General features: G+C 41.0%; 2 protein-coding genes, 1 long non-coding RNA gene and 1 other non-coding gene across 7 annotated transcripts; 1 reads left to right on the top strand and 3 right to left on the bottom strand.

Annotated features, from left to right (window-relative positions):
- Positions 1-4129: 4129 nt before the first annotated feature.
- Positions 4130-4202, bottom strand: TRNAF-GAA. The gene has a single exon. It is a non-coding gene; the product is annotated as a tRNA-Phe (tRNA).
- Positions 4203-21374: 17172 nt separating this feature from the next.
- Positions 21375-25900, bottom strand: LOC122236671. The gene is made up of 2 exons (XR_006214834.1): positions 25361-25900; positions 21375-23410 (listed from the first exon to the last, which is right to left on the bottom strand). It is a non-coding gene; the product is annotated as an uncharacterized LOC122236671 (long non-coding RNA).
- An 850-nt stretch (positions 25901-26750) lies between these two features.
- Positions 26751-44172, bottom strand: TGDS (TDP-glucose 4,6-dehydratase). 2 transcript variants are annotated; one of them, XM_015544849.2, is made up of 12 exons: positions 43961-44172; positions 41704-41770; positions 40407-40475; positions 38456-38546; positions 35944-36086; positions 34596-34694; positions 33485-33544; positions 32228-32271; positions 31433-31598; positions 29764-29822; positions 29235-29332; positions 26751-27993 (listed from the first exon to the last, which is right to left on the bottom strand). In XM_015544849.2, exons 1-12 carry the CDS (start codon positions 44044-44046, stop codon positions 27908-27910), a joined length of 1068 nt encoding a protein of 355 aa, XP_015400335.2. In that variant the 5' UTR covers positions 44047-44172; the 3' UTR covers positions 26751-27907. The 2 variants fall into 2 exon arrangements, with proteins under 2 accessions (XP_015400335.2, XP_042835106.1); XM_042979172.1 differs by lacking the exon at positions 40407-40475.
- Positions 44173-47596: 3424 nt separating this feature from the next.
- Positions 47597-97595, top strand: GPR180 (G protein-coupled receptor 180). Of its 3 annotated transcripts, XR_006214853.1 has the most exons (11): positions 47597-47807; positions 50452-50610; positions 58804-59004; positions 65437-65617; positions 65759-65808; positions 68510-68667; positions 71172-71363; positions 73233-73310; positions 74538-74857; positions 87000-87156; positions 97326-97595. XR_006214853.1 is itself a non-coding variant. In XM_042979186.1 (9 exons), exons 1-9 carry the CDS (start codon positions 47663-47665, stop codon positions 74694-74696), a joined length of 1323 nt encoding a protein of 440 aa, XP_042835120.1. In that variant the 5' UTR covers positions 47597-47662; the 3' UTR covers positions 74697-74902. The 3 variants fall into 3 exon arrangements, 1 of the variants encoding a protein (XP_042835120.1); XR_006214852.1 differs by lacking the exon at positions 97326-97595 and having other exon boundaries at positions 87000-87740; XM_042979186.1 differs by lacking the exons at positions 87000-87156; positions 97326-97595 and having other exon boundaries at positions 74538-74902.
- Positions 97596-144179: the final 46584 nt, after the last annotated feature.

A 144179-nucleotide genomic window follows, 5' to 3' on the forward strand; every position in this document is an offset into this window, starting at 1 on the left:
TCTATGTAACAAATTTTACTAACTAGCCTATCTGCCATTAGTTTCCCATTTTTTTTTGCCTTCCCACCATTTGCCAGCCAGGAAACTTAGTCTTTTTTCCTTGGTCTTGTCGCTTCTGTACAAACTTACTGTTCTTTTGTTAAGATGCTATATAGGACCAAGTTCTCACCACCCCTTTGAGCTACTCATCACTGGGTACTCCCACATGTATGCACAATGCACAGGTTAATAATCTTCTGTTTGCTTTGTTGTTTTTTCTTGTTAATCTGTCTTTTGTCAGTCTTATTTCTAAGGCCCCTGCTGAGAAGCTGAGACGGTAGTGATCAAAAGTGTTTTTCCTCCCCTACACCCCAAAAGTTGACTAGCAGTCCTCTTAAACACCGATAAATCTATTCAAAAGCAATTCTCCAGTTTCTCCTATCTTGGTCAGACCATTTTCTATCACAAAATAGGCTAAATATCTTATCACAGCTCCTCTGTTTATCTCTCCTGCCTTCATCTAAACACATTCTTCTTGTAGCATCTCCCTAGAATTCATACCCTCCTGCAAAACAATAATTTGAAGACTGGAATCAAGTGACCCTTAGTTTTCTTTTATCTTAGCAAGTCTATTTCATATCCTTGTGTTGTTGTCTTTAAAATAAATCTCCTCTTCCTTAACCATGTTTTTGTTCTTTGTTAACCCTTTCTTCTTAAACTGAGTTAATCAAAACTGAACCAAATGCTCTCACAGGAATCTCACTAATGCAGTGTGTAAATGAACTACTCCTTTATTTTTATGGCTCATATTTCATTTTAATATATCTCGGAATTACGCCAGCTTTTCACAAGAGCACACCTACGTAGCTTCCCCGCCCCCCTTTATATTCAACTATGCCTCCTACCTGATAGAGTTGTTGACAAGTTTAGTGGGATTAGGTATGAAACATGCTCATTAGAATTCCCGGCACGCGAAAAGCACTCCAGAAATGGTGACTCTGTATATTCTCGATAGAGAGTCGATGAGTATATAGGAAGAGAGGTTGCTCAAAATGCACTGTAGGATATATTTAAGGCAATGAATAGACATATATTTGTGCACCTGACTTTAAGACAACCCATCATATGGAAATTGGAATTTACAGAAGTAATATGTGACTTGGGTGCCTGTTATGAAGAAGACCCTTGCCTTTGCTCAAACTGTTCTCCTTCATTCCCAGGCTCCAACAGCTAGAACTGCAAGCAACACTCCCAGATTTCAGCTAGATAGATGAGCTACACTCACACAAGGTAATCCATTCTGACACCACATATTAAGGATAATCATGTAGGAGCCATACATTCCTGGAATCTGAGGGAAATCCAAACAAGGGGTTGTATTTCTGACCATGGCTCAACGTCATACAAATCCAAGCTATAACAACGAATATAACACAAAACTAAGCAGCTACAAGCCACTACACATTTAAAATAGACACATAACCCAAGACTAATAAAACGGGCATTAACGTATTTCCATATTGATTACACAAAAGGTCCCAATGAATTAGCAGATGCTCATCTAGTTTTATTATATATAACAATTATAACACCTTTACTATATCTTAATGCTGGCCTAAAATGAATGTAGCACAGAGAGTAATTAAGAAATAAACAGTCACGTAGCACAGCGCTTGTGTGTCCCTTAGAAATTTGTCACATGAGCCAGATAACCCAAGTTTCTTTCTAAAAACTTGTCAAGGGAATTTGAGAAGCTGCCTTTTCCCTTCCGCACTGGATGACCAACCTGGAGCATGAGCACACCTTCATGACCTTTTCGCTACCAGGAGAGGACTGGGCTGAGAACTCACTGATAAATGTGCGATGTTGATCACATTCTTTCCATTGAAAGTATTTCTTTCCTGAGGTAAGGGCTGACCCTTCACCCCCTCCTCAGTTAGAAAGAGCTGTCCCCGGTGTCAGGGGGCTCCCTAAGAGACAAGTCATGTTCAGTCTTTCTCAGCCTTCACTCCGGGAAGTGACAGTGTTTGGTATCTATCAGAGCACTTCACACATCAATGAAAGGCAGTAAGAATGATCAGATTACAACTCTAGACTTTAATTCTTAAGGTAAAAAAAAAAAAAAAAAGGTATATACATATTATATAATTATTTTAAAACATATACATGCATCACATTTTTTAAATGCTGCTTACCTTTTCACGTCCATTCCTCCCTCCCGCGAGGCCAGCAAAACCCTTTACAACCACGTCCCAGTGGGGGCCTGCCCAACTGTCCCCTTTTACCTTTCCCTCTGCAGACTTCTAACCTGATGTGTGCCTCTCACCTCCCCAATACCAAATGTCCAGTAGCAAATACCTGATCTTAGTGTCTGCCCTACAGGATAGACTGAAAACCGCCTGTCTCACCTTTAGTGCCCACACCATTCCCCTTGCATTTAAACACATGGAGAGCTGTTCGTACCCCAGTTTGCTCTCCCACATCCAAGAAATCTTCCTCTGCGGCCCCAACCAATGCCATCTTCCCCATAGAGCCTTTTAGATTAACCAGCAAAGGCCTTTGGTTTCTTCCTCTAACTAACCCTCATTTTTAAGCACCCATCTTAACCAAACATCCCAACAAGTATTCAAGTACAGTATCATTTAAGAGGTGGCAGATGTTACATGCCTGACATATATTAGGTTTAATCTTTACCATCCTACAAGGACTGTTATGTGTAAAGCGAAGATAATGATGCGTTTTTTATTAGGTAATCATGAAGATGTAGTAATTTCTGGCCCACAGTGGGAGGTCAGTAATTAATGCTCAACTGATGAATGAATGAATAACCTGAGAGCACACAGTAGTTCATAAAGGCGAAGTACCCTGTCAACCCAGGAGAACAAGAAGATCTGTTCTACACAAGTCGCACAAGCTGTCTGTCATGTGCTGACACCCTGCTGAACTACACATTCCTTTTCTAGAGGCTTGAACAAATTGAAATTTCTTCCTTCTTTAATTCAAATCTACATCCTTCGCCTCCTCCCCTTGGGTCCTGGCTCAGCTCCCAGGAGCCACACAAGGTAGAATCGGAGGGAGGGCTGGGCCTCCTTTTTCTTTTTTTTTTTTCTTTTTCTTTTTTTTTTTTTTTTTTTGCCACACCACCTAGATTAGCGCTGGGGAGTGGGCTCCCCCGGATAGCTAGGAGAGTTGGTCACACCCCCAACGCACACGCTCACTGTGAAAGCAAAACCTCTCGGAAAAAGGTGTATTTTGAGCACGTGACAAAGTTTTATTTCAGACTCGCAGGTAAGAGGCAGCAAAAGGAAAAGGTTTGTTCACAAAAACAGTCTTAGGAAAGGGCCCTTTTGGAAATACAAAGAATTTCTAGATAAGTGGATCCTCAAACTTTAGCTGCCTCCGAATCTCACTCGCAGGGCTGCTTAAGACACCTAGCGCTGGAAACCAGTTTCTGATACTGTAGGTCCGAGGTGGGACCCAGAATTGGCATTTGAAGCCCTTGCTGCTGTTCCGGGGACCACACTTTGAGAACCACTGGCCTACACTCGAAATAAAGTTGTTCAGGTGCAAGATCGATTTTACAGAGCCGTGATGCTGCCGCGCTCTTCCACGTTTGGCAAGTAACTCAGGGTTATGCCCTCGGAGCGGCCCTGAGTGCGCCTCTACCCGGAGATACGGAGCCGCCCGGTTCCCCTACGGGCAACGCCCGACCGGGGCCACTTGAGCGCACAGCAGGGTCTGGCTTTTCAAGTTGGAATACTCGGGGAATTTAGCTTGAGGTGAAGTTGTCTTTCGTTCCCCGGGAGGCAGACGGAGCGCTTTCTCGGAGCAGCACCCTCGGATCACCGGGGGCGCGCCGGGCGCCGGGAGCTGCGGGACTCGGGTGGGGCGTGGGCCGCCCTGCCGCCAAGCCCCACATCGCGCATGCGCAGCAGAGCCTCAGCTGCCGGCCAGGAAGGCGCCCCGGAAGTGGCGGTGCGGGGCGGCCGCCGTCTCGGGGTAGGGGGCGCTAAGATTGGCTGTTTCGGTTCCACGCTCGCTTATCCTTCAAGTCCTCGTTCTCCAGTGGGCTGGCATTAATGAGCCAGGTTACTCAGGGCAAGGGATTCGTTGGAAATTTGATTCCTTTAAGGGACTAAAAAGGGAGCGCTGCCGAAACCCGGGATCGAACCAGGGACCTTTAGATCTTCAGTCTAACGCTCTCCCAACTGAGCTATTTCGGCGCCCTTTCAGTTCTCTTTAAAGTAGACTATCACTGAACTATTTGCGTCCGCCCCTTCCGTCTGTTCTCAGTCACTGCTGAAGAGTGTTCCTTCCTTAAACGCTTGCGTCAGAACTCCGCTCTGTTCTTTACCAGCCTGAGCCGCGTAAACCTTACTTTCTTCAACGTAACCGGCATTTCTGACTCAATTATCAGCCGCGGGGCCGCCGAGCGCGCCGGAGCGCCAGCTGCCCGGGACGCAGTCCGGGGGTCCGGGCCCCGCGGCTCCTCCGCGCCTCCCTGGGCGGGCTCGTCCCCCCAGTTCGTCCCCGCCGTCCGCGGGGAGCCTCCTGGCCCCGCGAGGCAGACCCTTCCCGCCGATCCGCGCCGGCCTGTGATCGCACACGTGTGTCACCACGGAGATGAAGGAGCGGACAAGGGCCTGGAGGCAGGATTGAGCCTCCCTGCGACCCTCCGAATGCCCCGGGAACATAGCACCACTCTGCACGGAGTCTGCCTGGCACACCGAGGGCGCTCCGTAAGAGCTCGGCGAGCTCATTAGGGACGATTTTCCAGTATCAATGCTACTTCTACACCCGTAGACAAATGTTTCCGAGGCGTCCGCTACGTGCCAGGCGCAGACATTCTGCAAAGCCCAAACATCCTATTGTTTTATATACTTTTTCTTTCCGATTAATTCGTGATTTTCTAAAAGCCCTAATGATTACCGTACCGCCCTTTTGGCCCGCCCTTTAGAGCTCTGAAATTAGGTGGAACCTTCACAGGCAATCTTGAGAGATGCATGGATGAGTGCATTCGAATGTGAAAGAAAAAAAGGATGAAAGATTGAATATTGGAAGCGTTTGTAATCTCTAAGGTGCAGAGTCGCTTTCTGAGTTCCTTTGTTGTGTCGAATGCAGCTAAGACAAGAGCTTGAGATTTAAAAGACCTTGTAGCTAAGGAGGAAAAAGAGACTCAAAAGACCTTGGGGTTGGACGTTGATCTGTGAGGGCTTTGCGGGGCTTAGAGTGGAAGAAGAAGAAATTCGGAGCACCTGCCTGGTGCAGATCGTACAGAAAGAGACGAGAAAAGAGAATATTTTTTACAGGCTTTCTTGTGCCATGAATGTAGGTACCTTTCACATTCTCTTCAGCACATTGCAGGTGAAGACTTGAACCTGGGTGGCTAGGAAAGTGGCAGGTAAGTGTTGATGGGATTGGGGGGGGGGGGGGAGGGGGGAGAAAGAAGGTCCAGCGTCTAAGGGGAGATGGAGGAAAAAGGATAGGAGAGCACAACCATCAAATTTCACGTTTTCACCATGCCATGCGATAAGATCCTTCTGCAAATTACACGATCATGGAAACTACGTGGTAGCGGTGATCATTTGTTGAGTGAAGGCGCATCTCAGAATGTTAAGTGTTGTGATGCATGTCAGGATGAACTGGGTGGCGGCACAGCTCGGCTTGCCCAGCACAATCCTTGTTTGCACCTGTTGTCCCAGAACCCTGTCATGGTTAGTTAGTACCTCTTTCACTCTTCAAAAGTCTCCAGCGCCTGGGAAAAGAAACAATGTGATCCCTCAATTTATCAAGTGTGCAAAAGGGCCACAGCTTGGTACTACATAACGAACTCTACTGGTTACACCATTAGTGACACGATTTTTAACATCGGCTCAGTATTTGTTGTCGCTGTTTTACCAAGGGAACTGGAAGTTTCCAGGGCTTAGTGTCACAGTTTCCCAACTGTGCGGCAAAGCACCCTGCAGTACTGTAGTGCGGGATATTTTACACTTCTGAGGGAAACACAGTGATAACTGGACATCTTTGGGACACCTCACGAGCTACTCAATAGCTCATAGTTTCAGCAATAGATCAGTCTACATCGCTTTCAGTGACATCATCACTTTGCAAAGCTAGGTTTTTAGCAGTTCTGATAAAAAGCAGTTGCCCGTGACAATAAATGCATTAAAGGAAATAAAATGGTTATGTCCAAGCTGCTTCAAGGCTTGAGAAATTGTGCCCTACCCAACAGGTGCACACACCCCACAGGTAAGTAGTGATGGCTCTTTACAGATGAAATAAACATACAACTTTCTTTCAACTTCTGTATATAATTTTTCCAAACAATTACAAAGCTTGTGGACATAAACACTTACTAAGTTATTTGGGCCTGAATGTTTAATAAAAGGAACTGTTCAGCATTTCTTTTGTCATGGGAGCATTGGAAAAAATTACTGCGACACTAAGAATATTATGAAAGTTTGAAAACCTGTAGCCTAGTGCGTTAGTGTTGACAGCAGGAATGATAATTATTACCGAGTTTGGGAGAAAATCTGGCTTTGTTCAGCAAGATTGCAGAGGCGAGAAGAACCGTCAGAACTTCCACAGAGACCAAGTGCCAAGAGCTAATGTGAAGTGTAAACCTGTGCACACACATCACAGTAAGGGACAAATGATAAAGATGTTGGCATTCAAATGAAGATAAGATGTTGAAGAAGCCTCCATGTTGAAAAGAAGCTTTGCGTAGGCTGCAGTCCTGTCTTCCAAATTAGCCCTAGGATTTTGGCAATCCAGTCTCATTACCTATGATAACTATGAAAACTAATTACGACAACTAACTGGAAAACCTAAGAATAATACAACTAAAGAGAATATGTTGTACATAGTTACAACATCTAATACATTTTTGAGCTCCTGTCAGTTGATAATGTGTCCTTAGCTTCATTCCTAGGGCCCCACAGCACACACACAAAAATAGCACTTATTTTGATTTGCCTCTGATTTGGATCAACATTTCTCAAAAGTGTTAAAAAGATGGAAGTGTATCCAAAGGACATAGGAGCCAGTTTGAAGGGGCTCCCGCTGGCCAAATCTGATACAATCAGAACATCAAAATAAATAAGGAGAGTAATAGATTATTTACCTTCTGGATAAAATAAAAATCCATGAGTACAATAGTAGAGGGGAGGGGACTGAGGGTTCTGGTTTACAGGTAAGTGACTTGTGCGAACTGATTAAAGTGGATGGAGTGGTGGCAATGGACGTCACCATTGTCTAAGCATCATAGTAACGACTGGCTCAGTCAGGAACCGTGAGTGGATGCCACTAAGCCTGTCGGACCATTGTATGGCCACAAAGTGTCTCTCTACAGATTGCATAATAGTTGCAAAGAGAAAAATAGAAACCATATAAATAAATGGTGAAGAAATGGGACAACGCCTTGATCTAGTCATAAAGATTAATATCACCAATGAATGACATTCAGATATCACGTGCTGCCTAATGTGATTCTCTGGAAAGGATACAACATCCGTTACATAGTGGTCCGACCAGGAATGCAGAACCTGACCTTAATCATGAGGCAACATTGAACGAATCCAAAATAAAGGTCATTCTAGTAAATGACCTGTATTCTTTACAAAACTCTTACACTCATGAAAAGAAAGACAAGCCAAAGGAACTGTTCCAGATGAAGGGGGAGAAGGAGACATGAGAACAGTGTGATAAGGAGCAGTAGGTGATCCCAGATGGATTCCCAGCTGGGAGGGGAAAATGCTTTAAGGGATATTAACAGAACCATTGAAGAACCATTGGAACATGAGCTGTATATTACATAGAAGTGTTATTATCAGTGTTAAATTTCCTTGAGTTGGGAACCATAGGTAAGAAAATATGCATGTTTTTAGAAAATACATCCTGAACTCTAAAGGGATAAAGAGGTATATCTGCAATCTACCCTCAAGTGGTTCAGCAAAATAAATAAATAATATGTGTACAAATACAGAGAGAGAATATAAAAAAGTATATGGAGAAAAATATTAAAAGTTGGTGAATCTGAGAGATATATGGCACTTCTCTGTACCGTTTTGTAACTATTCTGAAAATTGGAAAACTCCATTAAAATTTTTTTTGTTAATACAAATGTGGTGCTCTTGTGGAGCCAGACAATTTCAGTTAGAATCACAGATCAGAATGCTAGGGATGGAAGAGAATTTAGGATTAATTTAACCTGATCCACAGATTTTTATGTATCAGAAAACTGAGGCCCAGAGACATTATAATTTGGTTAAGGTTACTGTCTTGCTTCGCTTGGACTGCCGCGAGAAAGCACCACAGATGGGTACAGAAATGTATTCTCTCACAGTTTGGAGGCTGTGAAGTCCAAGATCAAGGTGGCAGCCGGATAGGGTCCTGGTGAGAGCTCTCTTTCTGGTTTGCAGATGTCAGCCTTCCCTCTCTGCACGCTCACGTGTTCTTTCTTTGCTGCACGTGCATAGAAAGACCTCTCTCTGTCTTCTTCTTATAAAGCCACCAATTCTATCAAATGAGGACCCTACCCTTTGAGATTTTTTACTTTCATTATCTCCTAAAAGTCCTATTTCCAAATACAGTCACAGTGGGGAAAAGGGATTCAACATATGAACTGGGGCTGAAGAAACACAATTCAGTCCATACTAGTTGCATAATTAATCTGGTGCTGAACTGACTGGGGACCAGTAGAGCATATTCTTTAGTTTGCACCAAGTGCTCTGGATATTTTTTTTAAGAAAGTCCCTGTTTCAATTAAAAATTGGTATGAGAATCGAAATCTGAAACTGGAATCTGGGGTTAGGGCTCAGCTTTTTCTTGTAGATGCTTTTTTATGGGCATGTCTATGCATTTTGAAGTTCCTGTGTGTAGAAAGTAATACTTTTGCTTGAGGGATATAAAGCCATTTCTCCAAAGTTATATATTAAAGTGGCAACTTGGGGGAGAAGTGTAAAAAAGTTAATAGATTGTAAATATCATCAGTGTGCTGAATTGATCCAAAAGAAGTTAATTTATTTAAAGCCATTAAACCACAAGTCTATAAAGACCTTATTGTTTTTTGTTTTTGTTGAATCACATACATCAGTATAAAGCCTCTGGGTGTACTTACCAGGCCAAAAACAATCAAGTAAATTATACTCAAGAACAACCTACCAAGCTTTTCGTATGTTCTAATCCAATCCTCCCACATCCATCAAACAAATGCCTAACTAACCATGTGGATTTTGCACAATGCCCTCAAGGCCAGAAAACTTGGATTCTAGAGCTCGAGTTTCAGAGGCATGGGTGATTTTTAAGTGCTGTCAGCTTAATTGCTTGCCTCTCTTTCTTGATGAAGGGGGCCAGCATCCCTACCCCATCTCCCCACTCCACACCTATCCAGCAATTGAGGGGTAAAGCCTGATTTATGCACCCAAAGAAATAAGACAAAATAAACTTAGCACAGGAGTTTCTTAAGTCCTCTGATAATTTAAACAAAAAATAAAACAAAACAAAACAGACATAAGAAATAAATCAGTCTGTTCCTTTGTGCCAGTGAAGATACACAAGATCGTGGTATAAAATGACCAGATCGGCTCTCCTCTGTCCAGCAGTTGGAGCTCTCTGGGCACATTTCCAGGGCTGTCCTAAATTACAGGGCAGAAAGCGGGGGCCTGACGTCAGATCCCACCTCTCAGATAGCCGGCCTTCTCCCATCATTAGCAATAGGAAAAGTTGGCTACACCCAGGTTTCCCCAACACATAGAGCTGCATGTGATTTAGAAGGGGCTGTGGCTTCTCTGCATCACTCGTGCTTGGTGTTTTCCCATTCACGTCCAGTGTACAAATCCTCCTGGACGGGCAGGAAGGAACCTGTCTCACCAGACAGAAGTGCCCTCTTCGGACTGTGCATGTTGTCCTCTGAGCAAGGACTGAATGATTGGATAAGGGGGTATGACTGATGCCTCCCTGCTTGCCCCATAAGGAATGCCAGAAATAAAATCAAAGAGTTGTTCCTCGTCTCCACAAGAAGTAACTTCTGACATTCAATCCCATCGGTGTTTCTGTAATATTTACAGAACGACCTCAGATCAGCTGGGACAATGGCCTCTACCCCATGTGTCAGTCAATGAAAGCGGTTAATGATTGCCAGTATCTCATAGTTATTTGGTGGCAGAGTTAAGACTACAACTCATTCCAGGCCAGAGCTGTCACACTGCACTGTGCTTGTCCCATATATCAAACCAGCTTTATCAAAACATTGTGGTTTGTTTAAATCTACGACCCACACGTACTTTGGGGACATTAGGTTTTGAGGCATATGGTCTTCTTGACCTCACTCAGCACCGAATTTTGCCCTAGAGATTAGAAGAATAAAAGACAGATTAACAAGAGAAAGGCAAACAGGGGCTTATTAACCTGCACATTGTGTGGGCACACACGTGGGAGTACCTAGTGATGAGTAACTCAGGGGGACGGTGAGAACTTGGGCTTACACAGCATCTTAGCAAACGAACAATAAATTTGTAGAGTAGTGACAAGACAAAGAGAAAAGATCAAGTTTCTAGGGCAGCAAATTGTGGGAAGGTAAATGTATGGGAAACTGATGGCAGATAAGTTCAGTTAGTAAAGTTTGTTACATAGATTCCTCTGGCGCCATGTGTGGGCTGATCAGGATGTACTGTCGTCTTTGGTGATTACCTTCTGTCCTTCCTGGTAAGAAGGGAGGGGGGCATCTTTTCCAATTTATGCCGGCTTTTAGGCAAACAGGGGGAAGGCAGAGTTTTCTTGTATCTGCTTCTTCTCAATTGCCTTCAGCTCAAAATAATCCTTATGTATGCCTAAGTGGCGCATTTGGGGGGAGGGTGCATATTCTGTTAATTCTTAGAGAAACATGGAGAAATTTAAATATGTATATTAAGAAATAACTATTAATTTTCTTAGGTATGAAATGATATATTGCCATTATGTAGGAAAATGCTATGGTTTCTTTTTGGAGATTTATGCTGAAGTATGTGGGGTTAAAGCATCATGATGTCTCACTTATTTTCTAATGTGTTAACACACACACACACACACACAAATAAAATCAATATAGCAAAGTGTTGACAGTTGTTGAAGGCAGGAGGAGAAATATCTCTTTCACTTTTTCTATATTTTCTATATGTCCAAAATTTTTCATAATAAACAGTTTTAAAAAGATGAATATTAGTCTTATCTTACAGATCCTAGAAATTTCTAAATACAATGCTATTTTTCACCAAAGATTGAAGAATTATGTTCCTTATTAATGGAATTTTCAGTGTCAGAACGTGACTTAGAGATGTATTTTGTAAGACTAGAGAAGCTTTTGCCAAAATCCATAATCAGTCTAAGTAGCCCCTTTGTCCATCTGTTGCTAAGGTTTGTTCTGTGTATACAAGGACTATATTTTTGGAATCACCAAATCAGTATATATGGTCTGACAAAGGATTTTTCCCCCTACTTCTGCTTTTACTCACATGAAAGCCTTACAAAGGCATAAAAACCAAGACATGCATAGATGTTATTTTTGGTTTATTTAATATAGAACAAATCACCTTTCTTAAAGAAACATAACACAATTAAAGAAAATTATATTGTTTCAAGAAAATGTGGACTGCAGTTTCCGTATCTTAGAGTCAACTCCAATGTGATTTACAGCAAAATCTTTCTTTAGCTTTACAAGGTCAACTTAATAATCTATCATGACATATGTTGGGGATAAAAATGTCTTCCTTGTCTTTTATTCTTAACTTTTAATTTCCTTTTTGAATCAGGCTTTCAGTTTTGACCTTCACAATGACTAAAGAAAATCAGATTGCAGTAATTAGAATATTGCGGAAACATCATCTAAAACTATGGTTTGATTAGTCCATTAACTTAAGCAACCATAATTTCAACTCCTGAGAATTTTAAACTGATTTAATTTTAGCTGTATGGTTCACCATTCTTTTTTTATGACAGCTGAAATATTTGAGTAAGTCGGAGGTAGCATACTTATTTAGAACGTTACCAAGGCAAAAGGAATGCCTGCAAAGTAGCAGATTAACTTAAGGGAAATGTGTATTTTCTAAACATTAACACATGAAGTTTTCCCTTGATATGTAACATGCAAATACCTAAAAGGAACATTGTATATTGGAGGCTTTTTTCTGGGCAAAGAAAATTGCTTTATATTTTCACCTAAGCTTATTCTATTAAAAAAAAGAAAAAAAAAAAAAAGAAAGAAAGAAAGAATGTGAAGGTCAGAACTCCAGAACCATTAACCAAACTTTAAAAATTTTCTGGAAATAGAATGACATTTCTCAAGGGCTTATTTGGCCTATTTTATTTACTATCCCCCCACTCTGTAAATTTTACTCAGCATTTTAACCTGAAAATGTGCTTTGTCTCCTCTCCTAACTCTATAGTTAATGCTCACAGCTATCTTCATTAAGTGAGATTTGCACTCCAAGTCAATAGATGAGGGACTAAGCAAAGTGTAGAACTGCCATTAGATATTTGATTGAAGGGTTTTCCATCAGTTTAGAGCCAAGGGAGGGAGACCATGAATTAGAATTATTTCTTTTGCTTCTTAAAACTGACCTAATTAAGTCAAGATGATGAAAAGGGGGCTTCCCACTCTCTGCAGTTAGGATAGAAAGATTACATTGGTAAAATAGAAAGTTTTTCACCATTGGGTAAAACTCATCTTTTTAAGAGTGTGTCAATTAGAACATAATGAGTTTAGCTATAAACACAAGAGTATTAGAAATACTATTAAAGCTAAGAAAAGATCAAAGAGCAATTATTCAAAATGTAACCTTAAAAATAAAATTGCCAGTTATTTTACCAGCAAAAATGGGTTCATTGGGAAAAGCACGGAAAGAAACCTGCTGAGGCAAAACCATAGGCAATTCTGGAGAACAGAGAGACCACTTTTATAGAGGAAAGAGGGGAGGCTAGAAGGGGCTATTATAAACTGTAAGTCCATTGGAATAAACCAGGAGTTTGAAGTATAGGAGCTTCTCGTTGGCTGAGCTGTGACTGTCTCTCATTGGGCTTTTGCAGGAGGGGAGGGATAGAGAAAACTCCCTTCCTGCTGCTGGGATAGTAAGGTATATGGACTAACAAGGTCCCTCTCTTCTTATTGGGTCTGTCATTGAAAACTAGTGCTGAGTAGGGCGCCTGGGTGGCTTAGTTGGTTAAGCCTATGACTCTTGATTTCAGCTCTGGTCATGATCTCACAGTTCCTGAGATTGGGCTGTGTGCTGACAGTGCAGGGACTGCTTGGGATTCTCCGTCTCCCCCTCTCTCTGCCCCCCTCCCATTTGCATGTGTGTGTGCACCATGTTTGTGCTCTCTCGCTCTCTCTCAAAATAAATAAACATTTAAAAGAAGAAGAAGAAGAACGCCAGTGCTGGGCATGAGAGGTCCCCCTGCTGGCCCTCTGATTCCATTCTAAATGAGGTTTCCTTTTATTAATTTTCACAAAAGATATGTTTCTACCGTGAAGAACCAAAGTGAGGGTTAAAGATCAGTCCTAAACAGCAACAGAATGTAAGTGAAATCAGTAGCCAGTGCAAAACTTGCAAAACGGTTTAACTCTTGAAGTGTGAGGTTCAAGGAAAAAGTGAGCATTAAGTGGTCAGTGGTGTTAGAAAAAGCAAGGGGCTCTGCCTGGAGTGGGGGCAGAGAGCAGAAGAGGGAGATGGATGGATGGAAAGAGAGGCAGAGAGAAACTGAGAGACCAAGAGACATGACAAAGACCCTGCTCCATTAAAACCCCACAGACCATAGAGATGCCGAGGGTCCAGGTGGTGGGATACAGAGATGATTACACTCCCAGGAGCAACAGGTCTGGTGGGGTGCACAAACCCATAAACTTGTGAATCGTTTGAATACAGAGCGATGTGGTATAAAAGACAGAACCTCAGCATCTGCTGGCAAGGCCAAGTTGGTGCCTTGGGGCACTAGGTGGCAAGTGCGAGGACAGCCCGGACGGAGCTGCCAGAAAGGAGGGAGAGCTCGCCCGTGTATGCATAACCCTTTGGAATTTGAAGCACTTGAGCATCAGGGAACTAGAGCATATTTCTATACCAGGAAGTGGTTTGATTTATAAAAATGCAAGTCCGGGGATGTATGAAGGAAAGGTCTGAGTGGGGAGGGTCTGGAAGCAGGGAAACCAGAGGGGAGGATGTAACAATAAGTGTTATAAGGCAGTGATAGTGGGAGCTCTGGAAGAGATACCAGATTTCAGAGATGGTCAAGGAGGAATCTTTAGGATTTACTGACTATAGAAAGGGACAGTGAGAGACAGTCAACGGTGGTGTCACAGTTGGTGGCTTTGGATAAGGTGGATGGTGATAGCTTTTGTGAAGACTGCAAACACGGGGCCAACTAATCCAGGGCTGTGGAGGAGGGGAGTTCCCTCCTGTACCTGTAAAAGTTGAGGTATCTTCTAGAATCCAGATGGGTGGACCAAGGAAGCAATAGGCACTTTGAGCCTATAACCCAGGAAAAAAAGGCAGGTGCTGGGAAAATGAAAGGTGGGTATCATGGTCGCCATGAGCATGGCAGTTGAGGCAACAGGAATGAATGAGACCACACACAGAAGGGATGTGAGTAAGGAGGCCGAGGAAGGAATTCTGGGAACACCATCACTGGGGGCAGTGGTTCCCAACTAGGGATAATTTTGCTCACCGGGGTACAGTTGGCAATGTCTGGAGGCATTTTTGGTTGTCGCAACCGGGGCGGGGGGCATGGGGATGGGGGACGAGAGGTCAGGGATGCTATTAAGCCTTCTACAATGCACATGACATCTCCTCACAACTAAGACTTATCCAGCCCAAAATGTCAGGTTAGGGAATGGGCAGAAGAATACGAAGCAGCAAGGGGGGGGAGAGGAGGGAAATGATAAGCAAGATGGGAGAGAATAGTGCCTTCAAAGGCAAAGGAAGAAGGTATTTTAAACAAATGGGGACACGAGCTGCCAGGTAATGAGGAAGAAAATTGGCCTTTCATTTCTTATTTAGGAGGCTGAGTGAGGATGGTGAAAACAGACTCAAAAAGTAATGGGGCACAAGTCAGAGGATCCAGAGGTGAACACATGGAACACTGAGTGGGGACACTGTCTCAGGTTTCTTGGTAAACAGAGAAGGTAGACCAGACAGGAGGCAAGGAAAAAATTTTTTTTGTTTGGGGAACAGAGACTCTTGTTTTCTCTATTTTTTTTCCTGTGAAATAAGAATAAATTACTTTTAATTTATGTACTAGGCACTAGCTGAGTGTTTTACATGCAATATCTTTAAAATTCATAATAGGGGCACCTGGATGGCTCAGTCAGTTAAGCATCCAACTCTTGATCTTGGCTCAGGTCATGATCTCATGGTTCATGACTTGGAGCCCCACACTGGGTTCTGCGTTGACAGTGCAGAGCCCCCCTGAGATTCTCCCTCTCTCCCTCTCTCTCTGCCTCTCCCCCACTCGCTCTGTCTCTGTCTCTGTCTCTCTCTCTCAAGATAAATAAAGAAAGCTTTAAAATTCACAATAACTACTATTTCCATTTTACAAAGGGGGATATTGAGCCCCAGTTGAAGAAATGTGCAAAAGATCACAGAAGCAGGAAGTGGTGAACTGGAACTTTGAACTTGAAGTGCTGGGGGCTCTCATAAGCTTGGTGGTGTTTCATGTTCATCCTGTGCAGCTGCTGCAGCTGCTCATTTTTAGTTGCCTGTTTTGATGGATCAAAGGCAGTGTCCAAGGCCGAGAAACAGGTCAGGACAGCGTTACAACTAACCATGGTGCTCACTTGATTCATGCCCAGTGGGAGGCTAACAAAATGATACTGGGACACGGTAGCCCTCCATCCCAGATTTAGAAAGGTGGGTTTATGCTTCCTTAAGAATTCACCAGCAGTATGATTCCATGTGGCTGATTCCTTGCTCAGTCCTTCCAAGCAGGTGACAGCCCAGAAGGAAGTCTGTCTGGACATGGTTGTCCTGGCACTCCCCTGGGCTGATCCTCTTCCGGAATGTCCTTAATCGCAGAATGAATGGTGGAAGGAAATTCATAGGATTGATGTATCTAGATCTCTAGGATTTTTTTTTAAATTTTTTTTAACGTTGTTATTTATTTTTGAGACAGTGAAAGACAGAGCGTGAATGGGGGAGGGGCAGAGAGAGAGGGAGACACAGAACCGGAAGCAGGCTCCAGGCTCTGAGCCATCAGCCCAGAGCCTGATGCGGGGGCTCGAACCCACGGACCACGAGTTCGTGACCCGAGCCGAAGTTGGACGCTTAACCGACTGAGCCACCCAGGCGACCCTAGATCTCTAAGATTTTGTGAGCTTGAGCACATCTCCTCCAAGGTGAGTCAAGAATGTTCAAAGGTGAGCGCCAGTTTTCACCTTTGCTCTGGCCCCGGAAACACAACTCCAGGCCCCTGTGACCATTGCATCATTTTGCCTCTTTCTACAATAGTAGCAGAAGAATGGGCTGAGAATGACTGAGAGCAGAATAGGGTCAGGAATGTTACAGTGTGATCAAAATTGAGAGCCCCTTCCCTGTAGCATGTAAAAGGGAGCTGGCCAGGAACAGATGAAGGCATTGCTTACGGTTTTTCCTACCTATTTAGGTTTGTGGTACCAATATGTAAAACTTTGAATTTTTTTTCCGGCGATAGCCTATAATATAGGTGTAGAATGAGAGAAGGAGAAAGGTTAGGTTCATTCAAGGTTGGGCTAAGTAGAGATAGTGCCGAAAACACAGTAGGTGTTCAACAACACGCAGTGGATGAATAGATAAATGGACGGATGAGACAGCAAGAGAGCAAGCAGCGAAATTAAGGGTGCTAGTGATGAGGGAGTGTGGGGCAAGCTGAGGGCAGAGTACAGGCGAACAACCCCCACCCCACCCCGAGTGGGACATGTATGATATTCCTTGGACACTCCGGCTACCCCAAAACAGGAAAGGACAAAAACACAAATAAGAGTCTCCACCAGTGTACAAGAAAAAGGCAATCCCATCAATGGCCCAAAGTCCAGGAAATCCCTACTGTCTTAATGCTTTACTGGAGGGAAAAACAACCTTAGCCTGACAGTAGCTAGGCCTCCAGTTAAATCTTTAGCTTGTGAAAGTCTCTTTGGAAACTCCTCCTTGACTGTATCTCCCCGGACTCCATAAAACATCACCCCCCGCACTTGCAGTGCAACTCTTCCTGCCCACAGGTCCTGTCCCCGTGCTTGAGTAAAATCACCTTTCTCCACCAAAGACGTCCAAGAATTCTTTTTTGGCCATCGGCTCCAGACCACTCCACCACCACCCCAAAACTTCATCACTAGGAATGACTTTACACCAGTTTGGACCATGGTGGGTTCAGACTGAGTAGGAGGAGGAGTGAAGACACCTTGGGCATGATGAGATAGACCGTCGTGGCTCATCCGACTGAGGTTCTAGGTGGAAGCAGGATTGGATGGTCCCCGGAGCCCATGTCAGGGGAGATGACTTCAAGGAGATGCTCCAATTAATGTTCAATCATGTCACTAAAAAAGATTTGCCTCAAACACCCCAGTTGGAATACCAGCAACAATATAAACAGTCAAATCAGACAAAAAGGAACACAAGTGGCCAAACACAGACAAAAAGGAACACACAGAGAGATTTAAGCTGGCTAAAGATTACAGAAGTGCAATAAAACAACAGAATGTTTGCATCTTTCAAATCGGCCCAGACCAAAGGGTTTATTAATACCCACGACCGGCCACAGCACAGGCGGGTTCAGCTGTGCCTTTCCAACCTCAGATGCCTGTGCCTTTGGACCCAGAAGTGGCATTTCTGAGCTTTGGACCTTCAGAAGCATGCGCACCTGTGTAGATAGGTGTGTACAGGGATGCTCGAGGCGGCGGTGATTCCAGTCGTTGTACCGGCTGCCGCTAGACATCCGCTGCCTTGACTTGGCTGTGCCTTCATGTTGCTCTGAGACTCATCAAAACTCTCACTTCTCTCCTCAGTTGCTTCCCCCCTTACTCTCAAGAAGAAATTGTAGCCATGCTGAATTCCCTCACCTTCCGTCCCCAAAGGCTCTACATCCAAAATCTTCTCACCTCCTGCCTTTATTGGTCCAGGAGGATGAGGTGAACTGGCCTGGTCCCATTCCACCCCAAAGCTAATCTTGCCCGTGGTGCCCATGTCAGACGCTGCACCCCAGGAACATCCCGCCCCTGACAATCATCAATCTTTCCTCCTCTGCTGCCCAGGCACCGCTTTACATTAGTACAGAAGTCCCTTCCAGGCTAAAAACAAAATAGGGCGGCTTCTGGAAACCCTTCTGAAGGAAAAACTAGATTGCCTCCTCTCCTCTCTGTTATTACCACACTTGCACTTCCAGCCACCAAATGTATGGGTTTTTCCCCGAAACTGAGCATTTCTCCAATTCTCTGTGGACACCAGCTGGGCATCCAACAATGCAATTCCATTCTGACGCTATCCAAGCAGAGTCGCCATCAGATCCCACAGGACTCCATCTTGATGAGGGCTTAGTCCCACCAGACTGGCCTGACTTCAAATACCCTTGGCAAGTCCAGGTTGTTTCCTCTGCTTCTGACCAATTGCCTATAAATTGTAGGTTCTCATGACGCCCTTATGGGGTGTGGTAATTTGCCAGAATAGCTCTCAGAACTCAGGGAAGCACTTCTCTGGCATTTACCAGCTTATCATTAAGCATACAACTCAGGAACGGCCAGATGGAAGAGATATACAGGGCAAGATATGGGATAAGGAGGACAGAGCTCCCACCCCCTCCACTGGTGCACCCCAGGGAGAGGCGATCACCAATGTGGAAGTTTGACAAATCTCCTGGTTCAGGAGTTTTTATTGCACTCGATCCTCAGGACCTTCTCCCCTTGCCAGGTCAGTGGGCGGCGCTAAGTGACCCCATTCCCTAATTCCTTGATCTTTCTGGTGACCAGCCCTATCCTGAGGCTATCATGGGGCCCCATCTTAAGTCACCTCATTAGTATAAACTCCCTTGTGATCTGAAGGGGCTTATTATGAAAAACAAAGACACTCCTACCACTCAGAAAATTCCTAGGGTTCTAGGAGCTGTGCCAGGAGCCCTGGACAAAGACCAAATAGATTTCTAAAGCACACCTTCCATGACCCTGCATCCTCCAAAGGGTTGGCCATTCCTTGACTCTCAACTCCTTGAAAAACTGGGCTACATTTCAATTCTCCAATCTTGGATCCCTAATCACTATTCAATTTTTCTTATCCAGATGCTCTTCTCCCCCACACTCCACTAAAAACGACTAGCAAATTTGCCTGCACATTGCCAGATCAGACACTTTTAACAGTCTTTGCCTTATTGAACTTCAGCTGGCCACCTGCTTGTTATTGAACATCGACCCGTTTGGTGTCTGTGGTGTTAGCTTTTCCTGTTCTCTTCCACTCTGCTGACCTTTTTTTTTTTTTTTTTTTTTTTTTTTTGTAATCGTTCTTTCATCTCCTTGGTTCCTCTGCCTACAGCTTATACGTTGGTGTTCTTCGTGGCTTGTCTGTAAATTATGCTGCCCACCATCAACCTTGCCATTTTGTGTGCTCTCCCTTGGGAAGATTTAATCCACTCTCAGGGTTTTAATAGCCACTTAACTCCTAAATATGAACCTGTCGATCTGGAACCCCACTCACCGATTCAAGCTTTAGATTCGTAAGTTTGCCTTAGATCTCTCTGCTTGCACATCCCACGGATCTCTACAGTTCAACATCTCCCAAACATAATTTACCATTCTCTTAACAATTCAACATTCAAAACCTTAAAATACCACCCCCATCAAGAAAGCGCACCTCCCATGCATAATCAATCAAATTTTTTGATCTAAAGAGTTATCACGTCTGCTTCGACGCCACCTGTTCCAGTGCTGTGCTTTAGGCCTTATCATCACCAGCCTGATTTATTGCAACAGCTTCATGACTCAGATCCCTGCAGGAGCTCAATCTTGCCAGAATCTCAAATTCATCTTCCATACTGTTGCCAGAATAAGCTATCAAAAACGTAATTCTGCAGTCAATAAAAATGGCAAAAGATCTCATAACATGTAAAAACATTCATGATATATTGCTTAGTGGGGGGAAAAAAGCAGACTCCAAAACAGTATGTCTCCATTATGATCCCATATTGGATTTTTAAAAATGTGTATATATGCTCCAAGAAATCTAAATATCAACAGGGGTTATCTCCCAGTGGTAGGTCATGGGTGATTGTCTTTTTTTATGGATTTAGTTTTCCATGCTTTCTGCAATGAGAACATATTATTTTTGAAATCAGGAAATAGTTTAATCCCACAAATCTAACAATGTCAATTTCTTCCTTAAAATCCTGAGCTAGCTCTCTGCTGGCAGGATGTGGTCCAAGCACTTTTTTTCAGAGCACACAAAGCCTTCGGTGACCTGGCCCAGGCCCCTACACCCCTCTCTAGCTTTACTTACTCTCTCGTGTTATATATAGAGCAGTGGTTCTCAAACATGGGGGCGCCCCGCCAGAGTTTCTGATTCTGTAAGTCTGAGGTGGGGCCCAGGAACTGGCATCTCTAAAGATGCTATCGGTCTGGGGGGACACATTTAAAAAAATTGTTATTGTGGCAAAATATACAAAGATAACATTTACCCTCTTAACTACTTTTAAGCGTGCAATTCAATGGCACTAAGTGCCTTCACAGTGTTGTGCAGCCGTGACTATCACGCACTCTCAGAACGTTTTCACCTTCCAAACAGAAACTCTGAGCCATTAAACAAGTACACCCTCTTCTCCCCTTCCCTTAGCTCCTTGCAAACCTCTGGCCTCCTTTCGGTGTCTCTGAATTTACCCCTTTTAGTTACCTCATATAAGCGGAATTATATACCATTCCACGTCTTACGTTTACCTCATCTTACTTAGCCACTCATATCTGCAGGTATACATTGGGGTTGTTTGCACCTTCTGGCTACGGTGGATAATGCTACGAATGTTGGCGTACAAGTATCTGCGTGAGATCCGGCGTTCAATTCTTTCAGGGCCATATACCCGGAATTGCTGGGTCACATGGTAATTCTATGTCTGACTTCTTGAGGACTCGCCATGCTGTTTTCCGCAATGGTTACATCACTTCACATTCCCACCAGTGATGCACCAGGGTTCCAACTTCCTTGCCAACATTTATTATTTTTTGCCTTTGAAACTAACAGCCATCCTAATAGGTAGGAAGTGGCATCGCAGTATAGCTTTTATTTGCGTTTCCCTAACGGACTGGAGACACACGAGAATGTCTGTGCTAGAGTAACACAGAGGACCTGACCCGTATTCCACGAACACACAATATCATTTACAGCTTGGTGCTTTCGCTGGTCTGGCCCTTCTGCCTCAGTTTCCTCTGCTGACTGTGGGTCATCCTTTAAAACAAATCACAACTCAAATGTCATCTGCAAAAAGTTCTCTCAGAACATCTGGGTTGGGCTGGTTGACCTCACAAAAGGCCCCCACAGTGCGAGGAGCTGTGGAAGGTGGGCCCAGGGGAGGTGGGGGAGGGCAAGGCCCTGGACTAAAAGCAAGCAGTTTGAGTGAAAGTCTGTGTCGGGAGCAGATAAGCCCCAGGACCCTCCTCAGGGCAAACAGCACAGTAGCAGCTCTGGAGGTCTCACCACTTGGATTTCCCTTCAAGATGGAGCTTGACACGCAAGCTGCCAAGACTGCGGTTAGCTGAGAGCCTATGACTGCAGAGCCTTCGGGACCCATCTCAGTTGTCTCTGAGCAGCCTGCAGCCCATGACCGACCACAACGGGGCACCCCGCATTTCTGCCCGGTTCGAGACCTCCTCCCACACGCTGTGCTTGCTCTGGAGCTCCCTGTCCAGTCGCCTGGTGTTTGGGCAGATCTGCATCGCGGGCTGAGGCTGTCTCCCCACGCTTTCGTCTCCCCTTTCTTTTCACAGCTGTCTGACCTGCACTGCAGCCCGTGGGTTCCTCCTGCACATCCTCCCTTGCACACCTTTCATCAAGCATCCCCCCTCACTATAAAGTGCCTGCACCCCTACCTCTGTCTCCGTCACCCCTTCACCCGGGATCCAACGGAGGCCGATGGTCCAACCAAGCAGGTGGGAGGTTAGGTTTGGGAACAGATCACCGCACTGTCTGCCTGGCTGGTCAAGAGAATACCACCTGAGTGGGGCATGGCTCACAGAGCGTCCCTTGCACAAGGTGGCAACCCAAATGCTAAAACTCGCAATAATTCAGGCATTTGCGAAGCTCAGGGAACAAGTCATACGAGGACAATGGAATTGATTGGTTGTTAGTGAGTCACATGGATGCCCCACAGAGCGTGATGAAAAGCTGAGGGCAGTTAACCGACACTGACAACTTAGCGTGAGGGCCTTAGTTCTTAAACCAGGAGAACAGAAAAGGCCTGAAACCAAACTCAAAACTTAATAGTTAAAAGAAGAGTTGAAATCTTTATGGGTATCCACCCAGATATTCCCTTCCCAAGTGTCAGGGTCCCAGGTTTTTCCAAACAGCTCGAACTCCTTCTCTCGCAGAGACAGTAGATCAAAAACAAAATCGCAACTTGGAGGAGACCGTGAAGGTGAGTGTCACCCTGAAGGATTTCAGGAAACCGGGCTGGATCCCCATCAATTCTCCATTGAATTCACCAGTCTGGGTGGATTCTGGAAAAAATGGCTGCGGACAACTGACAGCTCAGTCAGGTAGTGGCTCCCACAGCAGCTGCTGGGCCCATGTGGCATCTCTTTTGCTAGAACAGAGTCTACGGTCCCTGGAACATGGTATCCAGCCATTGATCCGGTGAATATGTTTTTTCTATCTCAATCAAAAAAGAATATCAGGAACCAGGTGCATTTAGAGTTTTGCCTCGGGGCTCTGTTACTGGTTCCGCTCTCTGAAGAGACTTGGACCTTCTGACCGTCCTGTGGAATATCACATGCATCTATTAAACTGATGGCGTCCTGCTGATCAGGCAGAATCAGCAGGAGCAGGTAGCACACTGGTGGCGTTGCTAATTCACGTGCAGTCTAGAGGGTGGAAGATAAACCCTGTGAAGATTCAGGACTTGCCATTTCAGGAAATTCTTAGAAGAGCAGTGACGAAATCAAACTGCTGCCTCTTGCACCCCCTTCCACAAGGGAAGCACAGTGCCTGGTAGCCTCTTTGGATTCTGGAGGCCACACATTCCACACTTAGGGATGATGCTTCCGCCCATAAACAGAGTGACACGAAGGCTCTCTGGAGCAGGGAAAGGGCTGTGTGCAGCAGGTCCAAGCTGGGGAACAACTCCCCCTGCCACTCGGGCCATGTGCTCTGGTGGGCCCTGTGGTATTGGAGATGTCGGTCGTAGAAAGGGTCATAGCAGAGATGTTATGGTGAGCCCCAGTGGGGGAATCACAGTGCAAGTACCTGTGGTTCTGGGGGAGAAACTTCCCAATTACAGTGGAGAATTTTGATTTTATTTATTTATTAATTTATTTAGAGAGAATGAGAGCATGAACTTGGGAGGGGCAGAGAGAGAGAGAGAATGAGAGCATGAGCTGGGGAGGGGCAGAGAGAGAGAGAGTGAGAGCATGAGCTGGGGAGGGGCAGAGAGAGAGAGAGTGAGAGCATGAGCTGGGGAGGGGCAGAGAGAGAGAGAGTGAGAGCATGAGCTGGGGAGGGGCAGAGAGAGAGAGAGAGAGAGAGAGAGAGAGAGAGCATGAGCTGGGGAGGGGCAGAGAGAGAGTGAGAGCATGAGCTGGGGAGGGACAGAGAGAGAGAGAGAGAGCATGAGCTGGGGAGGGGCAGAGAGAGAGAGTGAGAGCATGAGCTGGGGAGGGACAGAGAGAGAGAGAGAGAGAGTGAGAGCATGAGCTGGGGAGGGACAGAGAGAGAGAGAGAGAGAGTGTGTGTGAAAGCATGAGCTGGGGAGGGACAGAGAGAGAGAGAAAGAGAATCCCAAGCAGGCTTTGTGCTATCAGCACAGAGCCTGATGTGGGGCTTGATCCCGTGAACCATGACATCATGACCTGAGCCAATATCAAGAGTCAGACACTTAACCAATGGAGCCACCCAGGTGCCCTGAGAATTTTAGGGTTTTAGAAAACAGCTCCTGGCAGTTTACTGGGCCCTGGAAGAGACAGAATGCTTGACTAGAGGACATCAAACGACCACATTTCAAGACTGTCCATAATGTGCCAGGTTCTATTGGACTCACTATTGTGAGCTGAATTGAGCCTCCCTCCCCAAATTCATGTGTTGAAGTCCCAACCTCTAATACCTCAGAATGTGACTGCATTTGGAAATAAGGGTTTCGAAGAGAGAATTAAATTAAAATGAGGTCTTGGGGGTGGGGGCGGTAATCCAATGTGAGCAATGTCCCTGTAAGAAGAGTGAATTTAGACACAGACATGAGCATGCACAGAGAGATGACCACATGAAGACAGGGAGAAGGTCGCCATCGATAAGCCAAGGAGAGAGGCTCCAGAAGAAACCAAGCCTGCCAACAACTTGATGTCAGACATCCAGCCTCCAGAACTAGGAGAAAATAAATTTCTCTTGTTTCAGCCACCCAGTCTGTGGTATTTTGTTATGGAGGCTCTAGGAAACTGACACACCCAACTAGCCATAAAGTCAGGTGGCCCCTGCAGCAGTCCATGGTAAGATGAAAATGGCCCATCAGGACCGAGCCTGAGAGGAATCAGAGGGCGCCAGTGAGCTGGAAGAGCAGTTAGGCTAGAGTCCCATGTCACCAGCTTGGTTATACCTCTCTCAGCTGACACCTGTGGCCTTGTGGAGGGTTCTGTACAACCAACTGAAAAGGGGAAGAAAAAAGAAAACCCTAAGCTTAGTTTATAGATGGGTTGGCTTGTCATGTGTATACAAACCAAAAATGGATGGATGGTGGCTGCATTAAAGCCACATAGGGGTGGCTTTAAAAGAATGTGCAAAGGAGAGATCCATGAAAGGGCAGAGCTTTGAGCAGCATACCTGGTTATTCACTCTGTAGAGAAGTGACCTGAACTGAGAAATGTATGAACTCATAGGCAGTGGTGAATGGCCTGGTTGAGCCACTTCAGGGACTTGGAAGGAAAAAGACTAGAGATGCAGAGATAAGAAGACAGGTTTGGAGGCGTGTGAATGGCCACATGGGGGTGGTTGGGGAGTATGAAGATCTGTTTATCCCATGTTAATGCCCACCAGAAAGCAACCACCGTGGAAGAGTCACTGAACCATTTGGTAGACAAGATGAGGTGGTCAGTTAACTTTGGCTAGGCTTCACCATCAACTACCCCAGAACTGCCACAGTGGGCGTCTGAATGCAGTCACCACAGTTGTAGAGACGGAACCTACTCGTGGGGCCCCCAGCACGGATTCTCACTTACCAAGGCCAATCTAGCCACTGCCACTTCTGCACATCCATCCTGCTGGCAACAGACAAAGGCTGAGCCCCAATATGGCACGATCCCTTGAAGAAACCCATCAGGTACTTGGTGGCAAGTCGACTCCATTGGAGCCCTTTGCATCCTGAAAGGGCCAGTGGTTTATTCTCACAAGAGATAACGTTTTCCATATGGATTTGCCCTTTCTGCCTGCAGAGCCCGAGCCAGCACCATTATCCTGCCCAATCTTGCTTCCTCTTTTATCATTACAGGCGTTACTTTGTCTCAGCATGTTTCCCACACGCTCCTTTCAGATTGGCTTCCTACACTTGGTAATGTGCATGTAAGCTTTCTCCATGTCCTTTCTGTGGCTGGACAGCTCATGCAGTTTGGATGCACCAGTTTATTTATCCGTTCACCTACTGGACATCTTGGTTGCTTCCAAGTCTCGGCAACTATGAATAACGTTACTAGAAACATCTGTGTGCAGGTTTTTGTGTGGACATAGTTTCAATTCCTTGGCGTAAATACCAAGGAGTGTGAGTGCTGGATCATGTGGTAAAGGTATGTTTACTTTTGTCAGAAAACTGCCAAACTGTCTTCCAACGTGGCTGTACCATTTTGCATTCCCAACAGCAGGTGTAGGAGAGTTCCTGTTGCTCCGCACCCCTGTCGGCATTTGTTGCTGTCAGTGTTCCAGATTTGGTCATTCTAATAGGTATCCAGTTTTTGTTTTAATCTGCGCTTCTCTGATGACATATGATGTAGAACGTTCATTTTTTTTTTTAACACTTTTGCATAAATTTGTTTCCACCGGGTTTTCATTATATGTTCTTAATGCCTGTCCAGTCATCTCCTGAGACTAAATAAATGATAAAGTTAAGCCATATTGAGTATATTAAAGTTGGGAATAAAGGCACACAAAAATATGTACAAAACTAAATGCCACAGAAAACAGTGTTTTTGTTATCTACCCTCAGTGACCAGACTCTACCAAAAGACCATCTGCTCTCAGTTGGTCCCATTTTCTGCCTGTAACTTCCCAGCCTCCCCAACCTCTCACTGCCACACCTCCGTGCCTGGTCCCCTCTCCATTTCCTCTAGCTACAGCCAACCCCCAGGAGGAATTTTCTTCCCTAAACAGTCAGGACCAGGGGGCCTCACTCTTTGCTCATTCTTAGCCCTCTGCCCCTCGGCCCCTCCCGACTCCTACTATGCCCACCTCTGGATAAATCCACTTTGCACATCTCAGAATTATTTTTTTTTTTAATGTTTATTTATTTTGAGAAAGAGAGAGACCACAAGCAGGGGAGGGACAAAGAGAGAGGGAGAGAGAGAATCCCAAGCAGGTTCCACACTCAGCACAGAGCCCAACTCGGGGCTTGAACTCACAAACCGTGAGATCACGATCTGACCGAAATCAAGAGTCTGATGCTTAACTGACTGACCCACCCAGGTGCCCCCACATCTCAGAATCCTGAAACGACCGTGTTCAATGTCAGTTTGTGTTTCACTCCTGCTTGGCAAATCCTCTTCCAACTTTGGAGCTGCTTATTCTTTTCGCAATCTCCACCTCTTCGAGGCCCTTACTCCACCCTTACCCCTCTTACTTTTAACCACCTGTGAGTGAATGACCTAGCTTTCCACTTCACGGAGGAAAGAAGTCATCACACATGCATGGAAGCCAGAAAGCTGGGCACAACCTTGAACTCCTCACCCTTTCTCAATGCAATATCCAGTCAGCTGCTTTTTCAAGCCATCTTAAAGTCTTTAGGAGAGAGAGGAATTAAAAGTATTTAATCAAGATGTTTAAAAATTTTTTCTACAGCAAAATAAAAACATACCTTAGTAAAAATAAAGCCACATTCTACATTAAATACGTTACAATATTGATACTTTTATAAATAAAATCATTTTAAATGGCAAATACATGATAAAAATCTCTCATATGAGATTACTCATATATAGTCCAACAACTGATTTTGAAAATGTAAAAACTACATCCTTCTTTTAAAAAACATTTAACTTAATTTTACAAAATTATCTAAAGTTAAAAAGTGCTAGATATGATTCCATTGTTCCACTTTTAAAGCAATTATAGCATATCAGACCTTTAATAAAAAAGATGAATGAGGACAGACAGCTCATCCTATGTTGCCTAAAAATGGAAACTTGAGAGACTTTGTAGGCAGTGGGGAAGGTTGGGCAACTGAGTTCAGGGCCCGCGAAGGCTGTCGTCAGCGCAGAACTGGGCTCGGTCCTTGTTCTCAGAACCATGAGATTCCATTTTCCTGGCCCCTTCCTACGAAAGGTCTTTCTAGGCCTTCTGGTGCCTAACTTTCAGGAGAAAGGTTTTTGGAAAGAATCTTGAAATTTAAATCCTATGCCAGCACCAAACCTATTCTAAAGATTGAGGTGTTTTGCATTTGAATTTTATGCAAAAAGTCATGAATCTAATTCCAAAAGAAAAGAGGACACCATTTGGTCACTTGGTTTCCCATGGCTTGTGGAGGTAGGATAATTTTCTTCTTTCTCTGAAAACTGTCTTGACTATACAAATGGTGGTTGTACTGGAAAGGGTTCCAATGCCTTTTCTGCATTCTTCCAGTTGTGAAAATTCTCTCTGTACCAGTCAACTGAGAGGAAAAAAACCAAAGGACAAAAATAAAAAACAAAACACTAAACACCAGTTAACCAGCATTTACTGAGTTCCTGCTAAGTCAGAAAAATCTTACCCATCAGCCACTCAGCTGACTGTACTTAGATTCTTAATTTAAGTAAGAATCAGTCTTGCCAAAGGGATGCCTAATGAAAACAGCTTGATTTTGAACCAACCAAGGTCATTAATCACAAGATGTTTCAGTACCCGAAAACTTAGATTTAAAAGACAGTTATCGTTTGTTTGTTTGTTTTTAATTTCAAAAGTCATTCAATACTGAATGTGCTGGTATAAGTGTTGAAGAAATTCTGACTTTAAGAAATTGAGGGAGAAGGAGAGATACGTCATTTGCACTGGTTTTAAAGCTATAGGACAAGTAATTTTTTGTTCGAGTAAATGTAGCAATACAGCATTCCAGGCACAATGAGAAGGTGTGATTTTTCTTCTGTTAATATGTAAAGTCATTTTATATTGTTATATTATCAGGAAAGTTTTTCTTAGTTAAAAAATGATAAATTATCTTTGAATTTGCTTTCAAAAATTCAACACAAGTATTCTGTATGTCAAGCTCTGAATGAAGACTTTTTTTCTACATGTGAGTTTATCTTTTCTCATGAATACATTTTTAAACCGAACTTTAACATATATATATATATATATATATATACAGATTCTATACACTTATTTTAATGGACATTTCTTCACACAACTAAATTTTGTTTGTTTCAATGTAAAAAGGCTTCAGACACTCAAAGACTGCAACTGTCCAGATGTCATCAAATCTAAGATGCCACTGAGGTTAAAATGGACCTGTAAACGTTATTTTACATGTTACCAAGAAAAGAAAGAAAGAAAGAAAGAAAGAAAGAAAGAAAGAAAGAAAGAAAGAAAGATGCAATAATAATAAGACATTCGTGACTTTAAACCACATACCTTTAAAGGATGTGAAAAAAGTGACAAATTTGCACCTGAGAATCAATGAAATAGGTTTCTAACAAACACTGATGAGACACAAGAAGACTCATCAGAAGTCAGTCTGTGAAATTCAAGATGCTTAGGAAATAGATTACTATGGCTGGAAACATACTAAATGTAACACTTTGAGAAGTGGAAAGGATTCATCACAACATTCTACTGAATTTAGAGTGTTCTAAAAATAAATTACTTTTCCTTTAAATTTTTCTGAATCTCCCCCAAAAGGATCCATTCATAACATACTTGTCTTTTTTATTCCTTCTTTCCAAGGCACTTTGGGTCTCCATCCTAAACCATGTATTTTTTCTGACTTCATTGGATATCTCATGTCATTGGTAGGTCTTAGAAAACAAAACAGATTTAAAATGACATTGTGGATATATATTTACAAATGTAAATAATGTGTGTCTATGAATCTTTACCATAATTCACATTTTTCCTTAAAAAAAATTCTCCCTGAATTTATTATAGGAAATTTGTAAAATAAAGTACATGTTAAAAAAAAAAACCATCTATAATCCCAGATGCCGAACCCTCTCCGTGGCTTATCCTTTTCTGATTTCAGCCACGATCTGGGTTTGAATGCAGCCCATACCTATATGTTTGATGAATGAATAAATAAATACACATAAACTTATTAGGGCTCCTATGTTCTTATAGCAGAAAATTAAAGAGAGATAATGGTAGTTTCTGATTAAGTGAACATATCTTAGAATTTTATAAGTATCTAAGATTTCACAACTTTTCCCCAATGTTTTAGCTTATTACTCACCTATCATTAACATAATCCACCCAGTTTTCCATTTCAGACTCTGAATTGGTCTCTTTGATCTGTGAAAATGGATTGTGTCGAATTACAAAATAAGACCAGAGAATAACAAAAGTATTACATAGCTGATTTAAAAGACTAGAAGAACAACCGCTTCAAAGTGGGGGAGACAGCTAAAATGAACAGCATTTTAGTACACTTCCTATATTTTATAACCCAAATTCCATCTGAAGCTCAGCAAAAATACACATTGCATAAACTATGGGAAAAAAATTAACTTTTTTGACTTTTGGTTATTACTCAGTGTGATACTGTGATTTATAATAAGAAATATATATTTGGTTTTTATCCCTGTTCCTAAAACCCTTGGAATTTCCTAAGTGATGAGAGATAAAGGTATCTTTTGCTGTTCATAACAAGCCCCCTTTTTTTAAAAAAATTTTTTTTTAATGTTTATTTATTTATTTTTGAAACAGAGAGAGACAGAGCATGAACGGGCCTGGGTCAGAGAGAGAGGGAGACACAGAATCGGAAGCAGGCTCCAGGCTCTGAGCTGTCAGCACAGAGCCCGACACGGGGCTCAAACTCACGGACCGTGAGATCATGACCTGAGCCGAAGTCCGACGCTCAACCGACTGAGCCACCCAGGCGCCCCAAGCCCCTTTTAAGCACACCAGAGTTTATGTTAATGAGTGAATTTTGGAAAGGCCCGAAGGAGGGGGCTGGTTGCCAACGGAACCAACCACATGTTCAGAGCGCTGGAGATTGAGTTACTCTCCAGTGGTCAATGATTTCACCAATCATGCCCACTTAATGAAACCTCCATAAAAAACCTAAAGGATGGGGTTTGGAGAACATGTGGGCTGCTGAAAACATGGAGGTGCTGGGAAGGTGGTATGCCCAGAGAACATGGTCAATCCACAATCTTTCCTCCTCCTTGGCCCCAGGCTGCTCCTCCATCTGACTATTCCGGAGTCACACCCAGTGTGAGAAGCCAGCCATCTAGAAAGTAAACTGTTTTCCTGAACTCTGTGAGTCACTCTAGCAAAGTACCTCTGATTTATAGCCAGTTGGTCAGAAGCACAGGCGACAACCAGGTTTTGTGACTGGCATCTGAAGCAGGGGATAGTCTTGTAGGACTGAGCCCTTACTTAACCTATGGCATCTGAAGCTATTTCCAGGCAGATAATGTCAGAACTGAGTTAAATTATAGGCTACCCAGCTTGTGTCTGAGCACTGCTTGGTGTGGAAGGCCCACATGGTTGGAGTCCAGAGTATTCTGAGAGTGGTATAAAGGAAGAGTTTCTATACACTGAATCCTTGAGATCTATATTGATGTGCATTAATATGTACCTACACTAATAACTACAATTATTTATATATCACTGATTCTTAAGACTAGCACATACAAGTTTATATTGCTGATATTGAGATATTTGTTATAATGAGTATCTACATTTAATGTGTTAGGATTTTTATTTTCCTGAAAAGCTGTTATAAACGAGTGATATAATTTCAAATAATGACATATCTTCACGTACATTTCATTTTTTTACACGTTTACTTTCCAACGGAGTAAACTGTAAACTGTTGATTTTGACTACCTTAGTGATTACTACCACTAATTTAGTGACAATTTTGAAAACACGACCTTTCTGCAATATATACATACCAGTTGTATTAGTTCTTTGGCAAGCTGGAGAACTGACATTTCAAAATTGGTTCCGATGTTATAAATTTCACCTGGTTTCCCCTTCTTGAGGACAGTGAGAAATGCTTCTACTACATCGGTAGCATAAAGGAAATTTCTCGTTTGAAGCCCTGATCCATGAATGCAGCTAAAAAGATGAAATGAAAGGGAATCACAATGTATAAAAATGTAAGCTCTCCCAAACCAAGGTACCACAATGACTGTGTACATTCTAGAGCAGCCAATTGCCATGAGATCCTAGAAATCTTTTACTGAAAACACAAAGTCTCAAGACTTTTCTAAATTTTATCATAATTTGTAAATGATCTCCAAACCTCCTTCAGCACTCAGCAGGAAAGTGGCAAGCATCTAAATGACCCCTGAGAAATAAGTTATTCATCAATTTTCTGCCTTAAATTAATTTTGAAGAAATCCATATAGCTCTGTGAATTAATTCCTCTGAAAAAGTAAAATTATATAAAGATAGATGTCAAATTTTAATGCTAAAATTCGAAGTTCTAGGATACATTATTTAAGAACTGAAGTTATAAAAAAAAGGTTGCAATGATGTTAGTAAGTAAATTACAAAGATGGATAACAGATGGTAATTATTTATAAATCTGTCACATCGATTGTAGAAGGAATTTGTAAATTTGTTGAAACATTCAATCCTACGGCCTTCAACTCTTAAGACTTTGTGATTTTCAAGACTGCTGTCACTGAATACTATCCATGTACCAGAAAAACATATGGGTACAAAGGTAAATGATAACATACCATTTCCTGTTGTGTTGTAGTAAAGATATAAATTTTGGAATAACCTAAAAGAATATTTAAATATTGTTTCAGACATTGGAAATTCACTGATCCATATGAATCTAACTCATCATATGATTAAAAGATGATTATTAAGAATTATACATAGGTATAAATTCTAATTTTTCTTACCAGTTCAAGAAGAAACCTATGATAATATTGACAAGTGAAAGAACTCTAAGATAGCTTCCTATTGCACAAAGATAAGTTATCTGCTAGACGAATATAAAGACAAAATGACACATAGTGTAAAAATTCAGAAGTCTTCATGAACAGTTCGCTGTCATCACAAAAGTTCACCTCGGATTTCATTAAGGGCAGGAATCCGATCTTATTCATTGCTTTGCATACAGCACCTACACTCAGCGCTTGTGAAATTAATAAAAAGTAAATCCCAGTGACACTGAATTCAAAGAAAATTTATGTTAAACGGGGCGAGCTATATTATTAAATTAACAATGCACCTCTGAAAGATACTCCCCAAATTAAGCAAAGTAGATATTAAGACCAGCGGATCATGACATGGCCGGCCCCTTTCTTTGGGCTAAGAGATCAATGCAACCAGCTGGAAAGTGGAAAACCCTATCTCCAAATTTAAGCAGAAGAAAGCAATGGTTACTTAAAATTGGGCTTAATGATACAGAACCAACTGCACTGGTGTCTTCAGCCTCTTAACTACATTTCTTTATTCAGTACTTGTACTACTTTCTGGAAGATGTTCAGGCTAGCCAACAATAAAGAGGATCCGGGGAACGATTAGCCAGCTGATGGAGAGACAAATTTCTGTACCAGCTTCCCGCATTATGCTCTGACTAGCTCTGAAATTTCTAGACTGCAAACCAGGAAGCAATCTTCAGCAGCCAGGACAGGAGCAATGGCAGTACTCTATGGTGCTTCTGAATCCTGCCAAGTACAAGGCATTTTCAGAAGATCATCTCTCTGGATCCTTTAAAGTCCCTTCTGAGCATTTTCATTATCCCTCAATTTAAAAACCACGCTCCAAGGGCCTAAGGTCACACCAGCTGCTGTCAGGTTGAGACTTGAACTCAGGTCTCCAGACTCTAAACCGGATGAGATTTGCCTTTGGCCTATACAGCATTTATAATTATGTACAATTACAGCAGAAATTATTCTGGACAAATACTGAAGAGAGATTATTTTAAATGATGAGAAGCTACGATCACTAAAGCACACTATGGATTCAGGAATAAAATGTACCTTTTCTGGATATTGATGTGGTCCGTAAACATTACTGCTTCGTGTGATGACAGCTGGAAACTTAAAGAGTTGTCGACATTAATGCAATAAGAGGTCCAACTGTAATAATTATCTAAAGACAAACAGTTCTAAAATTTGGGCACTTGCAGCTAAGTAACCCCACACATCTTAAGGACAGAAGTGAAGGGACAGTTTTCTAATGTAAGGTTCTTGAAAAGACAGGAGAGGATGGGAGTCAGAGAAAGGCAGAGGTTCCCAAAAGGAAGAAGAGGAATATCTACTTGGACAAGTGCAGGATGAAGAGAGATAGGGCCAGGTTTGTTAGGTTTGACAGCAGAAAAATTACAGAAATTTCTACCTGATGATTTCAGAGACTCTATCTTGGACCTCAGGTTTGGTTAGATGTGAAACTGCAAGTTGTCTTTCTCTGAGGCACCAACCCTTACAAATAAAAGGAGCTACCACAAATGGGAAAAGGGCCAAAGTTATGGAACACAAAAGGCAAGGGAATGTCAGCTCCCATTCGCGAGGAGCCAAGAGAGGTGAATCATGCAGAAAGGAGCATGCGGTAGGTCATGGAACCTGCCCTCCCTCTGTCTTCTTTCACCCGGAGGATTCTGGGAATCAGGATATTCCAACCAGGTTTTCCCTACAGCTCTAATTCTCTACGTATCACTGAAGTAGGAAAAAATGTATACAAATTATTGCTTTATTATTTTTTTAATTTTTGTTTATTTTAGAGAGAGAGTGCAGGAGAGGGGCAGAGGGAGAGAGAGAAGAGAGAATCCCAAGCAGGCTCCACACTCAGCAGGTAGCCGAACACAGGGCTCTATCCCATGACCGTGAGATCATGACCTGAGCTGAAACCAAGAGTTAGATGTTTAACTGACTGAGCCACCCACAAATTATTCCTTTAAATGATGAACTGAACAAGAAGTAGGTCCTACTTTGTCCACACAATATAGGAAATAAGTATTTTAAACTCCTTAGTATATAAACTGCTCAATCTAGGTCTTTAACTCTAAAAATGGAATGTTGCTAATCTAACTTGGAGTTTTAACACCTAAGTCCAAAGAAAAATTATTCAAGAGTTTCTGAAATCAGTTCTTACTTTATATCGTTCCCAGTAAGACTGTACAAAACACTCAGCAGCTGCTTTAGATGATGCATACGGATTTGTAGGTTGTTTGGGTGAAGATTCGTCAAATTCCTAATTTTAAAAAGATGCATTTAATAAATATGTATTATGCATAGTTTCTAAGTAGAAAAATCAGAAAACATATCACAAACCTTAAATATTAATTACTACATTTTAAAAAACATTTACTGGACCCCAACTACTTGCCTGGCATTTTTCCTAAGCGTTTTTTATATGGTAGCATTCACAGTAACCCTATAAGGCAGGCAGAGAGAACAAGTGCAAAGGCCCTGAGACAGAGTGCATCCAAAGGTACCACAAGGAGGTTAGTGTGAGGGAAGAGAAATGGGAGTTGAGGCCAGAGAGCTAGAGGGAGGCCAGAACCTGTGGAACCCTGAAGGTCACTGAAACAACGTGAACAGGTTTTGAGCAGAGTAATCCCATCATCTGACTTATATTCTAAAAATTGTTCTGGCTCCTGTGTCAGACCTGATGTAGGATAACAGGGCACAAGAAGAAAAAAGGGTTCCTTCATAAAGATTGCAAAGAGAATTGAAAATGCTTCTCACGGGTGGGACTGGATATTGAGGAGAAGTGGTCAGGGTCTGCTTTTTTATTACAAGTTTTTTTCAAACTGCTTGACTTTTTTTTCACTTATGTGTTTTCATAAAAACGTAACACAGAATGAGGTCACTGCAAACACTGACTGTGAAAAATATAGATGAGAATGGAGCCATCTTTTGCATAGGAAGCATAATATGTACAAGTGATTTAAAAAGGAGAACAGATTCCAGCTGCTACAATAATTTCACATGCACCCCTTGACATTCCGATGCGCTATCCTGAATGGAAGAGAAGGAGAGTGGGCGGTATGCTCTGCTTGGCCCGTGGGAATGACATTCATCATGTCTGGACTGGGACAGAAAGGCGGGACGTGCTGTTCTCTGGCAAAAATACTGTCAGTCAAATTACATATAAATATGTACCGAGACTAGATGGTTGTTGCCATTTGGGCTGGTATTATTTGATTTGAAGAGAGGACACAAAGAAATGATAGTTTGGAGACTCCTATAAGTGTGCATAATGAGAGGATGAAAAAGCCCAGGGTAGGTTTTACTTCTTTTAATTTTTAATTTTCATTTAATTTTATTTTTAAGTAATTGTTTCACCCAACTCAGGGCTCAAACTCACCACCTCAAAATCAGGAGTCGCACACTCCACAGACTTGGCCAGCCAGGCGCCCCCAGAGTAAGTTTTAATAAGACACATTTGTTTCATGGTTCATGGTAAATGGGTGAAACATATACTTTTCTAAGCTTACCTTATCAAGACTGCCTCCATACACTTCATCTGTGCTAACGTAAATAAATTTCTCCACTCTGGCTTCATGAGCAGCACTTACCAAAACATGAGTGCCATAGACATTAACATATGTAAACTCAAAGGCACGTACAAATGAAAGATCTAAAAAAAAGAGAGAGAAAAAGCTAGAACAATGCCACCCAGGGGACAAAACAAACACCAAACGGTAGACTCAGGTTTAAGGAAAGTTCTACTCACTTCTCTTCATTCACTACAACTGTAATAGTTTAAAAAAATAACAAAAACACATTGCTACTTACTATTGCTTTAAGCCGAAATTATAAAGTACATGTGAATTCTTAGAACCTAGAAAACTATCAGTGCTAAATTTGCAGGAAACAGTTTTATTCTATTACTTTTTATGTTTGTTTATTCTGTCTTTCTCAAGAGGGTGCGCATGCGCACTCGCATGAGAGAATGTGTGTGGGAGGAACAAAGAGAGAAGGAGAGAGAATCCCAAGCAGGTCAGCACTGTCAGCACAGAGTCTGATGTGGGGCTCGATCTCACAAACCATGAGATCATGACCTGAGCTGAAAGCAAGCAGAAAGCTTAACCGACTGAGCCACCCAGGTGCCCCAGGAAACACTTCTATTCTAAAAAAAAAAAAAAAAAAAGACATCTAAATTTAAAATTGTTCTTAAATTTGAAACTTGAAACATCTAGTTTCTACTAATAGAGGGCTAGGCTTTTCAGATCAACCTGCTATTGCTGAAAGAACAATAAATGCTAGATAAATTATTTTTGAAAATAAATTTACTTTGAAGAATAGATTCTCTATAACCTGGGAATGAGGGAAACTTTACTAAATATGGCTCACAATCCAGACGTAAAAAAAAAAAAAAACTGCTAACTGTGACTACATAAAAGCTCTTACACAGAAAAAAAACAACCAGAAATCTATAAAGTAAAAATACAAATAAATGACAAACTGGGGAAAATACTTAAACTTTTCAGAAACAAAGGGCTAGTATATTCAATTTATAAAGAAGTTATAAGAAAATAAAAAGGAATAACCCTATTGTAAATGGATAGGAGACATGAACAAATAGTTTAGATAAGAAATACAGAGGTCGTTAAGCTTAAGATGCTCACCCTCAATTATAATAATGAAAATCCAAAATGAAAACTGATAGATACCACTTCTTACCTACCAGATTGGCAAAAATTTGACAATAACTTCTGTTGGTGAAGCTATAGGGGAAAGATGCTTCATGCATTAGGAATAAGAATGCAAAGTGTTTTCAACCCCTAAGGAAGGAAACTTCCCAATATCTAGGCAAACTGCATATGATTTTACCCCCTCAATCCTGGTTATTAGGCTTAACTGTGTTCCCCCCAAATTCATGTTGGAGCCCTAACCCCAAGTACCTCATGGTGTGACTATATTTGGAGACAGGGCCTTTAAAGAGGTAATTAAACACAACACCATTCAGGTAAGCCCTAGTCCAACATGACTGGTGTCCTTAAAAGAAGAAATTCTGACACACAAAAAAACACTAGGGAAAACCAGGTGAGGACACAGTGAGAATGTGGCCATCCGCAAGCCAAGGACAGAAGCCTGAGAAGAAACCAACCCTGCTGGCACCTTAACCTTGGACTTCAGCCTCCAGAACTGTGAGGAATAGAATTCTGATGTTCAAGCCCCCAGCCTGTGGTATTGTGTCATGGGGGCCCTAGCAAACTAATCCACTCTCAATTCTTGCTTCTAGGAATCTCTACCCAACATCAATCGACAAACATACAAAAGGACACTACACAAGGACACAGGCACAAAGCCATCCATTGCAGTGCCATTTAAATAGCAATGTGTAGGAAATAAACCCAACTGGGGTACATATGTGCGATGGAGTGTATGAAAATAAAAAGGAATGAGGAATATCTCTATATCCTGTTTAGAATAATCTCCTAGATATACTGTAGAGAAAACCAAGGGAAATGATAATTTTAAAATCAGGTAATAAGGCAGAGTACTACTACTAATGAGAATTTAGCAACATTCTATCTTTTGTTTAGGTGATGGCTACATGGGTATTCACGTTATCATTATTCATTTCACTTTACTTCTAAATTCTTCTGAATGTATGGTATGTTTCAAATTATGAGATGTTAGACAATTAGAAGAGATCTCAGATGCACATAACAGTATAGATAATGATAATATGTTCAACCGTGTATCTACCACCCAGCTTTTAAGAAACAACATAAAAAATGCAGTTGAAGGCCCATCTCCCCAGAAGTAATCACTATATTGAATTTGGTTAAACTCAAAGTTTTAAGATAACATTCAAGGTTATACTTCAACCTACATTATTAAAATTGTCCTATTCTCCTGGGGGAGCATGGTATGTGCTCTTTCAAAGACATATATATTAAGTACCTACTTATTCAACCTCAATGGTGGACTTTGATTTGGGCTAGTCACTGGGAAAAAAATCGTCCCATCAGAATTGTAACATAAAACAATGCTTACCTACATGTGTTTGCGCAGCAAAATGTAGCACTATATCTATTTTCTCTGTTTCAAAAAGCAGTTTCACAAAGTGAGAATTACATATGTCACCCTATATAAAAAGCAAACATGAAAAAACTAAGTTTCATTGAGCACTGTCATTCGTAATAACCATTTTACTACATGAACCAAAACAATGATAAGAAAATAGAGAATAGAGAGAATAGAGAATATCTTGAAAATTCAACCAAAGGCTCAAGTAAGTATAGTAATGATGTATTTCTCCAGCATCCTAGGATATAAGATATTCAGTTCAAGGTGCTTTCTTGTAAATAAGTTTCTAAAACAATATTTTATTGAGCACCAACTACTACTAAAAACTGTGTTGGCTTTTTCCCGTAACATTCCTGCCAACGTAAGGTCACTATGTTAACAGGAAACTTTTTAAACATATTTTTTTTAAGTTTGAGATAACCATTATTGAAATATGTTTAAAGTATGACAACCAGATGACATTTTGAAAAATGTATTTTACCACAACTAAGTGAACTGTGAATATTTTTTTAAGTTTATTTATTTTGAGAGAGACAGAGACAGAGTGAGTGGGGAGGGGCAGAGAGAGAGGGAGACAGAGAATCTCAAGCAGTCTCCAGGCTCTGAGCTGTCAGTGAAGAGCCCGACCCAGGGTTCAAACTCACAAAAATGATATCATGACCTGAGCTGAAACCAAGAGTCGGACGCTTCACCAACTGAGCCACCCAGGTGCCTCATTATGAGTACTTTTGATGTTGTGTGTATATTTAATTCTTCTAAAAATATGTATTCTCAACAATTCTTTAATGACTGAAATACTTTCATATAGAAGAACAGAATTATAAAATGTTTGCTCAGTATATTCTTTACGATTTGTGGTTAAAAAGAGACTTTGTAGGGGCGCCTGGGTGGCTCAGTTGGTTGAGCATCCAACTTTTGATTTTGGCTCAGGTCATAGTCCTAGGGTCACAGGATCGAGCCCTGCCCTGGGCTCCACACTGAGCATGGATTCTGCTTAGGATTCTCTCTACCCCCCTTCCCCTCTCCCCTGCTCACACATGTTCTTTCTCTCTCTCTCTCAAATAAATAAAAATGAAGAAAAAATTTTTTTAATTTTTAAACTTTTTTTTAAATTTACTTTTGAGAGAGAGAGAGAGACAGAGTGTAAGTGGGGGAGGGGCAGAGAGAAAGGGAGACACAGAATCTGAAGCAGGCTCCGGGCTCCAAGTTGTCAGCAGAGCCTGACACGGGACTTGAATTCACAAACCTTGAGATCATGACCTGAACCGAAGTCAGATGATGAACCAACTGAGCCACCCAGGTGTCCCCCCAAAATTTTTTAAATAAAAATTTTTTAAAAGAATTTATAGAATATGTCTTTAAAAAAACAACAACAACCCCCCACACACAAAGCATGAGTTAAATACTTTCATCTGACATTAAAATTTCCCTTTGCAAGTCAATGACCTGACTCTCTGGTTTATACTTTGGACTCGTCTAAGGGTGGCCAGTAAGAATCAGCCTTCCAGATCCAGTTAATCCACCTTCTTAAGAGAAGACTATCCCAGGGGCTACATGGTGGGCTTTTTGACTATTGCCTGGCCTGAGTAATATTCCCCTTTACGCCAATCTCTTTAAATCCCAGCAAGGCCTTATCAAGAAGGCTGGTAAGGACCTAAAAAATAACAAACCATTTAAGTTCAATCAGCTAGCTACCCATAGATCTGCCGACGTGCCCAATGTCACATGCTGCTTTATATGTGGTATCGATTTAAAAGTAGTCTCTGTAGCATGTTGTACTTCTAGAAATTAAAAGGTCTTTAAGAAGCATACTTTCCATGCCTACATTACACAAGTTTGCAAAGTAGAAAGACAGAATGTCTGAATGGCTAAAGAGGCACAGTATAATAATTATATAATTATAAGAAAACTCTCATACCTGTATAAATTTGTAGTTTTGTTTGTTAGAAATGGTTTCAAGATTCTTCAAGCTTGCACAGTAATCCAGCTTAAAATAAGTAAGTGAGGAATGGGAGAGAAACAACAGAAAAAGTGATAATAGCTTTTCCTATAAGATATCAATTTATTTTAAAGACTATAGATGTTCTACTTGTAATACAAGAACATGTCTTCTTAAAGTGTTTGCTCTTTGTGTTTTTAGAAGTCTCTGATATGTTAAAAAAAGTATTTTAAAAAGTGTAATTCTGTTACCTTTTTAAAATTCAAAAAAATTATTGTAGAAACCCCTCCTTTAAAAAATTTTCCTGCCCACACGTGCCTCCAACCATCAGAAAAGCTTACCATTTCTTACTGCAAAGAAATTAGTAATTGAAAACAATGACACCTGTGTTATGCATATTATGACTGATCACACTGTTTTCTGAGTTAACTGTTAGTAAATCAGTGTACAGATGGGGAAAAAATTACTGTCCATGATAGTAAGGTAGGCAAAAATTGATAAGCCCCACATATTATTCTTTGTCTATGGATTTTTAGTATTATGTTTTATGACATTAAGGTAACTATCTGCATCTTGTGTTTAAAATAAAAATTCCAGTGATTACGAATCATGGCTTTTGGACTCTCCAAGGAGACTTCAATTATTACTGAAAAATTCTCAAAACTGAATTAACTTTAAGAAATAAATATGTAATTTTCCAGGAGGTGGCAGCTACAAAATCAAATAAAACAATGATAAAATCAAATAAACAGAGTATCCCAACTCCAAAAAAAGTTAATAATCACAAGATTACACTACATATTAAATTTAGGGTTGAAGGGGTGCCTGGGTGGCTCGGTTGGTTAAGCGTCTGACTTCAGCTCAGGTCATGATCTCACAGTCCGTGAGTTCGAGCCCCATGTCGGGCTTTGTGCTGACAGCTCAGAGCCTGGAGCCTGCTTCAGATTCTGTGTCTCCCTCTCTCTCTGACCCTCCCCCGTTCATGCCCTGTTTCTCTCTGTCTCAAAAACAAATAAATGTTAAAAAAAAATTAAAAATAAATAAATAAATAAATAAATTTAGGGTTTAAGATTTTCTTTTGGTAAAAATACTGCACTTAAAACCTTTAGTTTATAGTTTAAATGGACTAAGATTAAATACAGCATGATCACATGACTATGTAGGCCCCCTAAGTTGCTAAAATGACTAAATAAAAAACTAAAATATCAGCATAAGATTTTAATATTTAAAAAAGTACATCAATGTCAGTGCATGAAACTCATTTTATAAAACTCACCTTGTCTAGATTTATGATCATATAGTTCGGATAATCTTGTACTAAAGAGACAATCACATGTGATGCGCTGTAAGAAAAAAGTATATTTTGTTAGAAAACTTAACCTTTTCCCTAAACTAAACATTTCCTAAACATTACCCTAAGCTGTCAAGTATTAGGAAACTATTCAAAGATACCTTTTCAGTTTCTGCAAAATAACAGAAATAACATAGCTATACTGAATACATACTCCCCTCCACTTTTCACTAACTTTCTCAACAGTATCATCAGTAATCAGCATCAATATATGGATATGCCTTTGCACTGTGGGGAAAAGAGAATTTACTGGTCCTGGGTATAAGAAAATATTAGTTTAACCAAATGATTTTGTCCATTTGTGCTTTGCGTGTGGGAGTAAAGCAGGGTGATAAATACAATGGGTGGTGGTCAGTACAGATAGACTGAAACTATCACGTACCTTTTAAGGGACTTTAGGTATAACTATGCAAAAATTAAGTTAGTATGAGCATAGGAATTGTCTATGTTCACAGCACCCCTACTACAATTTCTATCTCTTGGTATAAGAATTTAGTGGTGTAAACCAGCATCCTCAGAATAACATGGGTTTCCAAGGCTAATAAGGGCTGAGGCCATCCTGAATTGGATAGCCATAGTGGCTCCTGGCTTCAGAGGACCTTGAAGTGGAACCGGAGGCATCTCAGTGAGATAATTCACCAGGTTTTTTCATACACACTAAAATACTGGGCCCCCAGGAACAAGGGCAGCCCTTGACCAAATTATGAACTCAGACTTTTGTACCTGACGGCCCTTTCACAGCATTTTCTAGGACTTGCCCTTCCAGGACCAGCACTCTCACACAAGTTCCACCCTTTTATGCTCCTCTTCTCATTAACTAACCCCTGCCTGTCTGGTACCCTCCTCCAAATCACAGTCAGATTAGAAGAGCTTATTTAAGGTGCTAATGGGGGAGGTTATTCCCATGTTTCTCTTCTTCCACTAGACACTGGGAGTTTCCTGTTGGTACCTGTGCATTCATCCGTTCAACAACTTTTGAAGACCTTTGTAAAATAAGCCAAGAATTCTTATAAACACTGGTTGAAAACAATAATCTCTGCCCTCATCGGTTTACATTCTAGAGTGGGGATGCAGACAATAAGCAAGTAAACACTAATACGCAATATAATTTCAGGTAGTGATTAGTGCGTTAGTTGAGAAAGGGGCTATTTTAGATAAGATGGCCAGGTAACACCTCTCCCAGGAGGTGATGTCTAAGTAGCCATCCGAATTGAGTGATGCAAGCGGCCTAAGCAAAGAGGAAGTAAGTGCAAAGGCCTCAAGACAGGAGGAACGGGCCTCAGGTGTTTACAGACACTCCAAAAGAGTAAGTGTGGCAGGCACAGAAAAGCAAAGAGGTAGAATGGCAGATCAGTTTGGAAAAGTAGGGCGTGGACACTTGAGTCTTGTAGATATGTTAAAGAGTTTGGATTTTATTCTAAGTTTGACAGGAACCACTAGGGTAAAACTCTATGCACTTATTTACTTAATAAACACTGACTTCTGTGGGAAGAACAGACTTTAGGGGAACAAGAGTGGAAGCAGTATGACCAATTGGGAAGTAACAGTGGTAATCTAGGCAGAAGACAGTAACGTGGACTAGGGTAGGAGGGCGGGGCGGGGGGTGGGGTGGCGGTGTGAGAAGTGTTTGCTTTGAAAGTAGTGAAAGAGGACTCCCTGATTGAATATGGGTGTGAGAGGTAAAGAGCCATCACACATCTAGTCCAGGTCAAAGCACTAACAGAGGGGTGTTTGTTAAAGCCCGCTAAATAAATGAATATGCTACTGTAACCCAAAAATGGTTGCTTGGCGCCTATATGTAGAAGGCCTGGTACGGAAGGGGTGGGCTGGAGACTGGGGCAGTCGAGGAAGCTTACTGCAACGTGGGTGCACTCAGAAGAGTGACAGGTGCATCCCAGGCCAGGTAAGAGGACAGACGGTACCACAGCACTTTGGTTTTGGTTGGGAAGCATCTTAAAGAAGTCGGAGTTTCAAAGGAACCAAGACTTTTCAGGCGGAGGCGGGGACGGGGGTCGGGGAGGGGGGGTGATGGCAGAAGGTAGGCTGATCCTAGTCATGCGTTAAGACCCTTCCCATTTCAGACCCCCTAAGCTGGTCCCAAGTTGCCAAGAGCAAGTAGAGGTGCAGGAAAAGGTTGGGGTTTCTGGGGAGCCACTACTCGGCCAGCGACGCCGTTACCTACATGAAACCAGCACCCCCGGTCACCAAGAGCCGCTTCGCAAAGCTGCCGGGAGGACCCAAGGGCTCCGCCCTGCCCGCAGCCGACATCTCCCAGCTCAGCAGTGCCTAGCAGCGTAAAGCGCCAGATCTGTACACCGCAGGTAAGTTCCACCGCGACTTTTCGCGACACGTCTCGCTGCCCCGACACGTCAGTGGGGTGGGCAGCAGCAGCTTCCGGAGCTGGGCCGACTTATCCCCGCCCACTGCGGGCTGGGCGGGGCCCGCGGGGGAGCGGGCGGCGCAGCGCTACTGCGCAGGCGCAGCTCTTCTCCGTTCAAACCCACCGGGTTAAACGCAATTGGGGTGGCTGGGAAGATGAGGTCTGGTACGGTTCGTGACAAGTGACACCAGTATGGATCGGGTTTTTACTTAGATACGCAGATGTCGGAGTTATGAATGATTACCTTCTTTTCATTCTTGTACTGCAACGATCTCCACCGACTGTTTACCACCAGCTGAGCTGAGAACAGGAGTTCTCTTCTTGCAAAGTGTGGAAATAGGAGGTTAGAATTGCAAAATGCCTTTTACTTTGTTAATACTTTTACCGACAACGCAGGCTGCTGACCGTCGTGGTAAAGATATTTCCTAGATTCTGCCCTTACACTCCCTCTTTCTCCCTATGCTCCAGCCTGCCTGCCCTTCTCGCTCTTCCTTGAATTTGTCAGGTCTGCTACTTCTCCTGGGCCTCTCCGCAGATGTCTGCCTAGTTTTTACCGATACTTCGTCAGTTCTCCTCCTGAATGTCACCCTTCTAGAGAGTCCTTCTTTGACCACCCCGAGTAAGATAGCAAGCTCTACCCCAGCCCTGCAGAACCACTTTATCCTTATTTCATTTTCTGCATAGTGGTCATTGATGTCAATTAACTGCTCATTGATATTGCTCCATGAGGTCAAGGGATCCGTTTTGTTTTTTGCCGTAATGCCCAGGCCATGGGACAAGGCCTGGGACAGAATAAATGATCAGTTAATGTTGTTGAATAGATGAATAGATATGTTGGTTGTTTTTTTTTCTTTTTTCATGTAATGTGTTGGCAAAGTCTAAAAAGAATGAGAATACGCAGTATATGTGGAAATGCCATTTGTTACAACTTTTTTCAGGGGCAAAGTGGTAACATATATGAAAAGTTCAAATGTACATACCCTATGATCCCCAAATTCCATGATGTATAATATAGATAATTGCAAATAAACACAAATATGTTCATTGCTATATTGCTTATATGTAGTAGTGAAAAACTGGATACAATCTAATGACATATTAGATCCAGTCTCACCTTTTAAATACCATGGGCTGAAATAAAGACTTTCAAAAGAATGTACGCACATGGAATGAGGACCAAAATATATTGTAGTGGATACTTATGGTTTTATCTGACCAGACTCTCCTACCCTTTATAATCACCCTAAATTGACCACTCCCCCACCTCAGGAAGGTCACAGGAGCATCGAACTCACACTAGGCCAACTGAAGCATCTTCCTGGGATTTGGAATTGGACTAAGGTTCTAGTATAATCTGGTTGCTCTTCTTGAACTCTTGAGGACCTACAAATCTGGGACTAGTTGGTGGCCATTTTCATTCAAATGAAGTGAGGAATCAAAAAAAAAAAATCTGTCTTCAGTGAAAGAAAAACAGAGTTGATCACAAAGAGAAGAAAGAGACAGAAAGTGCCTCACAGCATTCATGGCCTATGTTCTGATTTTTTTTCCAGGACCAATTTTATTCCTGTCCTTGGTGTGCAAATACCATGTACGTTTGTAACTACATGTCTAAAAAGATCTACCCTAAACTACTAACAGGGGTTACCTTGTTACCATATCAGGCAGGGCAAGGAAAAAATGAGGACTTCCGTTTTTACTTCATACACTTTTGGCTGTGAAATTTTTTTCCTAAGTTACATGAATTACTTTTATAATAAAAAAAGTGCAATTTTTAAAAATCTCATATTAATACCTTTAGTTTATTCCTGGTTGACCAGCAATATAGAAAATGTTGGGTATACTATAGAAAGCATTTCATCAAGTTTTTTTTTTTTTCTAAATAGTGAGGTCTGTTGTGAGAAGTTGCTTATATGTAATGAAAGCATGTTGTGAAATGAAAATAATTTATATACATTTATTCATGAGATTTTTGAGCTTCTGCTCTCATCAAGACAGATACAGTCTCTGACCAGATGAAGCTTCTTATATAATGGAGGATTTAGAGACATCTAGAGACACTTACAACACAGTGTAGGAAAGTAAGGGATTCTGGTTCCCAGGGTATCTAACACAGACTTAGAGGTTTAGGAAATTTAAAAAAAAATTTTTTTTAACATTTATTCATTTTTGAGAGTGAGAGAGACAGAGCATGAGTTGGGGAGGAGCAGAGAGAAAGGGAGACACAATCCAAAACAGGCTCCAGGCTGGGAGCTGTCAGCACAGAGCCTCACATGGGGCTCCAACTCACGGACCGGGAGATCATGACCTGAGCCCAAGTTGGGCACTTAACCGACTGAGCCACCCAGGCGCCCCAAGAAAAGTTTTGTTTGTTTGTTTGTTTAAGCCAATTGGGAAAGAAGAGTTAAAGTAGAAAATGGAAGGTGATGGAGAGGTTGAGTGGTAGACTAAGCGAAGCCTTCCAGCCATAGGGATCTGCAAGTGCTCCAGGTTTAGAGAGGACAACTTGGAGTGTTCTGGTAACTGACAGTGGCTCCGTAAGGATGGAGACAAAAAATTGAGAGATGGAAATTTGAGAGCCTTGAAAGCTATATTCTAGAGTCTGACTTGTGTACTACAGGCGATCAAAGGCGTTTGAAGGAACGTGATGCAGTCAGATTGCGTTTCCCACAGCTTTCTATGACTCCAGGGTAGAGATGGGCTGTGTGTAACCAACTGGAGAAAATTAAGGCTGGTGCCAGATCACTTGCCACAGGCCAAGTAAGATGATGTATCCGTGATGGCCTGGATAGAAATGGCAGCGCTGCCTACCATCGCCGCCCAGAAGAGGCGCTAAATAGGCATGTGTTTCATTGAGATGATTGGATGTAGGGGTGTAAGCTATACTTCCCAGGTGTCTGATGACATAATTCAAGAAGATAGGGAACCTAGGAGGGTAAAATCAGTTAGAGGTGCCAAGAGAATTCATGCGTTAAACTTGGACGAGTACAGTTACGTGTCTTTGAGACATTAAAGCGGAAACGTCCAGCAGGTTGCATAGGCACCTAGAGCTCTGCCGGGGCTTTCCTTTCTTCGCCAGAAACGGTGCCATCGCGCGCTTCTCAGTTCTTTCCAATTTCCACACCCTCCACTTCCCCGAGAGCTCTCGGGAGCCACGGAGGCGATCCCACGCATGCGCCGTGGCACCACGCACAGAGACAGAGTGGGATACTTTTTCCGTAACCTGAAGCAACATCCTTCTGAGTCTCCATAAAAAAGGCGGGAACTAGCCAACAGGCTGAGGAGTGATGGGACGCGCGCCTCCGCACGTCCCGCCCATTTCAGCCTCTGATTGGTGGGTGTACTTGGCTCATGGTGGAGGGACCTGCCACATAGGCTGTCAGTCTCCCGGGGGCGGGTCCGCGACGCCGGTCCTGCTCCCTCCTCCCCCACCCCCGGCTGCCGACGTGGGGAAGGCGGCCGCAGGCTGTTAGGGGCCGGGGCGTGGGTCCCGAGCGGGAGGGGGGGATGGGAGGCCTGCGGCTGCTGGCGGTGGCCCTCACCTGCTGCTGGTGGCCGCCGGGCGGCCAGGGTAAGACCCTGCGGGGCAGCTTCAGCAGCGCCGCAGCCCGAGACGCTCAGGGCCAGAGCATCGGCCACTTCGAGTTCCACGGTAGGTGCGGGGGCGGGGAGCGGGATGCAGGCGCGTGGGCCCATCTCGCGGGCCGCGCCTCCCCACCTCGCTTCGGGAGGCCTGGAGCCGGCGGCGGCGACGCGGGGACCTCCCCCCTCTCCCAGCCCACCCGGACTGCCAGCGTCGCTGGCAGCCCTCCCCCGACCGCAGCTGCCGGAATCTTGGGCTGCTCGAATGCCAGCTCTGGTGTTGCTGCTCCCCACTCCCTAGTCTGCACCCTCCCCCAGGAGTGATTGTGTTCTGCGCTTGGAACGCCGCTTCGCCAACCCTCCCCACACGCACGAAAGTACGGAGACTCTAATGCATCTTTCCAGATCCTTCCCTCAAGGAAGCAGGGTTTGCTCACCCCTGACTCAAACTGGTTGTAGACACTGAGGCACTGTACTTAGGCGTTCATCGAAGCCCCAGAACTTAGATTTACTGGGTTTAGTTTTTGTTTTTAAGATCAGTTTGCTCTAACCTCCTTGAAGCAGAGAGGTGTGGGAAACCAGATAAAACACCTGCTAATCTGGTGGTCACAATTGCTAGGTCAAATCGCCTAAAGTAGGAGATTGACTCTGGACCAGGAGGCCCGGAATTAACTTGACAGAAATGCTTGTAAGTGGGTCCTGGGAGCTGCATAATTTGTATCCTGTCTGGACCTTCTGAAATGAGAAGTGCATTTGATTCTACTTTCTGGTCTCCCTCAAAAATCAATAATTCTTGAATGAATGAATTTGCAGGTCATTCTAATTTTTGCTTTATTTGCACTCTCGAAATTTAAGTGATTTTCTTGGTATGTACTCTTGCTACTCTATTTGACTAGTACTATATTGCAAATAATTATTTGCCTTGATGAGGTTGGGATCCTTGATTAATGTAGCTTTTAGCATGAAAAGACACAATGTCAGACTGTGGTCCTAGAGAGGATTCTTAGGAGAAGATAATAGGAGCAAGAAGCTATTTTGGTGTAGGGAATTTAAAGTATTGGGAAGGTACAGAATTGGTGATGTAAAGGAAGAGGAACCTGAATTTTTTTTTTTTTTTATACTCAAAGTGTTTAAAACAACTGAGAAAAGAAAAGCAACCCAGTTTTCCAAAATCCAGTGTGGCACAGATCTTGAGTGAAGAAGAAACTCTAGAAACGGTTTTGTTATTATATTTTAGGTCACATTTTTAGTTTTTTTAATCAACTGGCTGTAACTGTACTTTGAATATTGACAGTGATAGTAAAGACATTACAATAAATGGCACAACCTGGACAGTGCTGGAAAATCTGGGCTATATGGAAGCTACAACCTGGATTATCACTCAAGACTAGCAGAGGACTTAGACAACCAGGAGATTTCATGATGATATTTCATGAATATCATCATGATATTCCATAAACATGGAGGAGAAACATACGTTTGAAATCCAGGTGTTTTAAGGAAGATTGAGGAATTGAGGGTTGAAGTATATTCACACACACACTCTCATTGTGTGTATTTATTACCAATTTTCAGTGAATTTGAATTCAGTAGAATAATATTACTAAATTACACTGAAATAATAAACTCTAACTCAGTGCAATTTAAGATGGTAAGCCTTTGAGTCACTCTTAAAATTATTGATAATTTGGGGGAACCTGGGTGGCTCAGTCGGTTAAGCGTCTGACTCTTGGTTTTGGCTCAGGTCATGATCTCACAGTTTGAGGGTTCGAGCCTTGCTTTGGGCTCTGCGCTGACAGTGCAGAGCCTGCTTGGGATTCTCTCTCTCTTGCCCTCTCTCTCTGCCCTCCCTTGGTCTCACTCTGTCTCCCTCCCTCAAAATAAATAAACAAAAAAAATTAAAAATAAAATGAAATTTTTGATAATTTGTAATGTGATCAATTTATGTAGGAGACTTGGACATTCTTTGATACATACTGTACATTTAAATTTATTTAAAATGTTTAATTAGAGTAAAATTATAATAAAGTGATGACAGCAACAGAAGAATATATCTTAGAATGAAATAAGTCTCCAGCTTTTCTTCTCACCTAGAGGCAACTACTTTTTACTATTTCTCTTAGGGCCTTAAATGTAGTTAGTGTGTGCACCCAGGCTTATTCTGTAGTGTCTTTACAGTATCTATTGTTCTGAAAGTTCTTTTGTAAAAGTCACAGATGTCACATTTTTTACATGGTCTAAAATGTTTACCCCCAAACTAATTTATTTAAACTTTCTTGCTATTAGCTATGCTTATTTTTTACATTAAAAGTATAGCTAAATATTAGCATACATGTTACTTTAGAAAACAAGAGCAACTTTGGTGGGAAATTGCTGTAGATGGTTTATAAACAAAGACTAAAGCCATGTGGAATGGTTCTAAAAATGAGGCAAAAATTCTGTGACAGTGAATGTCCAGATATAGTGAAATGTCATCAGTTTTCCTCAGAAGTAGATGGAGACACCACAGGTTAAGTTTGGATAATTAATATGAATAGTCTCTTGACTTGCCTCTGAATGGGCTGTTCATTCTCATGTGATCTACCTAGTTAAGTGAGATTTAAGAAAAACTGCTCTTTAAATTCCTGTTTTAATAAATACAGATGTTGAATTGTCTTGTCATTTCAGTTCCATACAAGACCAAACTCGTTGATAATTTTTGTTTTAATGTCAAGGTGACCATGCTCTTCTGTGTGTCAGAATCAACAACATAGCAGGAGCTGTTGGGAAAGAAGCTAAACTCTACCTGTTCCAAGCCCAGGAATGGCTAAAGCTCCAGGAAAGCAGTCATGGTTATAGTTGCAATGAAAAATTGTCCAAAGCTCAGTTGACAAGTGAGTATCTCCTTTTTCTTTTGATCATTCGATCTGTTTTTTGACTCCTGAATGTTGAAGTCTGTTGTTTATATACCAAGATGTTTCATGACACATCATGCTTTGGTGACATTTTGTCTAGTACATTTTAAGCTGAAGTTTAAGGAAACCGACTTTTTCCTTGATCAAGGGGCAGAATGCCTTTTCCCTCCCTTTATCATTAAAAATTTTTGAAAAATATCTAGCTAATTTATAAAGGCATACTTTCATTCATTTGGACTTCTTACAAGTCACATAATTCACACCAGTATGGCAAATATATTTTGACCCAGTGGCAGCATGGAATGAACGATAGCATTTGTTGAATGCTTATTATCTGCTAGCACTGAGCAAAGCACTAAACATGTATTATCTCAGTTAATTGTATAATTTAGCCCAAGTGATGCTGTTTTGCAACATGTTACTAGAACATGGGACCTAATCATGTGGTGACACAGTATGTCATCTTGGGATGTACAAGCACCACATCATTTGTAAACTTCTAGATTTGCCTCTAGAGAAGCTCTGCTTTTATTATCCTAGTTGCCTGTATCCTGGAGCCCTTCCATTCTCATCAGGACTATCCCACGTATTAGGGTGCACTATCCAGAATTAGTGCAACTCTTTTTAATTTCTGTATAAACGAAGGGCATATACCATGCTACCCATGTTACCCACTGGAAGTTAATTGGTTGTAGAAGACATGAGAAATGTGAAACTTCCATTAGAAGAAATAGGAATTATCCCTCTCCCCTCTCCCTTCTGTAGGGAAACAGAATTATCCCTCTGTTTCCCCTACTGTCTTCTGCATATCAGTGAGTCTCTGAATCTTCTTTTGATTAGTCAAGTAAAACATTGCCATTTCTAAACTTTCAGCCTTCCTAGTCTTAGCAGCTCTCTTAGGTCCCTCATAAGGTAGCTAGCTGCAGTAGGATTAAGAGTAGAAGACCCCAGTCCTTGCCACCTCGTGTAGGGATCTCTTATTTAGATTTATGAGATGACATTAACAGTATGTTGAAGAAGTCTCAAATGACTGGATTCAGATATCAAAGAGACAGTTATATAAACTTATTTACCTCTCCCTTGAATTTTAGAACTAACCTGGGAAATTTGTGCAAATGCTCATTATCAGTTATCTTTTCCTTTCTATACCAATTTGGTCATCTGAATGTTCCACATATGTATAAAAAGTTCTGGCCTTCCATTCCTACTTCTTATAATGTCCGAAACCAATTCATCCTCTTGCCCATCTAGACCTCACCCTCTTCCAGTGTTCCCTGTTTCAGGAACCAACACCACCATCTATCCAGTAAGCAAGCTAGAAATCAAGGAGTCTACCAACACTCCATCTTTGACCTCTCCATCTCCTTCCAGTCTATCAGTGAGTGACCTCTAACTCTCTCTTGAATCATCTACTTTTCTTCATCTCTGCCTCCACCACATTATTCCAGTCTGCCATAATTTCTTGCCTATTGCAGTAGTCTCCCATGTGGCCACTGCTGCCGTGCTGGTGCCCCCCGGAACCAGAGTGATCTTTCTGAACAGGGATCACGTCACATTCACTTCTTACCACACTCATAAATACTTCTCTTTTTCTACTGCTCTTAGGACAAAGACATGCCTCCTTAACCTGATTAGCAAAGCCATCATAGTCTGGCCAGTGTTTGCCCCCCAGTTCTGTCTCACAGCATTGTCCCCTCCTGCCTCATTTTATCTGTGGGCTTGTTCTATTTCAGTGCTACCCTGGGCCTTTGCATAGGCTTTTCCTCTCTTGTTCTTCCTTCCCTTTTTGGCTCCTTCCTACACTAAGTTAACATGTGAGCTTTTATAGCTTGTTTTCCTCCACAGCACATATTATAGTTACCGTTTTTCATTTTATTTATTTGTTATAAAATCAGCGAGAGAAGCAAAGCTCTTCTGGTCTACCCATTCACTCATGCATACACTGGGCACTTTCATGCTTCATGTACTAGGCAAGGCACTTAGGATAAATCAGGAACTAAAATACACTCTCTTTGTCTTTATGGCTAGTGGGGGGTCACAGGAATGAATCTGATCAATGTGAATAAATACGAAATTGCAATTGTGGTAAGTACTATGGATGCTAGTCACATGGTGTTAGGAGAATGAAAACTTATAATATGTCTTTGTAGCTTTTACTAAGTATTTGTAGGATGAATCGTCATAGAGCTTAGGGCTTGAAGGGCTTTTGGTTTTTGGTTTTTTGGTTTGTTTTAAAGTTTATTTATTTAGGGGCATCTGGGTGGCTCAGTCTTTTGGGTATCCGATTTCGGCTCAGATCATGATCTTACAGGTCGTAGGTTCGGGCCCCGCATCGGGTTCTGTCCTGACAGCTCAGAGCCTGGAGCCTGCTTCAGATTCTGTGTTTCCCTCTCTTTGCTCCTCCCCAGTCATGCTATGTCTCTCAAAATAAATAGACTTAAAAAAAATTTTTTTTTAATTTTTTTTTTTTTAACGTTTATTTATTTTTGAGACAGAGAGAGACAGAGCATGAATGGGGGAGGGTCAGAGAGAGGGAGACACAGAATCCGAAACAGGCTCCGGGCTCTGAGCTGTCAGCACAGGGGCCCGATGCGGGGCTCGAACTCACGGACTGCGAGATCGTGACCTGAGCCGAAGTCGGCGCTCAACCGACTGAGCCACCCAGGTGCCCCTTTTTTTTAAATTTTTTTTTTTTTTAACGAAAAAAAATTTTTTTTAACATTTATTTATTTTTGAGAGAGAGGGTGCGTGAGAAAGGGACAAAGAGGGAGAGAGAGAATCCCAAACAGGCTCCACGCTGACATGGGGCTTGATCTCACCACTGTGAGATCATGACCTGAGCCAGTATTAAGGGTCAGATGCTTAACCGACTGAGGCCCCCAGGCCCCCCATTTTTTGTTTTTATTTTAATTCAGTGTAGTTAACATAGTGTTATATTAGTTTCAGGTGTATAATATATTGAATCAACAATTCTATACACTACTCAGTGCTGATCATAATAAATGTTCTCTTAATCCCTTTTACCTATTTCACCCGTCCCCCCACTTTCCTCCCCTGTTTGTTCTCTGTAGATAAGAGTCTTTTTTTCTTTTTTTGTCTCTTTTTCTTTGTTAGTTTGTTTTGTTTCTTAAATTCCACATATGAGAAAAATCAGATGGTATTTATCTTTCTCCTGACTGACTTATTTCACTTAGCAGTAACTCTCTAGATGCATCCATATTGTTGCAAATGGCAAGATTTTATTTTTTTCATGGTTGAGTATTATTTCACTGTATGTCTATACCGCATCTTCCTCATCCATTCATCTATCAATGGACAGTTGGGCTGCTTCCATAATTTGGCTATTGTAAATAATGCTGCAGTAAACGTAGGGGTGTGTATATCTTTTCAAAGTAATGTTTTCATATTCTTTGAGTAAATACCCAGTAGTGCAATTACTGTATCATATGGCAGTTCTGTTTTTAATTTTTTGAGGAACCTCCATTCTGCATATAGTGACTACACGAGTTTCCCTTTCCAACAACAGTGCATGAGGGTTCCTTTTTCTCCACATCCTCGCCAACACTTGCTATTTCTTACATTTTTTTTAAACCATTCAGGGAGGTGTGAGATGATATCTCATTGTGGTTTTGATTTGTATTCCTCTGATGATGAGTGATGTTGAGCATCTTTTCATGTGTCTGTTGGCCATCTGGATGTCTTCCTTGGAGAAATATTTATTTGTGTCTTCTGCCTATTTCTAAATTGGATTGTGGTTTTTTGGTATTGAGTTGTATTATGTATTTTAAGTTGTTTATGTATTTTGGATACTAATCCTCCATCAGATACGCCATTTGCAAATATCTTCTATTTAGTAGGTTGTCTTTTTGTTTTGTGGATTGTTTCTTTTGCTGTGCAGAAGCTTCTTATTTTGATGTAGTCCCAATAGTTTATTTTTTCTTTTATTTCCCTTGCCTCAGAAGACATATCTAGAAAAATGTTGCTTCGGCCAGTGTCAGAAAAATTACTACCTGTGTTCTCAAAAATTTTTATGGTTTCAGGTCTTCAGGACCCACATTTAGGTCTTTAATCCATTTTGACTTTTATTTTTGTGTCTGGCGTAAGAAAGTGGTCCAGTTTCATTCCTTTGTATGTAGCTGTCCAGGTTTCCCAACACCATTTGTTGGAGATATTGAGGGTTTTTTCTGGTTGGTAGGCTGATTGCTTTGTATTTGGTACCTCAAAGTCTTTTTCTCTCTCCAGTAAAAACTTATGAGGCCATTTAAAGCTTTGACTTCTAGGAATTGATTTGTTTCTTTATATTACCTTGTTAATATTATACCATACCCTGTATGCACTTGCAAAAACATAATTTTTATATCAGTCATATACCTTCAGTCCCTGAACTTATGGGTACAAGGAGACAGTACGGTGTGATGGAAAGGCTGCTAAACTGAGAACCATGGCTTGTTTTCTTTGAGCCTCACTTTACCTATCTGTACATCAGGAAAGTTGGGTTAGTTTTTGCTAAGGTTCCCAAAAGTCCTAACCTGATGTAATTCTAAATATAACTCTTCAGGATGTAGTTGAATCTATATAGGGCTATAACTTATGTAAAATCTCTGGCAGATGTTTCTTAGACTATTTTTCCTTCTTCTCTGTTCTTCTGTTGAGTGCAAGGGTATTATTGGAATGGAAGATCTCAGGTAATAAGAATTTGTGGGGGAATGATGATTGTTTTGTTAAATTTGGGGACCTGAAATAAATTAAGTACTGGTAATATATATAGATATATCTATATCTATCTATCTATAGATATATATGTATAGATGTATCTATAGATATATATATACCGCTTTTTACAAATCTTATCAATTCTTTTCCCAATACCAAAAGCCAAGTCTTAAGAAAATCTATATTCTCTACCTTTTACATATTAGTGGTCATATTTATAGTATGTTATTATTTAGAGGCTTTGGTGCATTGAAACACAAAACATATCCTTAAATGCATGACAGTGTAGTAGTACCACATATTTTTAAGTAATTTCTTGTAGAAATATTCTCATTTCCTGGCCATTAATGAGACTTTGAGGATTGAATAGTCTTTTACCTACTTGGTAATGTGTTCCTTAACTGTTTCTAACTCCTATGAAAAACCTTGTGACTGTGAACTATGAAAAGACTAGCAGATTTGAAAAATCCTGTAGTGTCAGATGTTGCTTGTGAGTATATATATTCCCCCAAATTAATGTTTGAGAAATTATTTTTCTGTCTTCCTTTTTCCTCTTTCAGTAATGCTATAAAACATCAAATTTTAAAACAATGGTAAAAACTATTTTGTAGGTTTTTAAAGCAAGCAAAGGAGACATTTAAAAGCACTGAAAATTACAACTGTATGTAAAAAACATTTAACAAGGAGGTTTGGGGTAATTTGCTGTCATATTACAAGAGCTAAATATTTTGCATATAAAACATTTTCAGTATTATCTTTTTACATCAGATGCATAAGATTTCCCTTTGTACAATTGATGTGTTTTATAAATCATTTAAAGATATTAGCGTTTTATTATTTTGTGTATTTTTGTTAACAGTATTCATTTTCTTTAATAACCTGATTCGGCAACTAGCCATTTAACGTTATTGTCTGCAATTCAAGTTTTGTTAATATTTGAGATACTAATTACATCAGCATAGCACATGCATGCTGTGTGGTAGTCTTTTGTCTCAAAAACAATGAACATACAGTTTTGTGAAGAGGTTTGTTTCCCAGGCCTGCTAAAAAAGGCCACAAGACAAAAACTGAAGGCCAGTATCACTTTTTGAAGCACACTTTTGTTTTTATTTGATGTAAATCTGCACAATTGAAAATGAAACATTAAAGAGTATATTGGTGAAAAATATAATAGTTAATTTTTATTTTTTATGTCATCTTATCTAAGAAAAAAATCACAAGTGATGAAATAGCAAAGTAGCAGAACCGTTATATTATGAGGTCCAAATTATGTCATTGTGAGCTGCACATTTCACATGCCTAATTTCTGAGCCACTGGTGATCATATATTGAATTCTTGTTAAAGGTCTTCAAATATTTATCAGAAACTAGAGTCTTTGCTACGCATTTCAAGAAGCTATACAGTAAAAATAAATAAGTAAGCAAAAAAAAAAAACGCAGTATAAATGCCAGCCAATTTAAGATAGCCCCCAAAAAACAATGCTGTGGCATTATTAATAAAATCAGCATGTCCGCTTCAACTGCTGTTAATGAAATTCCCAATTGTAAAGTTTTAAGTCCTCAAAATTTGAATCCTGACTAGATAAATCTGTATCTCATTTTAAAGACCGTCCATAAGTAGTATTTTTTAAACATTTTGTTAGGAACATTTCCATTCATATAGATATGTTGAAAGTGTAGTACAACTAGCATCTGTATATCCTGGCTTAGATTCAATAATTGTTAATATTTTGTTACATTTGCTTCTTATTCGTACGTGTGTGATTTTTGTTTTAAATCACAGCATAAGAAAATAAGCTGTGGATGTCATGAGCAGTTTGCCCCAGCATGTATCTTATAAGAGTGAGGAAATTCTTCCGTTAGCATTACCATTATGATGCCTAAGAAAAGGAATAAGTTCGTAATATCCTCTAAAATCTCTTCCACATGCAGATCATCAAGTTTATCTCAACAAGTGTCTTTTATTTATTAAAAAGTATTTTTTCTTCAATTGAGAAAAAGATCAGGACTAGCTGGCCTGCTGTGGGGGCAATCTAGAGTTGGAGATTGGGCCCATCACTATCTTATATTTTAAGAATACTTTGTATAGAATCAGACTCTTTAGGTAGGATTTTTATATACTGTCTCATTTGCTCCTGACAAGAACTGTGAGCCAGACAGGTCAGGTACCTTAATTTTACTACTGAAGAAGCACATTTCGAGAGGTTAAGCAATTTATTTGCTGAGTCATGAGGTTATTAAGTAATAGCACCAACTCGGCTACTTTTTTTATTCTACAGTGTGTTTGAGACATAACCCTCCTACGTGAGAGTACCTCGTAAGTCAGAATCATAGTTTCAGATTTGGAATGCATATTAGACACCATTAACTGTTTCTCAGAAGGGGTGCTATTGACGTTTTCGGTGGAACAGGTCTTTATTGTATGACATTTTACCTTGGATTACATGCGGTTTGGCACAGCCTCCCTCCAAGGACCTTGTCCACTATTGTGACAACAAAACTGTCCCTGCACATTTTCAAATGCCCTGGAGGGGAGCAGGATTACCCTGCATTGAGAACCATTTATTGGTATAACTACCTGTTTTAAAGAAAGGAAAAGGAGAATTATCCTTTATTCAGCACCTACTGTACGACAGGTACCATCCTACGTGACTCCTTTACCTCAGTGCTTTCTTCCGCTCCTTGCTCCAAGTATTATCTCCATTTTACAGATGAAGAGAGTAAATGTCATTGCTTGTACATCTTGCCCAAGTTTACATGGCAGGTAAGTATTGGAAGCCAGGATTCAAACACAGATCTGTGTGATGCCAACTTTCATGAACCTCCCCGTTCCCCCACGATAGAGACCGGGCCCAGTATAACAACTCTTACGTTCCCATCATTTCTATTTTTCCACTTTGAGTATCTTTTTAATGAATAATCAACGAGAAAACAATTTTGGAAAATCGTTTGAAGGTATATGTCGGTCATAGTTTTTAGATACAGTGATTCCCTGAGTTGAATGCTCCATTTTAAATTTAACGCAAATATAATTTTCAAAAATGTCTCTGCAGCGGTTACACAGCTTTGTGAATGTACTTAATGCCACAGAACTGTACACTTCAAAATGGTTAAAACGGTCATGTGTTAGGCATGTTTTACCACAATAAAAAAGAAAATATTTTTAGTGTTGCTAATCCACATGAAAATCTTGACATACTTAAAATTCAAATTCAGAATTTCATTGAAACCATTCTACTCATTTGTGATGCTTCACAGGACTTTTATAATGACTCCTTTGGTTAAGATACATTATTTTTATCTACCTTATGATTTACAGACCTTATTCCAAAACTACACCAGGGGTTTGATTTTCAAGGTAATAAGAACTAAACAAAACTGCAAATTGATTATATGACTAAAACAACGAATACATTTGCGAACTTTGCTTTGAAAGTACTATTTTCTTTCTCTTTAAAGTGGCCATGAATCAGACTGAACATAATCTGACTGTGTCCCAGATTCCATATCCACAAACGTGGCACGTGTTTTATGCAGACAAGTATACGTGCAAAGATGACAATGAGAATTCTCTGGCAGAAGATATCCCATTTGAAATGATGTTACTAAACCCAGATGCCGAAGGGAATCCATTTGATCATTTTAGTGCTGGAGAATCTGGTAAGAATATATACCCAAATGTATGTTCTAAGTATAGAAAAAGATTGATGCACAAATATCTTCATGTTGTGTTTTTAGAATATTAAAACTTAAAAGCAACTTAAGTGTGTAGTAGTAGGCAGATGGTAAATGAATCCTTTAATAGCATTTTAATAGCTATACTATTAACTTAAAGAAGCAGAACACTAAATTTTATATTTTACGATTTCAAGTATGTTACAAAATGCACAGAATGAAGCAGAGAGAAGTACAGAAATATTAACAGAATGTTTCTATGTTTTGGGTGGTAGTATTATGGCTGATTTTTAGTCTTCTCTATACATTCTAAACCTTTTTTGTTCTTATGATAACCTAGCATTATTTTTATAAACAGAAAAATGTTAATAAATTGAGCAGTCTAAATTGGAAAACCAATTTTTAAGTGAGATAGAAACTGACCTACTTTTCCCAACTTGTTTAAACAGATTAGGGATTATCTTCATAGGAGCTTGCAACCATTTTAAGAGTGATCAAAGTTTATAATGTTTTCCAAAATCAGAATTTATATGCCCATAAAATATGGGCATATAAAATATGCCATCAAAATTTTAGGTCATGGGGCGCCTGGGTGGCTCAGTCAGTTAAATGTCCGACTTCGGCTTAAGTCATGATCTCACGGTTTGTGGGTTCGAGCCCCTTGTCGGGCTCTGTGCTGACAGCTCAGAGCCTGGAGCCTGCTTCGGATTCTGTGTCTCCCTCTCTCTGCTTCTTCCCCATTCATGCTCTGTCTCTCTCTGTCTCTCAAAAAGAAACTTAAAAGGTTAAAAAAAAATTTTTTTTAATTTTTGGTTGTGTATTGCTCTATGGAAGTAAGATTCCTAGCCCAAACAGAAATGAATGAATTCTTGTGATTAATGATAGACATGCTATGAAGTATTCCAGCAGACTTGTAAATCAGCGTGTCAGAATGAAGACTAAGATCTGTAGACTGTCTATCAAAGAAGGATTAGGAGTTTACTTCTTACTGAGTTCATTACCCATTTGGAAGAATCAGTCTGCTTAGAGAAAAATTTCAATCCCATTAAATCTCACTGACCATCATGGTGAGTGGGTGTAGGAAGAACAGGAATTGAGGCTACATTAGATTAAACCGGTTGTTTAGTTCAAAGTGTAAATTGTCACAGCTAGAAATGTAACTCGAGGAGCATGTGTTATGGGCAGTAGGTCACCAGTAACTTAACATGTGGAAAGATGAATTTTTTAAACTATCTTTTAGTCTAAAAACAATGTTTACATAGTGACAGAGTGCCAAACATTTTTAAATAGTTAAAAAGTTCTTTCTGTGAAGGAAATGACATAAGGGTAAGCCACTCAAGTTGTTTTTGAATGAAGATGAACTTAAAAGTTAAATTTTACTTAATAGTGCTTTGGAGCAGTATGGATCATTATTGGAAGTTAATTAGTCCTACTGTTTCTTTTATCTTTATAACATTTTCTGTATTGGGAAACGCATTGATGAAATCCAGGTCTACTGATAGCATTGGATGGACAGTTGGATTAAATTGCTTGTATGGTCCCTTTTAACCATAAGTCTTCACTATTTCCTATGACACTAATTTTTAGGACTGGTAAAGGCTCAGAGAGAAGTAATGCTCTGCTGTGGTCCCTGAATGTGCAAACCCTACAGACTGAAGCGGAGTTCAAATCTAATAGCCCTTTCCCCTCCTGCCCTTCCAGCAATATGGCTTCAGTTCAAGAGGTGGTTTTATTTATTGTGTGGATCCATGAGACTCTGCTACATCCTGATATGCTTTTTTTTTTTTTGGCTTCCTTACCCAGACTCCCATTTTTGGTGTCTTTCCTCATTCCTAATTAGACTTCTGAACATTGACTATAGGCCATAGAATGATCACGTTTGTGGCCTGTGCCACTGAACATCAGTCATACTTGCCCTGGCTCACCCTGAACCCTGCCTACATCTTCCATTGTTTTTCCCAGCATCCTGAATTATGGCTAGCTTTGTCTTTAGTGTTCATACAAACTATTCCGATTCAGCTCTTAGTCCTGACTCCTTCTGACCTACCTTCTCCTATGACTGATTTTGATTTGATGCTTATACTTGTGTCTAAAATCTGTCTTATACTAGAATGGATAAAGTTACATTTAAACAACAGGCAAAATGTCACTATAGTATGTATTTTCATTAAGCATGGGATTCTGTGAAAGGCTAATCTGTGGGGATTGATTATTAACAAATGCCAGAAATACTCAGAAGTATTCAGATTTGTTATATGGCTGGCTTCATTCCTAGGGATCACATCATTTTATTGATTAAAATGCCTAGGAGCCTTAAAATATGATTAATTCCACATTGCCATGAGATGTGATGGTTTACATCGAAGTCTAAATCAGTGGTTCTCAACCCATCACTGTGCATCTGGAGAGCTTTAGAAAATATATAAATGTCCACCCTCTGAGACTCCAATAGATTGGCTTTTGGAGTGGAAGCCAGGCAACTATAGTTTGTCAGAGCTTCACGTTGACTCTAATGTACAGAACCAGTGATCTAAAAGTCCATATTCCACATTGTTTTGGTATTGTATTGGTTTTACAGTACAGTCTTGAGAGGGATTCTTCCTACAGTATAGGAAGCCTCAAGGTATGGAATTTATTTCCAGGGAGTAATCCCCAGTTAGTTCATCTTAGAAACTTCTTCTCATTTGTCTTTCTTTCCTGAGTAGGGAAAATTGATTTGCTATGGTTTTTACTGAGAATTGACTACTAAGCTGTATGTCTGAGGGGTTTGAATTACATAACCTGGTGCGGATAGCTGCAATCAATGCTACGCATTATTCTGGTTAGATTTTATCATTTGTTTTCTTTCAAACCAATTATGTGTTTTGTGTCTATCAAACTTCGGTTAAGCTCCTATTTCACAGATTGGTCTAGGTTAAAAAAAAAAAAAAACCATTAAGGCAAGTATGATGCCACTTGACAAAACACTACATAGGAATATTATGCTTTAAGGTAGAATAAAGTAAAACTGCTTCTTAAAAAAATTAGAATTTTTGTTAAAAAATCAGCACTGTATTTGTGTTCTTGTTAGAGACGAACAGATGTACTTAGACTCCTGAGAGTTAAAGCATTATCATCTGAAGTAGACTGGTTTTCATCGCAATAATATTATAATATTATTCTCTGTTACGTCTGCCATCTCACTGTTTTTTCAAGATTCCAGATACGAGCTCTGGTAACATGTTGGCATGCTTTGGGTTTAAAGTAACAGAAAACTCGAATGCAGGTGGTACAGACAATGAATGAATTATCAGGCAGAAATTAATTATCTTACATAACAAGAATTGAGGCTTCCTCATGGTGGTTTAGTCAGCGTGTCTGTATCCTCCTGTCTTCTGACTGTCCGCGTTGTCCGTAGGCTAGCTCCCTCGTGTTCAGAGTTAACTGCGGTTCACTGTGTGGGCATCGCATCTAGATAACGGCAAAATTCAGTATGTCTTTTGAGAGCAAGGACACCTTCCTCAGAGGCTCCCTCGTCGCACTTCCCTGGGCAGAACGGGGTCACATGCCTTTGCTCTACAGCATCCTAAGAGAAATGTAAGTGAAGGTGTCAAAGAGGGTAGACCAACGTGTCAGAGTAAAGGGTTAGGCTTCCCTCTTACTGGCAGGAATGTTGGAATTTCTGTGATCAGTTGAGACTGATCCAGATCCGTCTTGAAACACTTCAGGGTGGTGTGGACACCGGGGCTCTGAGGCTGCAAGCGGAGCGGGCAGGCGGGAGTGGGCCAGTGCCGCGGCCATGGCCGGTGACTCTCCCCTTGTCTTACCCTCTTTCCTCTCATCTCCCGTCCTTCAGCCGGAGCTGAGTTTTTCGAAGCTGTGCTGTAAGTTTTCTTCCTGCTGAATCTGGCCAGCGCTTCTTGCCGTGCAGTTTGCCTTAAAACCCACACATTTTCTCATAATGCATGTGTTTGCCGCCTGCTGCATACTCATTTGATGGCACTTTTCTTTTTCCGTATCTAGGTGAGAGTTAGTGCCTGTTTTAGGATTAGAATCTAATCTCACGGTGAACAGATACAGACTGCTTTCTTGTGATGGATGGTGGCAAAATAAAAATTGATCACTGAGGAGAAAAAGAAACACTTTTTTTTTTCGAGAGCAACTTTATTTAAAAGAACAGTGAGTGCAGAGTCAGCATTTTATCTTTAGACTGTCTTGTGGACAGGGTCAAGGTAAGAATAATTTATGCAAAACTGAATGAACAAAGTACAGGGCACAGGTGTCCTGAGCTAGTTCAAGTTATTTAATATATTACCTGAATGAAATAATTTACTAGTTACAATGTTAGCTTTTCTGGAAGGTACATTTAATCTTGAATAATCCTAAAACATTTTTTTGCTACTGACATGCTTTCAAAAGTATCCTCCTCCGGTATTATTATTATTCTGTTTACTCAGTACATAGTCTGAGGATTTTCTTTTCATGGTAGATTTGTAACCTAATGGAGTCTGAAACTTTATCTTGTAATGGGTATTCTGTAAAGCATTATAAATAAATAGAATGAAAGAATGCCATAATTAAGTCTTCATACTAAGGAGGAAAAATAACGAAGATTCGAAAGGTAGACTAGCATAAAGAATTTTACTGACCCAGTGATAATATGTTTAGCGTATTTTCTGTCTTGTTCCATCACTATAACAATTCTGGGCTTATTGTTCCATTATTTCTAAAGCTGGAATACTTTTCTATGTAAGGAGTTTAAAAAGAAATTATGCCTCTTCAGTTATTTGATCTTCTCTTCCTGAAGTCTAAACATGCTTTTTCACCTGGAGGAGAGAAATGAACTAGCGACGTTTATATATGTAGAGCAGGAGAGACACCCAGTGGCTGAAATACTTACCTTTTTTTTTTTTTTTCCTCCTGACCATGCCAAAAACATGATTGAGATCGAACGTTTATTGACTGTTTTTCCTACTATTTGCATCTTCTGGATTGCTTTTTCAAAAAGAATACTCCTTTCTCTGCCTGTTGATTGGAGTTTACCTCAAAGGGGAAGCTAAAGCAGAGTCGGTCTTCGTGATCGATAGAGGTGATTGCGGTTTAGACTGTTTGTCCCCAGGCTCAGGAGAGGCAGCTCTGCTCACAGCCACCGTCACTAAGCGCCAGTGTTGTTTAGACACAATATGATATAAAATCATAGTATTATAGACTAGCTAGCCCTCTGGTTTATGATAAATTTTTTCCAAATTTTCTGAAAAATAATACAGCTCAAAGATTCCAGGTACTGCAGAAAAAGGGGTATTTCTCTTGTGGCTGCATAAAGACTGTACTGGCAAGCTGCTAGTAGGAACTAGAGCCTGCTTAATGACTGGCACCGTTTTTAATATAAAGTCTGTTCACTTACTTGGTTCTTGTCGTTACCAAGCAGCTCCCTTTGCTCTTTGGAAATTTCTGCTTACTCAAAATATTTCTTTCACTGTGACCTCATTCGACTTCTTTGGTCTGTCCCAACATTAGCTCCTTTCAACTCCAGTGTCTATTGCCTGATTCTTTTCATGTTTTGTGATTTGATTTCCTGAGAGAATATGATTAGCCTAACTTACCTTGGAGAACCAAATTAGACTGGTGGCCAGTGGCTTGTCTCACCAGTGGCTCGTCTTTGGATTGCTGGCCATCTGGTCAGGTGTTAAACAGTTTTAAGTCAACTGTAGACTGGAGGCTTCTGGTCTCCATAGGATTTCCTTTTTGACAAGAGCTGAAGACAGTTGACTTCAGAAGGGGGCTCTGGTCATAACAGGTATTTTGAAACTCTCTCCAACTGAAAATGTAAGGTAATGGTACATTTCACAGTTGTGTTTCTGCATCAGAATCACCTGATGGGCTTATTAAAACACAGCTTGCTGGTCCCCTCTCCCACAATTTCTGATACAGCAGATCTGGGATGAGGCCCAAGCATGTGCATTTCTAACAAGTACCCTACTGCTGCTGCTGGCCCAGGGATCACACTTTGAGAGCCATTGTCAGGGTATATTAAAGTGTTGTTGACTGAATCTGGTCCTAACTTTCATATGGAAGTAATCCACTTTGGGGGTAAAAAGTATGTCTTACAATGCTGAAATCCTTGTTTTTACGGTTTCCTAACAAAACTGTGATCTTACAGTTAGTCTTCGGGCTTATCCCCCGGCCGCTATGCTTTTTTATATAATTGACTTTACCTGCTTTTAGTTTAATCTGCCTTCTTATGTTTAAATCTTTATCCCACAGTAAAAAAATTGTTTTAAGTTTCAATAATTTCCCTTTTTTTTTTCCTTACAAAAGTGAATGCTATGACTCCAATGAAAAAAGTTTTAGAAATATATTGGCAGGAAGATTTGAAAGCAGCCCTGCACTGTAAGTGGCTTTGTTTGACTGAAGCAAGCTCCTTTCTTCTCTCCACAGGGCTACATGAGTTCTTCTTCCTCCTAGTCCTTGTGTACTTTGTGATTGCCTGCATTTATGCTCAGTCATTGTGGCAGGCTATTAAGAAAGGAGGACCCATGCACATGATTTTAAAGGTCCTGACAACTGCATTGCTGTTACAAGCTGCTTCGGCTTTAGCTAATTACATTCATTTTTCCAGGTAACTCCAAACCACTAAAACTGTGTTCATCATTATGTCTAATTAATCCTAATTAGTTCACCAAAATTATGCCTGCTTTGATTACGAATAATCTTTTCACATTTGTAATTTACACTAATACTCTTCTCTTCAATTCCTCAGTTACTCCAAAGATGGACTAGGGATACCTTTTATGGGAAGTTTGGCAGAATGTGAGTATCTTTCTGAGATTCATTTTTTAAAACATAAACTTGCTATCTGTTTATTGTTTGTTTTCCTTTTTTGTACATTGTTTTTTGTCATAATACAATTTTTCTATCCAAGGTTGGTTAGAATTCAGCTCAACTGAAAACAGGGTTACAGATTCAGTTCCCATGTGTCCTGTTTAACTTCTTTTCAATTATCAGTCATGTGCATCGTTCTTCATTGTTTTTGGAGCATATTTATATACATTCTCTCACTTTAAGTAAAAACTCACTGAAGTAGATACAATTATCCCTATTTTGCACATAAAGAATCTGGGCTCGTTGACAGGAAGTACATTTCCAAATGTCAGCAGCTTTTGAGCGGTAAAGACAAAACTCAGACCCAAGTTTTCTGATCCCAGAGCTGACATTTGTAGTCCTATTTTCAACCCTTTTTTGACTCTTTTTCTATTTCTGACCCAGAGCCATAGAGTACACCTATAAGTGAACTGACCTCACATCTCGTTCTTTTATTTGTATGAGGAACTTTCATGAACTAATTTTTCAATTAAGCATGATGGGAAAAATAGTCAAGATTTGCTCTAAAAAAGCAGCTTCTGAATATGAAACCATTCTAGGATTTACTTTTAAATATTTCCATAGTTCTGGTCTCCTCTCTCTTTAATAGGGTAGCTTATGGTAATCTCTGTAATCATCTGAAGACCCATTTATCCTCATCTTGCTGCCAGTCTTAAGATTTTAAACCTTCTAGAACCTGTTTTCCTAGTGAAGAGAATGTGTGCTGGTCACCTCCTGGTCACGAAAAAGAGTTGCTTCTTTTTGAACGTTATTGAGAACTCTGGTTTCTCTTGCTCTTGTCCCTTAGGCAACTTAGGATGTTTAACAGAACCGTAGAATTTTAAATCTGAACAGAACCTTAGAAATAATTTAGCTTATGCATTTTAGAGAGGTAAAACACACAAAAGCCCATCACGGGCAAGCTATTACCAAAATCAAGGACTTTTGGATTTTTGTGAGTGTCTGCTATATACAAAACACTTTTTTTTTTTTTTTTTTTTTTTTTTGCTGTCTGGCATCTTCACTGTAGGTTTAAAAGCAAAAGGTTTTTTTGTGTGTGTGTTTTTAATTACAATAAATCAGCGTTGCTAAATTTTGGTGTTCTGACAACAAGTTTGGTTTAATGATTAAATGTCAAGATTTTTAATAAAATCACACAGAATGGGATTTTTGTGTGATCTGCTTTTTTTTATCTATAGTTATTTTTCAGAAACAGATAAGCAGTGTTCTACAACTATGCTTACAGTTATGGTATTCTATCAATATGTGTATTACTTAGTATACAGAGAAATGAGCCAGAACATCAGGGATCCCCCGCCCCCAGGTATTTGTTTTTGCTAATTAGCAATTTATGCAGGAATATTTCTTTGGCTGGCTTCCTTAAGTAACTGAATATGTATTTGTGAGATGTTTAATAAAAGTATTTGGCATCACTGTCACTTGAAATCCGTGGTGAAAGAAAACTGCTTGATCTGAAAGGTCATGGCATTTTGTACCATTCAAACGCCATGATAGTTCATTGTCAGAACTCACTATTACAAGTATATGAGCATAAATGTAGAGTCTTCAGTTTTAATTTAAGAGGGCAGAACAGTGGTCATTATATATCTGAAGAGGTGTATCATGAATAGGTTTTCAGCTTATAAGTTGCTAATATGTTATACCACAGCTAGTTTTATCCATTTCTACAAGAATATCTTTGTATGAAAGAAATAAAAGCTGTAAACATCCAAGGTATGGATGGCAATTTGAAGAAAGTTTCACTTTGTTAAATTCTGATCACGTTTGTGCCAAAGTCCGTATCAAAATATACTATGATGAGAAAGTGATCATCTTTTTTTTTAAATCAATAAATACCAGCTTCCAAAATAAAAATGCATGGAACTTGGAGTATTTGGAGATTGTTGTTTTCTTGAAGCTGGAACCGGATGTGGGTGGTCTCCTTGCTACTTGTTTAAAGTAGCAGCCTTTCCCTGTAGTGTACGTGGTGGCCGCCTGGTGGCATATCACACCAGGGCACGGATCATTTCGTTTCGTTTGTCTTCCGGACTCAACATCACCGAATGCTACAGCAGCCGTGCATTTTGTTGTCATGGCTATTTCTTGCTAACAGTTTGAGAAAATAAGTTCACACTATGTAGTTCAGCCATCAAAAAAAAAAAAAATTAACAACCTGGAACTGAAGACACTAGTATGCCCCACGTTGCAGAAATTACATTTAAAATGTGTTTATTTTAATAAGCAGTAAGTTACAGAGAACAGTATTATGTAGTTAGAAAAATTAAGAAAAATGAGAAACACAAAGATTTAAAGTTAGTCTTTTTTTTAATATGAAATTTATTAAAAAAAAAAAGAAATTTATTGTCAAATTGGTTTCCATACAACACCCAGTGCTCATCCCAAAGTTAGTCTTAATAGAGATGTATAGAGAGAGAGAAAGAATATTGCCGTTAATAAGAACTTAAAGGCAAAATTTTAATTGTTAGAGTTCGACATGGATATCTCTAATTATTGAATTTTATCAACTTATCTTTGAAAATGCCTATCTTTTTGTGTTTAAAAAATAATTGCTTTATATTCTCAATACAAAAAAGACCAGATCCTTGTGTTATGAAGACTTGGTTGACTTTGGTTTTCATTTCCCATTTAGTTTTTGACATTGCTTCCCAAATTCAAATGTTATACCTGCTTCTGAGTCTGTGTATGGGTTGGACAATAGTGAGGATGAAGAAGTCTCAAAGCAGACCTCTCCAGTGGGATTCTACTCCTGCATCCACTGGCATTGCTGTATTCATTGTCATTACGCAGGTGAGGATTGATCCTCAGTGTTTGTCCTTTGCAATATGCAGAAATGCAAATGTGAATATGTCTCATTTCAAAGGTAAAACTTGGGACCCATGAGCAATTTGTCACTTTAAAGTCTTTTCGTCTTCTGAGTGCTAGTATAGATTGCAGAATGTAATTGTAATTTATCTGAATTTGAGATTTCTCTCAGCTTATTCAAGTGCAGAATGCTTACTATTAGGTTAGATTCTCATTTCCTACTTAATAGCTTTCTTTTATATTTTCTAACACACATAGTAAGTATTCAACATTTTAAATGAGTGAATCAGTGAATCTGAGATTCATCCATAGGCATGGATCTTTAGGTCCAGTTCTGCTACTTTATACATGAAACAATTCAAGTGAATATCTGAGATTAATGAAAAAGCAATTTACAGAATGAGAAAGAATGGGATCTAGTTTTTGAGAACAAATGCAAAAACAAATATAGTCCTCTTAGCCCTTTTTTTGTTTGTTTTCTCTTATTCTCAGATCTCAATATGCTTATATGCAATGGATTTTATAAAAATTACAAAGAAAGGTATAAACAAAAATTTATACTGAGTTCGTGACCACCATTAGCTATAGATGAAAATGAAATTTACATCTGGGCTCTGCAGAGGACATTATAGTCTAAGTTTTAATGCATTAAATAAATTGAAAATTTCATTAATGAAGGATAAGACCTGTGCTTTATTCATCTTTATACTCATAGTATTTATTTAGTATAGGGGTTGAGTGAAATACGTGTATTGAATTTCATGATTGATTTAGAAAGAGACCATATGACAGGTGGTAATATTTATAAAGGAAATAATGCCTTTCTCAGGCATTAGATGGAAAGGCTAATGACAACTGAATTAGAAATGATCAGTATAAGGGCAAGATTCTACCAAGTTAATGTTTTTGATCTAGGGCTTATGGAGACTAGTGTTCATATCAGGCTAAATTCTCATTTCTCAATAAATAGCTTTTTTAAAAACTGAATTTTCATGATTTCCTTATAATGTTAATCCATTATCATAGACAAATAGGAATTGAGAACTGAGATTATGACACTTCTCTAGAGTTTATGTCAGCGTTTATGACGAATACATGACACATGGCCCTGGTCCTCAACCAGCCAGACAAGGAAGGTGAATGAGACTACATAAGTACAAATACACATGTATATTCCACAAGTCACACGCTAGTATACATACCTGAAACTGTGGGGTTTGAAGATGTAAAAATGCGAATCATGGGAAATAATAGTTCTTTTTTGTTGGTTTTCTTTGGGGTTAATTAACAAATAGAAATTGTACATTTTTAAGACATACAACTTGATGTTTTGATATATGTATGCATTTTGAAATGATCACCAAAATCAGGCTAGTTAACATATCCATCACCTCACATAGATACCAGGAGATAGTAGTTTACAATAGGACTTCTTTTTGTACAAGTTAAGTTTAGAAATGCAGGTTAGGGAATCATATGGGTATAGTAATTTGGTGGAGTGAAGAAATAACACTTCAGTCATGGAGAGCACATCTTCACCCTAAGAAGGAAATGTAGGTGTGGGGGATGACAGAGAAATTCAGCTGTCAAACGTGGAAACAGGAAGATTTCAGAATGAGAAGAGGAAGGGGTTTCTGACAAACCCCATAAAGTCTAAGAATTGGATTTAATAACTGAGTTTTGATCTAAATTCTTTGGAAGCCACTGAAGACCACTCAAAGGGCCGAGCTGGCAAATGAAAGAAACACGGGGGACCCCTGACATGTGTGATGGCAAAAATATTATAATAGCTTGTGATCAGTGTTTAGAAAAGATGGAGGGAAAGTCATTTCTACCAAAGAGCAAAACACAGAACAGCTAATGAGGAACTTGGTGAGTTTTTTTTTTACTGTAACAGTAACCATACGGGAGGAAAAAAGTCAACAAACAAATGGATAAGTAACGATGCTGGTCATCTGAGAATAGCCTGGCTGCTTCTAGTGAATAAAAAAAATGTACCCTCCTTTACCCTGAGAGGTTACATCTGAAATCAACAGCTCCGACTCGTTCACTTCTGGATTACAGAAGATACTGACATATTTCAAAGTCACCCTGATACAATGGGCTTGAATACAGGGCAGTTTGATTCTTCATATGGTGTGGAAGGAAGAAAGATTTAGAAGAAAGTTCAGATTTCTACTCTTAACCTTTTCAACTTATTTTCCTCCTTAAAGATATCTTGTATCGGGGTAATATTCACATTTTTTATTTTCTGTATGTTGGTCTCATTCAATAAAAATCCCTTTCCTTTGCTGTAGGGTAGGGTATCAGGGGGGTAAAGTCTGTGCTGGGTGTCTGTGTTTTATTAACAACCTCTATGGTGTGATAAGTCTTAGAACTTCTTAGGATATTTATATATGCTTTAAGGAGGTGTTTAAAAAGCAAGTACTCTACTTAAAAGTAGACATGATTTTTTTTTCTCTCTCTAAATGTAATATTGTATTTTGCAGAGTATTTTGCTACTTTGGGAACAGTTTGAAGATACCAGTCCTCACAGCTACCATTCACATCACAACTTAGCAGGGATCTTGCTAATCATTTTAAGAATTTGCCTAGCATTGTCATTAGGCTGTGGACTCTACCAGATCATCACAGTGGAGAGAAGCACGCTGAAAAGGGAGTTTTACATCACATTTGCCAAGGTATGGGTTTGGGTAGAAAATGGCTTCTTGTGATTATCAGCTTTGTTCTACTTTTTGGGGGAAGTTAAGCAACCCCATGCTAATATTGGTTAAGCTTGTATTCTGTGCCAAAGCACTGAGATACGCCCTTTATGTGCCCCAGCTCATCTAATCTTCACAACCTGTGAGATGTAGGTATTATCCCATTTTACAGAACCCTTGCGATAGTAGTTTCCATGTCATCTTAGGTCAGTTTGCCTATGTCATAATTTCTTTGTCAATAGGAATTCTACACTCTTTTTCCGTATCAGAGTTTTTTAAAAATTACATTAGAATACAGCTTACATTTCTCAAAAAACAGTTATTAATTATGAACTGTTCACATGCAGAGTTATGCAGTCTTTTCTAACAAGCCATAAGGAGCTCTCAGCATAACAGATGAAGCAGGAGCCTGGGGTCATAGTATGTTTCAGCCATTTCACTGCCTCCCAAGGAGGTCATGTTTACTTTATTACTTCTTCTGTGTCCCTTACCCTCGTGGGATCTAAAAGCAAATTTGAATTTTTTTTCTCTACCCGTTTAACAAAGGAAAAGATGAGAGAAGTTGGGGCAGCAACGCTGCAGGAGTCTACCTCCTAGAGAGTTCTGTTTTTCGGTCAGATTGAGAGAATCCGTACACCTTCCTCTTGGCAACCCAGAACGGTATTCGGATAAGCTGTTTAGTCTGCCCACCCGAGTCCACAGGGCTCAGCGTCCATTCCGAGGTGGCTGTGGAAGTAGGGCCAAATTCCTCATTCCCAGTGTTCAGCATCTTAAAGCTGCTGTTGCAGCCGCAGGAACCCACGTCAGCTTTCTGAGTGCCAAACGGGCAAAAAAACACGTCACTTTGCTTTTGAATTTGTCACAGGGATGGATGGGTTTGCGTATTGTTTAAAAAGTTAATATATGTTTAAGGGGGTTTAAAACTAAATTTCCTCTTTCATTCTATATTTAAGATAGTAACAAACTTTTTCTTAAAAAAATTTTATATGTTTTAATTTAACTTTTTGAATGGGTTCAAACATCTGAAAGTGTTTAAAGAGCAGGTTTTTTTTTTTTTACCTCTCGTCCATCTATCCAGTTATTATCTCCTCCTATAATCACTGCTATCAATTCCTGACTTACCCTCCTAGAGAACTTTAAACATGTATGTATTCTTGTGTATTTCCCTCCGTATTTACACGAACAGTAGTATACTAAACACCTTTTTTTACATCTTGTTTTTTCCCTTCTCTTCAGTATACCAGGCATCTCAACAGCTCCTATTATTAACTTACTGTTTCACTTAACATTTAATTTTGGAAGATAGAATACATTGCCGTGGTTCTAGGAAAAATAGAAAAAGATGCTTGAAAAGTATAATGTTAAAAAGTTTCCCATCCTTCCTTGCCCAGTTCCGCTGTCCTGCGTACTAGCTCACAAATGGGCAAGCACTGTCAGTGCTTTGGCATTCTTACAGAATCTCTTCCTGTATCTACATGCGAATGCGAATACAGTCTTACTTTTTTCCTTTTACAGAAATAGTACACGTTTGTACTTTGCTTTTCTCAATGTTTGATGTTGCTTATATTCATGTATTTTCATGGTTAAATATATAACATAGTGTACAGTATTAAGCATATTAAAATGTGTACATATAAGAGATGTACAAATACAAAATTTTAAATACCCACGTGATTAGAAACAAAATGTTATCCTAGCAGCATCAAATTTATTTTTTATATTTAGAGTAGCAAGCTCTACTCTGAAGATCAATTGAGGTCAATCAGGACCTCCTAAATATGCTAGTAATGTTACTCTGAAAATAAAGATACAGCTGCATGCATTTGACTTACTTCTCATTTGTTTCAGGGCTGTATCTTGTGGTTTTTATGCCATCCAGGTCTCGCATGTATTTCTGTCGTTTTTAGTGACTACCAAAGAGATAAGGTAAGTAAAACACATGATCACAATGGTTTTTTATAGTGTTTATTGGGAAATTATGAAAGGTGAAAAGGCCTATTTTTTTCCATTTAGAGGTTTTTCTGAGCTTTTTATGTATTTTATTTTATTTTATTTTTAATATTTTTAAGCTGTATTTTATTTTTGAGAGAGACAGAGTGCAAGCAGGGGAGAGGCAGAGAGGGAGACACAGAATCCAAAGCAGGCTCCAGGCTCTGAGCTGGATGGGACTCTCAGCACAGAGTCCCGTGTGGGGCTCAAACCCATGAACCACAAGCTCATGACCGGAGCCGAAGTTGGACACTTAACCCACTGAGCCACCCAGGTGCCGCATTGAGCTCTTTAAAATAAAGCTTTGAAACAAAATATTGAACTGGCAAGTATATAAATTAGAACTTTAAGTGTAAAAGAAAAATGTTTAATTTAGTTAATAAAAAATGATGAAAATAGCTTTTGTTGTTAATTTTAATCTATTTCATAATACTATTTTATAAATGAGGCGATTCATAATCCGTCGTTGTTAGGAAAAATTGATCAAGATGTTTTACAACATAGTGGAAAAATCAAAATAGATTTATAAAATCAGTCTAGTTGCTTTAACAGACTGCAGACTGCAATGCCACACTCAAGTGTGCCACCATTTTCATTGTTCTGAAACCCACCTTCTTAGGTAAACGACTCCATCATTTCAAAGTGTTCTGCCGGGTACCTTTTACAAGCAATGCAGTCTGTGCTTGAACACATGGATGTTTCTTAAACCTGAGGTGCTTACAAGGGGTAAATAGATAGGAAGGTAGTCTACAAAAATAAAGAAGCAACTTGAGAATTTCTGAAAGAGCTTTTAGAGTACTCTTCAAGATTCAGGTCCCTACCTGAATCATGCTTTATTCTCATTACTAGATTATCCAGGAAGCTGATTTTTCGGATCTCTTCCTGTGGTGTGTGCACCCTGAGGAGAGAATGGGTTAGCAAATTGAGTGTGTTTATAAACTGTTAAATAAGTTTTGCCTTGAACAGTTACAGTTCTGAACATTGGTCATATTTTCCTACTGAAAATTTATTTGATAAAATGTACCCATGTTAAAGATGGAGGAGTAGTTTATGTGTGTATATATATATGTGGATGTACGTAAATATAAAGTACATGGGTTCATGATAACTTGAATATAATTTGTCTGTTGCTGCATGCAGTAAATGCATTCCCTTTCTTTTCAGGTTATTACAATAGGTGTTATCCTTTGCCAGTCCGTTTCCATGGTTATTCTCTACAGACTCTTTCTGTCCCACAGTCTATACTGGGAAGTCTCTTCACTTTCTTCAGTAACACTACCACTGACGATATCATCTGGACACAAAAGTCGGCCTCACTTCTGATACTTAATTTTCTTTAAAGGAAAAGTGAATTGATTTGAGAGTGCAATAAGGATCCAAATGCAGTGACTTTTCTTTCATACTTGTGGTATGGAAAATTGAACAAAGAAGGCCGAGCATGTTATTTATACAACTGCATTGAAGCAGTATCAAACTGAAAAAAGGTAATAAATGTTTTGAAATATGCTTAATAAACTTTGAAGAAAGAGTGTTGTTACAAGGTGATTTATGCAATTTCTCTGTGGAAATTAAGATGAAAAAGAATTATATGATATTTTGGTAAGAGATTCACCACTTACAATGCCTCGTCTCATATCAATAGTTAACTCAGGTTTGATAGTCTTGTGAAAAGTAATCAGTTAAATGATTACTTGCTTATACATATCTAACTCCAGTTACAAAGTCAGTGTAATACACTGATTTAAAACTGCTTCTTTTTATGCTTTGAGGAAAATGCATTTCGTATTGGAGTTTAAAGGAATTGAAAATGAAATTACTTCAGAATGTGAATATAAAGTATATTTATAGCTAAATGAATAAGCTTTTGTTTATTTGTGTGTGGGGTTCTCCATTTTCTTCTATCACTTCTGGCTCTAGTTCAGGTTCTAGCTTGATTAGCAAAGGGTTTCTGACAGATAATTTATGAAAAATAACACTTAGATACATTACATAGGTTATTCGTTACAAAGAGTTCTCAAATGTAAGCACTTAGGTGAAGAGACAAACAGGGTTCTATGTTTAAAAAGAAAGAAGGAAAAAGTACTATGTGATAGGTACTAAAATTTTAATCCTGATATAATTCATTTCTCTTACATTGAATCCCCAATCATAATTAAGCCGTATACACAGATTAAATTAACAGAAGCATTTCACATAAATGTTGGTTTCAGTCATCAACTACCCATGAATTCCTGCCCAAGGATACTTAATCAGGATTAAATTTTCTATGAATAATTGAAAAACAAAATACTCACTGGATTTGTTATAATCCGTGTTGGCACTGGATTCTAAGTAGTTGCCATCTTGAATCCTTTGTAATAAAGCCATATTTTTTTGTGTATGTGATGCCCCAGTGTTGAGTATGCTAGCTGCAAAACACTCTATCAAGTGCCTGTTTAAAGAATTGCTAAATGGTTGTCAATACCTGCTGTATAAAATGAGTATTCCCATTAGTAGTCACTGATTGGAAAGGATTCTGTTTCTGTGTGTCATGTCATTCAGACCTTTTCATTTTCACATCTGGCTTTAAAAAAAGTATTCTTTATCAACTGTCAAAGGTATTACATTTTTAAGCAAGAAATGGTGCACTGATCTGGTAATTAAAGTTTTTAATTAAGTAGTTAACGTAGCGTAACTTTAATATATCTATGGCTTCGTCTTTGTTTTTACCTGACACCTAGTCTCATTGGAAATGAACAGTATTCTGTTTCATTTTAAAGGCAAGATGCGTAGGTTCTTGAGCAGCAAACTGGCAGAATGGCAGAGGTCAGCCTGCTCATTAAATCATTTTCCTAACAGTTCTCTGTAAATTATCTAATAAATGAGGGCTGCAGGTTACCACTAGAAAGTCCGAAGTGTATTTTAGGTTTACGTGATCTGCTGTGGGGTCACGACCTTTTCTTTTAGCCCGTCTCGCTCATAACCCCGGTTTCTGTCTGTCGCGTTCAACTGAGGTGCAGTTAATTGAGCAGGAAAAAAAGGTGAAGTCTTTTCCTAAGTGTTGTGAACTTGCAACAGTGGAAAGGGAGTAACTTTTCTGTTGCTTACGCAAAGATCACAGAAACTGTAATCCGAATATATGAAATATGTTGTTGTGCTTGCATATATGAAACTTTAACAGGTCTTTTTTTACTTTAATTATCTTTTAATTTATGGTTGAATTGTTGATAATTTATTTTGTTATTCAGGAGCCATTGTTAAATGAAGGAAAACAGTTGTTAATAATTAACATATAACACCTAAGACACTGTTAATAAATCTAGTAATCAGAGCTCAGAATTTATAGTCCGTAAGTCATGGCACAGCATCGCTCTTCTCTTGCTGGATGTTTGCAGGAGACCTGTCAGCGCCGAGCATGGAAGGATAGACTGCAAACTCTCCTTAAGATCAAAACTGTTCTACTTTTCTTTCTGACAGATCATGCTTTCCTAAATCTGTGTTTACATTTTTTTCTTAAAGAAGATGAGTATGCCCAGAGCTTTTTTTTTTTCCTTTTTTTTCCATTTTATTTCTTCCTTTAGTAGGGTAAAGAAAATATTTACTTCTGTTGACACGTGTAACAGTACTAGCTCCTACTTAACGGAATGTCTGCTGTGCGTCAGGCCCCTTATCTTCGTCACTGATCCCTACCGTGCTGGCAGAGCTCCCCTTCAACTGCGTGTGAGAGAGAATAAATGAGTTCTCTAAAGGCACCTGACTTCTCTTTCATTTTTCTACTTCACCCTCATGATTTAATGAGCACCTATTAGGTGTGTATGTTTTCAGTGAGAATGCGTGGCTATCCATAGTTAATTTTAGCTGTTGATTTTAACATTAAACCTGAAATTGTACTGAGGTCAGAAATGAGGTTTCACGTGTAAGTGTGCACTGAGCACACTTCAGTATTTGAACCTTGGCTTTCAGCTAGAGGCAAAAGAGCTTGTTTTAGGAAGGCTGTCTGTGGTCTCAACTTGTAGGCTAAGTCTACTGAAACTAGAAGATTGGCAAGTCCAAGGTCAGCTGTGATGTAGTGAGACTAGAACACATGCATCAACATGAGCCCTGGCCCCTTCAGCACGTTTCCCTGAGGAGGCAGTGCCGATTCTCAGGAAATTCTTAGGAAATCCAGAATTATTTGTGTAACATTCTATTTAAATAGCTTCAGTGGTGTCAGATCTTCAAGATTTTTGTTTGTTTTGAGAAGTAATATAACCAATCAATTTGAGACCAGATCTAAAAAGGTAATACCATTTTTGGTACCAACATGAATTCTTGAGTTGAGACTAAAATGACAAAATTGGTTTTCCTGTGAAATCTGAAAAGCAGTGTGGAAGCACACTGGCCTGAACTCTTGAATAGTTCTTGAAGGAATATTGCTGCTTCCACACTCCGGCAGCCTTTTCTGCACGTCTCCCAGGGCATCGTGCACAGCGTCCTCTAGGAGTGTGGCTTACATAGAAAACCAGGAGATCTGGAGGAGTCCTAGAGAGAAGTGGCCCTGCCCGCCAAAGCCCATTCTCTGCACAGTGGAGGGAAATCAGTTGGATAGAATTCTTTGTGCTAATCTTAGGCCTTTTTTTAAGTTCAAAATTATTTTAAAACAGAGTTTAAAATGATAAATCAAACCAAACTACTACTGGCTTGTCAAAAACTCTCCATTTGCCTTCCTTTGCACTTAGAAAAAAGTGATCCATGCTCATTACCGTATTCTACAAGGACCCATGTGACCTGATCCCTGCCTCTCTGACCTCATTTCATACCACTCTCCCTCTCACCATACTCCAACGCCATCATCAAAAAATACCGTGTTTGTATCGCTGCCTCAGGGCCTTTGCAGTAACTATTTCTGCCTGGAATACTCTCTTCCAAATCTTGGCATTGGCTGTGTGGCTGAATCCTCCTTGCCCTCCAGGTTCTCAGCTCAAATATCTTTCAGAGACCTCTGACCATCAGTAGTGGCTTCATGTGGTGCCAGTATAGCTAAGCTGGAGATATGTTCCTCTTAATTCTCCCTGCATAATTTTAGGATCATGTGGGTCACAAGAGATGTGTGGTGTGAGATTCAGAAGGCAGAAGTTAAGTAGCCAGATCCAGATTTCTATAATTGAAAGGTCCAAGCAGGGCATGCATTGTTGTGGCTTACCCACATTATTGCGTATCTGCTGGCTTATCTTTTTGGTCTGTGGGCCAACAACCAGGCATGCAGGAACGCCAGCCCCTTCTGGATCACCTCCTTTACTTTCTCTGACTCCTCGGCCAGGTGTGTGTTTCATTCTGTGACAGAGGGTGCCAGGTTCTGCAGCACAACCCTGTCATTGAGGTTGGAGGCTTGGAAGCAGTGGGAGACTGGCATGGGTTCCACTGAGTCCCCGTGGGTTCTGCTCTCCTCTCCTGGCGGTCCCAGTATGTTCTCGCTTCCCCTGCTTCACATGCGTTCCCCTTCCCTTTTTGTGGCCTCCCTGTCACAAAAGAACAGCCTCCTATAATCTCTATTACAAATCCTTTCTTTTATATATTAAAAATGGTGTGTGAGTGATACCCTAGTGGTTCTTCTCTGATCAGATGCTAACTGAGAGGTCATCCGAACAGATGCTACCCCATCCAGATTGCTCTGTCACATTTCCCCTTTTCTTGTTAAACTTCCCACTTTATCTTTGCCTGTTGCCTCTCACCCCAATTAGAATGTAAATTCTAAGGGAGTTTGGCCATCGTCTGGATTGTTCACTGCTGTATCCCTAGCACCTAGAGCATTCCCTGGTGCACACGAGATGCTCAAAAATGTTTCTTGAATTAATGAAAGCAATTTTGAAAAAGTTTCAGACATGCACTTAGCAATATGGCATGAATTAAATCATAGAACCTCCCATAATGACTTAATGCCTTCCTTGAGTGTTCTTCATTTAATTACATGGAACCAAGAATGTGTACAAATCTTGCATAGCCAAGTAGTTGTTCTGAAGTTTAATCTCTAAAACTCACCAGTTATGAGAGGCTTCCTCAAGTTGTCTAAGAGGCAGTTTCTCTCTATTTTATATAGTATTGGAACTATGTGCCTTGTTTCTCAGACCACTACAACTAAAAAGCACCAATTTAAAAGAAGTTTGAGTCAACTAGAGGAAGAAGGTTGATGGCAGTGAGAAGTAGCTGGGAGAAATCAGAAAAACTAAAAATGGCACTAACTCAAATCACAGGAGCCTGGGGTCAGGCAGTGTGGGTGAAAACAGCCCTGTGGCCTGAATAGACCCTTAGGGCTTCGTTGTTCAGTATAACTTCCGACGTGGCTCTTAGTAATCAAAGATTAAATTACATGTTATGTTCAGTATCCTCAGAGAAATGTGCAAATACATTGTGATGTTTTATTCTTGTTAAGTAGGTATTATGTGCATAATTGTGCAAAAATCAGAAGGTTGAAAGGGTAAAAAATTAAGTCCGCCATTTCCCTTCCATTGATCCACACTCTGCTATCAGTTTCTTGTTTATTTTTCTGGATGGCCTCATGTGTATATAAACACGCACATATATATGAAACACAAATGGTACTATAGTACACCGTACACAATGTTTTGCATATTCAGCAGTTTATTCTGTGTCCTTACCTACAGAATTGCCCCCATTTTCTTCATTCGTTGCATAGAACCCCATTATATGGGTATATTTTAATTTTTTTAAATCAGTCCTCTGCCACTGGACAGTGTTAGTGTCCGCTCTTTTGCTATTACAAGTAGCTTCTAAACACTTGGAATAAAATAAAATGGATAAAAAATTTGCCTCTTCCCCTCTTCCCAGCACTACAGCCCCCTCCCCTTTCCAGGATCTAAATCCTTGGAAGTTCCAGAGTGAATGAAGTGTCTTTGTTATTCATGGTGGAACCTGATAGTTCATGCTAATGAGATGACTCAGGATGAAGGCTAGCCACACCCAAAATACCAACCATGTGATTAGAGAGTTGGGGCTTTGGGGCACAGTGATAACAGCCTGACCTCTGGGGTGGGAAGGACTGGAGATTAAATCCAGCCTTGTGGCCAATGATTCAGTTGGCTATGCCTATGTAATAAAGCCCAACAAAAACCCGACACCAAGCTCAGGTGAGCTTTTTTGGTTTTTGTTTTGTTTAATACTGTGGAATTCTCAATTTTTTTATGACTTCTGTGTTCTTATGTCGCAGATAGAAAAGCATTACCTCTTTGAAATTATGTTTCAGTTGTCCATATTTTCTAGTAGATTTACATTTTTATCTATTTAAAGTTTTGATTCACCTAGAATTTATTTTGCTATAAAATATAAGCTAGGGATCCAACTTAGTTTTTTTCAGATGGTTGCCCTCTTTTACATCATCATATATTGTGTAATCTACCTTCTCTTTACTGATTTGTTGCTAGTCTGTTTCTGGGCTTAAGGCTATTTCAGTGAACTGTTGGATCCGTGATCTAAAACCGCACTATTTTAATTATTGTAGCTTTAAAATATGCCATATTGTCTGGTGGGGAGATTTACCTGTTAGTGCTCTTCTTTGTTATAATTTTTATGATTATACCTACCACTTCTTTCATAATGAACTTTAGAATCAATTTTTCTGATTTTTAAAAGAAAAATCTTGTTTACTATTTCTAGTGGGATGAACTAAATTCCTATATCAAATTAGGGAGAAACGACTTTATTAACATGTTGGATATTAATCCCACAGATGGTTGCTCATCTTTTTGGCTCCTTAGCCAAGCATTTCATTAACTGTGTGAACCTGTGATTGCTCTCATAGTGATCCAAGAAGGTGGTATGAAATACTTTTCTATTTGTTTAATGTGAACATGTGTTTGCCAATCACTTTTAAAGGACTTCTTTATATAGATCTTGTACATTTCATTATACCCCTTGGATATTTGAGTGTTTTCTTTCATTCTGTCTTGCAAATGGCTGTTGTTTTATACATGAAGTGTGTTGATTTCTGTATTTTAATTTTGCTCCCAATTCTAACTGAATTATAATAATTGTAATAATTTTCTAGTTGGTTCTCTTGTATTTTCTAGGCAAACAGTTGTGTCATTTGCATATAATGATCATATTTTTTCTCTCCTTTCCCTTTTTTACCTCTCATTTTTACCCCCTTATTGCTAGTATCTTCAAAACAGGGTTAATTGGTTTTGGTAACATGGCAGTAAGATTTCTACATCCCCATGACATAATTCCAAGCAGACTTTGGAAAGTTAGGTACATATATTGTGATCCCTAGAGCAATAACTAAAATACACACACCACCACCACCACCACCACCACCACCACCACCCCTACACCCAAATCTTTTGGCAAAATTAAAATATGAAAGTTTAAATGGAATGCTAAAATAGTGTTCAAATAACCCAAAAGAAGAGAGGAAAAGGGAAGTGGGAATTAAAAACAGAAAAATAAGCAGAAAACAAATAACAAACTGATAGACCCAAATCCAGACTTATCAATAATCACACTAAATGTAAATGTTCTACATATACCAATTGAGAGATTGTCAGAATATTTTTTTTTTGTATCCCAACTATGCTCTATACAAAAACTCACTTAAATATAGTGATATAGGTAAGTTAAAATGACAGGAAAGATATACCCATGCAAACAGTATGACTATATTAATATCAAAATACACTTCAGAGTAATGAAAATTACCAGGGATAAACAAAGGATAAAAAGATAAGAGTTGATTCATCAAGAACACCTCAGTCTTAAATATATACACCAAACAGCAGATCTTCAAACTACATACAGCAAAAACTAACAGAACTGAAAAGAGAAATAGACAAACCTTTAATTGTAGTTGGAGACGTCAACGCTCCTCTTTCAGTCATCATTCGAACTAGTAGAAAATCAGCTAGAATATAGAACTGAACAACACTGTCAATGGGATCTACATGACATTTGTATAACACTCAACCCAAGAGCAGCAGAATATAGTCTTTTCAGGTATGCATGCACCATTCATCAAGATAGACTATAACCTGGGTCATAAATTGTAACAAATCTAAAAAAAAAAAGAAAAAATTGAAGTTATCAAATAGTCTCTCTGAGCCTAATCAGTAACATAAAGATAACTGGAAAATCTACAAATACTTGAAAAACAAACAAATTAACCATGGCTTACTAAAAATAATTTGAACTGACAAAATGAAAATACAGCATATCAAAATGCATGAGAGGAAGCTAAAATATTTCTTAGGAATAAATTCATAGCATTCAATACCTATTATACAGAGGGGTGCCTGGTTGACTTAGTTGGTAGAGCATGCAACTCTTGATCTCAGGCTTGTAAGTTTGAGCCCCACGTTGAGTACAGAGATTACTTGAAAATAAAATCTTTAAGAAACAAAAAACAATGCTTATAAAGAAGGGAAGTCTTGAATCAATAATCCAAAACTTTTAACTTAAGAAAACAAAAAATAAATAAAAAATAACTTCAAAGCAGCAGGAAAAAGAAAATAATAAAGAGTAGCTTTCAATTAACTTGATCACAGAAAACCATGGGGAAAATTAATGAAACCAAAACTGGTTCTTGGAAAAGATCAGTAATATTAACAAGCCTCTAGTAAAAGTGACAAAGGAAGAAAAGGGTAACATGAATTACTGTTAGCAGTCATGAAAGAAGAGGTATTAGACTTGGCAAATATTAATAGGACAATAGGAAATACTGCAAAAATCTACATAAATAGGACAATTTAGGTTAAATAACTCTCTGGAAAGTGTATGTCAAGAACTACGAAGAGTGTGAAATTTTACTAAGAAGCTAACTATTAACCTGTTGCTCTTTCATAAAGGCTGCAGAGCACGTGAGACTCCTAGGTCAGAGATGAAGGACTTTGTTACTCATAGCTTGGCAAATATCACGAGCTTCTTGTTGGTTTGCATGGGTTACACATAATTCCTACATCCATGGAGGCAATAGATATAGTCCATCGTGGCAATAGATGTAGTCCATGGCAGTGGGATTCATGTAGCCCCCAAGAAACACCGAAGTTGAGAAATTTATCTCTTTTATAACTGGTGCTGGGTTGAGAGGAAAATGTTACTTCATTCTGCTCACAGTCCTGAGAAAGGGCCGAAATGAAGAGTCGTTAGAGCTTTGCATTCTTGGCATAACCAGCAAGGTATGCAGGGATGCATAGGGCCCATAGCATACTGCCACAAACACCAAACTACCAAAACCCACTCAAGATGAACTAAATATCCCAAATAGTCCTGTAACAACTAAGGAATTCTTGTTTCAAAGCCTTCAGAAATGAAAGTCTCCAGGCCCAGATGGTTTCACTGGTGAATTCTGTGAAACATTTAAAGAAGAAATAGCACCAATTCTACATAATCTCTTCCAGAAAAATAGAAGGGAGAGAAAATGTAAAGCCAATTCAGTGGAAAAGTGAATGTCTTTTCCACAAACAGCGTTGGAACTGTTGGACATCCATTTGCAAAATAAATGAACCTCAACTGAAACCTCACATCTTACACAAAAATTAACTCAAAATAAATCAGATTTAAATGTAAAGCATAAAACCATAAAACTTGCAGAACACTTAGGATGAAAGCTGAGTCAGAGTTCTTAGACACCAAAAGCACAAACCCCACGGCATGCCTGGGTGGCTCAGTCAGTTAAGTGTCCGACTTTGGGTCAGGTCATGATCTCATGGTTTGTGAGTTCAAACCTTGCATCTCCCTTTCTGCTGTCAGCATGGAGCCTGCTTTGGATCCTCTCTTCCTGTCTCTGCCTCTACCCTGCTCATGCTGTCTGTGTCTCACAAAAATAAACATTTTTAAAAAATACATAAACCCAAGGAGAAAATATTGATAAATTTGACTTCATTAGAATTTAAAACTTTTGCTCACAAAAGATAATGTTAAGAAGATGAGTAGACAAGCTACAGTCTGGGAGAAAATATTTGGGAAATACATGCCCAATAAAGAAGTCCACATAAAGAATATATAGTGAACTCTTAAAACCCTTTAGTGAGCAGATAACCCAGTTTAAAAAAAAAAAAGATGGACCAAAGTCTTCACCAGGCACTTTACCAAAGAGAATATACAGACAACAGATTGGCACATGAAAAGGTGTTCAACAGAAGTAAAATCCATTAGGGAACTGTAAATTAGAATCATAGCGAGATACCCACAATGCACCTATTAGAATGGCTAAAATAAAAATACTGAAAATGCCAAGTCTTGCCAAGGATGTGTAGCAATTAGAACTCTCCTACGTTGCTGGTGGGAATGCAAAATGGTATAGCCATTCTGGAAAACAGTCCTGTAGTTGCCTATAAGTTAAATAAATTACCATATGACCCAGAAACCCCACTTCTGTGTATTAACCCTAGAGAAGTAAAAAAGTATATTCACACAAATGTCTGTATGCTAATGTTTATAGCACCTCTATACACAATCATGAAAAACTGGAAATCCAAATGTCCTAAATTGACAGAATATAATAATATATCCATACAAAAAATACTGTCAGTAATAGAAACAAACTATTGGTTCACACAACTTCAATGAGTCTCAAAGACATGATGAATTTAAAAAACCAGTCTTGGGGCACCTGGGTGGCTCAGTTGGTTGAGTCTGACTCTCGATTTCAGCTCAGGTCCATGATCTCATTGTTTGTAAGTTTCAGCCCGGCACAGGGCTCCGCACTGACAGTGCAGAGCCTGCTTGGGATTCTCTCTCTCCCTCTCTCTTTGCCTCTCCCCAGTTTGTTTTCTCTCTCTCTCTCTCTCTCTCTCTCTGTCTCAAAATAAATAAACTAAAAAAAAAAAAAAAGCCAATCTTAAAAGGTCATTTATTGTATGATTCCATTTAAGTGAAATTTTCAAATTGAGAAAACTGTAGTGATAGAAAAAATAATCAGTCATTGTCCGGAGTTACCAGTGGGAGGAAGGTTTGACTACAAAAGGGTAACACCAAGGAGGTTTTGAGGGTAATGGAACTTTTCTGTATACTGAGTGTGGTTGTGGCTTCATTGAATCTATACACATATTAAAATTCAAAGAACTGTACACCAAAAAAAGACAATTTTCTGTGTCATAATTTAAAGAATAAAAAATTTTTAAAAACGGATGTTGCATGTTATCTAATCCTTTCCTCATCTAGGAATATGATAATACATGGGTGCCTGGGTCGGTTGGGCATCCAACTCTTGATCTCAGCTTGGGTCTTGATTTCAGGGTTGTGAGTTCAGGCCCTGAGTTGGGCTCCATGCTGGGTGTGGAGCTTACTTCCGAAAAAAAAAAAATGATAATATCATTTTTCTTTTTTTCTATTAATGTAGTGAATAGTATTAACAAATTTCCTTATGTAGAATCATCATTCAATATATTTTTGGAAGTTTTACCACCCCAGTCTGATAAGATTTTTTAAAATCTGAGGTATCTCATAGGATAGAAACTTCAGGCAGTTTGGAAATGAAAATATTCAGATTCATTTCTTGAGGTTGTCTTGGAAAGACAAGACTCGTGTTTGTTCTGAAAAGTGCATTTAAAGTCAGTTGTATTATTATTGTGAATGTTTGCCTTAAGTGTCACTTATATTTCAGATTTATTGCCACTAGATGCTTTGGAGTATAGCTGGTTAGGTATAAATAAGGTGCTGAATTCTTTTATATTTAGGAGGTATTATGATCTACTGGAAAGAGCAGGGACTTTTTGGCGCGACGGACTGATTTCACATCCAGACTCTGCCATTTTTCAATGATTTTCTCATTCGTTACCTGGTTTTGGAACAAACAGTGATTCCTTTGGCACGGAGAAGGGGTCCTCCGACTAGAATGAGAAGTGGCCAGATGTGAGAGATGGGTTTTAATATTACTAACTCGGGATTGTTGTAAAGATTATGTGTGGCGCTCATGCTTACTCAGTACAGTGCTCTTTATTTACAGTCCTGAAAGTTGTGTGCAAAACTTTCAGTGAACCTGAGATTCTTCCTAATCTGTTCATTCATGGAGATAATATTTAAATGTCCATGAGATGAAAGTGTTTGCTTTAAATAATCGTACATATGTGATTAGAACAGAAAGTAGGCGTGATTGGAATACGTTCAAGATTCTATCTAATTTACACACGACTACATTCCAACTTACACCCACACAAAATAAACTTTTAAATCTTTTGCCTAGCCTGTGAGCCTTACAGATCTTTCAGAAGATAAATGTTAAAGACTCACCTAGAAGTTAAGAGTGTTTGTAAAAGGTTTACTGGGGGGGCGGGGGTGAATTTTTGAAGTGAAAAGTGGCTTTTTTCCTCAGATACACCAATTGCTATGACTGGAGTTCCTCATCAAATTAGTAACCTGTAAGATTCTTTCTTTCCCCTTGTAAGGACAACAGGTTTTGTAGAAATAAGTGATACTCGATACTTGTTCAAGTTTAGTATTTCCAAACTAACAATACTTTTAAACCCCTGTAAAGTCTACCTTTGTTCCTCAGAGTGTGTAAAATGGTTCGTACACTTAACCTGAGAACTCAAGAGAGGAAGCGCTTCTGTCATAGGTCAGGTTTTAAACCCAGTAGCAAAAACTCGTAAATTATGGCTCCTATCTGGATTTCAAAGTCCTAGATCTCTCACCTCTTTAAATAGTGAAATTCCCTTACAGAGAACAACATTTCGCCGCCTGCTCTTCAGCCTCCGGGGTCTCCGGGTCTCACCTGTGGCCACTCCTCACTCTCTCCAGTAGGACCCCCTTGCTGTGCTGAAAGAACCACTGTTTGCTCTGAACCAGATGTTTCCCCCCAGGGCTCTGCTTTAAATCGGTAAGGCAATATTTCCTGCCCTTTGTCGTCTTCTTCGTTTTCATACTTCTGCTCTTTATCATAATGTTGTTTTGGTGTTTCTGGTTCTTGAGGATACACCACTGTCAGCTCAAGCTTCTGCTGTGAATTTCAACAGCTGTGACATGTCTAAACCGCATGATCTTGAAAGTGTTGGCACTCGCGAAAAATAGAGAGGAGCCAAATTAATAAAACAAAACATTTCAGAGGGTTCCTATGGTTACCTCCCGAAACCAGGAAGTACGTTGGGTTGCGTTGGCTTGTGCAGCCTGCAGTAGCTTCTTCTGTGCTCCTGCATCGTTTGTGTGCGCGCCGTGTAATATGTGCTTGAGGATTGGAGCGGCTGATGATTGCAATCACATCACGAAAGGTGTGCCTTTTTGCCTGTAAAATCCATTCTTAAATGGGTTATTGTGTTTGAAGTGATATATTACAATCTTTAGAGATAAAATATGAATACAGTACAAGGGGTGTGGGAACCAAGGTGCAAAATGGTATGTTTTATGTAGAGGAGTAATGAGAAAATAATGAGTATGCATTCTAATAAGGGTAAAGTCACTACAGAAGATTGAAAAGACTTCCTTTTATTGCAAGTTGAGCCTGTGCAGAGTTGGACTCAGGCAGTAATAAAGTGGTGCTATGTTCCTTTGCATCTGATTTTATGAGACCTTTATGTGTCAGTGTGACTTTCCTCTTTATGTATTCATATTTTAGTTTTAATATATTTGCTTAGAGTTTGATTTTTTTTTTAATGAGGTAAAGCTTCAGGGTATAAATGTAAATGCTACTATATAGCCCCTGAGTTATGAGCGGCAGGGGAAGAGTCAGGAAGAGAGGAATATATTCTGAAGTGATCAGCTTGCCATTTAAAAAGGAAATACTTTTTATCTCCATATATATATATATATATATATATACACACACACACACACACACATATATATATATATATATACACACATATATATGTCGTGACTTTTTTTCGTGAGTGATTTACCTATACCTAACCTTTTGTATTCTTTATCTTTTCCTTTATACTTTCTAATAGCTCTACCTGTATTTTTCCTACTTTGCGATTTGCTTGCCTTGGTTTTGTTTGTGGTTTTGTGTTTTTTTTTTTTTTTTTGGCATTCAGAAATTTAAAGATTCTTATGTAGCTAAATATGTGAATATTTTCCTTTGATATTTCTCCCTTTAGTGTTCTTTCGTACCCTAAGATTACATATACAGTTATATTTTTATTCACTAATTCCACAGGTTTTTTACAGTCAACTTTTTAATCTATTTGAAATTTATCTTGATGGAAAACCATAGTTCTCATCCATGGCTATGCCGTAGAATTACATGAGAAAAAGAAAAAAAAAAAACCTCACGCTTAGATCCCGTTACAGAAAAACTCATTTAGAATCTCTGAGGAGAGAGTCTGGCCATTGCATTGTTTTAGAATTTCTGCATGTGATTTGTGAGGTGCAACCAGAGTCAGGAATCGCTGTGTTAAGAGTCATGTATGCATCCAATGTTCCGTTTGCTCAAATTGTTCCAATCCACCGCTCAAAGATGTTTTGGAAGCACACACATGCCAATACCCTGATTCCAATTTTACACTAATGTATATAGTACTATGTAAAAGACTAAATAATACATTCACATCTCAATGGTAATTATCTAAGAGGTGTGAGACTTAAATTTTCTTATTTATCTTTTTCTGCAATTCCCAAATTCTCTGTAAGCAGCATGTATTATCCTTTAATATGAGAAAAAAATTAGTTGCAAAGGAACCTTAATTTTTTTAAAAAGTTTAATTTTTAGTCATTATTTTTTAAATAGTGCATAGAAAAGTATCCTTATAAATGTGATAGAATCATTAGAGCAAGTCTATCGTTTGCAAAGGTGTCTTATTAGATGAAGACATACGCACTGGTTTGCTAAGTTTGCCGCTTATGTTTTTATAAATAGATATTTATCTATTTTATATACATATACTGATTTGAATTTTAACTGACTTTATTAAATATTTTATTTGCCTTATCTCTGAGAATAAAATACTGTTTGGGGAAAATTGATAAAGAGAATCTATATACTTCAGTTTTTTATTGCTTTGGTCAATGAGAGAATCATAACAGCCAGTATGGTTTTATCTTAGCTTGTGTTAGCCCATGTCCTTACTTTGCATAGGGAATTCATTTTAGTAATAAGATCGTAAATTCATACTGGATTTCTAAAGACATTAAAGACTAAGAACTGTAGACAATGGTCAGTCCATGTTCCTGTTTATAATTGACAAGACTTTTTGAAGATCATTTATTTCATCAGAGCCTTACAATAATTCCTGTATTTGGTTGGCAGGATTTTACTGTATTTAACTGAATCTAAGATTCCATTGCTTTGAAGACTCACCATTAATTTAACTAAGAAAGAAAAAGTGTGGCTAGTCACATTATGGTACAATGTTTTTCAAACACACTATTAACGCATCCAATTTCAAGATCGTAAAACTTGAAAAATATATTCATCTTAGTATCAATGAAATATAGGTGTTATTTTTTTTTGTAAAGTTTATTTATTTTGAGAGAGGAAGAAAGAGCAAAACAGGGAAGGAGAAGAAAGAGAGGGAGAGAGGATCCCAAGCAGGCTCATGCTGCAATGTGGAGCCTGACACGGGGCTCGATCCCACAAACTGGGAGATCATGACCTGAGCCAAAATCATGAGTCAGACCCTTAACCCACTGAGCCACCCAGACGCCCAGATGTTATTCTTTTAAATGAGAATACAGAAAGAGGAGGAAATTTTCTTGACCAATACATGCAGGATTTGAATTTAATATCCAGATTGTTCTACACACTATAGTAAAGTTGTAGATATTATAATTGAGATTAGTGAAGAAAGGCTTTATACGATAATTTAGTCCAATTGATAAAGGTACTATGGTGGGGGATGAACTTTATATGTGACTTATCAGAGGCCATGCCTTCCTACCAATCTGAGTAACATTCGAATTACCTGTTTGGAGACATTTGTTTTTGTCATATTAAATGTAACGTAGCCAGCAAGAGTTCTTCTGCCAAAGCACTGAGATTGGTTAAATGATGTCAGCAAGCAACTACTTTGCCATAGGTCTGGCACCTTCCCCAAATGCTCGAGTGGAGGGAGGATATATGAGATATTTTATCCTGAATACTTGATTTGTTAGAACTGAGTACAGTGGCAATTATATTGCTTAGTCACATCTGAAAATCATATATTTGAAAAGGAGTCATAGAGATTCTCTTAAAACAATCCCTTCAGTTTATGGAAAAGGAACCGAGAGCCTCTGGGGGTAGATAATTTGCTGCAGATCACATGGTCACAGAGCAGCAGAGCCCAGATGGAAGCCAGACCCCTGGGTCCTAGTCTCATGCCCTTTCTGCTATTTCATATTCCTGACATTCAGGGACATGAGGAAGATTAGAGTTATTAAGTAATTTTAAGAGGACTGAATTTATAAACTGTGTGGTTATTTTGGCTTATGTGTTTTTGGATTTTTGCCTCACCTTCTTTGGAAAAAATCTGAAAAGAAACTAGCATTGACGACTTATTCACCACTTAGAGTCCAAGGAGTGACCAAGTCCATGTTATTTAATGTAATCCTCTCAACAACCTTGAGAGGAAATGAGTTCAAATAGATTAAGTAATTTCCCAGTGTTACACAGGTAAGTGACAGAATTGAGAGTGTGTCAGGCCCTAAAGCTTATTAGCTGCTACACTCTACTCCCTTCTTATGATTAAAAAAACTTCGGGGTGCCTGGCTGGTAACAGTCAATGGGGCACGCAACTCTTGATCTCAAGGTTGTGAATTTGAGCCCCACGTTGGGTGTAGAGATTACTTAAAAGTAAAATCTTTCAAAAAATAAAATAAAATAGAACTAACTTCAAGTGAGGTATTCTGTACTACATAGAAGACGAACATCCTGGGGCACCTGGGGCACTTAGTCGGTTACGTGTCCTACTTCAGCTCAGGTCATGATCTCGCAGTTCATGAGTTCAAGCCCCGCGTCAGGCTCTGTTCTGACAGCTCAGAGCCTGGAGCCTGCTTTGGAATCTGTGTCTCCCTCTCTCTGCTCCTTCCCTGCTTGTGCTCTGTCTCTCTCTGTCTCTCAAAAATGAATAAACGTTAAAAAGAAGAAGAAGACAAACATCCTGGGCCTCTCATGTTTGCAAGAGATAGTTCGACAGACTTGCCAAAAATTTCAAAGCCCCTTTGGGAGAGAAGTAGGAGGGGACACACTTGGTGAGAGGGATCTTTCACTGATGATGTTGTGTTGTGCTTGTGGGGAAGGGGAGGAAAAGGCATTCAATTTTCCTAGGTCACTATATGTCTGATTTTTATTCATAGCATTGCCTATTCTCATCAACCAGATTATCAGTCATTTTTATTAAATATTATCATTTCCTTGAGATACGTTTAAAAAATTAGATTCTTTTCTTACCTTTTGTTATTGTGTTTTTAGGTTTCATATTTATTCATCCCATTATTAACAAGTGTAGCTTTTCAGCATTTTAAAAATCTCTTTACAAATATATAACCTTGTATTCCATAAAGATGTCCTGTGTCAGAGCTATAAAGTGCTCCCTTTAGCAATAGTATGTTAGCAATGCCATGTGGATCTCTCATCACAGTTTCTTTCTTTTTTTTTTTTTTTTTTTGGTATCTTTTTAATTCTAAAAATTCTAAAATTGGGGCACCTGGGTGGCTCAGTTGGTAAGCGCCCAACTCTTGATTTCAGCTCAGGTCTTGGTCTCACAGTTCATGGGTTCGAGCTCTGCGTCAGGCTCTGTGCACATGGTGTGTGTTCTGCTTGGGATTCTCTCTTTCTTTTCTCTCTAGGCCTCTCCCCTGATATCTCCCTTTCTCTCTCTCTCTCTCTCTCTCTCTCAAAAATAAATAAACTTAAAAATAAAAAAAAATTAAAAACTCTAAACTTTGAGTCAATGTTTGTTCTGTTCACACACATCCTTGAATGATTCTGTGTACAAATGTCAATGTGGGATATAAGGCTGATAATCTATTTAAACAGATTTGGCAAGACCCTCAGGATAAAGAAGGATTGCATTGGTTATTGTTTTGTTGGCCAAAAGAACTATTTTGGAATTGTTCACTTAATAAAATTGACTTTTTTTAAAAAATTGTATTTATTAGTGTTAAACAGCATATAACTTTAAAGATATAGAAAAAATAATCTTGAAAAAGAGGAACAAAGTTGGACTCAGAGGACTTGATTTTAAGACATTCTATAAAGCCACCTTAATCGAGATGATATGGTTTTGATATAAAGATAGATCACTGGATGCCAGATAGAGTCCAGAAATTGGCCCACACTTATGTAGCCAATTGCTTTATAACAAAATACCAAGGCAGTTAAATGAGGAAAGAAAAATCTTTGCAACAAATTCTACTAAAACAACTGCACAAATATGTGAAAAAACAATGAACTAATGAACCTTGACTCCTATCTCATACCACACCCAAAAAGTTAATTTGAGAGGAATAATAGGCCCAAAATAGAAAAGCTAAAACTACAAAACTTCTGCAAGAAATCTTTGTGACCTTTGGGTAGGCAAAAACATTTCTTAAGACACAAAAAGCACCAAGTGTCAAAAACAGTTGGTAAAATGGGCTCAAAATCAAAACTTACGCTTTCCAAAAGACGCCATGAAGAAAACAAATGGCAAGCCGCAGACTGAAAATATTCACAGTACATCTGTCCCTAAAAGGACTTTCTCCAGAGTAAATCAAGGAGCCCTACAAATAAACAAGAAAAAACACAACCTAATTTCTAAAAGTGGGCACAAATCTTGAACTGATGTGACAGCAAAAAGCTATATGAATGATGAATAAACACATGGGAAGATGCTCCACAGCATTAGCTCTCAGGGAGATACAAATCCCACCAAACACCACTTCACATCCAGCAGAATGACGGAAATTAGTAAGACTGACAGCTCCCAGGTGGAGAGAACGTGCCGCAGCTCCAACTCACATACATTGTTGTGGGGAGTGCAGACTGACCCAACCACTTTGGAAAGTTCATTGGCAGTGTCTTATACAGTTAAACCATTGATCCTGAGAGCAATTCCACTCATAGGCCTTTATCTTAGAGAAAAAGCCCATATGTCATTAAGACATTTGACTTGAATAAGAATGTTCATAGCAGCTTCATTCATAATAGCCAAAAGCTGGGGGGAAAAAAACATGAATAGGGAAATGAATAAATAAATTGTGGGATATTCATATAATGGAATATTACTCAGCAATGAAAAGCAACAAACTATTGATAGACATAGCAACATAGATGAATCACAAAAATATTCTGTTAAGCAAAAGAAGCCATACATGGAGTATCCTCACATTCATATCAAGTTTTAGAATGGGTAAAACTGATCTATGGCCATGGAAACATGGTCAGTGAGAATTGATTAGAAGCGGACATAAGAGAACTTTCTGGTTGCTAGAAATCATCTTATCTTGACTGGGATGTTGTGACATAGATATACACATTTATCATAATTCACCAAGTTGCACACTTAAATGTACACACATTTTACTTTATGTAAATTTCACCTAAAGAGTATTTTTAAAAGATTGCATTGTATTCATAGCTATGAAGGTAGCGAACAAAGTTGTTTCACATAAGATGGGGGCATAAGTCAGTAGACACAAGGTATACAAGCAAAATCATGTTGGATTGCCGTTGAATATGACCAACCAGGGGAGTGGGTTTTCAGTAAGTATCTGTTGAGTAATGACCATTTATCTAAAGTTTGTCAGCAAGAACAATGACCTCCTTCCTACTGGCCATGTGCACGTATGGAGAAAAGGATCCATGTTATTTTTTTAATCAGAAATTCCTTTTTTAATATATTCCATTTCAAAACTAAATACATAGGAAAATTAGATGAGTTTAAGGGAAGAAAAATGTTAAGTATAATCAAGAAAAGAATATTCCAAACACAAAATAAAACTCTATGTCCATACCACCGTTAATACATTTGTATGTATTCTCAAAAGATTTTCCCCTCTATTGTCAAACATAATCCAAATATCACACCACACACATACAAAGTGGGATACTACCATAATATTATTTCATCATGTTTAGGATATACTAATTTTTAGCATCAGTTACAATACTTGAACGTTATTCCGTTGTATAAACATGCCACCACTTATTTGGCCAATTTCTGGACATTTGGTTGAAACAATTGGATTTTCTTCAGTTTTCCATTGTTATGAAAATGCTAAATTATTCCTTCAGGATTTGTAAAGGCAAGCAGCCCTTTCCGGAGAATGTGGAATAAGGAAAATGCATCTTCACCAAATGTTCTGCTATACTGGGTCGCACCTGTTTTATTGGCACCCTGTCTGGCACAGGGCAGGCACTCAGTTTACATGATGACATACAAGAGGGAGAGAATGAGTTTCTATGATAATGGTCTTTCCCATTTGTGGGTGAAGTTCTATGCTTCTTATCCGGATCTGCGTATTTTAATGCCCAAATTAATTGTCTTCCTTTCCAATGCATAGCACAAATTTAACAACATTCCTGCTTTTCAGTCTTTAGTTTGCTTTTATTATCTTCCTGCCTGCAGTGTTTCTATGATTTGCCTTACAGCAATATTCATTAGTGGTCTTAACTCATTGCACCTTTTAAACTTTACATGGCACATTGCACAATGCCAAAGGCAGGCGGAAGTTTCACAAATAATATTTTATTATGATAGTGGGTTCTACTCTTTTTTGCATTTGTGAATTTTTACTTACTGCCTGTTGTGTACCAAGCAGTGTGTTAGAGGTAGAGATAGGAAGGAATGGCAAAGGAGACAGAGGCTCTGTCCTCAAGAAATTTTACAGATAAAGGATAGGCATGGAGGGGTGTCTGGATGGCTCGGTCGGAAAAACATGCAAATCTTGATCTCAGAGTTGTGAGTTTGAAAGTAGAGATTACTTAAAAAATTAAAAAAAAACAATGAAAAAACAAAAACCAAAATAAATAAAATAAAAAACAACAACAGAAAAGGGTAGGCATGGAATCCAATAATGATGTTATGCCAAGGTAAAAGTGAAGTAATTATGCACAAAATCTGATAGAAAGACTGTAGAGGAAAGCAACTCCAGGTCTAGGGATAGGGGGTAGAGAGGGCTTCATTGAGGAAATGAAGGATAAGGGGAAGATTTCAGGATCTTGAAGACTGGGGGAGGTTTTCCAGGTAGCCCATGAAAGGAAGGATGTTTCAGGCAAAGTGAATGGGTCTGCGCAAAGCGCAGAGGCTTGAATGAGCGTGCATAGAGAAATACAGTCATTTGGTAAGACCAGAGAGCAAAGTCTAAGTTGGAGAGTGCCAGAAGATGAGGCTAGCGATGGGGGTAGTAGCCCAATCAGGAAGCATTTTGAATATCAGACTAAGAATACAAGGGTGAGAAATACTGCAGACCTGACCGAAGAGGAATAAAAAATGTATTTTGGAAATAAGATCGATTGTGAACAGTCACGATCAATGAGTGGTAAGGATGACGCCCAAGATTTCTGCCTTGCCTCGGGAAACTGGGGAGATTGATGTGTTAGTTTTCTATTGCTGTTTAGCAAATTACTACAAACTTAGTAGCTTTAAACCACACACACTTATTATGTCGGTTTCCGTGGGTCGAGTGTCCAGGCATGGCTTAGCTGGTCTTCTGTCCAGGTCTTACAAGGCTGTATCAAGGTGGCAGCTGAGCCATGTTCCTTTCTGGAGCCCAAGGTTTTCTTCCAAGCTCATGGGTTGTGGGCAGATTTCAGTCCCTTGCACTTGTAAGACTGAGGTCCCGTTCTCTTGCTACCAGCTGGGGACTGCTCTTAACTCCTACAGGCCATCTGTAGTTCCTTGCTATGTGGCCCTCTGACAGTCCTTTCCCGACATGGTAGTTTATTGCCTCAGAGCCAGAAGGAGAATCTCTCAACCTTCTATACCCTCTTTTAAAGGGCTCACCTGAATATATCAGGCCTGCCGAGGTTCATCTCCTTTTTGATCAACTCAAAGTCAACCATTTAGGGACTTTAATTACATCTGCAAAATCCCTTCACCTTTGCCACATAGTGTACCATAACCACGGGAGTGATCCCATGAATATGATCCCACTGGATTCACAGGCCTTATCCAGCACCCAACACCAATGGATGGGTGTTGCCATTAGACCTCTTAGAATTTTGCCTAGAGGTTGCCATGAATTGAAATAGAAAATACGTGAAGAGGGACAATTTTATTGAGATTAAATGTTGTGTTTAGCTTTTAACATATTGAATTTGAAATACCTGTGTGTCATCTGGGTGTAGACTGTTATATTTAGTGACTTTCTACATAGTACCTATGGGCTTTGGCACACATTCCACTTCAGCACAAATGCTGCAAAATCATCTTCTGAATAACTGTACCAATCCAATTGAACCAAAGTAGTAATAGCCTGTATGATAAAAGCATCGTAAAATTTCTTTGGGGCACCTAGGTGGCTTAGTTGGTTAAACATCCAACTTTGGCTCAGGTCATGATCTCATGGCTCACGAGTTCAAGCTCTGCATCAGGCTCTGTGCTGACAGCTCAGAGCCTGGAGCCCACTTTGGATTCTGTGTCCCCCCCTCTCTCTGTCCCTCCCCTGCTCAGTCTCTCTTCCTTGAAAAGTAAATAAATGTTTAAAATTTTTTTTTAATTTCTTTGAATCATCACAATATTAGTATAAAATTTTCATTTTACACACTTTAATTTTACTTATAGTTTTGCGTATATACACATATCCACACACACCTTGGAATAATATACATTTCCCATATTTGCCTCTTACGTAGTGTGAGATATGCCTATGAAGTATATATATGCACAAACTACTTGTTTTACATATTTCATCAACAGTGTACATTTATGTCCCAATATTTTCTGTGTTCTCTGGCTTCAGGACAGAAACTGAAACACATTCCTTCTTATGCTTTGAATTCTCAGAAGCAGCATCCTTATAATGATATGTTATTATGAGTGTGATCTCATGTAGTAAAATGTAGTTTATGTGATACCTAATGTTATATAGTTGATGTCCACGAATATTGTTGTATTTTACATTTACAGCATGTGGGTTGGCATTTTACAGGAGTCTGTGTTGCAGCTACACAATGGCCCCACAGCGGTTGAAACAGTTGCCAACTGAGAGTAGGGACTGCCTGAAGCCTTTCAGAGCGCTCTTTAACTACAAGAACATCAAACAAGATGGTGGATGGCTTCATTAGCAGCCTGTTTGAATAGCATTTTCTCACTTTGAGATAAAAATGTTCTGAAGAGTTTGTTTAGGTCTGCTAATGAATATTTCATCCCAGATGGAGAAAGCACACAGGGGAAATGCCGCACAAACAACCCTTCCATGAACTCACCCACCCTTTGTGTTCAAGTGGTGTGTATACTGGAGAGAATGGGGCTGCATATTTGAGAGCACCGACTCTTTTCAACATGGTTTTCTTGTTGTTGTTTGGTTTTGTTTACAGCATGAAATTCTAACTTGCAGCCTGAGAGTCTGGTACATATGTAAGAAATTAAATTGGGCCAGTATTTATTTATGAACGTCTAGTTTTAGGAATTTTAAAACCTTCTCCCCCAAAGACTTTTATTAGGTTGGAACTTTACATGGAATATAAAATTAAAAGGTTTACAAATAAGCATGTTTTGCTGTGTCGTGTGTGGATTTTAATTGATGAGTTTTTAAACAAATCTTTGAAGTGTATCAGCCCTTACATGTTCACAAGATCTGGAGGATCAGGCCCCTCATTTGCATTTTGTATTTTCTTTAGCTCAAAATAGATTTGATTAAAAAACAAAATTTGGCACAAGATTAATCCATAATAGGATTTTATTGCTCCTATTTAAAAAAAAAAAAAAACAACAAGCAATGTTATGCTTTGAGGTGTGATTAGCACATAAGTACAGCAGCTACTTTTCAGATATGTCTCATTTCATTTTATTTTGAATTCACCCATTGGATTCCACATTTGTGGGATGGTGTGTTGAAAGTGTACAGTTTCGTTCACTCTCCTCACATCTACCAAGAAACGCAAAATTTATTGGCATTTGCTTTAGCCACACTGCAACAAATGAGTCTTCATACTTACTAGATGTGAGGTCTAACTTATTTTAAATGCTAATAGGTGTGTGCCTAAAAGTGAATTCAGTAGATACTTGAATTGTAAGAAATTTAAAGTTACAGTTGAAATGCTAAAATTAAGGTGCCCAACCCTGCCTCAGGAACATATACTACAGAAGCAAGATTTTGCTCTATTACATGTCTATATAAAGAAGGATTACAGTCATAAGTATACTTCCTATAGTGTGTAATCTACTTGTTCTTTTTTTCCGAGTATTATCTTGGTTAGAAGAGATGAGATCGGAATGACTATGGCTTAGTTTTCCATAAATGACCAGTTTAATTTTTCCCTTCTTGTGACTTCTGATTTTGAATTGTTCTGTTTGTCTGTTATAATGTTATGGTCACAATGTTAATATTTCTTGAGTACAAACTGAGAATTAAATAAGGTGCAAGATGGCAAGGAAACTCGGTCCTTGGCTTTATGATTTGTATTAGGCATATACTTCAAAGGCAAGTTGTTAAAACATGTCGTAAATATGTAAGACTCATTACCCAAAAAAGCCATGTCAGCCATATGTATGTACTGGATGTACCTGTGAATTATAAACATGCCTAACTCTCTACCTACTTTCTTTTATCTTATTTATATATGAATGTGTGTGTGTGTGTGTGTACATATGCATATATGTGTGTATATATGAGTTTATGCCCATACACACAGGTGTGTACATGTACAGTATATATACAAATATGGTAAAGGATGAGTATGTAGAGAGCTAGGCACGTGTATAGGTCACATATTTTATTTATTTATTTAAAGTGTATTTATTTATTTTGGGGGGAGGGGCAAAAAAAGAGGGAGAGAGAGAATCCCAAACAGGCTCCATAGTCAGCACTCAGCACAGAGCCTGACGTGGGGCTCAATCCCATGAACAGTGAGATCATGACCTGAGCTGAAATCAAGAGTCAGACGCTCAACCACCTGAGCCACCCAGGCGCCCCTAGTACACATATTTTACAATCACAACAGTTTATTTTGGTGGAAAGAACATGTATGGACATTGGGCTCTTCTTGTTCGAGGATCACTCCAGCTGTATCACTTAATGATGTAACTTTGGACAAGTTGTATTCAAATTCTTATACTTTTCCCAAGGGAGAAGGAAGGCACCCTCTGGGCATATAATCCTAGACTGGCATTTTATCCTACTTCTCCACTAACCTGCTTGGTAGAGTTGATAACATCTTTACTGTGCTAATGAGGACCTGAAAGTTTGGGCCTATCTTTTTATACGCTGATGTCATTGTAAGCCATCACCAGGCTCTCTCACAGACATTCTTTGGTGCAAGACTACATAATCACTGGTCTGATTTAGTAGCATGTGTTTCACTTGGACAAAGGAGCTCATGTCTTACCTGTGAACAGAGCACTTATCTGACTAAATTGGACTACTCAAAAGTCATAATTTGTGGACTTCAGACCCAAAACTGGAAAATACTAACATTGCCAATATTACATATTTTACTAGCATTAGTACAAGAGAAATGGATACCCCAATAATGTTGGAACTATGTAAAGGTAAAATCCTTCGATTTAAAATTTTCTTTAGGAAAAGAATGATATCTTTGAGATAGTTTTCTTTGAGTGAGCTTAATTAGAACCATAAGAAAAATCAAAACATTATTGCCAATTACGTTGATCAATTAGTAAAAATGATCAACTATTCAAAAGAAGTTGCGTTTTTTTTTTTTTTAAATCAAGTATTAAGTGCTTTGAGAAGTAGCATTCTCAACATGGGAAAAGAGAGATACAATGTAGTATAGAAGAGGTTAAGTAAAACCCTGTAGCCCTGAATTTAAATTAGAAATATCACTATGAACTCTTGATATCATGTATCTTTAATATATATACATTCCTAGTGCTGTCCATTGGAAAAACCAAGAACTGGTGGTGAGCCCAGTAGCCATGAACACTTCCAGGCCTTCTCCATATGCCATGTTTCACTCAAAGGAACTAGGACTCCTTGGAGCATCTGCTGCCCTGGGTTTGGCACAGGGAATGTAGAAGATGATGCCAGAGCATCTTGTTGAACCACAAAGAGAAAAACAATCAAAGATTTCTAACAGACTTGAGAACCAACATGAAAAGCTTCTCCATGGCCAAAGATGGACTGACATAAGCATCAAGAAGACTGTTAACCTCAACGGACTGAAATGCATCAAACATGGTTAAACACATGAAATACCAAAAACTTGATTGCCATTGAAGGAAGCAAAATCATGATTTTGAAAATTGATAAAGCAAAAAGGTGACATAAAGTATTTACCCTGTCTTCCCTATATGAACTGTATTAGTAGATAAGGAAAGATTTCTCTTTATACACGTATTCCAGCTCGTAAATGGAGAGTTGGCATAATAGATGATCACCGTTTTCCACCTCCAAATCGGTAACTCTGTGCAATGCTGCCGTGGACGTCACTGTGCCTGTGTGAAAGCAGTTCTCTGGGGGGAGCCTGGGTGGCTCAGTCAATTAAGCATCCACCTCTTGATTTTGGCTCAAGTCATGATCTCACCAACCAGGTGATGGAGCACTGAGTTGGGCTCTGTGCTGACAGCATGGAGCACCCTTGGGATTCTCTCTCTCCCCCTCCCTCGATCCCTCCCCCACTGTTGCTCTCTCTCATAAATAAATAAACTGTTTTTATTTTAAAAGCAGTTTTCTGGGACACACTTGAGCAGTGAGACTGCAGGTCACAGACAACACACATGTTAATTTCACAACATGACCCCAAACTATTTTTACAGTGGTTCTACCAAATCATATTCCAACCAGCAGATCATAAAGATTTCCCTTGCTTTAAAGACATGAATAGACACTTTTCCAAAGAAGATATCCAGATGGCCAACAGACACATGAAAAGATGCTCAACATCACTCATCACCAGAGAGAATCGAATCAAAACCACAATGAAATATTACCTCACACCTGTCAGAATGGCTAAAATTAACAACACAGGCAACGACAGACATTGGCAAGGACGTGGAGAAAGAGGAACCCTTTTGCACTGCTAGTGGGAATGCAAATTGGTGCAGCCACTCTGGAAAACAGTATGGAAGTTCCTCAGAAAATTAAAAACAGAACTACCCTATGACCCAGCAATTGCACTTCAGGTATTTATCCAAAGGACAAAAATATTGATTCAAAGGGGCACATGCACCCCAATGTTTATAGCAGCACTATCGACAATAGCCAAAGTATGGAAAGAGCCCAAATGTCCGTCGACTGATGAATGGATAAAGAAGATGTGGTCTGTATATACAATGGAATATTACTCGGTGATCAAAAAGAATGAAACCTTGCCAGTTACAACAACATGGATGGAACTAGAGTGTATTATGTTAAGGGAAATCAGTCAGTCAGAGAAAGACAAATATCATATAATTTCACTGTATGTGGAATTTAAGAAACACAGCAGATGAACACGGGAAGGGAAGCAAAAGTAAGATAGAAACAGGGAGACAAACCATAAGAGACTCTTAAATACAGAGAACAAACTTAAGGTTGCTGGAGGGCGTTTGGAGTTGGCAGATGGGCTAAATAGGCAAGGGGCATTAAGGAGGATGCTTGTTGGGATGAGCACTGGGTGAAATCATAATTACACTCTACATAACTAACTTAGATTTAAATAAAAAGAAAAATTAAAAAGATAAAAGGTAAATAAAAATGAGACTTCTCTTGCTTTCTAATTATTCTCCACATTTTTCTATAAAGAAATGGGAGTGCCTCCTCAATTTTCTGCTAGGTGCTACTTCCCACTGTTTTCCCAATCCCTGTGGCTTCCATGGAGGTTAACCTCCTTCCCACTCTCCAGAGGGCACACAGCCAGCTCTGGTCCTTTTTCCAGGCACAAGTCAGGTGGGACAAGTTGTGCCTCGAGTTGGCCTAATGAGACTTGACTTTGCAACTTTTGTTGGAAAGTTTGGGGAAAAGGAGCTTTTTTTTTCTCTCCCACTCTGGGGGTGTATGCTTTAGGGGTACTAAAAGTCATGTCAGTGTGTGGATTAGACCTGCTTGGAGTGAATCCAACACAGACGTAGAACCAATGGAGGAAGAGATTGATTTCTAGATCCAGCCCCATGCCAGAAGCCTGTTAAATTGCCCTGGTTTCTTTAGTGATATAAGTCAGTGGGTAACAATCTCTACCTTCTACCTCCAGTCCTGACTTACATATGATGAATTCAAGAAGTATTTATTACCTATCCATGCTGGGTTTAAAGATACAACAGTGAATATGCTCCATGAATGTTTGCTTATTTTGATTTTGACCTGAGAAATACCTTGGTATTGAGAAATTATAGTTTTCACCTCTAATAATCTTTAATATAGATACTTACAAACCAACTGTTTAAAACTTCCCCAGAAGCAATTGGTCAAAATGTTTGTTTAGTATGCTTAAAATGTGAAACCAAGACTCTTCGGTTCTGTACAGAATATAAAAATGAGACAGTCCCTCCTGTGGAATCATTATGTCATCTAATGGGAAAGATAACACAATTGCAGGGGGAAATTCTCAAACTCCTAAAAGTGACAATACACACAAGTACAATATGTAGTTCAGAGAGAAGGAGAGAATGAACATGCATATGTGCAAGTCCCAAGAAGGTTCTGGACTGAGTAGATGTCCACATCGGGTAAAACAACAAAGGGGCTGGAGGAGGTACTAATTTTGTGGGGCCTGAACCTTATAAAATCTTGGGGACCCTCCTTAAGAAAACTGATGCAAAATTTGGTGGGAGGCCTTAGAAATGGCCTATGCCAGGCTGAGCCCTGAGGCCTAAGCGTCATTAGCTCCTTGGTCAATTTGTCTGTGCAGGAGAGGTATGTGTAGGTGTAAAAAAACCCTAAGCTGTGGTCCAAGGAAGAGCAAACAGGTTGAACTCACTATGGTCTAGAGCACAGAAGAAGGTGACAATTACGCTACTGCTACTAAATGGTTGCTTGAAAAGGCCAGTCCTTTTAGGGGGCCTCAAAGCTAAGATGAAGTTTCATGACAACGTAGTTAGGAACTGGAGCACATTTCTGAGAAGAGAAGTCGCACGGTTAGGTAAACATTCTTGCTACTGGGGCTAAGATGAGTTACCAAGTAAATGAAAGGAGGTGCTGGGGCTCCCAGAGTATTTCTAGCAAGAAATGATGGTTTTGTGCACCTGGAGGGAGACTGAAGAAACTGAAAGGAGGGAAATGAATGCCGGTCCGAGCATTACTGAGGGGAATAGTCTAGATACAAGTCTGCAAACCAAGGCTGGAGTGCATGGAGGTTGGCAATGGATTCATTTTTACATGTTAATTTTTCCTGATGTTGTAAGCTTCTTGTGAGTCGGGGCTTAGGGTTTTAGCATTGTTTTGTACTATTTTTTTGTAAATGTGTATCTAATAATTATCTAACATAGCCCTATATTCCAGGGCTATGCTCTGAATGTTTGTGTCTCTCCCAAATAAATACGTTGAAATCCTCATCCGCCAGTGTGATGCTATTGGGGATGGGGCCTTTGGGAGGTGATTGGGTCCTGGGGGTAGAGCCCTCATCAATGAGATTAGTGTTCTTATAAAGGAGACTCCATACAGACCCTCTCCTCCCACCACGTGAAGACACAGGGAGAAACCGGCAGTCAGAAGACGATCTTCACAGAAACCCACCCACACTGGCACCCTGATCTTGGACTTAGAGCCCCCAGAACTATGAGCAGTAAATTTCTGCTGTTTGTGAGGTGACCAAGTGAATGGTATTTTGTTATAGCAGGCTGAACAAAGATATCCCTGTAACATAAGAAACCTTGATGCTGTCCTCATCGGAGCTATCAAGGGGCAATGCTATATGACCTCAACATGTGCTAGATGCCACTTCTACATAGAGTGTCAAAGGAGCATGAATGGCAGCATGGCCAAGGGAAATGAAGCTAGCTTTCAGGTGAATGGGATATCTCCCTCTCAGTGTTCAAAGCTTGAAATACTTAGGTGGCCCCAACTCAGTGTGAGCCAGCTTCATGTACTGACAGGGGCCTAGAAGGAAGCAGAGGAGAAGGCCAGAGTTCATGGCACCTGCAAACACTGAAGGAGACAGGATTTCCCGCCCTTAGTGTGCAGAGTAGAGAAAAGGCTAGAATACGAGGTGGCAGTGATGATGAGGCATTTTCTTTGTGGACTCTTGAAAAACAAATAGGGTTTTTGATCATGTAAAGATAATTCTCCTGAAAGATTAAAATAATCCAGTCTGAGCCAAACCTTCCTGTAAGAAGGGCACAGACCACTTCTATGATTCATTCCTTTTCCCTTCAGGAACCCAAACCCAGCACTGGAAATGTTGGAAAGCCTGAGTGCATTTTACCCCCCATGATGGTCAGTCCACCCACTGATTTCAGTGTCCAGATCGTAAGCACCAGAAAGCTGGGGTTGTTCATCAGTTCAGAGAAACACCCTAGAAATCGAAAGCTAGGCTTTGCGGGATTTAGTCCTATCTCTGTGCTGGGGAGAAAATCAAGCAGCACCTAGGCGTCGGAGAGGAGGGAATCCCAGCTCCAGGCTGCCTTTGGTTTGGGTTATGTTTTTTTGCAGTTATTTGCTATGAACCTATAACAAACCGAGCAGGCAGTTTGGGAAAGCAGTGTTCATAAATCACAGTAACAGGAAACAGACCACTAGGGGGGATTGTTAAGCCATTTTGTGCAAAAAAGAATGACTCTTTAACTTTTGAGAACGATGCCGTTTCATTCTTTCAAATCGTCATTAGTCACCTTGAAGCAGGCGCAGTGCACCAAAACTGGAATTCAATCTTTTGCAAGCAAACTCGTATCTCCACCGAAAGTGATCAAATGCCTGCAAACATCCCTTTCTTGTTTTAATTGCGAAAGGATTAATGAGGGCTTTGAAGACAGAGCTGTTCCCACTACGTGCTTCCAGAAGCAACGGTTCCCACAGCATCTGGGCAGGTGCGGTGCAGAAGCTGGGCCCAGCCCTCATCACGTAGTGGGGTACTGTCTGTGCAGGGTCTGGGGTGTGCTCAGCTTTGAACCAGTCAACTTTGTTACCTGAGCTCTCCCAAACCCAAAGCGTAATAAGAAAACAGCAAACAGTAATTCCCACCCCCCCACACCCCCACCCAGTGATTACAGAGGGACAGGGATCAGGGGGAATTCGAGAGGCCAGACTAAATGAAGCATTTTTCAGATAAAAAAGGCAAAACTCTAGATTTTAGCCAGGGGGATGCTAACACACACATGTGGGGATTGTTTAAAGGAAACGCCAGTTTGTTTATTTATTTAATAACTTTTATTTTACGCCAGTATTTTTAGAATTGCTCCTCCAGTGGAGAAGATCTCTTACTTGCAGTGTGTTAATAATCATTTCCAAGGCGGTAGCTACAAGTCTCTCGCTGGGTAGGTCCAGGGCTTGGTGTCAGTGAGGAGCCTCTTGGAGGATGTATTGATTGGAAGACAGTGAGTTTGGGAAAGGCCACAGGGCAGGGGCTGGGGACGAGTCCAAAAGGCTCACGATTGTTTCAGTCATTAAACAGCGATATTTAATTTGAGTTTAGTAATCCAGGGCACTATTATTTGGGCCCAAGCAAAAAGGAAAAAAAAAGAAGAAGAAGAAAATTAAATAAGTATAATAAAAGAGCGAGGACGGGCCAAGCTGCTTTGGGCAAAGAAGAGTAATAAAGGAGTCTTTATAACTGCCGGATGGTGGGATATACTCCCCCCCCCCCCAAGCAGAATGTCAAATTCTGTCCCCCATTTTTCCCTCTTAAAGCATGCTAAAAGGAAAATTCTTCACAGAATCTTAAAGAACTTTTTTGACACAACAGCTGCAAAATCTATTTTCTAAACAAAGATTTATACATATTTATATGAGCTTAATCCAGATTTTTTTTAATAAATCATCCTCAGAACTGCAGAGGTAAACTATATGTAAATACCTCAAGTAATAGGCTTGTAGTGCAAATCACATCATTTTATCTTCAATTTTGCATTCGTTTTTCTGGCTTAAAGGTGCATCAGAGATATGCATTTTAGCATATTCAGAACACGGGGCGTGAAATTAAATGTTTGACAGAGTGAGAAAAATATACAGACTTTGGAGATGCCTTAAAAATAGTAATTTATGCAGATCTAGAGGAGTGAAATCATTTGCAATGGAGTGACCCTCTCTCCAGGAATTTTGTGCTCAGTGTTCTCCCCTAATCTCCCGCTGTATCTTCATTTTTCATTGAACTAGCCAGTTTTCTGCGAAGCCGTCTTGTAGATAAGGGGAGTGCTAAAGAAGAAGAAAGAGGACGCTCGGTGGGTCCGTTTCCATTGCACTTTTACCCAAGGCAATGGGCAGAATTTAACGGATTCCTTCCAACATATGTTTTTGCCAGATAAGTAAACAGTGTGTGTCGGAAATGAAAAAGCATTTGCAATTTAATGACATTACAGCTCTCAGCTTAGGCTGGCGTGCTGCGAGGCGAAAAGCAGAAAAAGAGAGGAGAGTAGAAAGAGAAAAAGAACAAAGTTCATCTTCCCTTTTGTGCATTTTTATCAAGGAAAATATTACTTCTTTCCCCCCTCTCGTTCTCTTTTTCTTTTTCGTCTTTTGGCTTTTTTGTCTCACTCATTTACATTTTTTTTCTGTTCTGCCTTTCTGTCCTCTGTTCACTTTTACCTTTTGCTTATATTGCCACTGACTCATTTCTCTTTTCTCTCTCCATTGTGTGTCTTTATTCATCTATTTTGGCCATTCAGTTTTACCTTAGAAGAAGCTGTTTATCCCACAATGTATCTTTTTTCCTGCGTTGTACTCCTAGTGCTATAGCTCATAGTCAACAGGATTGTCGGAGGGATTATAACGTTTCATTTCAAAGCACTACAAATCTGCTCTCTTGCCTTCGGTCCCTGCTCCTGTTTCCTCTGATACTCGTCATTTGATTTCACGTTCATTGCAGTCTTTAGTTTCACCCCCAGACATGATGGCACCCTGATGTCTAAGCACTGATACCCACTGTCTTTGCATTGCATGTTGTTTCTGCAAGGTTCCAGAAACTTAACCTTGAGATGGAAGAACCATCCTCTCCCACCCTCGGTCAGATTTGGATGGGTGTGGATGGTGAACATGTGGTCAGAATCGGTCCTCCCAGTGCCTGATGGCCAGGGAAGGGTGTCTTGTAGCAGATGCGAATGCGAATGCTCGTAGCGGGCCATCTTCTGATAGAAAATGAACCCCATACACTGCAGCCGCATTTGCTTCTATGTTTCCTTTGTGTGCGGGTGATCACTGAAATATGTGTATATTTGAGAGTTGTGATTGTGTAATTGAGTGTGCCTGGGTGTGTAAGTGTGTACGAACCAGACCATGTGATAAGAGCCCACAGGAAGGTGTGTGGAGTTGTTTAAGGCAGTGTACTCTAAGTCTTCGATGACAGGCATATAGAAAACATGACTCTCTTTCAGCTTCGATTCTACCTTAAATTCCAGGAGCAAAAGTTGCAAGGAAAACCAGTATTTTCTCCTTACTGAGATCCATAGCATTTTTATTTCTAGGATTATTTTGACTGCACCTTTGACAAGTAAGAATAAGATTTTCCACCCGGTCTCCCTTTTGTGACAGACTAGTTAGATGACTAAGCAACCCCATTTAGGAGGAAGGACTGAGTCATTTTGGCTACCTTAAGTTGTCAGTTGGTCAATCTAGGCAGTTCCTGAAGAAACAATTTCTAACATGAAGATTAGGATCCGTTGCTGTCTTTCTATTTTTGCAAAGCAAGTTCACATATTTCTAATATTGTTATCATGCGCATTTGAATACTAGTACTCCAGATATTAAACACGAATTCCATTCCAAGAATACACTTGAAAGTTACCAGTTAACCTGCAGGTTGAGCGTAATTGAAAGGACCCGTAATCAAATTTCAAGTCCTATCACAGAAATACCGGACAGACTTTAAAAAGATGCTTAAATAAAATGCTCTTGTCTAAAGACATGTGCATGTTTTTACCATAAAATTACATCTTCCACATCTTCCAGATCCGGCACTTGGTAAGTAAAAAGAAAATCTATTTGGACATAAGGATGTAAAGTAGCTGGAGGTGGTAATTTAATCAACCAAGGATATATTTCAATGTTTTTCTGGTCTTCTGGCATTAGCACTTTAAATTCATTATGTCGGTTTGACAGATATATGCAGCCTTAAGGATCTAAAAATGAAATCCTAGAAGTATAGCCTGCTAGAGGATATATATTGAACTTAAGAGATTAAAATGGTATAACCATTGCAATAGAATGGAACATATCGCGTTTCTCATTTTTTTCCCCACTAAGCATGAGTATTTTGCAGATGTAAAATGCAGTCTTGTCTAATTATAAAACCTGGCTCAAGAGTCAGAGAGCTTTCTAACTTTTATACTGATGAAGTGGATATTAGAAAGAAAATGTTGGCTTCACATACAGTCTGAAGACGAAGAAGTCTTCCGTTTGGGATTTTATGTATCAATAATTTATTAAGGAAAAGGACACAAGTGGTCACATGAAGCCCACTGTTCAGAGGCAAGCATCATGCATGCTGTTTCTATTTAAGGCAAATAACAAAAGAACCAAATTATAAAGCAGGTCTTAACATAACTGCGACGTTCAATCTAGTATATTATTATGCCAATTTAGTAGCATTAATGATCTGTAATATTAATTCATTATCCTGGAAAATGGGGAAGAGTTGCCATAATTAACTGTATTAAGCCACAATTAAAAAGTCATCCAAGCTGTTGTAAAGATCCTAGCGATGATAAGGGCGTTCGTTATATTACAAACCTTTCTGACCATGTAAATTTTGTATGTGAGTCTTTGTTACAAACAGCCCCTCACTCCGAATTCAGATATGTCAAAAGAGCAGCCACCCACGGAGGCAGTGACTGACTAGACGCCTTATCGGCCCCTTCCATCGCCAACTGCAGTTCAACACTTTCTTGCAGGGAGAATCAGCTTTGAAAGAGGTACAACCTTTTAGCATATCTACTTTAATTCCTCACAGGGAAGCAAAAACAGGCTGTCTAGTGAAATTCACATATGTCGACAGACTATCTCTCCCCTGAGATTAGGGTCATCTTTGAAAGTCACATTTCACACCGCACAAAATGAACATTTTGATGTTTTAAAATGGAGATCCTATAACGTCCAAGCCTAAATCCAAGTTGCCTATCACCAGATGTCTTTAAGCTCTTAATTCTCCTCCCCACCTATTTGAAGTCTCTATTGTGACGGGAGTTTTTAAGGCACAGACGATATCAGGTGACGAGATAAATGGGACCATGAAAGGAGGTGGGATGCAGCCAGGAGGGCAACTGATTCAACCGGCCAGTCCGAAGGATTCCCTTTATCTTGGACGGGAAAGATCTGCTGGTGATAAAGGCCTATTTCCTCTTTCACCCTGACTTCTCTTTACACCCACATCATTATCATTGCCTTTAAGGATCAGGAGTTTTTCCTCCCTCAGCAACATTGAGTATGCTGCTATCTCCACGCATAAATCACCCTCTAAGTGCGTTTGTAATCGGGGACTGTCCTTGCTGACGGTGCTGAGCCGAGTGAGTGAGAAAGCGTAGGTGGTAACTTGCACACACGTGCAGCGGAAAGTAATTCAAGACAACTGAAAAAGAAAGCACATCACCAGCTTGTCCGGAATAAGGGGCTAGGGATTTATATTTGCAGAGGTTCGTAAAGGACTCCTCTGAGTGGCTCTGTTTTAGGCCTGTTCAGCCTGAAGCCCCACTGCAAATCTAAAAGCACATCTGCCACAATATTGCTCGGCATTCGATCAAGATTTTCAGTGAAAAGAAACTGCAGTGATTCCCCCAGCAGATTTTTTTCCCCCACACCCTGTGACTTTCTATCAACATTATCGGATGTGCCTCTGTAAAGATGCACATACGCTCAACACTCCGATTTCTGCAGTGTGCCATGTGCCGGAAAAGTCTTGACAGCAGCACCAATGAATGCTCTTACTGACAAGGGACAAACCATTGGCCAATCTCAGCCTTACTGATTTGAGGAGTGACTCCATTCCGGCAGTCTCACTCACCAAGACCCAACAACCTGTTCTCAAGAAAAAAACCGCTCCTCCATTCTTGTACTGAAGCATCCAGTTTAAACATCCAGCCTAAGAACACTCATATCCCGCCATGGAAAGCTGGAAGCTTTATGACTGTTGGCCAAAAAGAAGGCCCCTTCAAATGTGTTACTATACGTAGGAAAATAGCAGTTGCTGCTTCTGATGTAAGAGTTTCCAAAAAAGCCTTTCTTCCAAGAGATATTGCCAGAAAAAAGAAAAAAAAAAAAAAAAAAGCGGGTCTCTTATATAACCCCTGTGGGAAGGTGGAGGCATTTACCAAACCAAATCTAACTTCACTCCCACCCTTTGGAGCTGTAGCCCTCCAGAAGCCTGATTTACCCTCCCTCTGTAAAGGATGTGTGGGGCAGATACAGGTGAAAAGACACAGTTTTCTGGATATGTTTACAAAAATCCTAGCACTAGCCTGGCTGAGATGTTGGAAAGAAGACGTTGTGCCAACACCCTTCGCAGGTGTATATGGGTCCAGTTCTGTTCTGTGTATTTGCAGGACGCAGTCAAGGATTCAAAAGGAAACCAGGTTTGGGATAATTTTCTGAGGCTCTCAACAGGCTTTCCATTCTATATGAACTGGGATCCTTGTGAAAACCCATTAGAGCAGTAGTTCGGCTTACGGCCGAACATGAGAGTGTTCATGGTCACAAAGACCCTCACGCACCATGAACTACTTTGTATGATTCTTGTTCTGAGAAGACAAAACTCAGGGTCTCAGCCCTGCCATCAGGCACTTCTAAATCACCCGAGGGAAGGTGACCAGTGTCCGCAGACCTGACCCCTCTCTGCGTCGGCTCTTTCTCCATCCTTACGGGGAAACTTACCAATGTGTTCACATTCCTTTAGGTTCAGGTAGGACTTTGGTTAACCTTCCACATAGACCAACACGTCCCGCAAAGGCAAAGGCCTTCGCTCTCATGTCCTTTGTAGCATGGTGGCTACACCGTGGCTCCCTCGTGCTTGTGAGTACAGAGGAAGTTATTAAAAGAAAACAAAGTACCTAGACGTGGGGCCTGGCAAGAGCTGCTCCAAGTTCTTCATTTCCTGTGAGTGGGCCTTGATATTTCCAAGACCCCACAGTCCACTGCGTATGAAAGCAAAAGTAACATTTGTTGGCAGGGCTCAGTTAAATCAGTGGGGTATACAGACAGCACGGATTTGGGCCTGAGGATCTTACTCTGGGGCATTAGAAAGAGCTACTTCTGGGGCACCTGGGTGGCTCAGTCGGTCAAGCATCTCACGGTTAGTGAGTTTGAGCCCCACATCAGGCTCTGTGCTGACAGCTCAGAGCCTGGAGCCTGCTTCAGAGTCTGTGTCTCCCTCTGTCTCTGCCCCTTCCCTGCTCTTTCTTGCATTTGATCTCTCTCTCTCTCTCTCTCTCTCTGTCAAAAATAAACATTAAAAAATTTTAAGAAAGAGAGAAAGAGCTACTTCTTTCCCCACCTGAGGGATGCATGAACACACCTCACCACATCTTCAAGTGTCCCATGGTGACTAAGGCGTAGGTCTATGAAGGGATTATGGATCCCTCGTCCAACCCCCTCATGAGGCTACTGAGACTAAGAAAGTTAATTATCTGCCCCGAACCACCAGCGATCTGGGGGAGCCCATGCCTGGAAGGCAGACTCTATCTCTTACTTAGCCCTGTGCCCCTTTTCACTGTGTAACTAGGCGATCTGTCTTTATGAGGGATCATGACGTGTCAAAATCAGATTTCACTAGTAACGTTGTAAGTCAACCTTTTGGGAGCTTTTGATCTTTATTTTTTGTCAGTGGGTCAGGAAAATGAGTTGTTACCGCTCCCCCCATGACTGTCTGCTCTCATAGTATCTTGTGTTACCCGTGTGACATGCCTTCCCGTGTCCAGGTTGAATGGTTTCAGACTCACACATCAACTCTTCATTAAATAAAATTGAGGTTACAAGGCAGCTAGGTGGCTCAGTGGGTTAAGTGTCTGACTCTTGGTTTCAGCTCAGGTCATGATCTCATGGTTGGTGAGTTGGAGCCCCTCATCAGTCTCTGTGCTGTCACTATGGAGCCTGCTTAGGATTCTCTCTCTCTCTCTCTCTCTCTCTCTCTCTCTCTCTCTCTCTCTCCCTCCCTCTCTCTCTGACCCTCCCCTGCTTGTACTCTGTCTTTCTCTCAAAATAAATAAATAAACTTTACAATAAATAAATAAATAAAATCAAGGTTAGAAAAACCAGCTTAGCAAAGGGCTTCCGTTTTTAAATGCAGAGGTATTTGTACTATTGGTTCAGTCGCCCCTGTTCTGAGTTGAATTGGGTTACCCAAAAGATGCTGAAGTCCTAACTCCCAGTGCCTGTGAACGTGACCTGATTTGGAAATAGGATCTTTTCAGATGATCAAGTTAAGATGAGGTCGGTAGGGAGGGCTTTATTCTAATCTGATTGCTTCCTTCTAGAGGGGAGAAATTTGGACAGAGATAGACACAGTCAGAGGGAAGAAGATGTGAAGACACAGGGAGAGCACCGTGTGTAGACAGGAGATTTGGGTGACGCTTCTCCAAGCTGAGAGTGCCAAAAGTTGCCAGAAAACCACCAGAGGCCTGGGAGAGGCGGGGACAGATCCTTTATCGCAGCCTTAGAAGAAACTAACCCTGTGGACACCTTGATCTAGACTGCCAGCCTCCAGGCCTGACACAAAGCTACCAGTCTGCGGTACTTTGTTACAGAAGTCTTAGGAAACTAACATACCTCCCAAAAGGAATACGGAATGCAGATTTCCTTTTGTGCATTACTTCATGCGTGTTTATCCTTTTTCTTTTGCTAAAGGCAATTTAGAGATACTAGGCCTTACATGTATTTGGAGAAAGGCACGCTTGGTGATCTTAAAAATAAATGAGATTTGCAACCCTTAGTTTGTAACTATCCACACTCTGTTCTTCAGGGACTCTTTGAATTTCCAGGATTGCTTCATCTTTATTTCTAAATATGATTTAATAAGTACCCCTGGAATTTGTTACAGTGCTTGGTCGTTAAGATGATAGACCCTCAGTGAATGAGTTCTATCGTGAATTGCATAAGGCTGTATTTGACCTTTTGTTTGAAAGTGCTAGAAAATACTTGGTGGGGTGCACAGTGGGACCTTTATCAGTATGTGTACAGAAGGGGCATGCGTGCACATATATGAGAAGCCAACTTGCCAATATATGTGACTCTGTAGCAGCTATAGTTAACTTTATTCTATTTTAGTTCTTTTTGTTTTCAAATGTTTAGTTACTTATTTTGAGAGAGAGAGAGAGAGAGAGAGAGAGAGAGAAGAGCAAGCATGAGCGGGGTAGTGGCAGAGAGGGAGAGAGAGAGGGAGAGAGAGAATCCCAAGAAGAGCCACCCAGGCACCCCCATTCTATTTGCAGACTAGAGATGGTTTGATTTTCTTCTGTTATTTCCTAGATTACTTCAGGGATGGGGCAAAAGACTTTGCCATATTCCTTAATTACATGTGAACAAAAAGCTACCAGCTAAGTGTTACTGAATTTGGAACATAAGGTAAACTTTTTTGACATCTGTACACACTCCTGGGGGGTGGGGGAAACCCGGCAGGGGAGGCTGTAGGGTAGTATGCTTTCTAACACCAAACAGAAAATTATCAAACAGCAGCCAGTATCTTTCCTTGACTCAAAGATGTGAAAAGACTAAATTCTCTGTGCTACCTGAGAGGCTTGTGTGAGGAGACTACCTCAGGGGGCTGAAATGGGCAGCTTTCAAGAGGCGAGAGTTGAGTCCCATCCCTCTGCAGGGCACCTCGGTCTGCCAGGACAATGCCTCCGCAGACAGCAAGCATCTTCCAGGACCCCTACGCGCACCACAACAGACTGCGCCAATTCGGGATGAAACAGCCAAGTGGAAAGCAGAGACTGAACACGTGCATGCCTTATCCACCAAAGTCCTATGTAAGCTAGTCTTTCAAGAAAATAAGCACATCTTTCTGGAGCGTACAGTTCCTGTATTTGCTGAGAATGTTTCTCAGGTTTCTATATTGATTGGAAAATCATCATATTGAATTGCAACGAGTTCCCAACTGGAGTGCTGCAAAAGTTTGCTTTAAGCAAACTCAAGGCATGAAAGACTAACACCTGCAAGTCAAGGTCGTGCAGACACGCTGGGCTCCCGGTCGTCCAGCCGCAGCGCAGCCGCTTCCCCTTCCATCGCGAGCCACCGCCCCTCGTCCAAAGGGGCCGGCGGGGGTTGGGGGGGGCGCACCTCAGAGCTTTCCCACTTGCTTTGGGCTTGTGCCTACCTGGGGTCACTAGGCGAAACGCAGGCTGGCTAGTTACACTCAAATTTCAGAGAAACAATACAACTCATAGATACGGAGAACAGATGGGTGGTTGCCAGAGGCAGGGGTAGCGGATGGACAAAATAGGTGTAGGTAGTCAAAAAGTACAAACTTCCGGTTATAAAATAGGTAATGCCCTGGGGACAGAAGGTACAGCATGGTGGCCGTAGTGAATAATACCGTTTTTACATGTTTGAAAGCTGCTAAAAAAAACAGATCTTAACAGTTCTCATCACAAGGGGGAAAAATGGTAACTGTATCCAATGATGGATGTTAACTAGATTTTTTGTGATCTTTCCACAATTATACAGATATTGATTGGATCATTATGTTGTACACCCGAAACTCAAACATAATGTTTTATGCCAGTTATAGCTCAACGAAACATTCTAATTTCAGAGGGGCAACAAGCAGTTTCTTAGTGGAAGTATGTCCCAAATCTTGCAAACTTACACTAAAACATTATTTGTTGTTTATCTGGAAATCCTACCCCACCTTCCTCATCACCTGGCTGCCTCAGGTTTATTGTTCCGGTGACTTAAATGTCACTTCCTCAAAGATGCCCCTTGAAGGCCCAATGTAAATTATTGCATTATTCTTTCAGACCACCCCATTCTTCTCCCTTATTTCCTCCACATCACTTGTAACTATGTTTTCATTTTTGTGTTTATTTGATTCTAGTTCATCTTCCCCATGAGGCCAAGGGCCGTGTAGGTCTCTGTTGTTTGCTGTTATAATACCTGGTGCCTGGCACTTACTAGATATTCAATATTGGTTCATTGAATGAATGAATGAATGAATGGATGAATGAGGAAGGGAAAATTTTGCTAAGAATCCCTTATCTTGCTTTATTTCTAGTTAATTTATTTGGTAGACTAGCTAATGATTTAAATAGGTTTATGGAGAAAAATGAGATTCCTTGGGAAGTTTATGGAATTTTCACACAATATGTTGAGGGTAGTGTTAAAGCACCTCAGATCATATAGTATGTAATTACATGTTATAAAGTAGATGTTGTGTTTACATTATAAAGTGTATGTTCAAAGAATTACATATATGTTCAAATATATATAATCTTGTAGTGTGTAATTACATGTTATAAAGTATATGTTCAAAGAATTATATATTGAGCTCATAAGTGTCTAATAAGCTTAACCTAATTCAAATAATTTTGCTAATAGATCTGCTGTTTGTTCTAAGAAAGAATTTTGAAGAATTGATTAGCTACAATTCAGCTGTTACAATGGTCACATTGAAACAATCAGCATTACTATCTGTTAATCGAAGAATAAGCTGCAAATAGTCCGTTCATGCAGACACAGAAACCCATCTAGTCTATGTAAAAGATATCTTGTAACATACAGTAATTTGGGGAAAGCAAACAATTTTAAAATTCCATGGAGAACGTTAGGTTCTCCCCAGCTGTAAAGAACTAAGCAACCAAAATGGCACTTTTAGAGAAAATAACTTCAAAATCATATATAAACAAAAACACCAAAGATTTTTCTCATACTACTTATAGCTCTGGCAAGGCAAATATTTTCTAATTGAGGATCCAAGATCAAGTTCTGACTGATGTGCATTTTGTGTTTTTCCCCTACTTAATAATCCGTTACTAAATGTTGGATTGTAGTTGTCGCTCCAAGAACAATTTCACAATGGACAGGTTAGGGTTGGGCCAACTCGGATGAAATGAAGAGAACGGTTGGGCTAACAGTTTAGATGGGATATTGGCATGAGTTTAATTTACTGGAGGATGGTTCAATTTCACTGCTTTTTAGCTTGGTAACCATGTGACTAGTTATAAATTGGATATCATTCAGCAGTTGCAATTGTACATATTTTTCCTTTTTTTTTTCTATAATGCTAAAACCAGCTGTCAGATAAATACAAATCTCTCATCTTAGTCTATTTTTACAGGATAATGGCCTCATCACTGATTCCACCCTGTTTTATACTTCTTTGCTAAAATTACAAGCTTATCCAGTGAAAGATAGAAATGTATATATCTAAAAATCTTCAGACACCCTCACTTGAACTTTTTCTTAGCTGTCAGACTCTATACAATGTAATGTTTTAAGGGACTCTAAGTAAGGAAAAATTATAAACACGTGTCACATAATAATCGCTGAAGTTATTTTAATATTGTCTATTATTTCTCTATAAAAAATATAGAAAATAAAAGATAACACTTGACATCAGGTACACCAATGCACACTATTAAGGTTAGATTGTAAGGGTGCCTGGCTGGCTCAGTCAGTAGAGTGCACAACTCTTGATCTCAGGGTTGTGAGTTCTAGCCCCATGTTGCGTGTAGAGATTAAAAATAAAATCTTTTTTTTAATTTTTACTTTTTTAATAAAATCGTTTTAGAAAAAAATATTAGATTCTATTTAGGTCACAGTCTGTGGTTTGTATATCTAAAATATGCAGAACCCTAAACCTGTACTTTTATTTTCTATTATTATGCTTTAAATATGGCAGAAATGTATTTCCTCCTCAGTATTGACCCAAAATTCAAAACAGTAAAATATGGTGGTGATGGGGTTTTTATTCCCTGAGGGTCTGGTTTGAAATTTCAAAGTGAACTTGAAAAAAATCGCATCCACTTGCTCAGCAAAAAGCTGTCTAGTTTGCTTGTGTATCACTTTGTTTCAATTCCGTGGAAACAGTTGTGGAGTTTCCAGGGTCTTTTACCTAACGGTAAAGTGGTCTGTGGGCAGAAAAAAATTCAACCGCAGAGGCAAAAAAAAAAAAACAAACCCTCCAAAGCTACATGATATTTTTCACATTTTTTATCCAGTTCTGCCTGGTTATAAAATAATGTCAAAGCAAATTATCATAGTTTTTGAAGTGTGATGGAAGGCAATATGGCAGTCTGCCACTCCTGAACACACGGGCAGGTGGCCTGGTGTCACGGGAACATTGACCAGGCCGGCCTGACGATCCTGGGTCTTGGTCTTTTTGGCGACTGTCAGCTGCATTGGGTGCAGGATTCCATGCATCTTTTCTCTCCAAGCCTCAGAAGATAAATGGAAGACTCATTTCCGCCCTTGTGGCATCCTAAAGGACATGTCCTATGAGGTTTGCTTTGTAACATTTAATATCCATTTACTTTTTCACTTGGTATGTCCAAGGATCAAATTAGGTAAAGTTATCAGTAGACCTTGTTCAAAGAAGTTGAGTACCATTGACATGAGTGTCTGTTTTCTCTTTTAATTCAATAATTGAGATGTCTGCCTATGTAACATGTAGGAAACTCAGAGGAGAAGTGTGTGCACACTGTTTGTGTGTGTGTTTGTGTGTGTGTGTGAGAGAGATGAAGTTTATATATACACCAGTCTACATTTAGCAGACAAATACTTTCACTTGGAGAACATTCTTTAACCATGTGGAGACGAAGCACCATTTTTCTTTGTAAATTAGCAAATTTAATGTAACTTGGTGATATTGTTTTTGCCGACACTTCACAGCTCTTTGCAACATGAATATGTGCCAAAGGCTCTTTTTAAATATAATTTTTGGATGAGCAGCACATTCACCTGGTCTGAAAATAATATAACTCGGTATAGAGTGAAAGGTATTGTTTCTGTCCCCCTGCACACTATTCCCAGCCCTCCGTACATATCCCTTTTGTTTTCCTCCAGAAGTTTTGCAGATGTTCTTTGTATTTGAAAAATAACGTATCAGCACTTTGAAAATATACAAGGTGGAAAGAAATCTTAAATTGTGATAAAGTATTGGTTGGACCTTTGAATTTTCTCTGTTTACTTGACTAGCTCTTGTCTCTTAACTCCTAAGTTAAAATTCTTTGTTAAAATAGTTAAAATTAAATACTTATCTATGTGAACTTAATCATTTTTCAAAGAGAAGTTACATGAATACAGTTCGGGTTGTTTTATTCAGAAAGTTTTGAAGGGGAATTTCCTCACTAGGTGGCGCTCCTGTGCCTGGAGGTCCGGCAGGGAGTTGCCCCGCCCCGCTGTCTGCAGATGCACGGTTCACCAATTAGCACACAGTTACCAAGGAGACCTCCAAGTTCACGCGGAGGGAAAGGCCTCCATATTTTCTCTTCTCTAAAAAATGATTGTCCTACTCATATTTCTGCTCTGCGCAATATACGACCTTCCAATTGGAGGGAAATTGTTGTGTGGTTTCCTCTTTAGACTGAGAGGTACGTTATGTTAGGTTTGTACTCAGGCAAGAAAAGTTCATTGCAAGTGTTACTTTGACCTGGGCAAAAACCCTGGGAAAATTCAACTTCCCAGTTGAACCAGAACTTGAGAGAAGTTCCCTGTAGCACGTCAATGATCTGCAAGATGCCCTCACCCTTTCCCTGATGACCTTAATGTCCATCCAATAACAAAAAGCTTTTAAACATGCTTTGGTGGTATTATCTTCCTTAGGTGTTGACATGGCCTCTCTACTAAGAAGGGATCAAAGTGCTTTTTCCTGTCTGAGCCTCACACCCAGCATGAGGCCAAGTAAAACATTACAGATGTGCATAAAATAATAATCTAGGGATTTCCATTTATTGATCAACTCTGTCAGAAAGTCAAGAAGTCCATCAGGCAATAGGGGAAGAAGAAAAAATTTAAACCCAGATTGAAGAAAATTAAAAATATACTAGCTAACTTTTTATTTGATATATTGATCCTGCAACCATTAATTTTTTATGCATTAATTCATACGTACTAATCTCCCACCTACTATGTGCCTTGCACTATCCTGGTTGTCGTAGATGCAAAGATAGATGAGACTATGTGTTTCAAACCCATTGGGATAATAAACTTCCAGTCTGACCTCTCTTTCTTTTCTTCTTTTTTCAATTTTTTTAAATGTTTATTTATTTTTGAGAGAGAGACAGAGCATGAGTGGGGGAGGGGCAGAGAGAGGGAGGGAGACAGAATCTGAAGCAGGATCCAGGCCCTGAGCCGTCAGCACAGATCCCAACATGGGACTTGAACTCACAGACCACGAGATCGTGACTCGAGCCCAAGTCAGACACTTAACCAACTGAGCCACCCAGGCGTCCCTGAACTCTCTTTCTTTAAAAAAATTTTTTTTCAACGTTTTTAATTTATTTTTGGGACAGAGAGAGACAGAGCATGAACGGGGGAGGGGCAGAGAGAGAGAGGAAGACACAGAATCGGAAGCAGGCTCCAGGCTCCAGGCTCCGAGCCATCAGCCCAGAGCCTGACGCGAGGCTCGAACTCACAGACCGCGAGATCGTGACCTGGCTGAAGTCGGACGCTTAACCGACTGCACCACCCACGCGCCCCTGAACTCTCTTTCTTAATCAAACCCCCTCATCCTCCCATTTACTCTGATAACAGGTCCATGTCTTTTTGTACACCACTCTCTTCCACTTTTTGATACAACGGGCATCAAAATTGTGCCCAAATGTACCTCTTTAAGTCACCTTCTAATTCAGATTACTTACTTAAGCCACATACTCTATTGTATTTGTAATTTGTAAGCATTCATATGTCACCTTAACCTAGGAGCAACCTCAAGTCATGTGAGCGTCAGTTCACCTGCTCAGAATGATTTCAAGCTTTTGAAAACAATGTCTTGCACACATAGGGTGACCTCAGTTCTCATTGACTGAAATATTGCTTTTAATGATTATATTATGAAAAACAAAAGCCTGTTACAGAAGACCCTTTGGGAACGATGGGACGATCAGGCTAGAGGACATCAGCTAATCTTTGGGGGCTTCTTTGAATGACAGCTCATCAGTAGGGAATAGGTAACATGGGAAACCACTAGCTGGTGCCCGGGGTCATGCCATCAATCGTGATGATCATTTGTGCCCCTGGCTTCTAATAATGCCAATGCACAGGTGGCCCAGATTCACTGTTTCCCAGTGGAAAAAAAAATTAACAAGAAGGGGCAAAAAAGATAGGAAAAGATAAAAGAAAATGCATCATTGACTATCTGATGTTGCTTTACTTATGAAGCTCCCCCACCCCACTAAAGTGGGAGGAAAGTAGGGGAAGACAGGAAGAGGTATCCTCTACTCAAATGACGCTAAGGAAGATTTTCACTCTTGCAATGATGGCATGTGAGATTATAAGTGCCCGATCTCAGAACTCCAGGGGACGAGGAGAGCACTGAACTCCTGTAGGAACACAGTGAATTGAGACGAAGCAGAAGAGGGAAAGGTCCTTGAGGTGAAATGCACTCGAGGCTAGCAGAGAGCAGGAAAGACACTATCTGGTTGTCTTTTTTAAACCACAAAAGTCTTTTCAGGACAAGGTTCCTATATTCTAATCAGAACTAAAATGCAGAAGAGAATCAGGAGAATCACCTGATACTTCTCCACCCAGGTATTCTGTGCTTACTCCTGTGTGAGTCTAGCATCAAAGCAAACAAGGGCAGAGCTACACACTTCTGAACACTTAGATGCAAATTAGAACTTAGACGCTAACACCAGTGTGCCTGCTTTCCCTTCAGTCTCTCCCGTCCAACGGCTGTGCATAAGGATTTTTCCTTCGTCGTATTCCTTAGTCCTTATGGGTACTGAGAAGTACAGTCTTTCACCACACATGCTTTTCCCCAGCAATTCTCCTTCTTTAATTAGATCTCTTTGGGATTGGGTGAATTTAACTGAGTACCTGTTCATACAAAATGAATTCCCTTTATAATCTGTCATGCCAATCACCCATATGGGTTGTCTCAAATAAAAAGGACCACAATGGACACACCACACCAGTTATTCCCTTTGGCCATCAAACTCCAAACATCTTATAACCAAATCATATCGTAACTGGTATTTACTGGGGATGGCAGGCAATGAATGGTGGTGGTGATTATAGTGAGAAGGAGATATAAACATGTATCTGGAGAAGTTCCTGATCTTAAGACACATAGAGTCCAAGTAGTCAGAAAACACAAACACTTCAAAAATTGAGTAATGACTCCGAATGGGCTTGATACTGGACATTGTCCTAGGAGCTCTGAGGAGGACACAGTTGCCCCACAAGAGACAGAAGGATTTGACGTGGGCCTCAAAGAATGAACAGAAATCCCAGTTTAGAGGCCTGGAAAAACCATTCGAGGTGGACGAAAGGTGTCACTAGACAGGTTTTAGCACAGTCTACGAAAACTGTGGGGAAATAGTGGGCAATAAACTGGAAATGTGGATTGAGGCCAGATAGTGGAAGGAAACTAAGGCGCTTGGACTTTATCCTGGTGGTAATGAAGAGATAATGAAGATTTTTAATTAAGGGTTTGGCATGATTAAATGGTGTTTTAGGGAGATTACCGTGGCAGCAGTGAATTGGAGGGGAGAAACAAGTAAGCGATTAGTTAGGAGACTATTATAATCATCCAGGCTTGAAGCGGCGGGGGTCTGGGGGCAATGGGAATTGAAAGGAGAGGTGGAATGTGAGAGATAGTGCAAGGGAATGCCCAGCAAGCCTTGGAGACTCACAGATATTCGGGACAAAGGCAAGGAACGTGGCAGTGAGCGTAGGTACCAGAGACAGTGAGGGGAATCAGGGAGGTGAGTCATTTGGGAGCAAAGGGGGAGATTGGAGCATGGAGTTAGCTGGGCTCTGGGGTAACTACAAAGCATCCAAGTTCAGATGTCCAGCAGTTAGGTGGAAATGCAAGACGGAGACTCTAGAGAGCAGCCAGGCTGGGGACCTAGACCCCTCTCTTTTATAAGTCAATCTAACTTCTTTCCCGCGAAAGAACTGAAACACAATGACAAAGAATGTGCGTATTTTAGGATGGGTCCTACAACATATCAACAGGAAGGAAGAATCCAGGTCATTCTTTGAATATTTTAAACTTCTGGAAAAAATACTTTTTTAATAAATCAGCCAAATATTTCAAATGAATATTTTTTAAAGCTAAATTTCCCAGATAACATTCCCAAATGTTCAAATTTCTTCCTTCGGGGAGGCTCAGCCTTAGTGTCTAATAAAGTTCAATTACAGAATAATTTCCATGTTGAATGTGGTGGTGATTGCACTATCTACGTGGAGCTTTGTGACTGCGACGGGACTCCAGATGAATGGTGCGAGAGCCTTCCTAATCCTCGTAGGCCCTTTGCCTAATTCTCTCATGCAAATTAGAGGGAAGAGAGGTTTCCAGATTTCATTTATCAGGAAAGTGCATCCTTCTAGCAAAAGGAATCAGCAAGAAGAAGCACACGCATCTTTAATGTGTGCTGCTTAGCCGATGGCATGCGGCCACTTGGATTTCCACCAGAATAAATGCCAGCTGACCCTTTCCTTCAAACAGCAGAATATTATGAATCAAAATGTGAACATGGTGGAAACAAAACAGCCTTGGACTTCACCGTTGGGTGTGTGGACTCAGCTGCCAAAGTCTTCCCCACATGACTTGGATGTTAGTGATTATCGTTTGAGTTTTGCGATGAAATTCAAGAGACCAAGCAAGTCAGTCAAATCGGCCATTATCTGAAAATCACGGGAAAGACCTTTTTTTTCTTTTTTTAACCTGCAAATCAAGTACCGGAAAACAATTGGCTTCCAAATCTAGAACAATCATCATAACTCACAAATGCATGTCAGTAGTCCTTGCCCTTCCATGAGACTTCCGGGGGGATCTGAAGGCTCTGTTGTCATCTGTGAATTTAGGAGCTCCACGGTGTTTTAAATGTGTGTGGGTGTGGGTGTGGGGGGTGTCTCGTCTGTCAGGGCTGTCATAACTACCATGTCTGATTGTCACCTGGCCACAAAGAGCTTAAAATCCCATCTCCTGTTGTTGATTCCATCAGCAGAGCTTATGCCTGCCCTTGTCCAGAGGTAAGCTCCACTACTCCAGGAGAAGTGGCCAGCACCTTGAGCCATTTCTAGATGGACTCAGGAGTGTTCCTCTCCTACAAGACAAGAGCTTTTAACTGAAGCCTGAGCTCAACTGCCCAAGAGCCCTGGGAACTCTGGAAGGGAATGTTGAGATCTCTTGGGCACTAACATCTCCCACCCTCCAAGCCCTTCTTACTCGAGAAGCATCTGAATTTAGCAAACATTTAAATTCCTCAAACTTATGCGTTAAATCCAAGCAATTAACGCAGAACCCCATATGGAAATTCTGCTTTATTAATGATCAAACTTCTTTGTTCATAGATACAAAATATTAAGTAATCAAAAGTTTACCACACAACCCAGCCAGACTGGGTCGGTTTAGGGAGGAACTCCTTCCTCCTCCACCCCTTGTAAGATAAGAATCTTTTTTTGAATGCAAGGAGAAGGGATTAAATAACTTTTAAGGGTCCTCCCAACTCTGAGATCCTATGAGTGTTGGTTAAGATGAATATACTTGCACACTGTGCACATTTCCATAGGTCTGAACTCTCTGAACTCCAGGGAAACACTGCCTCTGACCTCCCCAGCAATGGTCTCAGCCCTTGATTTTGGGAAGTCCTTATCAGTAAATGTCTGCTAGATGCTCCAAACCTCAATAAATAGGGAGTAACACACACACACACACACACACACACACACGTTTAGTTAATTTATTTTTTAAATTTTATTTTATTTTATTTTATTTTATTTTATTTTATTTTATTTTATTTTATTTTATTTTTGAGAGAGAGAGGGAGAGTGTGCACGTGCCCATGCATGCACACGAATGGTGAAGGAGCAGAGAGAGAGGGGACAGAGGATCCGAAGTGGGCTCCACAGACAGCAGAAACAGCAATGTGGGGCTCAAACTCACGAACCTCGAGATCATGACCTGAGCCAAAGTCAAAGTTGGACACTGAACCCGACTGAGCCACCCATACACACACTTGATTTAATCCCCAATTTTCTGATATACCTACGATTCAGCTTTTTCCATATTTAAATAATAACTTAAATTCTGGTATCAAAATACATACATCTGTGTATGCTTTAGCGTGCTAATTAATAATCATTTCTAAGCAACATATAAGAAGACATTATATAAAGAAATTTAATCTTGATTTATTCAAGGTAACCAAGGTTGACAATTTGGTCTTAGCTCTCCTTAGCAAAGAAAGACAAAGGTCAAAAAGTAATCTTTTTTCAGTCATTCTTAGTTGAAAATAAATTCTGAATTTCTCTAGTATTAATATGTTGCCCTTTTTTATGTGTCAGAAATAGAAATGGTAGAGGGCTGGAATGTGATCTTGATATATGACTTTACTGCTCTTTGTACTAACTGCTGAATTATTATCATTTCACAGAAATTACATCTGAAAGGGAGGAATGTGTTTTTAAATCACATGATTCCAAAGGAATAACCTTTACGAAAGTGATTAGTAATTTCTCCAAGCGATGAGCTTGAAAATACTCAGGTTCAAGGATCTATATAACCCTTTCGTTCTCCTTCTGCTGTGGTCATACACGGAACAAGAAACACGGGGAAGACACGTGTAGACACGTATTGTGTCTACAATACGTGGAAGGTATTCATTCTACTTTATTAGGTATCAGGGGAAAGAAAAAACCAAATAACCCACCAGTCACTGTGGGGGGAGGGCAGTGGAGGGAGGGGTGGGCTGAAGATACTGTTAAACGCTTGAATTAACAACAAGTTCATTCCCTGGCAGTGCCTCTATACATTAATTGCACGAGAGGGCCACTCCCCAGGCAAATTTAACTTCAGGAAGTGACTTAGGCCCTGGGAAGAATAGAACACAATATTTCATCAAATACAGCAAAAACAAATGACCTCAGACTCAGGAACCTGGAGACCATGGTGTAAAAGTGTGAACTGCTTGGGGTGCCTGGGTGGCTCAGTCAGTTAAGTGTCCGACTTCAGCTCAGGTCATGATCTCACGGTTCGTGGGTTCAAGCCCCATGTCGGGCTCTGTGCTGACAGCTCAGAGCCTGGAGCCTGTTTCGGATTCTGTGTCTCCCTCTCTCTCTGCCCCTCCCCCACTTGCACTCTCTCTGTCTCAAAAATAAATCAAAAACATTAAAAAAATGTTTTTAAAAAAAGTGTGAACTGCTTGCAGGAGAAGGGAATCCCTTTCCCGACAGGACAGGGAGGGCACAGCGGGGAATGACAGGTAACTTCGGAGTCCATTCACAGTCATCTCACGAGGGGCCTTCATTAATTTGGAAATACCAAATTGGCAGCCTCCGGGTGCACCCCGCTTACTCCTAAAAGCGACCACACCGCTGCTGCGAAGTGGACTCTCTTTTGCTTTGTGTTGGGTTTGAGTGAAGAGAGGGTGAATTTCAGGTCTGCTCAGGGGCCCTGGGAAGACTTTAGGAGCAAGTTGGTCAAAGTCAGCTGCAGGCTTGACTTGAAGACCCAGTGATGGGTTCTGGAAATCCGCTCATATTTCACCTTCTAGTATTTAAGAATGGACCCATGAGGTTGTTCTATCTCCTTGCATCCCAGGAGGTGTCGCCCTTGGATACAAGACAGAGTAGCCGACCTGCGTCCTCTTGCCTTTCTGGTCTCTAGTCAATCACCAGCAGGTGTGTGCCTGGTGGGTGGAGAAAGGTAGGGTGCTATGATGGTTAAGGTCATAGACTCTGAAGACTGACTGCCTGGGTTCAAACCTTGACTCTATGCTATCCCTGTGTTACCTTGGCCTAGAGACTTAACTCTCTGTGCCTCAGTTTTCCCATCTGTAAAACGGGGATTCACCCAGCCATTCACTATTATGTTTATTGAATCCTCTAGTGCAGAGGTGAACAAGACCGTGTCTGCTCTCATGGAGCCTCTATTGTAGTAAGAGGAAAGGCAATAAACAGATAAATTAGGATGTAACAGACAGTAGTAAGTGCAATGAGGAGAATCGAAATAGGTTTAGGAAGAAAAACAAAATAGGTTTATGTGGTAGAGTGACAGGATGGCTGCTTAGCACAGCCTCTCTGAAGAGGTGACCAGAATGGCAGGGAGTCACCATGAAGAGATCACAGGGAAGGGGTTTCCAGGCAGAGGGAACAGCAATACAAATCCTAAGCCAGAATGAGCTTGGTGTGTTCAAGTCAAAGAAAGGCCAATGTGGCTGGAGGGTTGCAGATAAGCAGGAGATGGGATGAAATCAGGCAGGGTATTTTATTCTAAATATAAGGGAAGCCACCAGAAGGTTTCCAGCAGAGGAACAGGGGAACGACATGACCTGAGCTCCCCTGACTGTGTGGTATAGAGCATGGATTGCAGCAGGGCAAGAATGGAAGCAGGGAGACCAGCTCCAAGGCCACAGCAGTGAGCCAGGAACGAGGAGAGTGGTGCTGGGGAGACATGGAGAGAGGCTGGATATGTTTGGCAAGAAGAGGCAACAGAAGCTGTTAGTGGAGTTGGATCTAGAGATTAAAAGGACGGCTCCTCAGATTTGGGCTTGAGCAGTCAGGTACCGTAGACGGAGGTCTCATCTACTGCCCTGGGAAGGACTGCAGGGAAGAGCAGGTCAAGGTGGGGGAGGATCGCAGGTTCTGTTTTGGACACGATGCTTAAGATGCATATTAGATGCACAAGGAAAGAGAAAGGTCAGGCAGAGCGGTGGAAGAACGAGTCTGAGTTCTGGGGAAACATCCGTGCTGGTGATTTGAGGGCCGCCGGATGTATGTGGCATTTCAAGCCATGGCACTGGGCGAGAGACGAGCTGGACAGGGAAGGCAGAGAGGGAGGGAGGAAACCTTCTGGGTGTGGTGTCATGACAGCCAAGAGAGGAGTTTCAAGGAGGAGGGAGCAATCAACTGTGTAAGATGCTGCAGAGGATTGGGTAATACTGTGACTGAGAACTGTCCATGGATTGGGTTTGCCAATTTGTGGGTAATCCCTAGAGTAGCATCTGTGGACGGGTGAGGACAAAGCTTGTTTGGGATGGGCTCAGGCAGGGGCAGATCAAGTTTAATGATAACCAGGTCTGTGCCTGGTGGGTGGAGAAAGGCAGAAGGTTGTAGTGGTTAAGATCGTGGACTCAGAAGGTTGACTTTAGGACCTGAAGGCTCTACAGCCTGGGGGCTCTCTCAAAGAAAAATAATACAGAATTAATAAAAATGAGGTATAAATGTATAAATCTCTTTAGAATGAGAAATTACAAAATAAGTTACACATTTTAAGTCTGACAAGGGGTGCCTGGCTAGCTCAGTTGGTAAAGCATGTGATTCTAGATTTCAGGGTTGTGAGTTCAAGTCCTATGTTGGGCATAGAGATTACTTAAAACACATGCACACACACACACACACACACACACACGTGCGTGCGCGCGCGCGAATAAAAAATAAACAAATAATGGGGCGCCTGGGTGGCTCAGTTGGTTGAGCATCCAACTTCAGCTCAAGTCATGATCTCGCAGTCCATGAGTCTGTACCCCACGTCAGGCTCTGAGCTGTCAGCACTCGGAACCTACTTCGGATTCTGTGTTTCCATCTCTCTCTGCCCCTCCCCTGCTAGTGCTTTGTCTCTCTCTCTCTCTCTCTCTCAAAATAAATAAACATTTTTAAAAATTTAAAATAAATGAAAGTCTGACAAATAGCAATATTTTTCTTAATTTACTGCCAGAAGCACCTGTATAATATTTTCCTTCTTGGGGTACCTGGGTGGCTCAGTCAATTAAGCAGCCAACTCTTGGTTTTCTGCTTAGGTCATGGTCTCATGGATTGTGGGCTTGAGCCCTGGGTCAGCGCAGAGCCTGCTTGGGATTTGCTGTCTCCCTCTCTCTGCCCCCCCCCCCTCCTCTCTCTCTCTCTCAAAAAATAAATAATTAACCATTTATAATATTTTCCTTCTCTTTTGTCTAGATACCCTTCTTTATATGACAATGAGTTTTTCATAGGTGATAATATATACACGCCCATATATGGATACATGTGTGCATGTATTATATATATCTATATTTATATGCCATCTCTCCACTTACCTTCTGGATACTATAAATATATTTTTTATACATGGCTCACTGTAATCACTGGTGAGATTTTGAGCACTACTTTTAATAAGAGTATAGAAAACCTAACTATTTATTCTCCACTGTCACCTGGGGGCTCAGCTAGAGAGGTGGAACCAGATAGTTTCAACCAAAGTCTGTGAAATATGCTGAAGACAAAAGATAGGAAAAGTCCTTTTTAGTAACCTATTACACAAGGGTTTCTCAATTTTGCATGTTGACATTTGGAGCCAGAAAGTTTGCTATTGGAAGCTGTCTTGGGCACTGTAGGATGTTCAGCAGTGTCCCTGTCCTCTACCTACTAGATGCCAGTAGACAACCAAAAATGTCTCGAGACATTGCCAGATGCTCCCTGGGGGGGCACAGTTGTCCCGGTGAAAGCCATTGTGTCACATTAAGTGTATGTGGTCTTTGGTTGATCTATGCAGGCTGTGAATTTGTGGCTCAGGATTTTTAGGTATCTTTTCCAGTCTTGCTCTTGGATAGAGGCTTGACTTTTATTTCTACAAGAAGCGACGTGGGGTTGAAATGTCCCAGCACCTCTTTGCTCTCCTGGCACGGTGGTTCTGACCTAGAACCTCTCTCTGTTGCCAGAGCTTGCAGCAAGCTGATAAACTCTGAACTCTCAGAAGACGGACCCTGGGGGGTGAGGGGATGAAGTATATCCACGGAAGCTTGAAGAGTGAGGAGGGGTTGAGTATGAGAGCCCTCAACCAATAGATGATTAGGACTAAGGCACAACTTATAAAAGTTGAACTGATCCTTTGTTTTTTGTTTTGTTTTGTTTTGTTTTTTTAATGACATTTGTACATTGAACAAACTTGTTACACCAAGAGGTGGTGCAAGCTGGGCACCTGGGTGGCTCAGTCAGTTAAGCGCCTGACTTGGGCTCAAGTCATGATCTCCCGGTCTGTGAGTTCGAGCCCCGAGTCGGGCTCTGTGCTGACAGCTCAGAGCCTGGAACCTGCTTCAGATTCTGTGTCTCCCTCTCTCTCTCTGCTGCTCCCCCGCTTGCACTCTGTCTCTCTCAAAAATAAATAAACATTAAAAAAAATTTAACAAGTGGTCCAAGTTGAGAACATAAATTAATTTTAATAATTGTTTAACAAGTATATGACTAATATCAAGACAAACAGGATGCTAGGAATATTTGGAGGGAGTATCTTTAAACTTCCTGACTTAAAAGAGACAAGTAAATCGAATGCCACAGCGAGATACCATTTCACACTCCCTGGGACAGCTGGAATCAAAGAAACTAAAAATAACAAGTACTGGCAAGGATGTGGAGAAATCGGAACCTTCACACAACCAAATGTGTGTGAATGTGTGTGAACCTTCACACAACCAAAGACATTTTTGGGTGGGAATGTGAAATGGTGCAGCCATCCTCAGAAGGTCAGAGAGTCGCCCAATCACTCGTCGATTCCACTCCCAGATGTACACCCAAGATAATTGAAAACATGTGTCACACAAACTTGTACATACATGTTTGTAGAAGCGTTATTCCTATTAGCCAAGAAGTGGAAATAACCCAACAGATGAATGGAGAAATGAAATACAGTGTATCCATATCCGTACAATGGAATATTGTTCAGTCATCAAAACGAATGCGTGCTACTACCGGGATGAACCTTGAAATCATTGTGTTAAGTGAGGTAAGTCAGACACAAAAGGCCACATCCTGGATGTTTGCGTTTATAGGAAATGGACAGAATAAGCAGATCCATGGCAGCAGAAAGTAGATTAGTGGTTGCCAAGGGATGGAAGGAGGAGGGAATTAAGACTGACTACTAATAGGTGTGGAGTTTCTCTTTGAGGTGATGGGAATGTTCTGGAATTAGGTGGTGGGGATGGAGACACAACTTCATGAGTACAGTAAATACCACTGAACTACACTTTAGATGGGGAGTGTCATGTTCTGTGAATTATACCTCTTTTTTTTATTAAAAGAAAAAAGAGGGAACAAAACCCAGAATTGGAAGGGTGCCTGGGCATCACATGGTACCAACTTCAGATTTTCTAGTTGAGAGACTGTGAGGATATTGTCCAAGCAATTATCTTTAAAAGCTAGTTTGAAGTGGATTTTTACTTCACTCGGGACCATTGAGATGTGAGGAGAGCTGACATTAAAAGCAGTGTGAGCCCCACAAAAAGCAATATGGAGCACCTCTGTAGACTCCTTGTTTAAATAGACACGTGTTTATTGAGGACCCACTATGTGCTGGCACTTCTCCAGGCGCTGGGGGTACGATAGGAACTAAACACAACAAAAGTACTCGAGCTCGGTTCTCGGAGACGTCCTCCCCAGACAGCACATTTCGGAAGCTGTGTTGTCAAGCTAGTGCCCACTTAGAAATCAAAACCAGTTTCATAAGGAATGGTCGAATGAACTGAGCATTTTCACCTTTAGAAAGAGAAGATTGAGGGAGAACAAGATAACTGCCTTGAAAGCTGTTTGGAAGGGAGAGGTGTTTCATTCTCCGCTGCTCCCAAGAGCAAGGCTCCCGTGAAAGGGTAGACATCCGAGAGGTGTATTCGGGCTCTCATAAAGGAAGGAGGGAAACTCTTATCATTGTAGCGAGCATTCTGCTGGGTATTTGCACCTGCATGATCTCAGTTAATCCCCGCAATATCCCTACAAGGTGTGATGATTGGCCCTATTTTTAAAGACAACGAAAGGGAGGCTTAGCAAGATTATGTAACTACTCCAGGGTCGCACAGCCGGTCAGTGGCCAGATGACGGTCAGACCTCTCCAGGGCTGACCCCACATGCTTATCACTGCAGCACGCTGTCCTCCCACGGCCTAACACTTTCAAAAGTGTGCACATTTGTGGAGAGGGATACAGCCTGGGATGTACAGGGTGGACTGGATGACCGAAACTCCTCTCCAGAAATACTGTGACACCTCGCAGTGTGCTCTCACACTGTAACGTCTCCCTTGGCTCACTGTGAGAAGGGTCAAAGTGGTAAAATGAAATTCACAATTTACAGGTCGTAGGGGGTGAGATGAGATCATGTATGTGCAGAATCCAGCACAGCGACATCAACTGTATTCAGCAAACATTTACCAAGAATCTGCTGCATGCCAGGTCCTCTGATGCGACACCAGCCTGGTCTTCGTGGCACTTACAGTTTTGTCTGACGAGTAGAGGGCACTCCATGGGACGGAAGGTCCAACTCCTTTCTGCTGGTCCCAACCCAACATCTCCTCCATGTAGGGCAAGCCAGGATCTCCATTTCATACTCATGGATTTGATCATCTGACAAACATTTCCTGGGTGCTTCTGCGCGTCTGACACTGTTCTGGGCACTGGAGATAAAGCAGCGAACAGAATGAGCAAAAATCTCTGTGCGGCTTGCTTTGGTGCATCCAGTAAACAAATACAGATAAAATATGTATTACATTCGGGAGCGAAAAGTGCTATGGAGAAAAAAACTAAAGCCTGGAAAAGGACTAAAGGAGTCCTGGGGAGTACAGAGGCTGCGGTTTTAAGCAGGTGGTCAGGAAAGGCCTGGCTGAGAAGGTAGGATCTTGGCCTGGACTTCAAGGAGATGAGGGAGTGAGCCATGGAGGTACTGAAGGGAAGAGAGTGTGGGGCGAGGAAGAGCAAAAGCAAATGCTGGAAGAGGGAGCATGCTTGGTGTGTGAGCAGGAGGTCGGAAAGGTGAGGGGCATCCAAACTCAGTAGGCATACGGGGTATAGTGAAGATGTGGACTTGCTCTAAGTGAGATGGAAAGTTACTGCAGGTCTGTCTGCCGAGTTGAGAATGGCCTGCGGGGGAACAGGGCGTGAGTGGGGAGGCCAGTTTAGGAGGCTGGGGCAGGTGGGATGATCCCTGCACCCTGTTCACACCCTTATCCCTGGAATGTGTGAATGGTTACATTACATAGCCAAAGGAGTTTTGCAGATGCAATTAAGGTTATGGACTTAAAATAGAGAGATTGTTCTGGATTGTCCTGATGGGCCCAATCTAAACACAAAGGCCCTTAAAAGCAGAGAGCTTTCTTCAGCTGGAGTAAGAGGAAGGTGGCTGAAAGAGAAGGCAGGAAGAGGAAACCATGAAAAGCATCTGAGTCCTGACAAGGACCTGAAGGAAGCTAGAAGAGGATTTTCCCCTCCGAGGCTCCAGATTAAAGCCCAAGCCAATGGACACCTTGATCCTGGTCTCACCGAGACCCTGAGCAGAGAATCTGGCCAAAGCCCCCGGACCTCTGACCTTCACATTTGCAAGATAAGAAGTCGGTGTTGTTTGAAGTTGTTACATCTGCAGTGATTTGTTTAGGCAGCAATAGGAACTGGAACAGGGATTGTTGCAGTAATTCACATGAGAGATTATGACGGCGTGGGCCCTTGAAGCTAGACTCCAGACGACTTCCTGATGGCTGCAGCACAGAGAAAGGGAGGAATCAGGAATGACTCAACGGTTTTCACCTGAGCTATAGGAAAGATTGTGCTGCCACTACCTGAGGTCGAAAGATTATGTGAGGAGCAGGTCTGCGCGGGAAGATGGAGAATTTGGCGGCATCTATGTGAAGTTTGAGGCGCCTGGAAAACATCCAAGTGGAAACGTCTAGGAGGTAGATAGAAAGTCTAGGTTTGGAGACAGGTCTACACTGGAGAAATAAATTTGAGAATCATGAGCATATAGATGATATTTAAAGCCATGAGACTAAGTGGGATTATTGAGGTGAACACCACTCTAACATTATCACCCTCTCCAGAGATTTTAGAATCTCTTCCCCTTAACTATGGGTGGATTCTGTGAACATAGTGAGATTTTTCTCCTATGATTACGTTACAGTATATGGCAAAGGGGATTTTGCAGGTATAACTAAGGTTACTGTATAGGTCTGCTAGGGCTGCCGTAACAAAATCCCACTGACTGGGAAGATAGAAGTCTGAGACCAGGGTGCCAGCATGGTCAGTTACCAGGGAGAAGTCTCTTCCTGGTTTACAGATGGCCACTGCCTTGCTGTGTCCCTGCCTGGTAGCAAGAGAGAAAGAAAGCAGCTGAGGGATGGGGTGGGAGGGCACAAAGAGGAAGCCCCCTGGCACGTCTTGTTACAAGGGCACTAAACCCATCATGAAGGCCCCACCCTCATGACCTCTTCAAACCCTAATTACCTCCCAAAGGCCCCATCTCCAAATACCATCACACTGGCTAGGGGTTAGGGGCTCAGCATATGAATGGGGAGCAGATACCAACATTCAGTCCATAGTTGTTACTAATCAGCTGACTTCGATTTAGTCAAAGGGGATAATCAAGTGCACCTGACCTAATTCCATGAGCCCTCTGAATCTGGCTCTAGAGGGCAGAGACGGAAGAGGAGAGGAATTTGAAGCAAGAGGGATTACATGCATAAGAAAGTCTCCATCTCTAGCTTTGAAGCTGGAGGATGGGAGCCACATGGCAAGGAACGTAGGCAGCCTGTAGGAGCCAAGGGCAGTTCCCAGCTGAAAACCAGAGGGAGAATGGGGGCCTCAGTCCTACAATCTTGTGGAACTGAACTCTAAAGCTGAGCGTGACTGAGCTTGGAAAGCAGGTCTTCTCCAGAACCTGCAGATGAGAACGCAGCCCAGCTGACCCGCTGACTTCCGTTTCTGAGACCCTGAGCAGAGGACCCATCCACACCACGCATTGACTTCTGACCTACAGAACTGTGAGTCGACAAGGGATGTCCGTGTAAGCCACTTGGTTTGTGGTAACGTATTATGCCATAAATAGAAAACTAATACAATCACCAAGGGAATGAGCTTGGACAGAGATGAGACAAGTTTCCAGGGCTGAGCCCTGGAGCACCCTACTATTTAAGGCTAGTGGAAAGAAGAAAAAACAGAAAAAGGAGATAGGTTGGGATAGACAGGAGGAAAGTCAAGAAAGAGTGGGATCCTGGAGGCTGAGGGAAGGAAGTGTTTCTAGGAGGAGGGAGTAATGTTCAATGGAATGGTTCAGAAGCTCACATTGACCCTGATGCTCTGTTAAGGTTGAAAAACATTCTCTGAGAACGTTTCCTGTAGCCTGGGTTCAGGGAGAAAAGAGAATAACCTGATGGAAGAGACTGCCTACCTATCTCTTTATTCTTTTTGTTGTTGTTGTTGTTTGGGGGAGGGGTGGCTTTGAGAGTAAATTCTGGGATTTATAGACAAAGGAGAGGACTAGAAATTCAGCGTGGTTACAGGGAAGCTCCCCGTGCCCCCTTTACATGGATTCAAATCTCCCTGTTCAAGAAAGTGTTGGAACAATGTCTCAATATTGCACAGTGAAGAAATGACTTTGTAGGTCCTTTGAAAGTAACAAGGTAGATGTTTACCAATCCTCTCTTCTTTGTCTTGGTACACCAGTGGAATCGATTTCCCAGCATGCCTTATTACTAGGTGGAGGTGTTAGCCAGAGAATTATAGGCTAAAGTGATGCCTCCTGTTTCCAGGCATGGGCATAAAACCCCTGCAAATTCCATGGGCTGTCTGGGCCTGTCAGTCAGCTGAATTCAGAGAATCCAGAAGGCCCTAGGTGATGGCCTCACTACAACATGGAAGAAGTTTGGGTCCCAAGTCACTACTTAGAGAGGAGCCACATGTCCTGCCTTGGACTATGATATGCATGAAAAATTGTGTTGAGCCACTGAGATTTTGGGGTTTTTTTTGTTATAACAACTCACATTAATAACCCCCACTAATACAGAAAGGTTCTTCTCATATTGGGTGTTCAACAATCTCCTTCCTTCAGCCCTTTACCCCACAAGATACAGACAAGATATGAGCCCAGAAGATATAATCTCATATTTAAATGTTAAGATTTAGGCTTCTTGGAAGTAAATCTGGCATTTAGATTTGAACTAACTGAAACACTCACAGTGAGACCACACATAATAAGATCAGAAGAGAAAAGAAAGTTGATTAAAGCTAGAAGCGTTTCCAATTGTTGGTAGGTTCAGAAAGAAGATATTCCAACACAGAGAGTATATTATTACAAACATTTACTGAGGACCAGAGTCTAGGCCAGGCACTGGGGAAAGGAGAGGGGGCCATTTTGATATACAAAGCTAAGTAAGATACTCTTCTTTTCACACAGTTGTGTTGATACACACACATACAGAGAATTATTCAATTCAACGAAGCCAGGAAGTGCCTAATAGAACAAAAACAGCAACAACAAAAATACAATGAGAAACAGAAGGGGGAAAAAAGCCAAATGGCATCAGAACTTGGCAGGGTGTGAGATCTAGAAAAAGATGAAATTTGAGTAGATCTTTGAATGATGGGAAGGACTTTGGAGGGGGGGACAAATGTAGAATTACAACACCAGGTCCCGAAAGAGAGTCATTCGATGGGGCGTGTGTATCAGGATGAATGTATGAATGCTTATGTGGAGTGGGTAGAGACAAGATTGGAAAGATGGAAGGAAGAGTCTGGCTTTTTTGGGGGGGGAGGGGTGCATAAATTCAGGAAATAAGAAACTCTTGAGCTGTACTGCTGAAGTACAGTTTCAAATCCCTCAGTGGGGTTATGGACCTTCCAGAAATCCTCCACTGCAACAGACCGCCTGGCAAGCTGTGAATTCAGAGAGGAGATGGACATTTTTTATCAAAGCCTGAGATGAAAGGCAGAGCAGCAAGCATCACATGGCTTTCCCAAATTTGGCTGCACCTGCAAAGCCATAGGAACTCTTTTCAATTACGGGAGGTAAAAAGACCACTGGTTAAGTCAGGGGCGCTTTAGCCACATTTTCTTCCAGATAACATTGTCTCTTAATACAAAGGAGCCCAGTTGGTAATGTTTTCTTTTAAGATTGAGGATGTTTAACATAAAACCTATTGAGATGGTCAATACTGAGTTCATCAAATATTTCTGGCTCTCCACCTTCTGGGCACGTGGTCGGGATGATATTTCTGTGCCCCTTTTGAGGTTTGGTATGGCCACAAGACTTACTTTGACTAAACAGACGTAAGAAGTGATGTGCATAATTTTTAGTGAGGAGCTTTAAGAGCCCGTGTATGGTTTTATGCTGTATTCCCCTGCTGAAGCAGTCAGCAAAATAGAGGTCTATTAACATAGAATCTCTATCAGCCTGGGGGCACCTGGGTGGCTCAGTTGGTTAAGTGTCTGACTCTTGACTTTGGTTCAGGTCATGATTTCACTGTTCATGGGTTCGAGCCCCGCGTCCGGCTCTGTGCTGACAGCTCAGATTCTGTGTCTCCCTCTCTCTCTGCTCCTCCCTTGCTCTCTCTCTCTCTCTCTCTCTCTCTCAAAAATAAATAAGCATTACAAAAAAAATTTAGTAAAATTAAAAAAAATTTAAAAACAAAAGAATCTCTATCAGCCTGGATGAGCACACTCCCCCTAACCTGAGTCAGACTGAAAATAAACTTTTGTTGTGTAAACCACTGAGATTCAGGGTTTATAGGTTACTTCCGCTTACTCTGGCTCATACTAACTGATAAACCCATATTGCTGGTTATGAAGATATGTAATTTACATTACAGTGGTTTCCTACACTGTTAAAATAATTTCCTAAGACAATTGCAATTCATTTGAAGGTTGGAGAAAGTCCTAGTCCATTCCAGCTACTAAAACAGAATACCGTAGGCTGGGTGGCTTATAAACAACAGAAACGTATTCCTCAGAGTTCTAGAGGTTGGGAAGTCCGGGACCGACTCTGTCTGGTGAGGGCCTGCTGCTTGAGTCACAGACGGCTGTCTTCTGGCTGTGTTCTCCAATGGCAGAAAGGGCAAGGGAGCTCTCTGGAGTCTCTTGGCATTAATCCCACTCCACCTTCATGACCTAATCCCTTCTCAAAATCCCCACCTCCAAATACCATCACACTGCGCCTCAGATTCTGACGTGAATTTGGGGCAGAAGGACACAAACATTCAGCTATGAGATGAGAATATGAAATGAATCCGTATCTTATCTGATAAAACTTGACAAGAGGTTGGAGAGAAGTGAAATCAGGAAGGGAGACTAGGAGAGAGGGTCCAGTGACGTAGCAGAAGAACCAGGTGAGTGTGGTTGCTTAGCTGCCACATAGCTCCCAGGAGGAGTGACCAACTCTCTCAAATGCTGTCGATGAGAACTGACCATTTGATTTATGAAGTCATCAGTGACCCGGCTCAGAACAGGTTTTGATGGGTGGTGTTGGGGGAGGGGACAAACTCTGACTGGAAGGAGTTTAAGGAAAAGAGGAAACAGGGAAATAGAAATAGGGAATATAGACATCATTTGTTGTTGTTGTTTTAACAAATTCACTATAAAGGGGCGCAGAGAAGTGGAATGGTAGCTAGAGGGGAAAATGGAGTCACGAGAGTTTTTTTTTGTTTGTTTGTTTGTTTGTTTTAAGAGAGAATAACATTTGTGGCACCTGGGTAGCTCAGTTGGTTAAGTGTCTGACTCTTGACTTCCGTTCAGGTCATGATCTCACAGTTAGTAGGTTCGAGCCCCACATCAGGCTCCTCACTGACAGTGCAGCACCTGCTTGGGATTCTCTCTCCTCCTCCTCCTCCTCCTCCTCCTCCTCCTCTCTGCCCCTCCTCCACTCGTGCTTTCTCTACCTCTCTCTCTCTCTCTCTCTCTCTCTTTCTCTCAAAATAAATAAATAAAAAGAAAGAGAGCATAGCATTTATTTTTGTGCTGGCAAGAATGATTAAGTAGGGAGGGAAAATTTTGCTATTGCAAGAGAAAGGGGAGAGATTTTCTGGAGCCATATCCTTACATATGTCACATGGTATATTAGTTATCTCTTGCACCATAACAAATCATCCTCAAACTTAATGGCTTCAAACAATAAACATTGATTATCTCATGATTTCTGTGGCTTAGAGATCCAGGGGTGCCTTGTTGAGGACCTCTGGCTCAGGATCTTTCCCAAGACCACAATCAAGAGTCAGCCCCAGCTGCCTTGTCTCAAGGCTCCACTGGGTCAGGATCCATTTCCATGTTACTTGCTCTATTGGTGGCAGGCTTCAGGTCCTTGTTGGCCTTTGGTTAGAGGACCATCCAATCCTTGCCAGGTGGGGCTCTCTATGGAGCATCTCACAAAATGGCAGCTGACTCCCCCCAGAGCAAGAGCCGAGAGAGAAAGGGGGGGAGAGGGAGTCATCATTTCTGTGATTTAATTAGGAAATGCCATCCCATCACTTTTTGGTTAGAAGCAAATCACTAGGTCCAGCCCACACTCAAAAGGAGAGGTTGACACAAAGGCATGAATTCCAGGAAGTGGGGGTCATTCAGGGGCATCTGAGAGGTCACCTACCAGAAAGGAGATGGGGTCTAATGCCCAAGTGGAGAGGCTGGCCCTCGCTGTGAGCAGTGGTTGTCCATTTGTAGTCACAGGAAAGAAGGCAGCATTTGTGGGTGTGAAATTGGTAGGTAGGTAGGTCGCTGTGGGGGTTCAGTGCGGTATCTGCTCATTAGCACCGAATACCTGGTAGAATGGTAGGAGATCACACGAAGATCCAGGCTTTGCTTTCCTTTCTTCCTCTGTCGGAGCCTTCAGCATAGCCAGGATTCTAAATCTAGACTGACACAGCTCTACCCTCTCAAATCCTTAACAGTGGTGCATTTAAAGCACACTACCAGGGTTTACTAACAGTTTTGTTCTTTGACTCATAAAAATGTCAGAAGACCCACAAGGAAGCATGAGTAGGAGAAGGAAACAAGGAAGTGAGAGAAAAGATGTGTCTCCGTCTGAGGAATTCACTCACCAGCTGGGTTTTCACGCATGGGTTTCTCTCACTTTTCAAAAGCCCTATTAAGCCAGAAGACTTTGCCTTTCAACATTTGTAGTTCAAGGGAAAAGGCTTTTTAGTGGCTTGTTTTGTTGAAGCAGAAAAGTGAGACAAATTTTTCTTTCTTTCTTTTTGTAAATTGAAGAATAATTGACGTACAATATTGTTTTAGGTGTACAACATAGTGATTTAATGTTTATATATGTTATAAAATGGTCATCACAGTAAGTGTAGTTACCTTATCACCGAAGTTGTTACAATATTATTGACTATAGTCCCTGTGCTGTGCATCATATCCCAGTGTCTTATTTACTTTATAACTGGACGTTTGTACCTCTTATCCCTTTCACCTATGTTGCCCATTCCCCCCCCCCCCCCACACAACTCCCTTCTGGCAACCACCAGTTTGTTCTCTGTATCTATGAGTCTGTTTCTGTTTTGTTTTGTTTGCTTGTTTTATTTTTTAGATTCCATGTATAAGTGAATCATACAGTATTTTTCCTTTTTGGTCTGACTTATTTCACTTAGCATAGTACCCTCTAGGTCCATCCATGTTGTCACAAATGGCAAGAATTCATTCTTTTTTATGGCTGAGTAGTAGTCCAGTGTGTGTGTGTGTGTGTGTGTGTGTGTGTGTGTGTGTGTGTAGCATTATTTACAATAGCGGAGATAGAGAAGAATGTAAACATCTGTGATTAGATGAATGGATAAAGAAGATGTGATACACACACACACACACACATACACACACACACATACTGTGGTATATATGTACGTGTGTGTGTATGTATGTACACATCTTCTTTATCCATTCATGTATTCACAGATGTTTACATTCTTCCCTATCTCCGCTACTGTATATAATGCTATAATGAATAGGAGACGAACTTTTCTAGCTTGACTAACAGCATCCCAGACCCATCTGCCCACAGTCATGATAAAGTGAATTTCAGCTTGGAGAGCAGAGTACATCAGAAACAGTAAATCATCAAGGGGCTTCTGTGGATTTTTCCAGGATGTCAGAAGGGAAATCTTACTGTTGCAAAGGGGGGCGCCATTCACACAGGGTACAATGTGAACGATGCTTCTTAGGCGCCTGATGGGGTGCTCCTGGCACAAATTAGGAGCTCAGGAAGAGCAGTTCTTATGATTGGCTCATCCCCATCTCCAAATGACTTAGTGTTCTCTGCCTTGCTATTATATGGATGAAATTTATCCCAGATGTGTTCTGTCCAGCTTTGCCCCCATCTTTTAGTCCAGAACCCCAAGTACCTTCTCTTCGCCCACTCCTGACCCTCTTGTGAGGGTATTTCCCCAGCCGAAAGCAAACGGAACCATTTGGAATTCTCCAAACCTTCCCCAAGGCTTGCCCTCTGCTTCTACAACTACCAGCCCTGTTCTTCCTGCAGGAAGAGCTTGCAGTCGTGTACTAGAGCGGCCTTTATACCGCCTCACCCATGAAGGTGACCTGGCCTGGAGCGATGCCCCAAGCCTACTGCAGCGGACAAGTCTTTATTTTCAGGGAACCCTTTTTGAGTAAGCCTCCGGGGTGCGATCAGGGTAGAAACACGGCCTGGATCTAGTCCCCAGAGCTTCAGCTGGAAGACAAACCCTCCTCTTTATCTCAAAGACCGCATTCTCTTGGCCTCTGACAAACGCTAGCAAAAATAACTCCAAGGAGTGCGCTAGCCACCGAACCCCGCGGCCTGGGGATGCGGATCGCTTGCCACCTCCCAGCGCTTCTCTGCTCTGGGAAGGGTCGCTGTCCCGGGGCGCACGGTGTGGGGGGTGCGGAAGCCCACTTTCCTCCTCTCACACTGAAGGGGAGGGCGAACGTGGGGCGCTGGCATTTCCGAGGCTGAGGGAGTCTGAGGCTTGAGGAAGGCCTCAGGGTCGGAGGAGGCTTGGATCTCGACTGGTCCTCCAGGGCCCGGGCCAGGGGCAAGCTAAGCCTCTGCCTCCTGCTGAGCTCCCGGGCTGCGCTCCCGCCGCCGGCACCGGATTCTGGCCCGGCCCAGGCCTGTCGCCCAGTGCGTGCATCGGAGAAAACAGAGACGTGGGGGCCTTTGGCGGGTGCGGGTGGTGAAGCTGCCGAGGCCTGCGTGTACATTCAGCTTTGTTATTCCTCACAGCCTCCAAAGACGCAGACGCCCCGGCTCCAGGGAGACAAAGAGGCCCGAGGGCGACTTTTCCCAGCGGGAGGTGGCGGGGGCTTTGGAAAGGTGGTAGGTGGGTAGTTGTTCCCCGCGGCCTCCCCTCGGCCCGACCACATCGGAAAACAAACGCCTTCTGCCTTCGGCGAGGGCAGTCCCCTCCCTGGAACCCGAAACTCGACGTTTTCTTCTCCCCCAGGTGGGTCACGACCTCCCTCCGTCAGACCCGGGGACAAGTTCAGGGTTCTCTAGTTTTGCGCAGAGCAGAGACTCACGTTGAGTAATGCGAGCCCAAAACTTGGAGAGGGAGAAGAGCGCCTCTCCCACCCGCTAGGTTCCCAAAGTCTGCACCTCAGTAACAAAACTCAAGGCAGCTTTCGAGAAAGGAAACGGTCTCCAAAGACCCCGGGGAGTGGGTGCGCGCTGACCTGTGCCACCCGCTGTGCGTTCGGGAATTCATGTGGGGGGGGGGGAGGGGAGGGGGTGTAGCCGGTGTGGGGGCTCAGAGAGACTCAGCTCTGCTGCGGCCGACCCCCGTCCCGGTGGTATCAGGCATTCGAGACTCGCGGGTGCAGTCTCCCCGCCTCCCAGAGAGGTGAAGGGCGCTGCTGCCGCGGGCTCATGTTTATTCACGCGGCCTTAAACAGTCCGTTCGAATACATATTCATCAACCGCTCTAACTACTTACTCAAGTCTAGGTTTGCAGGAGAAAACCGAGTCCCTGGAAAGGAAGAACAGCCAACTTGGGCTTGGGCTCCAGAAGCGCGAGGAAGCCCTGGTCTGGGGCAAAGCAGCCTACGCTTTTGTCCCATAGCCCAGTTCCCAAGCGGCCCCGAAGTGAGGCGGTGGCTGAGAGGCGGGATTGGGGCGATTAGCTAAGGGCCTTATTTATGCCCCCAGGCTCGCTGGAAGCTGGGAAGAGCTCCCAGGTTGTCCTAAAGGTCTATAAGGGCAGATTTCCCAGGGAAAAAGAAGAGCTTTAGCTCCACGTCCCACGCTTGCACCCACCCCGCTTCTAAAGTGCTATCATAATTGCTGTTTATTTTTCGTAAGTAAATTTCAGGCAGCACAGAATGCGTTTTCCACTGTGGGTCTGCAGGGATTAAATTCGTGGAGGAGAGGCTGGCCCCAATTCCAGAGACTCCTCTTTCTAAGGCGGCTCCAACCGCAGAGCGGGCGTTGCAGGGGCTGAGGACGGGTGGGGGTGGGGGGGCTTCAGGGCCCTTCCTCGCTTCGGGATCCCTCAGTTCCACGCGGAACGTGTCAGAGCCCGCGTGATCATCGCCTCCCACTCCTGCCCTCCCCAACCGGACCACTCTTCTCAGTAGGGGCTGAAGCGGCAGGGACCTTGCAGAGGAGTCTGGGGTGGGGGGGGGGCGTCTGGAAGTCTGGGGTTCCTGCTGTTGGGCAGGTCCTGTTCCTCACCCGCCCTCGGCTGCACCTTTCCCAGGTGTTGAACCCGAAGGCAAGAGGGAGTGTCAATAGTGCTGCAGTTCTATTCGTTTTCTCATCCCTATGTCCTTTTTCTTTCACCTTCTCTCTCTACCTTCCGTTTCGCTCAGCACCCACTTTTCCTACGCCTCCCTGAAAAGGTTCTCTATCTGCTCTCCCAGGCGCTCTCTCTCCTCGCCACTGAGCCGGTCTATGCTGGCAGGGTGAGGCCATGTAGGCCACCATTCAGGTGATCCAGTTTAAAGCAAACAGCCTTACCAAAATTTCAGCTAGGCAGGAGAGAGTGAGGGGGAGCGCTCGCGAAAACGTTGGTGGGAAGAATTCGCGTGTGTTTTTTGGGCGCAGTCATAATTCCACGCAATTTCTTCCGACTCGACGCACGCTCGCATGGACTTCAGTCTGTCGGAATCTCGGCGGCTATTCCCACACCCGGGCTTTACGTTATATATGGCGGTAAATGAACCCGGGTCCACTCCAAAGCAGGTGTGTGTGTGTGTGTGTGTGTGTGTGTGTGTGTGCGCGCGCGCGCCCGCCCGAACTTTTGAACATAAAATGAGCAAATGGGGAAAGCGCTGTAAAGTCCCCTGAACTCACTGGCGGTACCTGCGGGGAACTCTGGAGAGGACAGACTGAGTTTCCTGCGGTGTCATGGGGGTAATATTCTGGGAAGCTTGCCACCCCCCACTCCTTCCCCCGACACACACATCCTGGGTTCCTGAGAGCCCTTTTAAAGGTATTCCCTCTTGCAAACAGACTTCTCTCTACTCCTGACCTTATGAAAAAGGGAGCCCCAGTGGAGCCAACCGAATCTGAAAAGCCTCACTTGGTCTCTGTTATCCTAGGCTGCGCCTCTCCCTTTGAGATTCCAAGCTTTCTGCGAGTGGCTAATTACCTTGGGGTGATCCCGAAATAAAATAGTAAGGCTGGGCCGGGTAGGGAGGAGGCTGTTCAAGTGAAATTGACAATCCAGTAATATCATTCCGTGAAGAGACTCTGAAGACGTCCTCGTAATTTCCCTCAAGAAATCTGGTTTTACTGGTCGATCTCAGTAGGAGAATTCTTTGCCTAGAGGCTGGAAATGAGTAATAGGCCGTGTGTCTCCAAGTACTCGGCTAATATGATAATAAATACATGCAAAGAGAGCAACGGGGTGTTTACAATTAGTACCCAAACTTGTGCTGTTTGTCAAGAAGTCCCTAAATAACCCCTCCCCCAATCAAGCGAAGAGCCCAAAGGAGG

This window comes from Panthera tigris, chromosome A1, assembly GCF_018350195.1.
Source record: "Panthera tigris isolate Pti1 chromosome A1, P.tigris_Pti1_mat1.1, whole genome shotgun sequence".
In the NCBI taxonomy this organism is placed as follows: domain Eukaryota; kingdom Metazoa; phylum Chordata; class Mammalia; order Carnivora; family Felidae; genus Panthera; species Panthera tigris.

Excerpts from the sequence above, each read along its gene's own strand:
- TGDS (XM_015544849.2), bottom strand. The coding sequence starts at position 44,046 with ATGTCGGCTGCGGGCAGGGCGGAGCCCTTGGGTCCTCCCGGCAGCTTT. Across the intron at positions 36,087-38,455 it reads TGCTGCGCAAACACATGTAG|ATCTTTCATTTGTACGTGCC; the intron begins GTAAGCATTGTT and ends TCTTTTTTTTAG. Across the intron at positions 27,994-29,234 it reads AGAAGGAATAAAAAAGACAA|TTGACTGGTACAGAGAGAAT; the intron begins GTATGTTATGAA and ends TTTTCCTCTCAG.
- GPR180 (XM_042979186.1), top strand. The coding sequence starts at position 47,663 with ATGGGAGGCCTGCGGCTGCTGGCGGTGGCCCTCACCTGCTGCTGGTGG. Across the intron at positions 71,364-73,232 it reads TTTACATCACATTTGCCAAG|GGCTGTATCTTGTGGTTTTT; the intron begins GTATGGGTTTGG and ends CATTTGTTTCAG. Across the intron at positions 73,311-74,537 it reads GTGACTACCAAAGAGATAAG|GTTATTACAATAGGTGTTAT; the intron begins GTAAGTAAAACA and ends CTTTCTTTTCAG.